General features: G+C 40.8%; 1 protein-coding gene across 1 annotated transcript; it reads right to left on the minus strand.

Annotated features, from left to right (window-relative positions):
- Positions 1-43,967: 43,967 nt before the first annotated feature.
- Positions 43,968-106,638, minus strand: LOC112263853 (TOX high mobility group box family member 3). Its single transcript, XM_042331012.1, has 7 exons — positions 105,848-106,638; positions 69,100-69,153; positions 56,895-57,137; positions 47,845-48,105; positions 47,365-47,595; positions 46,616-46,696; positions 43,968-46,172 (listed from the first exon to the last, which is right to left on the minus strand). The coding sequence occupies exons 1-7, from the start codon at positions 105,947-105,949 to the stop codon at positions 45,303-45,305; spliced, it is 1,842 nt and encodes a 613-aa protein (XP_042186946.1). The 5' UTR covers positions 105,950-106,638; the 3' UTR covers positions 43,968-45,302.
- Between the last annotated feature and the right edge of the window lie 37,541 nt (positions 106,639-144,179).

Genomic DNA, 144,179 nt, shown 5'->3' on the forward strand with positions numbered 1-144,179 from the left:
TTGAGACTGTTGTTTTGCGGTTGAGGACGTGGGAGGCATCTGTTTCTTAAACTAGACACTCTAATGTACTTGTCCTCTTGTTCAGTTGTGCACCGGGGCCTCCCACTTCTCTTTCTATTCTGGTTAGCCTTCATTTCTCAGAACAAGAATAGACTGACGAGTTTCAGAAGAAAGTTATTTGTTTCTGGACATTTTGAGCTAGTAATCGAACCCACAAATGTTGATGCTCCAGATACTCAACTAGTCTAAAAAAGGCCAGTTGTATTGCTTCTTTAATCAGAACAACAGTTTTCAGCTGTACTAACATAATTGCATAAGGGTTTTCTAATGATCAATTAGCCTTTTAAAATGATAAACTCGGATTAGTTAACACAACGTGCCATTGGAACACAGGAGTGATGGTTGCTTTTAATGGGCCTCTGTACGTTTATGTAGATATTCAATCAAAAAAATCAGCCGTTTCCAGCTACAATAGTCATTTACAACATTAACAAGGTCTACACTGTATTTCTGATCAATCTGATGTTAGAATAACATTAAATACATGAGGGACATTGACAAAGAAAATCATGTTTTTTTGTCCATAGGATTTTCTTTCAAAAACAAGGACATATCTAAGTGACACCAAACTTTTGAACGGTAGTGTATGTGTTAGTCATTTTTAAGCTGCAAAAGTGGTCTACTCTCATGTTTAGGTGATTCAATGTCTCTCATGTATTTCATGTAATTCCAGCTATAGGCTATATTAAGATTCATATCTAACAGCCCTCCACATCATGTGCTAATGATCATATATTTTCATGAATTCAACTAACTATTGTCGTTTTTGGTTCTTCATTAAATATTTGTCAGCCATCAAATAAATATTTATTTTGTTTTCAAATACCTTACATGCATTCAAATACCTTACATGCATTCAAATACCTTACATGCATTCAAATACCTTACATGCATTCAAATACCTTCAAATATTATTTGGTTTTCTGAGACGTATTCAAAATACTTACAAATATGATTTGGATTTCTGAGACTTGAATATCAAAGAAAATACTGTACTTGGTTTTTAGTTGAAACTCCTCATAAACTATATTAGACTATCTCAAGTATTTGAAAACATTTATATACAACTATTTTCTGCCCAGGTCTGCTGTCCATTAAGCCTACTGACACCCAGGTGGACATATGCTATAGCCGTGAAGTAGCCTAGTGCTAAGCTGCATATACCACTGTTTAAATCAGCATAGGAAGTGACCCATTACCTGCTCAAGTGACAATTTGAATAAAATTCACATTTTGAAATTGAGTGTGCTACTGCATTTTAAACTCAAATCATTCAAAACGTATGCACAGCAGATGGCAATTGCTGTCTAATCAATCTTGATTATTGTATGAATACAAAGACAAAAAGGATCTGCTCATTCAACAAGTTACATAATCAAAACCTTGCTTGACTCAAGTTACTACAAGCCACACTAATTTGTGCACTATGTTACCATAACTAGGCCTACAGCAGGATCTTAATTCAGTCATAAGATGATATCCAAAACCAATACGGCCAAGGAAATCAAAATCAAGGGATCCAAAGAGAAGTGACAAAGACCCAAGTTCATCAGGGCTTAAATGGTCAGTTAATTTCAACACTGCAGCTGTTATGGTGGACGCTTTGTTATAGTCTATGGAGCATCCACAATGGCCAACCACAATGACCAACACCGACCTTCCCCAAACCAATGACCCTTAAACGCACCCAATGACCTCACAAAGGAAAGAAATATGTCAGATAGTCCTAATGTTACTATGAAGAGAGATGTTATGGAGCACAGCTCCTAATCACAGTGTAGCTGCAGTTCTGAGATGGTCCACTCCAACTCCTACTGTAAGTGTAGGTCCCCTCTCCTGCAATGGTGTGTGGCTGCCTGTGGCAACAAGCTACAGTCTCCCGTAGGCCTGCAGGAAAGCAAGACAAAATGTGGTATTCCAGCAATCAGGCTTACAAGCTACCATCGTCATACTTCTTTTGATTATAAATGGTTAAAAAAAACACTAATGATCTAGGGTTAGATTACTTCAGCACTAAAGTCAAAGTCAATTAAACACAATAAAACATTAAAGAGTTCAACCTCTAAAAGAACATTTTACACATCCACAGCAATTTATTTCTCAAAGACTCAAAAGATTATAATGTCTTTGACCATCTTGTTTTCCCTTTCTCCATACAGGATCATTAAGGCGGCCAACCACCCACGTACTAGGACTACCATAAAACTTAGATTAATAGCCCAGGTGTTTATTTGCTTAAATCACCAAAAGGTGCTTACTAGATAGGCTTTTATTTGAGCCAGGCTTCTATTTCCTTAATGTACTGTACATAGCTTTTGCACATTTGTATTGTTAATGGTTTAATTCCAGCATTCACTTCCAGCATTTTAATCCATTTATTCAATTCCTGCACTAATATCTTATCATTTACACACTGTCACATTTCTTTTGTCTTAGTATGGCTGTATACATATTTTTAAATCATTTATAGAATAATTATTCTCCTCTTTGACTGTGTATTTTCGGCAGATCTTACTTTCACCACTGGAAGGTTATTGGCCGATTTCTACATGTCTGATCTCCCAAAGTTGTTGACTGTCTTACGCTTGCCAGTTAGCTAGCAATTCTCAGCTGTTAGCAGCCAATGGCTAGCAGTTTCTTACTAGTCTTACAAGCCAATGCTGAATTCTTTAAAGGTGCAATATGCAGAAATGCTTTGCCATTTCCAGTTTGCTTAAATTATAAAAGTGTGCCTAATACAAAACAAGTAATGTATAGTGTAGAGAATCATTGTACCATCTAAACCCCTGGGACATATATTTTAATAACCAAAAATATTGTATTTTCAGCCATTTGAAGTTGGTGTACAAAACCGAAAGTAAAAGGCGCAAAACAAAACTTAAGAATGGGAAGCAAAGAAATACCGCACATAGAACAGATCTACCGCTTCTTAGACTTGCTTTCAATGAGAATGACAGATCTATAACTCACATTTCTATGTGAATTTGGTCGGATCACCCAAAAAGTTACATGCTGCAGCTTTAAAGTAACAAATCAATCATTAAACCTTGTAAACAATTCATGGTGATTCATGGTAACCTCATAAACAATTAATTTAGACCCACCGTTTATTTGAAACAGGCGTTTATATGCTGAAATGTGTGTCATTGCCCGGCTATTATAAGTGACAGGCGTCTATTTGAGACATGCCGTTTAATTGAAGTTTTACAGTATATAGACTGACTTATACACATATATTTAAAAGTTTTAGCATTTGTTGCACAAATCCCATTCAAGTCATGTGCCCGAAATGTAAATTTTTTGCCTATCATGTCCAAATCATCCGAAAATATCAAAAATGTGTTGTGAACCTTAAAGCTAAAATATGTAACTTTTTGGGAGATGCGAACAAATTCACATAGAAATGTGAGTTACAGCTCTGTCATTCTCAATGAAAGCAATTCTAAGAAGCGGTAGTTCTGTTCTACTGCATGTGCGCTATTTCTATGCCTCCCGTTTTCAAGTTTCATTTTTGCATCTTTTCCTTTTGTTTTTGTACACGATTTCTGAGGAGTGCATCTTTAATGAAACAAATCAAACATTAAACATTGTAAACAATTTATGGTAATTCATGGTAACCTCATAAACAATTCATTTAGACAAGGTGTTTATTTGAAACTGGCATTTATTTGCTGAAATGTGTGACATTGCCGGGGAATTAAAAGGGACAGGCGGATATTTGAGATTTGCCATTTAATGCAACCGCTGTGTCAGATTTCAAAAAAACTTTATGGAAAAAGCAAACCATGCAATAGTCTGAGTCTAGCGTTCAGACAACAAAGCAGCCAAAAAGATATCCGCCATATTGGGTGGTCGACATTAGTCAAAAATAGCATTATGAATATTCACTTACCTTTGATGATCTTCATCAGAATGCACTCCCAGGAATCTCAGTTCCACAATAAATGCTTGTTTTGTTCGATAATGTCCATCATTTATGTCCAAATAGCTTCTTTTGTAAGGGCGTTTGGTAAACAAATCCAAAAGCGAGTTCAGGTCCTGCCGAACGAAAAGTTCAAAAAGTACCGTTACAGCCCGTAGAAACTTGTCAAACTAAGTATAGAATCAATCTTTAGGATGTTTTTATCATACGTGTTCAATAATGTTCCAACCGGAGAACGAGAGCTAACTCTCTCGTGACCGCGCCTCAGAGCCTGTGGCAATCTGCCAGACCTCTCTGACTCATTCCTCTCTCATTCGGTCCCACTTCACAGTAGAATCCTCAAACAAAGTTCTAAAGACGGTTGACATCTAGTGGAAGCCTTAGGGAGTGCAACATAACCAATATCCCACTGTATCTACAATAGGGGCTGAGTTAAAAAACTACAAGCCTCAGCTTTCCAACTTCCTGGTTGGATTTTTCTCAGGTTTTCACCTGCCGTATGAGTTCTGTTATACTCACAGACATCATTCAAACAGTTTTAGAAACTTCAGAGTGTTTTCTATCCAATACTACTAATACTATGCATATATTAGCATCTGGGACAGAGTAGCAGGCAGTTTACTCTGGTCACCTTATTCATCCAAGCTACTCAATACTGCCAAGCTGTCACCAAGAAGTTAATTGAAGTTTTACAGTATATAGTCTTATAGACAGACTTATACCAGACATCTCAGAAACACGTGTCCTGACCTTTCCACAAAGCTCCTCCATTTATTTTTAATACAGTTTTTGTGAGGTGGCCTGTTCTCATAGCCACAAAAGGTCATAGCCAGCATTCATGTTTGACGTACACCCGCTGAATTAGCTGCATCACCCGTAATCTTTTCAGAAAGCAGGCCTTGCCACTCTGACTCTTTGTCTCAAAGTTTTGTTTGAATGCATTTGATGCATTTTTAGGGTACTGTCTGACACTAACTATAACATGAGACCTCTAGGTTTATTGTTTTGGTTAATAAAAAAATATTGTTGTTTTGTCTAAATAATTCACAGGATGACAGCATGCAATTTAATCTGATACAGGGTAGTGAATAATCCAGTGGCGGGCGGTGCTGTTTAAGATTAAGGAGCACAATTTTTTTAATGATCATCATGGCCTTATTTCTATTACAGCATATTGGATGACTGTCATTCATATTCCATTCACCCAGGTCAACATAACATAGCTGTTTTTAGGGTACTACATGATACACTAATTTGCCTTATACCCAGCACGTGGTCCCCCCAACATAGCCTGCACATGAAAGTTTAGAACGTAGGTGCACAGGTTGAGAGACCCATTGGAGTGATTGGTGACAGACAGTGACACATTCTTTACCACCTTGCACTCTCTTGCCTGCATATAGCGGATCTAGGATGTAATCATTAGTCCAAACAGTTGCAAAGCGAGAGTTTCTATTGAACAAATTCAGGTAGGGCCATCCACATTTCGCTTTAAGAAATGTTTTGCAACAGAATCGGTGGAATGAATACACCCCTGATCACCCGTGCAGACACAGTTCACTTTCATAGCAGCCATACAACATCATCATCACATCTACGCATTCTCCTCCTCTCACATTTTCTCTTCGCTTGTGGAAAGCGTTGTGCACTTCAGCTGTCTGTGACCAGGCGAAAAAATCTCTCCAAGTCAAACCTTCATATCACAACCGCTAACCGCTACACAGAGTCTTCATCGTTGTCACCATATTAGCTAACGCCATAGTCAACATAGCTACTAGAACTAATGCGTTAATAAACCCACAATCCAATCCATGTGTACAATCAGCAAGCAGTTTAACAGTTACACCGGTGGGCCCTGGTGGTACAAAATTAATACAACCGAAAGCTTACCTTGACTTGGAAGAGTTGGAGTGTTAGATTGCCTTAGCCTGCAAGCTAACATAAACAGCTTTCCTCTCTGTTTGAGTCAGGTTGTTGTGTAGGCTAAATTAACTGCATTAGCTAGCTAAGTAAGTGAAAGTGAATGTGGAAAAATACAACTATTGTCTTTCTCTTTGAGTCAACTACTCACCACATTTTATGCACTGCAGCCCTAGCTAAATTAATTAGGCCCTAATCTATGGCTTTCACATGACTGGGCAGGGGCGCAGCCATGATGGGCCCAGGAGGGCATAGGCCCACCCACCAGGGGAGCCATGCCCAGGCAATCAGAATGAGTTTTAACCACAAGAGGGCTTTATCACAGATGGAAATACTCCTCAGTTTCATCAGCTGTCCGGGTGGCTGGTCTCAGACGATCCCGCAGGTGTAGAAGTTGGATGTGGAGGTCCTGGGCTGGCGTGATTACAAGGAGTTGGCAGTTGTGAGGCCGGTTGGACGCACTGCCAAATTCTCTAAAACTATGTTGGAGGCAGCTTATGGTAGAAAATCTGGCAACAAGTCTGGTGGATTTTCCTGCAGTCACCATGCCAATTGCACGCTGCTTAAAAACTTGAAATATCTGTGGCGTTGTGTTGTGTGACAAAGCATGAGACAAACAGACAGTAAAGATTCAGTATAGATTCATTCTCTGATCCTTTGATTGGATGGAAAACATGTCAGTTCATGCTGCAAGAACTCTGAAAGTTAGAGGATGTCCTCCAGATGTCGTTATAATTACTGTGTATGTCTATGGAAGGGGGGCAAGAACCATGATCCTCCTAGATTTTGTATTGAAGTCAATGTACCAAAAGGGGGATGGAAAATAGTTGTCCTCTGGCTACACTATGGTGCTACCCCTACAGAGTACTGTTGAGGATACTTCATTGAAAACAGTGTGTTTTTAATTAATTAATCAGTAATTTGGTGACGTGAATATATTTAGACTAGTTTTATCTAAAAAGTTTTTTGATGTTTCACTATTTACATGTTTATGAAATTCACTGAGTAGGATGGTCCTCCCCACTTATTTTTTTTTGCTTGACAGTTTACCCACCCTTTGCTGAAAAATGTACTGTCTTGCTTTTTTTACCACTACATCACTGACTATGGAAAAGCCTTACAGCTCTTACACTAACTCCAATCATCCCAAATAAAGTAAATAATTTAATAACCCATATGCGTGGATGAGGGGGATGGGGAATAGCAGTGCTTGTACTATTCCATTAATCAAATGTGGCATTGCATTCTCATTTGAATTGATACAATGGAGTGAAATTAAGAACATAGTGAAAAAAGTACCCCTTATGTATGTGAACAGCTTTTGAGGGTAGGCTTGGTTGGGGTAGGGGTCATCCAACCTGACATTGATAGATCATACTGCCGCAGATGATGAACACAGAATTAGTGCATTAGACCTACCTTCTGTCACCCAGACCCCACCATCACATCAAAGCCCAAGACAAATTGACTGCACCCACTGATTAAACTGGTTCCAGTCAGTAGCATGCCTAGGTTGCCTATGTTTGCATGAATACTGGCTGTCATCCAAATCACCAAGCCTCCACTTCTCAACCCACACTGTCCAGATTCTCCAATTAGGCTACATTGGTATTGAGGGAGTAGAAGTAAAGAACATAGACATGTTCAGATGAACCCTGACCACTGTGCAGTATGGGAGGAATTGGCCATGGACTGTAGCCATGTTGATTCTTGAACCGAGTTAGTGGCTTAAACAACTGACCCATTGGTAGCAGTGTGAGGGCAAAATGTGCAATTAGCCTACTCGTCCATATCCAAATAATACAAGCTTAATTCGTAAGGTTATAGTTATTGGGCCTATTGGTAACTTGTAGGCTACACCAATATGAACTTCTTTGCGCAATATCTTTGAGACGTTCCCAACATTTTTCTTCATAGTACATTTTCCTTGAAAGAAATGGGAGTATTGGCTGCTAATGTGTGAAATTGTTTGTATAGATACTTGACTTTACTCACCATTAAATGCTACCATTCCAGTTCAAAACTTTAATTATGGCGTCCAAAGCCTGGTGCACTGACGGGAATTGTACGTCTGTCTCCTGTTCCTTCCCGAATCCGAAAATGTCTGTCTCCTGATTCTTCCTGCATCCGAACATCATACAGGTGTTATTGACTTCAAGAGAAGATGGTGCGAGTCTCACATTGACCCACGAAATTATATAACCTACAAAAAATGCGCACAGAAAAATACGCCACTGGTTAAAGCTACAACATATTAAAAATAAAAAGAGAAATATCTTATTTACAATAGTATTCAGACGCTTTGCTCTGACACTCAAAATTGAGCTCAGGTGCATCCTGTTTCTGTTGATCATCCTTGAGAAGTTTCTACAAGTTTCTGGAGTCCACCTGTAGTAAATTCAATTGATTGGACATGATTTGGAAAGGCACACACCTGTATATAAAGTCCCACAGTTGACAGTGCACGTCAGAGCAAAAGCCAAGCCATAAGGTTGAAGGAATTGTCCGTAGAGCTCTGAGCCAGGATTGTGTTGAGGCACAGATCTGGGGAAGGGTACCAAAACATTTCTGCAGCATTGAAGGTCCCCAAGAACATAGAGGCCTCAATCATTGTTTAATGGAAGAAGTTTGGAACCATCAGGTCTTTTCCTAGAGCTGGCCGCCCAGCCAAACTGAGCAATTGGGAGAGAAGGGCCTTGGTCAGCGACGTGACCAAGAACTTGATGGTCACTCTGACAGAGCTCCAGAGTTCCTCTGTGGAGATTGGAGAACCTTCCAGAAGGACAACCATCTCTGCAGCATTCCACCAATCAGGCCTTTATGGTAGAGGGGCTAGACGGAAGCCACTTCTCAGTAAAAAGCACATGACAGCCTGCTTGGAGTTTGAAAAAAAAGCACCTAAAGATTTTCGGACCATGAGAAACAAGATTCATTGGTCTGATGAAACCAAGATTGAACTCTTTGGCCTGAATGCCAACCGTCACAACTGGAGGAAAGCTGGCACCATATCTAAGGTGAAGCATGGTTGTGGCAGCATCATGCTGTGGGGATGTTTTTCACCGGCAGGGACTGGGAAACTAGTCAGGATCGAGTCAAAGATGAACGGAGCAAAGTACAGAGAGATCCTTGATGAAAACCTGCTCCAGAACACCCAGGACCTCAGACTGCAGCCGCCGGAGTGGCTTTTTTGACAAGGCTCTCAATGTCCTTGAGTGGCCCGGCCAGAGACCGGACTTGAACCCAGCCGAACATCTCTGCACAGGCCTGAAAATCGCTGCCAAATGTGCTTCAACAAAGTACTGAGTAAAGGGTCTGAACACTTATGTAAATGTAATATTTCCAGTTTTCTTTTTAAATAAATTAGCAAAGATTTCTAAAAATATGTTTTTACTTTGTCGTTATGGGGTATTGTGTGTAGATTGATGTGGGAAAAAACTATTTCATACATTTTAGATTAATGCTGTAATGTAACAAAATGTGGAAAATGTCAAGGGGTCTGAATCCTTTCTGAATGCACTGTACATTAAAAGTGCCCATCTAAGAAGGCTCAAGGTCGTTGGCCACAGATAAAATTATGTCAAATCATGTTATATCTACTGTAGATTTGATTGGACTGATCATGTCAACATCATACTTTCAAAATCGTATCTAGCAGTTATCATCATGAATCAAGTCAACAATCTACTGGCAAATCCTTTTCAATCCTTGTCGTATGAAGAGAAATTATGAAGAGAAATTATAGATCAAATGTATCGGTGCTTATCGGCCATTGGACATAAACATTACACAACAAGTTGGAAATCGCAAATTCAACAATGAGTAGTTTGGAAGGAATCAGTGGCTAACTACAAGCTTTGCAAAGCACTCACTATCCTGCTATTCAGTGGAGTGGGTGTGTGGTCCAAGTCTGAGTTTAAAGGTCTCTTTCTAAGCTTAAAAGGATAAACATTCAAGAAGATGGGGCCAGAAACAGTTGAATACATTGGCCATGCTGTCAATCCAGCATGACTTCTGCCGTGTTCAAAACAACTGGAAACTCGGAACTGGAAAATATCAGACTCCAGTGAGTTCAAGACAACAGGGAACTCTGAAAAAAATTAGCTCCGTCTGGAAAAATAAGTTTTGAACGGTCATTCAACTTGGAATTCCAAGTTGGGAACTTTGGCCTCTTTCTAGTTCCAACTTGAAGATCGCTGACTCCATGATTCAACCTTGTTTTTTTCTTCACATTTCCCAGTTGCATTGAAAACACTGTAAATCCAGAGAATGACAGACTTTGATAACAAAGTTTGATGACACCATTTGCCCAATTACGACCGCCGTACCACCTTCCTGTCCATGTGAGCACAGCACAACAAGATGATTAAAACAAAGTATTGAATACTGCTGCATAAATGATATAATATTCCAGGGAGATATGTATACTGTAGCTAAGAACGTAATACTAAGTGTATGTTGTGTAGTAAGCTGTTAGTAGCCCATGAGCCTCACCCTAAAAAGGTGGTCCCTTTCCCCTTCCTAACTTAGCCCACTGTTCTGACTTGGTGGTGCACATGTAGCCTATAGCCTGTTTAGAGAAATGTAATCATCGAATATTGTCTGCTTTCATTGTCTGCTTATATGCCCCCATGATTTATTCTACGGTTCTGACATGGTGTACAGGGAGAATACTGTAAGAATGGACTATGTTTTGAATTCTGTCGCTGAACATTTCAAAAGTGCTGAACAAATAGTTGTATTGACTACATCTGTCCTAGCTCATTAATGTCTTAATCGAAAGTATGCATTGCCACTTATCCGCTCTTTGTTCTCTTATGCCATATCTCAATTGTAGAAACCACATTTGTTTAAGCAAGTCAGCCATATCAGCTATGTTTTTTAAAAGGCAGTAAATGAGGCTGAATTAAATGTTTAGCTGCCAGACAAGGCTCCTCTGTTAGCCAGGTGTAGCAGTGGTAAGGATTCTCTCCATGGTGCGGAAAATAAATCTCTGCCGTTGGGACAGCTTTATTTAGGCCCTAACAGTTTGTGGACACTGTAATATATTGTTTAGTGTTGTGTTGTGGCTTTGCTGGTATGCATCTAAAAATGTTTTTAAGTTTGCTCCAGCAAGATTCAATTTACATGTTAAAATATGGCCACTGGTTTATTGAGATGCGTGAATACCCTACTCCAAAAGCTTGATTTTATGGCTATTTTTAAATGAGTGATTTATGTTCACTACTTGGTCAATTGATTTGATGAATAAATCTATCCAAATAAATTCTATGAATTGATAGATCACCTCTCTGTTTTCTTTTATTCTGTAATGTGGGAAAATTGTTACCGTGTGTTCAGGCTAATCAAATCAATGTTTATTTAGCTGTCCTTCTAGAACCAGGAAGGGCGCTCCAATCGTTTAAATAAGACTTATCAATATCTGTCCTACTCATCAATTATTATTATTATTACAAATAGGAGATTATCACTTCTCACAATGGTGCCCTTTAGTAAAGTTAGATCAAAGCTGAATCAATGTCTTGCAAGATCAAATAACGATTCATTAGTATTTTACATTAACCTCTTGATGCTACCCATCCCGGATCCGGGATCGTGACTACGGCTCAAGCTCATTAGCATAACGCAAAATGTGAAAAAATATTCTTAGACATATTTAACCTCCACACCTACACAAGTCCAATAGCTCAAATGAAAGATAAACACCTTGTTCATCTACCCAGCAAGTCAGATTTCTAAAATGTTTTACGGCGAAAACATAGCACACATTTATATTAGACCACCACCGAAACAAAATGCAAGCGGCGCCATTTTGTCCCAGAAAATATAAAATTTAAAAGTAGGATTAAAAAATAAATAATTCACTAACCTTTTGAAAATCTTCATCAGATGACAGTAATATTACATGTTACACAGTACATTTTTTTTTTTTTTCAATAATATGCCATTAATATCCATAAATCTCTGTTTACAATGACGACATTTCAAAAATGCTACTCAAAATGTCCGGAGAAATTATGATAGCTCGGACAGATAACGTCAGATAACAAGCAATAAACATGACTAAATATACATGTTCTACATATAGTTACAAAGATACACTTCTTCTTAATACAACCGCTGTGTTACATTTATTTTTAACGTTACAGAATTCGTTCACTAGTCTATGCTATGAGTCGGCGCTCAGATATTAGCAGTGTCTCCTCTACGTTTGGAGTCCACAGAAACCCAAAATAACCACATAAATATTCCCTTACCTTTGATGTTCTTCGATCAGAAGACGTAGAAGGAGTCATACTTACCCAATACATCGTTTGGTTTCAAGTTGTGCGTCTTTGTATTAGCATATGCTAACAGCTTCAGCTGAAATGCACCCAAAATAACTTCTGCTCCTTCTGGTCCCGCACTCTTGCGCAATCAAACTTCAAAATTACATATTATATGTTGACTAAACTGGTCAAACTAAGTGCAGAATCGAGCAAAATGATGTTTTTATCATGTAAAACAATGATCATCGCAACAAACGAACCGGCTTCAACTGGTGTCTATTGGAAAAGAACGTTCCCCAAATCGGCCGCGCGCAATTGCATGTATGTGAGAGTGAACCGGGCATTTTCGCCCGCCAAAGGATGAGGGAGCGCGAAATTCAAACAATGAACGTGCCAATTGAAAGCAGACATCGCGCTGAACAAATACATACTGTTCCCAGATCGGTAGCTGCCTGGGAAGGGTGGGGGCGATGACGTCAAAGTTGACCCAACTTTTCTCTTGACAAGAGAGAGTTTGGGAGAAAGGCTGCCCTGAGAGTTCTGCTTTACATACAGACATAATTTAAACGGTTTTAGAAACTTTAGAGTGTTTTCTATTCAATAATTATTATTATATGCATATATTAGCAATTTTGGAAAAAAATATTTTCAGTTTACTATGGGCACGCACTTCCTCCAACGGGGGCAGTATTGAGCCATAAGCTCAAGAGGTTAAAATAAACAAATATTATAGCATAGTAGGCCTATAACATTACTGTTACACCAAAAACCGCTCCTCTTTTTTAATTACATTTTAGGATGGTTGGCTGAAGCTGAATAGTAAAATAAATGGGCCAAAGCTCAACAGAGCCACTAGGCAGGATATACTGTATGCTTCAATTATGTAATAGTTGGATAACACCATCTGCTCTAATTCTCTCATAAAACAGTCATTCAAAAAGATTAAAATGCATTGTCTATTCCCATGAAATTTATTGACATCAATCAGATAATTGGCATGCTGTTGCAATTTCACCTGTAAAATGTGAAGAATTATAATTTACAATTGACAGTGATGATGGCCTATTTTGAAATGAGGTATGCTTAACTTGGTGTAATCCATATAGCCTACATGTTTTTATTTTCTTTGTAAAAGCACATAGATGTGTATGAAACAGTAAGCAAAAACTATGAATTTGGTCATATGCGGAAATGTGCCTTACTGCCTTCTGAATGTTGTGTACCGTCAGTAGTCTAGTCAAGGAAGCATCATGCTTAATGTATTGGTACACTCCACTTACCAAGACCATTGTCAAAAAAGGTGCCCTGTCACCTGCTTTTATAGTAATTCTTGAGGTGGTACCACCCAGCACATCCCTTGAGATGAAATGCCTCTACATCACGATTTCAAAAGTAGTTGAACCTCTAGGGGTAAAAGAGCTAGATTTAATAGTAAAAGACCAAAATATATGACTTTTGCAACGAACTGTCAAAATGAAGACCAGAATTGGTGAGTTTCACTATAATAAATCCTAAAACCTCATCTGGTTATCAAAGAAAAAAAAGAAAATAGAACAGTGACCAGATGTAGTACTAAATGCGGTTTTCCACTCATCTCCTCCCCGGATACGTACCAGATTATACGCACTCCTCAGGTCCAGTTTTGTGAAGAAGCGCGCCCCGTGAAATGATTCCACCGCCGTAGCGATGAGAGATAGTGGGTAACTAAACCCCACTGTGATGGAATTTAGACCTCTATAATCAATGCACGGACGCAGACCTCCATCCTTCTTCTTCACAAAAAGGAAGCTTGAGGAGACGGGTGATGCGGAGGGCTGAATGTACCCCTGTCCCAGCGATTCAGCAACATATGTTTCCATCACTACTGTCTCCTCCTGGGACAATGGATACACGTGACTCCTAGGAAGTGCAGCGTTCTCCAGAAGGTTTATCGCGCAGTCCTCTCGACGATGGGGTGGTAATTGGGTCGCCCTCTTTTTACTGAAGGCGATAGCCAAATCGGCATATTCAGAGGGAATGCGCACGGTGGAAACCTGGTCTGGACTCTCCACCGTAGTCGCACCAACGGCTACTCCTATACACCTGCCTGAACACTACTCTGACCACCCCTTAAGAGCCCCCTGTCGCCAGGAAATCACCGGGTTGTGTTGAGCTAGCAAGGGAATTCCCAACACCACTGGAAACGCAGGTGAATCTATTAGGAACAGACTAATCTGCTTAGTCTCCGGGAGGACATCCGCAGGGAGCTAGCATGTCGGGACACCACCCTCACACTGGATGAACTCATTGACTTGGCTATCCGTCTCGACAACCTGCTGGCTGCCCGCGGGCGTTCGAATCAGGTCCTGTCGTTTCCACTTCCCAGCCCTCCTGCCCCAACAGACCAGCCCAAACACAGGACCAAACAGTCCGGAGAATACACACATGAAAACCACATCCAACAGAGTAACAAAAAACACACCGCACAAAAAAAAAACGCACAAAACAAGGGCGGGACAACCAACTACATATAGGGAAGCTAATTAAACTAAAATACACACAGGTGAAACTAATAAGACAAAACCAACAGACAAACGAAAAAGGGATCGGTAGCGGCTAGTAGGACGGTGACGACGACCGCTGAGCACCGCCCGAACAGGCAGGGGAGCCAACTTCGGCGGAAGTCGTGACAATAATACAATGTACATTGGTTTATATACCTCACATTTCATCATAAATGTCTCTCCTCCTCTCAGATACAATGGCAATATAGTTCACAAGCCTTCTGACATTGTCTGCCACCTGTTAAACAATCTACTACAAACCCAAGGTCTCTCCCCTCCCTGGGTAGGGACAGAATGTCCTGTAAGGAACACAGTATTCCAGCCGGTCTGACAATAGCTCCATTAGTTTCTAACAAGGAACAGAAAGTCCTTTTTCTAATTCTTGACTAAAACTACACACATTATATTCAGTATTATGATTATAATAAGATTCATACATTCATACAGTAACATAGTAGTATTCTGTTTATTTATAGTTCTAAGTTAAATGTATACATAATTTTGTATTATTCATAAAAATCCCATAACATATTCACCCTATGACTAAATATTATACATCCAATCACACATCTAGTTTTATTAAAAATATTAAAAAGCACACATCTATTTGTATTAGAAATATTTATTGTTATCCAAATACAACCTAACAGAAACCAATACATGCATTCACACTGACTGTTCTAGGCCTACATCAGAATCATAACTCTTCTTATCAGGATTGTCATTGCAATCTTCATCAAAGAAACAGTCTAAACATCAAAACAAGAAACAACCTAAATTCCCTAAACATCAAAAATGGTTTCATCTAACATAGGCTCCTCGTATGTGAAGGATCCGGATTCATCTACTAGGTCTGGAGCCATGTATTCATCATTCCACTGGTCAGAGCTTGGAATTGGTCCGTACTTCACCATCTGTTATGTCATCTATTTCTCCAGAGTCCTAGAAATGAGAACCTTTCTCACAACATCCGCACAAAACTAACACAGTCACACAGGTGAAGGTTGCCCAAAACACAGTGATCATGACGTTTATTCATTTCCCAAACACACTATAGAACCAATTTATTAGAGCGTTATCTACCCCAGAGTTCTCTGCCAGGGCCTTGGTCACTGATCCGTCTGGAGCTGTGTCATCGGGGATGAAATTACAACATTCTGCTCCAAACCTCATACACCCCCCACCCTTTTCAGCCAGTAACATGTCCAAGGCTATTCTATTCTGCCAAGCCATCAGGCTGGTCACTTCAGTCTGCTCTGCCAATCCTTTTATTACATCTCTGATATAATTGATGAAGCGCTGTTGATTATAATAAATATAATTGATCCAGTCCACATTCTTATTGAGAGTGGACCACCAGAAAATACTTGACTCTAATCCTGCTAGGATCTGATTTCTTGCTTTGAACTCGTCTGCCCCCCCCGTGGAACACCAATGCTATCAATGTAAACTCTATTGTCAAAAGATCCTGACGGAGCACTCCTTCTCTCTCCTCTACCTGGCGCTAGGTAAGGGTGAAGAGCATGCCTAACTGCACTAGTGCACAACTACCGGTCCAATTGGTGGCCAGGTTAGGCCACAGCTTCATACCTCTACACTCTAAGCCTTCTCATCTGCTAGTCAGGTCCCTCATTGTCTTGTCGGTAAAGATTCTCTTTCCTATGGCAAGTTCTATGTTCTTACTTCTCCTACGTCCCATCCGTGTGTGGTGTAGCGAGCCATGCAATAATAATGTTCTCCTGTAACTGTGAAAGAGGGAAATCTGAATGTGATGAGCACATGGGGATACAGATGATGCAGATCAATGCAACTGTCATTGTCTGGTTTCCCTGCCTTCATGAACAGCTTTACCATACAGGCCATTCCCCTGGGTGAATCATTTCCATCAAATGGAAAGGGAAATTGTTGTCAACTGAGGTTTTGCTGTGGAGCAGGCCTAACATTCTTCTTTCACTACTGATCTGACTTTATACTGAATCCATTCTAACCATAGTTTAGAATCCCCATAACCAGTTTTCACCTCAATCACTTTCTTAAGATCTTTCGTCTGCACTATCCTCACCGGCCCTTGGCTCTAGACAACTCCACGATCAGTATCTGCTTTTTCAGGGGCTCTGCTTATATTCTGGCTGACTATAGAGCTATCATCTGCTCTAACTTCTTCTACCCGGAATGGCACTAGGTTATCAACTGAAACCCTTACTTTCACTACACTCCATCTTCTTCCATAATGGGTATGTGGATTTATGTAGCCCTCTCTCTCGGTGTGAGCTATAACCTGTTTCCATGAACTACACAGGGACTTGCACAGATATCTTCCATAATGGCTCATAGTCCTAGACTGCCAAGGAGTCAGAGACCCCATTTGGTCTACATAGAACTCCACTGAGACATCCTTCCCAATCTCACTCTCCCTTCCTTACTATTCAGTTCCAGTGACCTTTTGAGATGCTATGGTAATATCAAATTCCCCTCGTCTAGCACATGAGTCAAGTTACCCTCTTTGGCCTTCTCGGGGGGTTCATGGTATATCAGGAATATGGCTCCCACGATCAGACAGCTCGGGACAGCCAGCACACCTGTGAAGCCCCACCCTCTCACAGAGAACATCATCATCAGCCAATGGCCAAGTCACACTTTCACTTCTATGAACGCTCACAGCGGGAAAAGGTTGGGTATAAGGGAATCTTCAGTAGAGAGTTAACCCCCGAACCCTGTTGGTTATGGTTCTGCTCCTACCCCTGGGATTGTTCGACAGTGTCTGTGTCTTGCCCTCTTACAATGTGTGATATGCACCCAGGTAGCTCTTTCAGCTATCCTCACCGCAAAGGCTGCCACCAAGAGTACTTGGTATGGCACCTCCCAACAGGGCTGCTTCCCGTCTATTCTCCTCATGGACTGGATTGATTGAATCACCTTCTCCTGTAATTCACCTGTAGTGCATAAAATCTTGGACATACAGGTTTGGTTAACCTGTTGGTGTTAGGGGGCAGTATTTTTTATTTTTGGTTAAAAAATACGTTCCCATTTTAAAAGGGATATTTTGTCAGGAAAAGATGCTATAATATGCATATAATTGACAGTTTCCGATAGAAAACACTAACGTTTCCAAAACTGTAAAGATATTGTCTGTGAGTATAACATCACTGATGTTGCAAGCGAAAGCCTGAGAAAAATCCAATCCGGAAGTGCCCCAGGTTTTGAAAGCGCTGCGTTCCAATGACTCCCTATATGGCTGTGAATGTACCATCAACGAGCTTACGTTTTCTACGTATTCCCGAAGGTGTCTACAGCATTGTGATGTAGTTTTACACATTTCTGTTGAAGAATAGCCGTATAGGGGCACATTGCGTAAGTGGTCACATGGTGGCTCCGAGAGAGATTCTTGCGTAAAATGCAGAGGTAGCCATTACTCCAATCGGTCCTAAAGAAAAAGGAATCGTCCCGACGGATATATTATCAAATAGATATTAGAAAAACACCTTGAGGATGGATTCTAAACAACGTTTGCCATGTTTCTGTCGATATTATGGAGTTGTGGTGACCACAATTTCCGGGCGATTTCTCAGCCAAACGTGAAGAACAAACGGAGCTGTTTCGCCTACAAAAATAATATTTTGGGAAAAAACATTGGCTATCTACCTGGGAGTCTCGTGAGTGAAAACATCCAAAGTTCATCAAAGGTAAACGATTTAATTTGATTGCTTTTCTGATTTCCGTGACAAGGTTGCTTGCTGCTAGCAAGTCATAATGCTATGCTAGGCTATTATAAACTTACACAAATGCTTGTCTAGCGTTGGCTGTAAAGCATATTTTGAAAATCTGAGATGACAGGGTGATTAACAAAAGGCTAAGCTATGTTCCAATATATTTGACTTGTTGATTTCATGAATAGGAATATTTTCTAGGAAGATTTATGTCCGTTGCGTTATGCTAATTAGTGTAAGATGATGAAAACGGTCCCGTTCACGGAATGGGGTGTCACTAGAGGTTAACAAACAGTTTCTCATTCTATTCCTACTTGTTAGCTAGAATTTTTAAAAGTTTTTATTAGTTTATTATCCAATAGGCCACAAAGTGTCCTATCCTAGGCCCCCCTAGGCACCATCCTATCCTAGACCACAACATACCCATCCCCCCTTTGATACCTGGCTCTGCCCAGGTAACAACCTTGCCTACTCTAAATAATGACTTAGGTAGGATTAGTAAATTATCCTTATGTTCTGACATTATCATGTAGGCCCCTTTCATTCTCGACATATCCAATTCTCCCTTGGGCGTCCATTCATGTCTATCCTGTATCAATTCACTGTCAAGTGTCTTATCTACTTTAAGAGATATCTGTGCTGCTTTGTATGTTCTTAAATATATATATGTTTATCTATTTAGACAGTAACCCTTTTCTCTCCTTTCTTATTTTACAGACACTAGTCAACACTACTATTTCGGTGTCACTCCTATCTTGCTCATTTCCTGACCCCCCTTCTCCTCTCTGCTCTCAAACCTTCAAGGTCTCAGCAGCGCAGGGAGGGCTCCTCTGTCTGCCTTTTCCCCTATCTGTCTGTAGCTCTTTTTCTCAGTCAGTCAGTAACAACTAAGTGTCTCACTGTTTGGCTTTATCTAAAATCATGGATTTGAGAAAAAACATGTCTATGGTGGCAATCTATAAAGTCCTTACATAACCTTAATCAACCTATCTCGATCCTATCAATAATCCTGAATCACCACAGATGTCATATATCCCTGTCAACTTTAGTACTATTTAAATAAAAATCTTCTAATGGTCAAATAAAGCCAAAACGAATGCTAACCATATCATATCCTTTCTGTACTAATGAGCTCTCTCTTTCAGTAGCCCACTGTATTTTATCTAACAATAACATGGGTTAACCTTAAAATCAGTCTCATCAATAATTTAATATATGTTGCATAGTGAAACCTTATCTACAGTACTGTACCATCCCTAAGAACTGCAACTTATTTATTTTCATTAATAATTTTAATGCTTATAAAATCACTATTTTCTATCTATGTATTTTCCTGCCCTATTGGCTTAAAATATTTCCTGTCCAAACCTCAATGTACCATATCTTCCCCTATTTACTATTGATGATAAATAAGATTTCTTTTCCTGTTGTAATACCAAATCAATAATAGCCTATTCGAAACCTTCACAGTCAGTGTTTACAACAGAATCCCTAAACCTCTTCCTCTTCCTTGCTAGAGTTTATTCCCCCGCTCCCCATAATTTGTCCTGCCTCAATTCCACTTTCGCCTCTGTGGTTGAAACTACAATTATGTCCAAGAGCTTTAAAATTAAATAAAATTACAAAAAAATATTAATATTCATGAAATCACAAGTGCAATATTGCAAAACACAGCTTAGCCTTTTATTAATCCACCTGTCGTCTCAGATTTTGAAATGCTTTAAAGCGAAAGTAATCCAAGCGTTTGTTTAGTTTATCGATAGCATAACAAAACATTATGTACACTAAGCATTAACTTCTTCGATATATATATATATATATATATATATATATATATATATTCGCTCTTTTAATTTTTGGATAAAAAAATATTCCCGTTTTAAACAAGATATTTTGTCACGAAAAGATGCTCGACTATGCATATAATTGACAGCTTTGGAAAGAAAACACGCTGACGTTTCCAAAACTGCAAAGATATTATCTGTGAGTGCCACAGAACTGATGCTACAGGCGAAACCAAGATGAAATTTCAAACAGGAAATGGCCCAGATTTTGAAGGCGCTGTGTTCCAATGTCTCCTTATATGGCTGTGAATGCGCCAGGAATGAGCCTACACTTTCTGTCGTTTCCCCAAGGTGTCTGCAGCATTGTGACGTATTTCAAATCAAATCAAATTTTATTTGTCACATACACATGGTTAGCAGATGTTAATGCGAGTGTAGCGAAATGCTTGTGCTTCTAGTTCCGACAATGCAGTAATAACCAACAAGTAATCTAACTAACAATTCCAAAACTACTGTCTTATACACAGTGTAAGGGGATAAAGAATATGTACATAAGGATATATGAATGAGTGATGGTACAGAGCAGCATAGGCAAGATACAGTAGATGGTATCGAGTACAGTATATACATATGAGATGAGTATGTAAACAAAGTGGCATAGTTAAAGTGGCTAGTGATACATGTATTACATAAGGATGCAGTCGATGATATAGAGTACAGTATATACGTATGCATATGAGATGAATAATGTAGGGTAAGTAACATTACATAAGGTAGCATTGTTTAAAGTGGCTAGTGATATATTTACATCATTTCCCATCAATTCCCATTATTAAACTGGCTGGAGTTGAGTCAGTGTCAGTGTCAGTGTGTTGGCAGCAGCCACTCAATGTTAGTGGTGGCTGTTTAACAGTCTGATGGCCTTGAGATAGAAGCTGTTTTTCAGTCTCTCGGTCCCAGCTTTGATGCACCTGTACTGCAGGTGTACTGCAATGTTCCTAGGCCGCCATTGAAAATAAGAATTTGTTCTTAACTGACTTGCCTAGTTAAATAAAGGTCAAATAAAAAGGTAAAATATTTTTTTTTTTTTTAAACTGACCTCGCCTTCTGGATGATAGCGGGGTGAACAGGCAGTGGCTCAGGTGGTTGATGTCCTTGATGATCTTTATGGCCTTCCTGTAACATCGGGTGGTGTAGGTGTCCTGGAGGGCAGGTAGATTGCCCCCGGTGATGCGTTGTGCAGACCTCACTACCCTCTGGAGAGCCTTACGGTTGAGGGCGGAGCAGTTGCCGTACCAGGCGGTGATACAGCCCGCCAAGATGCTCTCGATTGTGCATCTGTAGAAGTTTGTGAGTGCTTTTGGTGACAAGCCGAATTTCTTCAGCCTCCTGAGGTTGAAGAGGCGCTGCTGCGCCTTCTTCACGATGCTGTCTGTGTGAGTGGACCAATTCAGTTTGTCTGTGATGTGTATGCCGAGGAACTTAAAACTTGCTACCCTCTCCACTACTGTTCCATCGATGTGGATAGGGGGGTGTTCCCTCTGCTGTTTCCTGAAGTCCACAATCATCTCCTTAGTTTTGTTGACGTTGAGTGTGAGGTTATTTTCCTGACACCACACTCCGAGGGCCCTCACCTCCTCCCTGTAGGCCGTCTCGTCGTTGTTGGTAATCAAGCCTACCACTGTTGTGTCGTCCGCAAACTTGATGATTGAGTTGGAGACGTGCACGGCCACGCAGTCGTGGGTGAACAGGGAGTACAGGAGAGGGCTCAGAACGCACCCTTGTGGGGCCCCAGTGTTGAGGATGAGCGGGGAGGAGATGTTGTTGCCTACCCTCACCACCTGGGGGCGGCCCGTCAGGAAGTCCAGTACCCAGTTGCACAGGGCGGGGTCGAGACCCAGGGTCTCGAGCTTGATGACGAGCTTGGAGGATACTATGGTGTTGAATGCCGAGCTGTAGTCGATGAACAGCATTCTCACATAGGTATTCCTCTTGTCCAGATGGGTTAGGGCAGTGTGCAGTGTGGTTGAGATTGCATCGTCTGTGGACCTATTTGGGCGGTAAGCAAATTGGAGTGGGTCTAGGGTGTCAGGTAGGGTGGAGGTGATATGGTCCTTGACTAGTCTCTCAAAGCACTTCATGATGACGGAAGTGAGTGCTACGGGGCGGTAGTCGTTTAGCTCAGTTACCTTGGCTTTCTTTGGAACAGGAACAATGGTGGCCCTCTTGAAGCATGTGGGAACAGCAGACTGGTATAGGGATTGATTGAATATGTCCGTAAACACACCGGCCAGCTGGTCTGCGCATGCTCTGAGGGCGCGGCTGGGGATGCCGTCTGGGCCTGCAGCCTTGCGAGGGTTAACACGTTTAAATGTCTTACTCACCTCAGCTGCAGTGAAGGAGAGACCGCATGTTTTCGTTGCAGGCCGTGTCAGTGGCACTGTATTGTCCTCAAAGCGAGCAAAAAGTTATTTAGTCTGCCTGGGAGCAAGACATCCTGGTCCGTGACTGGGCTGGATTTCTTCCTGTAGTCCGTGATTGACTGTAGACCCTGCCACATGCCTCTTGTGTCTGAGCCGTTGAATTGAGATTCTACTTTGTCTCTGTACTGACGCTTAGCTTGTTTGATAGCCTTGCGGAGGGAATAGCTGCACTGTTTGTATTCGGTCATGTTACCAGACACCTTGCCCTGATTAAAAGCAGTGGTTCGCGCTTTCAGTTTCACGCGAATGCTGCCATCAATCCACGGTTTCTGGTTAGGGAATTTTTAATCGTTGCTATGGGAACGACATCTTCAACACACGTTCTAATGAACTCGCACACCGAATCAGCGTTTTCGTCAATATTGTTATCTGACGCAATACGAAACATATCCCAGTCCACGTGATGGAAGCAGTCTTGGAGTGTGGAGTCAGCTTGGTCGGACCAGCGTTGGACAGACCTCAGCGTGGGAGGCATATCATTGGAAGATTGACCATAAGAGACTACATTTACCAGGTGCCCGCTTGGTGTCCTCCGTCGAAATGATTGCGTAATCTCCAGCTGCGTGCATTTTTCCATTTGCTTCAGAGGAGAAACCCAACTGCCACGAATGATTTATCATCGAATAGATATGTGAAAAACACCTTGAGGATTCTAAACAACGTTTGCCATGTTTCTGTTGATATTATGGAGTTAATTTGGAAAAAAGTTCGGCGTTGTAATGACTGAATTTTCGTTTTTTTTTCTTAGCCAAACGTGATGAACAAAATGTTGCGATTTCTCCTACACAAATCATCTTTTTTGAAAAACTGAACATTTGCTATCTAACTGAGAGTCTCCTCATTGAAAACATCCGAAGTTCTTCAAAGGTAAATGATTTTATTTGAATGCTTTTCTTGTTTTTGTGAAAATGTTGCCTGCTGAATGCTAGGCTTAATGCTATGCTAGCTATCAATACTCTTACACAAATGCTTGTGTAGCTATGGTTGAAAAGCATATTTTGAAAATCTGAGATGACAGTGTTGTTAACAAAAGGCTAAGCTTGTGAGCCAATATATTTATTTCATTTAATTTGCGATTTTCATGAATAGTTAACGTTGCGTTATGGTAATGCGCTTGAGGCTATGATTACGCCCCCGGATACGGGATTGCTCGACGCAAGAAGTTAAGTAGCTAGGTCTCGAAAATCAGAAAAGCAATCAAAATAATCGTTTACCTTTGATGATCTTCGGATGTTTTCACTCACGAGACTCCCAGTTACACAACAAATGTTCCTTTTGTTCCATAAAGATTATTTTTATATCCAAATACCTGTGTTTGTTTGTTGCGTTATGTTCAGAAATCCACAGGAAAGAACGGTCATGACAACGCAGACGAAAATTCCAGATAATATCCATAATGTCCACAGAAACATGTCAAACGTTTTTTATAATCAATCCTCAGGTTGTTTTTAAAATATATATTCGATAATATATCAACCGTGAGTGTAGGTTTTTCAATAGGACCGGGAGAAACAATGGCCGCTTTACTCTGTTACGCAAAACTCACTCTGAGAGCCCCCACCTATCCACTTATGCAATGTGATCTTTCTCACTCATTTTTAAAATTAAAAGCCTGAAACTATGTCTACAGACTCTTGACACCTTAGGGAAGCCATAGAAAAAAGGAATCTGGTTGATATCCCTTTAAATGGTGTATAGGCATGCATAGGAACAGAGAGGTTTCAAAATAAGAGGCACTTCCTGATTGGATTTTCCTCAGGTTTTCGCCTGCAATATCGGTTCTGTTATACTCACAGACAATATTTTGACAGTATTGGAAACTTTGGAGTGTTTTCTATCCTAATCTGACAATTATATGCATATTCTAGTTTCTGGGGTTGATAAATAGGCAGTTTCAAATGGGTATGTTTTTTAGCCAAAAACGAAAATACTGCCCCCTACAAGCAATAATTTTGCACGCCCAATTTTTCAGTTTTTGATTTGTTAAAAAAGTTTGAAATATCCAATAAATGTCATTCCACTTCATGATTGTGTCCCACTTGTTGTTGATTCTTCACAAAAAAATACAGTTTTATATCTTCATGTTTGAAGCCTGAAATGTGGCAAAAGGTCGCAAAGTTCAAGGGGGCCGAATACTTTCGCAAGGCACTGTAGTAAGAATGTCCAAAAACAAAATTATTCTATGACATTATGGGATCTTGGGATCTTGCCAGGGACAACAAATCTCAATTTCATCCATTTTAAGTTCAAGCTGTAAAAGGTCAAGGGGTGTTAAGAATCCAATACATAATAACACATGAGTGTGTATAAACAGTGTAACTACTGTAAAATAAAATGTACAGTAGAATAAATATTATAATGTGCTATGTCGAGAATACAGTATTTAAATACGCAGTACATAACCCCATGGCAAAATGGATAGAATTGCAGAGTCCGTAATATAAATGTGTGTACAGTACCAGTCAAAAGTTTGGACACACCTACTCATTCAAGGGTTTTTCTTTATTTGTACTATTTTCTACATTGTAGAATATTCGTGACAACATCAAAACTATGAAATAACACATATGGAATCATGAAGTAACCAAACAAGTGTTAAATAATTCAAAATATATTTTATATTTGAGATTCTTCAAAGTAGCCACCTTTTGCCTTGATGACATCTTTGCACACTCTTGGTCCAGTCTTCTGACTGGTACTGTATGTATATGTGTATAGACGGTATGGACAGTATGTCAACAGAAAAGGTGTGTACACCAGTAGTTATATAGGAAGAGAATTAATCTAATAGTGAAAGCATAAACTACAGCTAGCTAGCATTGCAGTTCATACAATGTGGTGAGTAGTTGAGTCAAAGATCAAATTCATTTATTTAAAAATGAAGGAGAAGCAAGAGAGAGGGACATTTCAGTGGGTTTTTTCACTTTTACTTAGTTATATGCGGTTAGCTAGTTTAGCATACTCAAACACCCGGCTCAAACACAGAGGGATGCTATGTTAGCTAGCTGGCTATGGCTATCCAACACTGGAACTCTTCCAAGTCAGGGTAAGCTTTTAGTGTTATTAATTTATTGCCACTGTGGCCTTCTGGTGTAACTGTTAAACTGCTTGCTGACTGTAAACTGTACTGCATGATTTTAGTGTGTTTACTAATTCGTTAGTTCTAGTAGCTATGCTGACGATGACGTTATCTAATATGGGGACAACGATGTAGGCAGTTTGTAGTGGTTAGAGGTTGGAAATGTTTTTTTTGCCTAGTTACAGACAGCTGATGTGTTGTGCACTAAAGTACAAGCGAATGGAAAAGGTGAGAGGAGGAGAACGTGTAGATGCGAGAAGGAATTATACAACAAGCAAAATGATTATGCTGTTTGTATGTGGCTGCTATGAAAGTGTAAAGTGGAGGTAATGAGTGAGGTAATGGAGTCCAGGTGTGCTTAATGATGAAGCGCAGGTGAGCGTAATGATGAAAGCCAGGTGCGCGTAATGATGGTTCCCTGCACCGGTGGTTAGTAAACTGGCAACGTCGAATGCAGGAGGGGAGGAGCGGGAGTAGACGTGACAGAAAGTGAACTGTGTTTGTGTGTGATCAGGGGTGTATTCATTCCACCGATTCTGTAAAAAAAATCTTAAACGGAAGCAAACTAAATGAAACGGGGATAATCATACCTGAATTTGTTCAATAGAAACTCTTGTTTTCAACCGTTGGACTAATGATTTCACCCCAGATCAGCTAGATGCAGGCAAGAGTGTATTGAAGAGTGTAAGAAGGCAGTATTGAATGTGTCACTGTCTGTCACATTGATTAATCACATTTTTCTCTTGATCTTTGAGGTTTTAGTCCAACCCTAATTTAGCATATCTGATTCAGCTAGCTAAGGTCTTGTTGAGCAGCTAATTAGTAGAATCAGGTGTGTTAAATTAGGGTTGGACTGAAAACCTACAAGACTGTAGATCTCCAGTAAGAGGGTTAGGCAGCCCTGATCTAGAAGGTAGAGACAATACAGGTATATCAAAGCTGGGACCGAGAGACTAAACCGCTTCTATCTCCAGGCCATCAGACTGTTAAATAATCATCATTAGCCGGCCTACTCCCAGAACCCTTCACTAAAACCTTAGGTGAAAAACAGGCCGGTAAATCTCCAGGAAGAGCGTTGGGCAGCCCTGTTCTAGATGTTAGTGGGGTGAACAGGCCATGGCTCAGGTGGCTAAGATCCTGATGATCTTCTTGGCCTTCCTGTGACACTGGGTGCTGTAGATTTCCTGGAGGGCAGACAGTGTGCCCCCGGTGATGCGTTGGGCTGACCGCACAACCCTCTGGAGAGCCCTGCAGTTGCGGGCGGTGCAGATGCCGTATCAGGCGGTGATATAGCCCGACAAAATGCTCTCGATGGTGCATCTGTAGCAGTTCTTGAGGGTCTTAGGGGCCAAGACAACTTTCTTCAGCCTCCTAAGATTGAAGAGGTGCTGTTACGCCTTGCGTTTCAGGTCCTCAGTGATGTGCACACTGAGGAACTTGCATCTTTTGATCCTCTCCACTGCTGCCCTGTCAATGTGGATGGGGGCGTGCTCTCTCTGCTGTCTCCTGTTGTGCATGATCAGCTCCTTCATTTTGTTGACATTGATGGAGATGTTATTTTTCTGCCATCACTCTACCAGGGCTTTCACCTCCTCCTGATGTAGGCTGTCTCGTTGTAGTTGATAATCACACCTACTAGGAGTTCAGGTTGACATTCACAGAGCATGGACTTAGAGTAAACTGTGTAGGCCTACTGTAGGCTTGGATCTGTGTGTGTAGAGTGGGAAGAAGAGTGCAAACCTCTTACACTGCACTGAAGACCCCTGATTTTTTTTCCCCTGATCCCTCCCCTTGCACTGGCCCCTTCCCTCCCTCTCTCTCTCTCTTCTGTACAGTGCAAACAAAGAGAGGACACAAACAATGGATCACTCTGAGAGCTGAATGGCTTTGCGGGTCAAGCACTAAACCCCCTTTTTGACAGAAACACAACCCACACTTGTTCTGCTGAAGAGATGCTGACCCTCCCGGCAAAGAAATAATGAACGCTGCCTGTGCTTTAAACTGATAAAACTGCAGGCACTGAAATCAGTACAGCAGCCAAATCACCTCTAATAGGCTAATGGTAACAGACTGGAGCCTGCCCCTCTCTCCTCCTTCTCCAGGCATACAGAAATAGTGTCATTTAACTTAGCTACAGTAGATTTAGAAATTAATAAGGAGAAATTTGATCTAATTATGTTAGAGTCTTAATTTCAAAACTCCTTTTTCCGGAAAAAGTGTTTCCAAGATCAATCTATTGAACAACATAAATCTATTGGAAGAGACAGCATAAATAACAAACTGACAATCCGGTGCAAAAACAACACCTGCATACATTTGTTAGTCAAATTGCATTTGTTAGTCAAATTGCATTATCATCCATGTCTGTTTGTAAATTTAAGTTCCACCAATAGACACCTCTCTTACAGCCTCAGATGGAAAAGGAAATGTACCATTCATTCACAGTCATCATTACTGTACTTTCAGTATCCCAACACACACACACACCTTTTAGGCAGCTAGCCTTGCAGTTAATAGCGTTGGGCAAGTAACCAAAAGGTTGCCGGTTTGAATCCCTGACCCAGCAAGGTGGAGAAATCTGCCTTTCTGCCCTTGAGCAAGGCAGTTAGTCCCCAACAACAACTGTTCCCCGGGCGCTGATGACATGGACGTCGATTAAGGCAGCCCCCCGCACCTCACTGATTCAGAAGGGTTGGGGTAAATGCGGAAGACACATTGTGGTTGAATGCATTCAGTTGTGCAACTGACTAGGTATCCCTTTCCCCTTTCCCTCTCTGTGTACTGGTGGTATGATATTGTTAGTGCCCACTGCACGTGTTTGTGACACGTTGTTACTTTTGTAGATGGTTGCCCTATTCTGACAACAGGTCTGTGTGGCTCTAATAGTGTTTTTACAGCTCACAGGTTGCAGGGTTTGGCACAATTCCGAATTGAATTGAGAATGCCTTAAATTCCAACGAACTCTTTGAATTGAATTTGAATTGAAGTAGTAAACATGATACAGAATTGCATATAGAATTTAATTAATTGAAATTCAATGAAATCCAAATGCCTCTTCTATTCTATACTGTATTAGGTGTAGACTATACAAATATACATATTGTACATAAAACATCAAACATGTCGTTAAATACATGCATATAAAATATTGTTTGAACATTTGATTTTCAGAATAAAATTTAAAAAATGAATGATCAAGGAAAACAAAACTATATGTGAATATTCTAAGTTATTTTTAATTTCATAAATCACTTAAATTTGGTTCATTGTGGGGAAAATACATTTCCCAGAATGCATTAGTTTAACCCTCAAGTTGACCCTGAGGCCTTCAAAAAGAAGACAAACAAATGAAATGGTTGGTGGAAATATAATTGGCTGTTCTAAGCACTAATTTTGAAAGAGTACATTGTTTCCAGGCAAAAGTTATGTATTCTTTGGTATCTGGAAGTGTGACCTGTCAGAATCAATGAAACTCTCATGTTCTATGACTGAGTGGGATTTCTTTGAATCTGAATTGAGCCCAACCCTGTCAGGTTGTGTCCGAAATGGAACCCTATTTCCTATATAGTGCACTACTTTTGACCAGAGCCACCATGGGACTCTGGTCAAAGGCAGTGCACAAGTGAATAGGGTGCCATTTCTGACACAGTCACAGTCTGCATGGACAGCTGAAGTCTGAAGGCATGCAAGCTGTCCAGTCTTCCACATCTCCTGGCTGCTCCTCCCCCAGGTCAACCAGCCATACATTAGAGCAGGATCAGTCTCACAGGGTCCAGGGACTGGTGCCAATCACTCTACAATACAGAGCAATGAGCATCACACTGATGGGGACAAATAGAGCCCCTTAATAAGGAAGGAAGCAATGTGATGCACTCATTTAGGATGTGACCCAGCTCACTCTGATTGTGTTTATATTTGTTTACCTAATCTGTTTGTTTATTTTAAGTGTAAAGATATGTTGATATGGTCTGGTGACAAGGTATGTTAACTATTATACATTTCTATATTCACTGAAAATACCAGTTTTCCTTCAGTGGATCATTCGATCTTCCTTCGATTTGTTGATTTTGGATGTGAATTAGTCTGTTGATATGGTCTTATGATTAGTTCTCAGGTTTGTCAACTATTACACATTTCTAGTATATTCACTAGAATAATTCTTCCTTCTCTATCATGTGATTCCCTCTCTGGCCCTCTGCCTGTTTAATTCAGTCTCATTTAACACCTGTGTTTTACATGCTCTCCTACCAGCTTCTCCATGCTACAGCAGGCACCAGGACAGTGATAATATACCATGATGTTTCCCCCCTAGGCCATTTGCTTTTGTCCCCAGAGCACACATAGAACTGAGGGTGACTGTGTGAACAGTGAAACCATCCTCATCCACAGTCTCCGTCTTTATTATCTCCTGACCCACTGATGCTTTAAGGCTCTTGTAGACTAAGGGATTAAATATCTAATGTTTAACCCTTTACACTCACTGTTTCTGGATAGACTCTTGTTACTCTGATGATTTGAGGGAGCCAACAAAAATGTTCCATCTACCTCCTCTCCTGCTCTCTCCCTCTCTCCACTGAGTAATATTCAGCGCGGTCAAACTTGTCTAACCTTTTCCTGCCCCCTTTGTTTGGCTTTTGTTTGGCAACAGCTGGTATCATGGTTTTTTTGGTCAGCTGTGATTGCTCCAGGCAAAACAGCAGCAGATGGTGTTTTGCTATGCATGAATGGAGCGTTAGAGGAGTTTGGACTGAATAGGCCAAGTTTTGAATGGTGTCTACAGAGCACCTGCCTCTTGTAGCATCAGTGACATCCTAGTGGCTTGATCTATCTTAGCCTCCCGGTTTCCTTGCTAGTCCAAAGTGGATAATAAAATAAACAAGAAGGGGGATCCTTGTTGGGCACGTCCATATTTATTGATTTTCCTCCAGAGCAGAGGAAGACATAATGGTGGTATATAGTCAGTCTGACTTAATTGGATATGACACAGCACGCACATGTCAGCTATCACTTTGGTCTGGTTTTGTTGCCATAGAAAGATGTGAGCTCGGTAATAGTTTATGAACAGGCTAAGTAAGTTGCAATAAAAAGCAATCTCAGAGAATAGGCAACTCTGCAGAACACCTCTGGGCTATGATGTTCTGTCACAATATACTGTAGCCAGAGTTCTCAAATCACTGACATAAATGACTAGTCACTCGTAGCTACAACTCAACACAAAATAAATACTGCAAAATACATTAGGACTTCAGAATGCTTGCCTGACAACTCATCCTGAATTTAATTCCACTGCTCTAACGATTGCTCCATATATCAGTCTCAATCTACCATCCTAGAAATCGTTTGTGCAGACGTAAAAATTGTGATTCATGATTCGTGTAGACCGGCTCTGGTCCAACCCATCGGTTTCTGGGACTAATCAGATCGGTTTGAATGTGTTTGCATTTGAGAAGTCATCGGGGAGGACAAATTCAGAGGGCGTGGCATTTGGCCGGAGCGATGTGGATGGGGTAGCCAGTCAAGCTGCAGAATGCTAAGTGTAGTTGCCCACTGGAAAAAAAAACTGGTTGAATCAGCGTAGTTTCCAAGTCATTTCAACAACAACAAATTCAATGTGATGACGTTGACTCAGCGTGGAAAACTGATTGGATTTGCAAAAAGTCATCAACGTAAGGGAATTTAGTAGTTTTTTCATCCAACTGTTCACCTAAATCCAATGACAATTGTGATATTTTTGGTTGATTTCATGTTGAATTCACATTAGTTGACAACTCAACCAAAGTTCTATCAAAACTAGACATAGAACGGACGCCTGTGCCCAGTGGGTGGTCTCAATGTATATCCAGTTCACAGCATGGTTGGACGATAGGCAGGCTTGATGGCATTTTTGTTCAACTATTTGACTTTAGATGTTTGTTCGATGAGCTTTGCAGAAGTTGACAGTAACGATTGTGGAATGTTCCCCTGCCTTGTACTTGAGGAATGTGTTCTGATTCTTGTTTCTGTTCACCCTAAAGTTTCTTCTGGAGCTGCTGCTTTCACCTGATGGTTGGATTTAAAGAGACATGAGAACTAAAACAAACTGAAGTGATGTGTAGTGACTGCGTCTTAGAATAGTTTCATTAGGCTTGAGTGTATAAAACATTAGGGACACCTTCTTAATATTGAGTTTCATCCCCTTTTGACCTCAGAACAACCTCAATTTGTCAGGGCATGGATGTGGCCCTTGTTGGCTCTAATGCTTCCCACAGTTGTGTCAAGTTCGCTGGATGTCCTTTGGGTGGTAGACCATTCTTGATACACATGGGAAACTGTTGCCTGTGAAAATCCCAGCAGAGTTGCAGTTTTTGACACTCAAACCAGTGTGACTGGCACCTACTACCATACCCTGTTCAAAGGCACTTCAATATTGTGTCTTGCCCATTCACCCTCTGAATGGCACACATACCCAATCCATGTCTCAATTGTCTCAAGGCTTAGAAATCCTTCTTTAACTTGTATCCTCCTCATCATCTACACTGATTGAATTGGATTTAACAGGTGACATCAATAAGGGATCATAGCTGTCAAATGGATTCACTTGGTCAGTCAATGTCATGGAAAGAGCAGGTATTCCTAATGTTTTGTATGCTATACTGTCAGAGTGGATTTCCAGTTTGAATTTGGTTCTATTTCAGGAGGTAGCCTATACGCTGGGTTAGTAAGGATGTTTAGCCTACATAAATGTCTGATTACAAACCTATAAAACGTCTGGAGCTGGGTACCCCTCTAAATATGGTATTTTATATTTGTATGGTAAACTAACGCCAATAGCAGGCCTGTGATATAGTGTGACTTAGCATGAATCTCAGACCAACTAAGGTCAGTAGAGTGGCCAGTTCAGCCTTACATTCACTGAATTCAACAAAAGAGGGGATAAACCTAAAGAATGAATCACTGTCACCAAGGATTGAGAATGTGTGTGTGCAAGTGTGTTGGTTATACTACCAACACGGCAAACTACAGCATGCTGTAGTTTCTTTTGTTTTACAAAAAAACAGAGCAAAGGACCCTAACCCAAGGCATTATATTATTTTTAGTAGGTCTAAATTCATTATAGCGACAATAAAATGCAAATGACCTACACTAACATTATGGATACGTATCAGTGAAAGTTTTACAGGGGTTGCATGGTGTTATCACAAGCTTCCCACAGACACTAAATTAGTCTTATCATCCGGAGAGGTTGCTTATCATCTAAACTATGTCCATCCATGGTCTGCTGGGTCAAAAGTTCCTGAAAAAAAGGGGAGGGGAGTCAGGGGAGTCAAGAATTCATTTCGCCAAAGCCTGAAGAGCCAGCCAGCCCACCTAAATAAAGTTCATAATTGAACGATGGGGTCAATAGTTCTCCAAACAAAGATCACCAGTGGACTTTAAACATGTGAGCGTAACGGTTCCCCTAAACAAAGCTTTGCCATTAAACTTGGATGGTCAACTGTCATCGCTCCAGGAGTTAAGACGTGTTTTGTTCGTCCTCTCTTGTACTTTTGTATTTTTCGTATTTTTTGTATATATATTATATATATATATATCTTTTCGAATTTTAATTCGATTATACTTTCCCGTAACCTGCCTCACCCAATGTGATACGGAATCGCTATTATTTTAAATTTTAGAACACATTCAAGAACATTCAAGAACCTCCAGAAGCTAACCAGCTAATTAGCTACAAGCTTTTACCTTCTGCACAGATACCAGCCCTGTTTTTAGCCTCGATAATACTCGCTAGTCTACCAGTATCGGACTGTCTCTCCACAACAATGCCGGATTCCTACGGTAATCCCTGGACCACTACTTCTGATCTTCACAGCTAGCTTGCAGCTAGCTAGCTCACAGCTTGCAGCTATCTAGCTCACAGCTTGCAGCTATCTAGCTCACAGCTAGCTTGCACTCACCGTGGCACCCAGTACCGAAGCTATCCCTGAGGCCCACCTCCTACTCAGCTGTCCACCCGAAACCCACTCATACACGGCTACAGCCCAATACTCCACCGGATCCTTGCTGTAAACTCTGGACCTTGCCACCGGATCACCGCTGCTACCGATTGGCTAGAGTGGCTAACGCCACTGCCACGAAGCTAGCACCAGTTAGCCGGGAGCCAGGCGCATCTCCCGGCTAGCAAACTAAATTCTACCTTACCTCTTTCGCCATCTGGCTTGGATTCTCTGTGCCCCGCTGCACCACCACGACTGGTCTGCTGATGAATACTCCATCCGCTGTGCCTTCAACCGGCCTACGTCAGAGCAGACGCTCCTACTAGCCCCGGGCTACTAACTTTAAACGGTGTGTCGCCCGTGTGCTAGCGTAGTGGCGGCTTCCCTGTTCCATCTACTGCTGCCCCCTGGACACTATGATCACTTGGCTACATAGCTGATGCCTGCCGGACTGTCCATTAATCACGGTACTCCATTCTCTTTATTTATTTTTTATCTGTCGGCCCCAGCTGCGAACTTAGGCTCTGTGTGTAGTTAATCCGACCCTCTCTGCCTAGTCATCGCCATTTTACCTGCTGTTGTTGTGTTAGCTGATTAGCTGTTGTTGTTTTAGCTAGCTCTCCCAATCAACACCTGCGATTACTTTATGCCTCGCTGTATGTCTCTCTCAAATGTCAATATGCCTTGTATACTGTTGTTCAGGTTAGTTATCATTGTTTTAGTTTACAATGGAGCCCCTAGTTCCACTCTTCATACGTCTCATACCTCCTTTGTCCCACCTCCCACACATGCGGTGACCTCACCCATTACAACCAGCATGTCCAGAGATACAACCTCTCTTATCATCACCCAGTGCCTGGGCTTACCTCCGCTGTACCCGCACCCCACCATACCCCTGTCTGCGCATTATGCCCTGAATATATTCTACCACGCCCAGAAATCTGCTCCTTTTATTCTTTGTCCCCAACACTCTAGGCAACCAGTTTTGATAGCCTTTAGCCGCACCCTCATCCTACTCCTCCTCTGTTCCGCGGGTGATGTGGTGGTAAACCCAGGCCCTGCATGTCCCCAGGCACCCTCATTTGTTGACTTCTGGAATCGAAAAAGCCTTGGTTTCATGCATGTCAACATCAGAAGCCTCCTCCCTAATTTTTTTTTACTCACTGCTTTAGCACACTCTGCCAACCCTGATGTCCTTGCCGTGTCTGAGTCCTGGCTTTACATTTTTTTCCTGAGACTTTAAAAATGAATCTCTCCAGAAATAAGTCTCTCACTGTTGCCGCCTGCTACCGACCCCCATCAGCTCCCAGCTGTGCCCAGGACACCATTTGTGAATTGATCTCCCCATCTAGCTTCAGAGTTTGTTCTGTTAGGTGACCTAAACTGGGATATGCTTAACACCCCGGCAGTCCTACAATCTAAGCTAGATGCCCTCAATCTCACACAAATCATCAAGGAACCCACCTGGTACAACCCTTAATCTGTAAACATGGGCACCCTCATAGATGTTAACCTGACCAACTGGCCCTCCAAATACACCTCCGCTGTCTTCAATCAGGATCTCAGCGATCACTGCCTCATTGCCTGTATCCGCTACGGGTCCGCGGTCAAACGACCACCCCTCATCACTGTTAAACGCTCCCTAAAACACTTCTGCAAGCAGGCCTTTCTAATTGACCTGGCCCGGGTATCCTGGAAGGATATTGACCTCATCCCATCAGTTGAGGATGCCTGGTCATTCTTTAAAAGTAACTTCCTCACCATCTTAGATAAGCATGCTCCGTTCAAAAAATGCAGAACTAAGAACAGATATAGCCCTTGGTTCACTCCAGACCTGACTGCCCTCGACCAGCACAAAAACATCCTGTGGCGGACTGCAATAGCATCGAATAGTCCCCGCGATATGCAACTGTTCCGGGAAGTCAGGAACCAATACACGCAGTCAGTCAGGAAAGCAATGGCCAGCTTTTTCAAGCAGGAATTTGCATCCTGTAGCTCTAACTCCAAAAAGTTCTGGGACACTGTGAAGTCCATGGAGAACAAGATCACCTCCTCCCAGCTGCCCACTGCACTGAGGCTAGGTAACACGGTCACCACCGATAAATCCATGATAATCGAAAACTTCAACAAGCATTTCTCAACGGCTGGCCATGCCTTCCTCCTGGCTACTCCAACCTCGGCCAACAGCTCCCCCCGCGCAGCTACTCGCCCAAGCCTCCCCAGCTTCTCCTTTACCCAAATCCAGACAGCAGATGTTATGAAAGAGCTGCAAAACCTGGCCCCATACAAATCAGCTGGGCTTGACAATCTGGACCCTCTATTTCTGAAACTATCCGCCGCCATTATCGCAACCCCTATTACCAGCCAGTCATCCTCTTCAAATGGAGAGACACCCTGGACCCAAACTGTTACAGACCAATATCCATCCTGCCCTGCCTATCAAAGGTCTTCGAAAGCCAAGTCAACAAACAAGTCACTGACCATCTCGAATCCCACCGTACCTTCTCCGCTGTGCAATCTGGTTTCCGAGCCGGTCACGAGTGCGCCTCATTCACGCTCAAGGTACTAAACAAAATCATAATCGCCATTGATTAAAGACAGTACTGTGCAGCCGTCTTCATCGACCTGGCCAAGGCATTCGACTCTGTCAATCACCATATTCTTATCGGCAGACTCAGTAGCCTCGGTTTTTCTAATGACTGCCTTGCCTGGTTCACCAACTACTTTGCAGACAGAGTACAGTGTGTTAAATGGGAGGGCATGTTGTCCGGTCCTCTGGTAGTCTCTATGGGGGTGCCACAGGGTTCAATTCTCGGGCCGACTCTTTTCTCTGTATATATCAATGATCTTGGTCTTGCTGCGGGCGATTCCCTGATCCACCTCTACGCAGAAGACACCATTCTGTATACTTCTGGCCCTTCCTTGGACACTGCTATCTAACCTCCAAACGAGCTTCAATGCCATACAACACTCCTTCCGTGGCCTCCAACTACTCTTAAACGCTAGTAAAACCAAATACATGCTTTTCAACTGTTCGCTGCCTGCACCCGCACGCCCGACTAGCATCACCACCCTGGATGGTTCCAACCTAGAATATGTGGACATCTATAAGTACCTAGGTGTCTGGCTAAATTCTCCTTCCAGACTCATATCAAACATCTCCAATCTGAAATCAAATCTAGTCGGCTTTCTATATCGCAACAAAGCCTCCTTCACTCACGCCGACAAACTTACCCTAGTAAAACTGACTATCCTACCGATCCTCAACTTCGGCGATGTCATCTACAAAATAGCTTCCAATACTCTACTCAGCAAACTGGATGCAGTTTATCACAGTGCCATCCGTTTCGTTACGGATGCACCTTATACCACCCACCACTGCGACCTGTATGCTCTAGTCGGCTGGCCCTCACTACATATTTGGCGCCAGACCCACTGGCTCCAGGTCATCTACAAGTCCATGCTAGGTAAAGCTCCGACTTATCTCAGTTCACTGGTCACAATGGCAACACCCACCCGTAGCACGCGCTCCAGCAGGTGTAGTTCACTGATCATCCCTAAAGCCAACATCTCATTTGGCCGCCTTTCCTTCCAGTTCTCTGCTGCCTGTGACTGGAACGAATTGCAAAAATCGCTGAAGTTGGAGACTTTTATATCCCTCACCAACTTTAAACATCTGCTATTAGAGCAGCTAACCGATCGCTGCAGCTGTACATACTCCATCGGTAAATAGCCCACCCAATTTACCTACCTCATCCCCATACTGTTTTTATTTATTTACTTTTCTGCTCATTTGTACACCAGTATCTCTACCTTCACATGACCATCTGATCATTTATCACTCCAGTGTTATTCTGCTAAATTGTAATTATTTGCCTACCTCCTCATGCCTTTTGCACACAATGTATATAGACTCTTTTTTTTCTTTTTTTTCTACTGTGTTATTGACTTGTTTATTGTTTACTCCATGTGTAACTCTGTGTTGTCGTCTGTTCACACTGCTATGCTTTATCTTGGCCAGGTCGTAGTTGTAAATGAGAACTTGTTCTCAACTAGCCTACCTGGTTAAATAAAGGTGAAAAAAAGGCAGAATCTGAAATGGCAGCCTATTCCCTAAACCCCGAGTCGGTATTCCCTTCGACCTTGCCCAACAATTGGGGAAAACAAACATTCTTTCCCGTTGAGCCCCATTGTAAATGAGCCAAGTTCGGTGTAGATTTGTTGTTATATAGAAATAACAAGAAATGCTGAAAAGCTGCTGTGCTGGTCAATTTAACCAGGTAAGAAATCCCATGAGAAGAGCCCTGTGGTTTCAGGTTTTCGATGTGAAAGACTGGGACCTTGTGGGGACTCGGGGTCCAAGTAGGGAAAACATTTAATCACAGGTAAGACATTTGTTCAGTATAGTCTGTTTGTAACTCCACTCACTACCTGTAACTTTATAGTCCGTTTGTTTGTGTTGTTGTTCTTGGCTAGCGTGGCTAACATTAGCGGCGTCACGAAATGGGGCATTAGGGAAGCCCTACAATATTACGTTTTTCGAAGGAGTGAGAACGCTTGGGAGCAGGCAATGAGGAAAAGTAATCTTTAGACATGTATTTTTCTTAAATGTATTTTTTTAATTGACTAAAACAAGCAGACAAAAAGAAAATTGCATTTGAAAAAGGTCAGTTTTTGCTGTTATCCAATTGAGTAACCACGGGTTGTTTCACTCACAGGCGGGCTGGGCCGCAACGTTCTATTTAATACCGACTGGGACTATACAGTGTACTATTTTTGAACAGGGTTCACATAGGGCTCTGGTCAAAAGTAATGTGCTACAGATGTAGGATCTTAATTTGAGCCAGTTTGCTATAGCTGGAAAATAATCCTGTCGCGTTGTGAATTATTATGTGGATTATAATTAACTGACATTTTTGGGGGGGTTAATACATTATTTGTAAGTGAAAATCAAATATGAAAGCAAGGTGAATTTACAAACTTCAGAAGTCCTTTTAAACCTTAAATACAGTTTTACATTTCCTCTATTGCAGGAAAGTTCTCTTGCAAAAGCGTGATCAATTTAAGATCCTACATCTGTATAAAGGGAATGCAATTTCAGACACAACCAAAGGCTGCGTGCTTTTTATATTAGACATAGTTTCGATGGGCAAAGTGTCAGTTCAGCAACTCTGCATACTGGAGTTAGAGTCCAAGTCCAGACACAGATATTGGCTGTAGCTTGGGTGTGGGGTATGGTCCAAGCCTACGTGGGTCTGGGTGTTTGGGGGACTAGGAGTCAGTAGCAGCAGGGCTATTGTTATGGCTACATTGTATCTGTGCATTGAACAGGAAAACACAGGACTCAAATAAATCATTCAAATGTAGGGATCATACAGGTTCCACATCTGGCTCCTCAGACTTGCTCTAACACAAAGCCAAGCATATGAGACATAAGACCCGAATAAGGATGAAGGCAACTGGCTCAGGTTATCCATGAATCATATACAGTGCCTTGCGAAAGTATTCGGCCCCCTTGAACTTTGCGACCTTTTGCCACATTTCAGGCTTCAAACATAAAGATATAAAACTGTATTTTTTGGTGAAGAATCAACAACAAGTGGGACACAATCATGAAGTGGAACGACATTTATTGGATATTTCAAACTTTTTTAACAAATCAAAAACTGAAAAATTGGGCGTGCAAAATTATTCAGCTCCCTTAAGTTAATACTTTGTAGCGCCACCTTTTGCTGCGATTAGAGCTGTAAGTCGCTTGGGGTATGTCTCTATCAGTTTTGCACATCGAGAGACTGAAATTCTTTCCCATTCCTCCTTGCAAAACAGCTCGAGCTCAGTGAGGTTGGATGGAGAGCATTTGTGAACAGCAGTTTTCAGTTCTTTCCACAGATTCTCCATTGGATTCAGGTCTGGACTTTGACTTGGCCATTCTAACACCTGGATATGTTTATTTTTGAACCATTCCATTGTAGATTTTGCTTTATGTTTTGGATCATTGTCTTGTTGGAAGACAAATCTCCGTCCCAGTCTCAGGTCTTTTGCAGACTCCATCAGGTTTTCTTCCAGAATGGTCCTGTATTTGGCTCCATCCATCTTCCCATCAATTTTAACCATCTTCCCTGTCCCTGCTGAAGAAAAGCAGGCCCAAACCATGATGCTGCCACCACCATGTTTGACAGTGGGGATGGTGTCTTCAGGGTGATGAGCTGTGTTGCTTTTACGCCAAACATAACGTTTTGCATTGTTGCCAAAAAGTTCAATTTTGGTTTCATCTGACCAGAGCACCTTCTTCCACATGTTTGGTGTGTCTCCCAGGTGGCTTGTGGCAAACTTTAAACGACACTTTTTATGGATATCTTTAAGAAATGGCTTTCTTCTTGCCACTCTTCCATAAAGGCCAGATTTGTGCAATATACGACTGATTGTTGTCCTATAGACAGAGTCTCCCACCTCAGCTGTAGATCTCTGCAGTTCATCCAGAGTGATCATGGGCCTCTTGGCTGCATCCCTGATCAGTCTTGTCCTTGTATGAGCTGAAAGTTTAGAAGGACGGCCAGGTCTTGGTAGATTTGCAGTGGTCTGATACTCCTTCCATTTCAATATTATCGCTTGCACAGTGCTCCTTGGGATGTTTAAAGCTTGGGAAATCTTTTTGTATCCAAATCCGGCTTTAAACTTCTTCACAACAGTATCTCGGACTGCCTGGTGTGTTCCTTGTTCTTCATGATGCTCTCTGCGCTTTTAACGGACCTCTGAGACTATCACAGTGCAGGTGCATTTATACGGAGACTTGATTACACACAGGTGGATTGTATTTATCATCATTAGTCATTTAGGTCAACATTGGATCATTCAGAGATCCTCACTGAACTTCTGGAGAGAGTTTGCTGCACTGAAAGTAAAGGGGCTGAATAATTTTGCACGCCCAATTTTTCAGTTTTTGATTCGTTAAAAAAGTTTGAAATATCCAATAAATGTCGTTCCACTTCATGATTGTGTCCCACTTGTTGTTGATTCTTCACAAAAAAATACAGTTTTATATCTTTATGTTTGAAGCCTGAAATGTGGCAAAAGGTCGCAAAGTTCAAGGGGGCCAAATACTTTCGCAAGGCACTGTAGCCCAGGGATGGGCAACTTTAATGTGGTAGGGGCCACAAAAAATCTGAACGCATAATGAGGGGCCACAGTTGTTCGCAAAACCTTTTAACAGCCCCTCCTCCTGAGAGAACAGAGCCATTTTTTAAGTTTTAAAGTTAATTTTTGCACATTTTGACATGGGGCGTAGAGATAATTTCGTAGTCTTAAAGCAAGTTTGCTGCAATTCTACACATTTTGCCATAGGGTGGAGAGAATTTACAATTTTATAACTAATTTCATGCAATTCTACTCATTTTTTCAATGGGTCGGAGAGGAAAATGTGTTGTTTTACAGCTAATTTCCAAACTTTCTACACATTTTTCCATAGGATGGAGAGAAATGTTAGCAGTTTTTGATATGATATCTGAGTGTGACCTACTAACAAAATCAATGGGGGCCTCCCGGCAGGTAATTTAACCAAGATTAATAAGTTTAGATTGCTGGTCGCTAGACTAATTTACCAATCAAAAAAAAAATAGCTGACAGGGCTAATTGAGTAGCTATCAGTGACTGACAACAAGAGAAAAACTGGTGATGCACAACCAAATTTCTAAATTGCACCTTGTGTATTTGTCACGAATCCCTCTGGAACTTTCATTACACACACCTGGCCCCTATTCCCAGTGATTAGTAATTGTATAAGTGTGTCCTTGGTTTACCATTGTCCTGTCGATTATTGTTACTATGTCCGTTAGTGCATGTGAGTACCTGTACTGTGTGTTTTGGCTTTCGTGCCATTATGGTTTGCGCAGATGATTATGGGTCTCGTCTCGTGTGTTAATCATTGTGCGAGTGTGTTATTTATTTGAGGTACTCCTCGCTCTTTTGTTTGGGTTTCAACCCTGTGTTTTTGTATAGTGTTTGTTTGGTCCCTGTGCCTTTACAGGGCACTCCTTAATTTGGGTACAATAAAAAACCCTACTACCCATTCCTGCGTCTGTCTCCCGAATCTCTTTATGCCAACGTGACAGTATTCTACTATTCTAACTTGTAAGTTGAGACCCCGACTGAGTTTTTTTTGTTGTAGAAATTTATCAGAGAGCCTTCAAAAGTTGCCAATTCCTGATATAGCCTAACATATGAATTATTATGTTTGTTATCAAAACTGCCAAATAGTGAGGAGGGATAATTTATATTAAATATTGCACTAGCCTACTTCTGCAAATGTAGATAAATACACTGGTTATGATGTAGTGTAAATGCCTGCAGAAAACCTCAATGGAAGTCCACTGAAAGCAAGTGAAATATATTCAGCTAGGTCTTCAATCTAATCCAGTCAGTCTCCCAAAGAAGACTTACTCAACAGTAATCATTTCAAATGTATGTTGAGGATGTAGGCTACTAACAATGTTTTGAAAATAAATCTGTAATGTTTTTATTGAACAGTCCCTAAACTCCCATCCCTGGCTGTGAGATATTTGTCCACACAGTGACCGCAGTGCTGTGGGGTTATGGAATAACAAGGTGCTACATGCATTATTAATGGAAGCTCGACCATGAATCTGTTTAGAATAATATCAGCCATTTCCCTCCGCCTCATTACTGTGTGTTTTTAAGCATGTGTTTGGTCACCATGAATACACCACTCTACAACATTCTCTCTCTCTCCTTCCCCCCACCTCCCTCCACCCACCCTCTCCTATTGAGATTCAGACCATGAACAGCACTTGCTGTTTTTCATTTTCATTTCATCATAAGCGCTTTTAGACTGTTGCCAGAGCTTATTTGCAGTTTTTCTGCGGACCTCTTCACTACTGCCTTCTGACAGGACAGATGCTGCAATTAATCAAGCCGGGCAGAGAAATGGGCATCGTTGCTCCACACAGAGATGAAGAGCCAATCACGACACACTACAGCATCAGCAGCCAGCCCTCAAAACCCAAATTACAAATGCCTTTTCAAACTAACTAATTGAATACAAAGCCACATTTTGAAAATTATATCAATCGGCGGTATAAAATATGCATGAGATTTATTTCACAATTGGTTTATGATAAACGTCACTCCCCCCCCGTACGTAGTCTAATGGCTTTTCTGCTCATTGTGGATATATGATAATTATTGTTTGCCAGTCTTCCCTCCCCCACTCATTCACCATGTTTACGTAAGCTCAGAGCCCCCTGATGATTGGGGCGGCAGGGTATCCTAGTGGTTAGAGCATTGGACTAGTAACCGGAAGGTTGCAAGTTCAAATCCCCAAGCTGACAAGGTACAAATCTGTCGTTCTGCCCCTGAACAGGCAGTTAACCCACTATTCCTAGGCAGTCATTGAAAATAAGAATTTGTTCTTAACTGACTTGCCTAGTTAAATAAGATAGCCTATCATTTTTTAAATGTTATCTTAGAAATGAAGTAGTTACTATGTGGTGGTACGAAACGGTTAGTTCCTGGTGAAGAAAGAGTCAGAAACCAAAACATTTGTCAGTGAGAATGAGAACTGTTATTGAGACAAGCACGAGTTACATGCTGACTCTTTCCAGTCTCAACACTGTTTGTATGACACAGTTACAATGGTTGGTACTCCATGTTGAAATCACAGAGAAACATATACAAACTATAATAATGGCAACAGGAGAAGTAGATTTTATATCCCTGCATCGTTATTATTATTATTAAACGTCTTATTTACATTTATATATTCCATATAAAGCATACAAATCTCTCTTTTTTTTAATCTTGAAATAATTCTAAACATAAATATTGTTTTTCTTTTCACATTTTTCAAAACCTAACAATAAGGAGACTTCATACAAAATTATGGCTAATATCATGGCTTATAGTATAATAGAGTATAATATCATGGCTAATTATACTATTATGGCTAATTATACTATTATGGCTAATAGTATAATAGATGGAATGTCTCTGGTTGTGTTTTCATTTAAACTCAAATGTTAAATTAAATGTCCTATTAAGAGCTCAAAAACAGGTAGAATATTCATACTAAAATGCATTTATTCTATGGACAGTTTTAAGAAAGCAGTTGGATTTTTATCTGTAAGCAAAATACAAACAAATTAATTGTTGCTATTATAACTCATAAAAAAGTATAAAAGAGCAGAAATGCACTACGTGATATAGCAATCATACAGGTCATTTTACCAATGTTTTAATTACAGCCTCACATATTAAAACTTTACAACAGGTGATATGAAAAATGTACAACGCTTCTCTTTTCATCATGGATATATCACTTCATCTGGCAAGAAAATACCCTCATTGCCTTTTCAATTGGCTTTGACAGTGCAACAAAGTGTCTCTGCTACTTCTTCTTACTTTTGATACATTTTGTAGTATCAAGGAGTACGTAGTGTAAAAATACATCAATCAATCATGAAGCCATCAACCTTGATCGTGGAATTTTTCATTTACCATAAAATATCCCCTTTATCACACCAAATAAAAACATAATTTAATTCTTAAACATCTGAGGTAAAAACATATACATAAAAGGAGGATTTTTTGGAGTGCCAGTTTTACACACACTTTTTGAACAAATGGGTATTTTAGTGGAAAAAGGAGGTCCCCAACTCTACAAAACACTTACAGCAGGTTACATTTACAGTTTGATGACATAAATGATCTTATGGCAGTTTATGTCTCTGTCTGTCCATTCCTCCATTCCTCCATCCAGCAACCCCCACAATCCCCCATCCCAAAGACATTTTTCACTTCCCTTTTTCCTTAAGATATTGTCTCTTGCCTTCATGCCATAGGATGAATGCGCTCAGATATCACATTGAAATGCATGATGGTTTAATGGAGAGTTTCCTTTAGACAATTTGTTTCACAGTTACATCTGCAGGAATGTAGGGCAAGAGAAACATGGGAAAAAGGTAGAAAGTCTCATAATATACTGGCCAGTGTGGAAACAAGTTTAATGTGTGGATTACTGGTCTCCAGTATGGTACCTGTAAGTCATTCAGTTCAGGTGTTCTTCTCTGGGAGAGGTTAGAGCTGCAAAACAAAATGCCTGTTGAAATCCATTCATTGTGTCCAGTAGTTGGGCTGAAATGACAACTTTGACCTCATAAATAAAGCTTTATCATTAAATAAAAACAGGGCATTCCTTCCCCTGTGTGAGTCAGGTACACCAGTCCTTTCACAAATGTGCCCAAAGTCAGTTTTGAATTGACAATTGAGCAGAGAAAGACAAACAAACAAACAATAAACAATCAATGGGCATTTTCCTACCGACTTATCCTCATAGCGCAGCCTATTTTATAGACAAAATCCAGCTAAGTTATCTGCCCCTTTACATGTCTACGTAGGTATTCATATCCGTCTATAACAATGGACAAGTTCTTTGTAAAACATTCTAATTCTTACACACTTCTTAAGTGCAACTTAGAAAAGCAACGTGAAAATTATGCTTTTATTTCTATTCCTCTTCTTTGAGATAAGATTGATATCTTCCATTCATTTGGCTCAGTAGATGGAGACCTGGGACAGAACCTGGGCGTGGGCCTGGATCTGGGAGGGGTGTGGCTGCTGGGGGGCGGGTTGGGGACTGCCCATGGAGGCGGAGCCCCCCACAGATTGAGGTGTGCTGGGTGAGTGTTGTGGTGGGGAACACTGGGACTGGTGCTGTTGCTGCTGTTGTTGGAGATGCTGCTGCATCTGCTGCTGGTGGAGCTGCTGCATCTGCATCTGGTGGAGTTGCAGTTGCTGTTGCTGCATATCATGCCTCTGCTGCTGCTGCTGCTGCTGCTGCTGCTGCTGCTGCTGCTGTTGTTGTTGCTGCTGCTGTTGCTGTATGTTGTGTTGCTGCAGCTGCTGCTGGAGGTGGTGCTGGAAATGCTGATGCTGCATCTGCTGCTGGATCTGCTGGTGGTGCATCTGCTGCTGCTGCATCTGGTGGTGCTGCAGATGTTGCTGCATCTGCTGCTGCTGTGTTTGCTGCTGCTGCAGCTGCTGCATGTGCCCCCCCACACCACCCTGCATGGGCGGGCTCATCTGGGACACGGCCGTGGGCTGGGCCCCGGCCACCATGGCCCCTCCTCCACCACCTCCACCCATCTGGTTCAGCAGCTGGGATGGCACACCGTTGGTCATGTTCTGGTGCTGCACCGTCACCGAGGTCACGATCTGGTTGCCCCCCAGCCTCATCTGCAGCGGCTTGGGGGCGATGGCCCGTGGCATGCCGTTCTGGAGAGCCTGGGCCATGGAGGACATGGAGGACATGGACGGGTGCTGGGAGAGTGGGGAAGGCAGCATCAGACCTGGGGACAGGCTGGTGGAGGCCAGGGTCTGCTGGACTGAACGGATGGTCTGAGCCTCTGCTGATTCCTGGGCAGCCTGGAAGTGAAACAACAGCATGTTAGATACAGACTAGGAATGGACACTAGACCTACTCACAAAATAAATGTTTATTTCGACAATAGCCTGAGGTAACAACGTAAAGCTATAAATCCTCTTACTTTCTAAGATTGCAATCTTGAAAAGATTCAGGATCTGGATGCAGCTCGTGCAGGAAGATTTGAATATCTAAGTTTACTACTTGTCACAATGAAATTCAAATAAAATCAATGTTTCTTTTGTCACATGCGCAGGATACTGCTGTTATAAACGGCACAGTGAAATGCAGCGCTCCTCAACAATGCAGTACAAATATCAATATCAATTATAATCAAGTCAAATCAAAAATATAACAAGTCAGAAATAAAAACTAAGGGTCTTAGGCTTCTTCCCAGCAGTTCACACTTCTGTTGGGTGAAAAGTGAAAGAAAGCAGTGTCTCACCTTTGAAACCAGGCTGGCGCGGTAGGCAGCGAGGGCTTTTAAATATTCCTTTTTAGCAGCCTCTGTTTTGCTTTTATAGCCCTGTTATGACAAGACGGACAGGTGTGAACGACAGGTGACAAACAAAGGATCACTCTGTAAAGGGGTACAACATCTAAATGCAGGCATAGAAGCACAATATAACTGACTTAACAGCCTTCTACTTTGATGTCTATATTCATTGATTTATTTTTGTAGCTCTCGACATATTGATTGGGAAAAGAGGGGGCAGGAGAAATTATACAATCTGACTTCATGCATCCCCTTAGAGCAATTACTGCTAATTACTGATCATCATGCATTTGCTTCTCAATCAGATATAAAAGTCAAGGGCCAGTATTCACAAAGCATCTCAGAGTAGAAGTGCTCATTCAGGATCTGGTAAGTCTCCCTTGTCCTCTTCATATATAATCGTATTCAGTATGATCTAAAAGGCTAAACTGATTCTATATCAACACTCCTAGTCTGAGATGCTAGGGCTGTGTTTACATAGGCATCCCAATTCAGATTAGTTTTTTCTTCCAATAATTGGTATTTTGATCAATCACAGATCTTTTCACCTCAGATCTTTTTCAGAGCTGAAGATCAGAATTGATCCGAAAAAAAAGATCAGAATTGGTCTGCCTGTGTAAACACAGCCTTTGTGAATGCAGACAAAGTGGTGTAAATGTCATAGTGTAGGATTGCTCTGACAGATAATGATGGATTACCTGCTTCTGTTCCTCTCCCAAGCCATCCCACATGGAGGCCACTATCTTGGAAACCTCTCCGAAGGTGGCGTTGGGGTTTTGACCCTTAATGGCAGCCTGTGTGTCTCTGAAGAACAGGGCGTAGGCTGAAACTGGCTTCTGGGGCTCGTTGGGGTCCTTCTTCTTCTTCTTCTTGGGGGTCTTGGGCTTCTTCCCAGCATCTGGTGCTGGGCGCTTTTCTCCTGCCATTACCTGTTACAAGAAGAGTGATCTGGTTTAGACAGATGAATGTAATTCAATGGTGACTTGTGGTAGTGCCAGAGGAATGTGCATGTGACACTTTACTAACACAACCACCTTCAACAAATGCATATGAATATCAAGCAGTCACTGTGCTATTCAATCAGGTCTATATCACACTAAAGTGAGCACAATCTTAGTGCAGCCTTCTTTAAAATGTGTTTTTATTTAAGGCCCTTTCATAGAGTTTTCCTCACTCACCCTATTGTCCTGGTCTTGGTCGTCCTCATTGATAGAGCTGGAGGGTGAGGGCGTGGCTGACTTGCTGGCTGGTGGTGAGGGCGAAGTATGGGGGATTTTGGGTCCTGTCATGTTCAAGCCTAGCTGGGCACTGAGCTGGGACTGGTTGATGGTGGTCAGCTGGTTACGGGACATCATACCATGGGGGTTGTTCATGCTGATGATGGATCTCATGACCATGGCGGGGTTAGGGGGGTACTGGCGGAGGTGGCCCTGCATGTTCTGAATCAGAGGAGAAAGAGAGGGAAAAGTCAGTAAATCTGACAGCATCTTGTAAGAGACTGTACTGTATCTGTAGCCTGGTCCCAGATATGTTTGTGCTATACAAGCTTTATAGCTATTTGTTTGGCATGACAACCAAATAGGAGTTGGCTATACAGCACAAACATATATTGGACCAGAGCATAACAGAACAAAAATCTGGTCATCACATTCTTCCAGACTGTCACATGGCCACAATGCATCACATAACATAACACATGCCCTGGGTCTTTAACTTCTCCCATTATCAACTATGATGAATTATCTTGAAACCTGAGTAGCCAGTTTGATCTGCCATTAATAAATAGCTTCACAGCTCAGTTGATACAGTTCACAACACTCTATTGTATGGAAATCTGTGGCACAGCTTTGACTGCTCAGACCCTGGTGTATAATGGACTGAGTTAGTACCCTTGAGATGGTTAGGCCACATAACCTCAAATGCCAGGACAAAAACATTTGTATGCACAATGACTACCTCGAAGACATTTGTATGCACAATGACTACCTCGAAAACATTTGTATGCACAATGACTACCTCAAAGACATTTGTATGCACAATGGCTACCTCGAAAACATTTGTATGCACAATGACTACCTCGAAGACATTTGTATGCACAATGACTACCTCGAAGACATTTGTATGCACAATAACTACCTCGAAGACATTTGTATGCACAATGACTACCTCGAAGACATTTGTATGCACAATGACTACCTCGAAAACATTTGTATGCACAATGACTACCTCGAAGACATTTGTATGCACAATGGCTACCTCGAAAACATTTGTATGCACAATGACTACCTCGAAGACATTTGTATGCACAATGACTACCTCGAAGACATTTGTATGCACAATAACTACCTCGAAGACATTTGTATGCACAATGACTACCTTGAAAACATTTGTATGCACAATAACTACCTCGAAGACATTTGTATGCACAATGACTACCTCGAAGACATTTGTATGCACAATAACTACCTCGAAGACATTTGTATGCACAATGACTACCTCGAAGACATTTGTATGCACAATGACTACCTCGAAGACATTTGTATGCACAATGACTACCTCAAAGACATTTGTATGCACAATGACTACCTCGAAAACATTTGTATGCACAATGACTACCTCGAAAACATTTGTATGCACAATGACTACCTCGAAAACATTTGTATGCACAATGACTACCTCGAAAACATTTGTATGCACAATGACTACCTCGAAAACATTTGTATGCACAATGACTACCTCGAAAACATTTGTATGCACAATAACTACCTCGAAGACATTTGTATGCACAATGACTACCCCGAAGACATTTGTATGCACAATAACTACCTCGAAGACATTTGTATGCACACTAACTACCTCGAAGACATTTGTATGCACAATGACTACCTCAAAGACATTTGTATGCACAATGACTACCTCAAAGACATTTGTATGCACAATGACTACCTCGAAAACATTTTGGATTTAATGCCCATGCAACAAATAAAAATGTTATACATTTCTGTGAAATCTGACATTTTGAAGGTTATACATTTCCCCTGGCTGGCAGATGGGGGCACAAATGATACCTTCTCCATTATGTTTAAAGATGAAATGCTATCTGCTGGCAGGTTTCATAGATCATACTTTAACTGCCAAAGAGTGAAAATATATTTATATATAATCAACTCTATAATTCAACTGTCTGAAGGGATACGATTGGCGTGTCATGGGCATTTTTCTTCCTCTTTATACAATGCTGAGTATATGATACCATCAATACCATCTTCATATTTTCTAATATATCTTCCAGATAAAACATTATGGTTTTCAAAATCTCTTTGTGTATAGGGAGAGGTAGATGTTTGCATTGAGAATTCCACTGAGGATGCAATTACATGGCCTGTCATTCTCTCAGAGGGGAGAATGATCAGGGATGCAGCGGAGCTGACAGGGAATAGTGAAAAATAACCAAACACAACAAAAATGTGATTTGTTTGGGAGGTGTGTGTGTTTGTGTGGTGTGTGTGTGTGTGTGTGTGTGTGTTCTACCTGAGTAACATCCATCTGGTATTCAGCAGCAGCACAAACTCCATCTCTCCCAACATCAACACATCATATACCCACACACCTTGCTTTATTGAGAGAACCGTACGAACCCTGTCTTCAAAACAATATTCAAACACCTTCACAGAACAGAAACATATTGAATTTACAATCCATTTGTCTCCCATCTTTCTCATGTGCCATGTCTACTACCTATCATAAATCAGTCTACAAGGCAGATATGTATTCAATATTTACATAGAAATACTCCACCAGTGACGGAATAGAATACAATTTAATGATGCAAACCATTCAATTCGCTCTTTGAATAAATGGTGAAATAAAACATGCCAACCATTCAATTCACTCTTTGAATAAATGGTGAAATAAACTCGAGCAATGGGATAACGATGTAATGTTGATTTATATATCTTCAGTTTTCAAATGTTCCACTTGATGTGTAAGTCTCATTGTCACCTCCAGTAGTGAGCTACAGTAAGTTAGTGCTCTGAGTGACACTCTGCTCATTGAGAGCATCACAGATGAAACACACTGAGCTCTTTAGCCATGACCATCTGTGTAACAATATTTCAACACAATATCACAATGATGCAATATCACTTAGAGCAATGACACATCATGCCATTTGTGTCAAATGTTGAGTTTTCTTCATAACAGCTATGGCCCTGCCCTATTCAAAGATCGTTTGCCTTTCAAAATGTATCTTGTGTTTGCTGGCTTTAGTGATAGCTGGCCTTTTTGTAAATGGGTTTGTGGTGAAATAGCTTACACTAGTGTTACAATAATATCACCAAACCCAGATTGCTATACAGACTATAGTGGTATAATATTATACACTGGACTGGTGGCTATAAATACATCTACGGCTCTTTTCTTCAGCTCACAACTACTTACCTAAAAGAGTGAGTGATTAATGTAATCTATATGAAAAATATATATATTTGCTATGCAACTACAGTGTAAAAAAATGACCATGTATGTAAAATGTGTGGGTTTATGCTGTGTGTAACAGAAAAGCTGTACAAACAAAGTTTGAAGAGGAGTGAGTGATTATAGAGTAGGCGAACATACCCTAGCTTAGGCCTAATATTAACACATCTATGTTAACCATACTATCAAAACACCCCTGGATAATACTAGTCCCTGAGAAAGGGCTACAGTGGTTGTGAATGTAATGTGTGAATCTGCAACAAGTCTGTTAATTTATGTCCTTCTGTCCTCTCAGTTGCATTTGAATTAGAATATTGGATGTGTCCCAAATGGCACCCTATTCTTTATATAGTGCACTACTTTTAACCAGGGCCCATGTTGGGAATAGGGTGCCTTTGGGACGCAGATATTGTCTGCAGTCACAGCAGACATCAAAGAAGATAGCTTGATAGTCATCATAAATCTGTAAATAAGTCCTTATCTTGAATGCACAGTGGCCAGATGTGACAAGCGGGGCAGTAGGTAGCCTAGTGGTTAGAGCATTGGACCTGTAACCGAATGGTTGCTAGATCGAATCCCCGAGCTGACAAGGTAAAAATCTGTCATTCTGCCCCTGAACAAGGCAGTTAACCCACTGTTCCTAGGCTGTCATTGTAAATAAGAATGTGTTCTTAACTAACTTGCCTAACTAAATAAAGGTCAAATAAAAAAAACATCCCTATCAGGCTCCATCCATCTTGTGTGTTTGTATACATGGCCATGTGTATCAAACATAAGTAAACCTAGAGTCTATGCAATCTACTCTCCAATCAATATGGCTTTGTGAAGGAAATCTTGAGATGGAGACTCTCAACATCTATGCCTTTTAAAAAACCTCAAGCTCAAGGAGCCAGCAACTCACGTGTACCTGTCAAGCTGTCACAAGCATATTGGCTTGTTTGATAGAAGGTTGTTGGCTTTGACTACACATCCTATCCTCTCCCCTGCACCAAAGCATCCCAACAACTATGTATAAGATGCAATAAAAAACCCAACAATAGCCGAGACCCTTCCACAACACACTGGCTAATAAACACAGCAGCTGGACTGAAAATGCAACATTACTCATTCAGAAGTACCAGAGATAAAATCTCAATAGCAGTGATGTCAATGAAAAGAGCCTTGCGTCTGTTCTTGAAGATATTGGAATCAGAATTTGAGGAGGTGGGGAATTTAACAGGCTGAAAAGAATGTTAACAAGTTAAATTTCCATTCAATCATTGACAGAGGCTCTTGGAAATGTTCCATTGCAGAAGAGGGGTAAAATCATCTATATGGTAATTATAAGGATGAGTCCCCCAGTAACTTTCGCCAGCATGAAAGGTCAGTCCTATTAAAGATAGTTTATCAGTCCTCTGCACATAGTCCTTTACTGCATGTGCTTTTAAACGGGTACATCTTATTTTCTTACTCCTCCCTTTTCGGCTCCCTGGCCGCAGAACCTTGGTGCTTAAGCCAAATGAGAAAAATGGAATTTAGAATGCTGGTAAAGGCTATAATAGCATGAAGATAAATTGTTTTTCGACTCCTCTCTCCCCTGTCTCTGGCTTTAACAAACCTCACAGTATACTGCTGTGCATATACACAGTCACAGTCCATCCACTGACTAACCCCTCTCCATCCAACCCCCCAGCCCAAAAACAAAATCTTCCCTTCCACACTCCCATTTTACCTGACCTTGAAGGGCTACACATCCCCTTCCCCTTCTCCCACTCCCCCATAAATGCCCTCCCCCAAAAACCTTCCTTCCCTCATTTCTCCCGGTGCACTGTGGGTATTTAAAACTTGTTCAACATGATATCATTTCATTTCAAGTGCTGGCTGCCTAAGAAAACTAAATTACAGAATCAATCACACAGAAGGTCAGGTTGAGACTTCATTACAAGTATTGCATGCCTGCATGAATATCTTTCATTTCTGACTGACCCAATACGTCACAACATCTGTCTGGCTGAAAGTAAAAAGAGAAAAGAAACAGGACGAAGAAAACAATGACAAAAAAATCCACTCTCTGAAATGGATGTACAACTGATGTCAGTGCTACTCAGCTTGGAAGGAAGATAAGAGAGTGTAAAAAGAAAAACTGTTTCTGCAACACTGGTCATATTTTCCATTTTATTCAAGACAGTGGTTTGTGACGGGTCAGAATCTAGGGGATTAGATTCATAGACTATCTGTACACTATCAGGGTGTAATTAATGTACTGTACATACAGTCAGCTACAAATCCGCAGGTCAGACCAAATTGCATGGCATTACTGGGTGTTGGCTATAGAGAAAAACAACTGTCGATGAATGTATACTAGTCTATCTGGCTAAATGTTTGTGTGTACTAAGTCATTAGGGTGAACGTAGCGCAAATGATGCAGATTAGATTCCTACTGACTAGACTTGGCATATAGTCAGTATGTATTCATGTAAATACAATAAACATGCATCTTTGCATCAATTTTGGGCAACAAACTAAGAAAGATACATTTGACTCCATATTATTTTCTATTCAAATGGGATATTTGGGCTATTTCTAACCCAATTATGAAGATGTGACACGTAGAAGGGACCTTTTTATAGACAGCCATATCCACCCCTACTTTCTTACAAGGGAGGAAACATGGGAAAAGTCTAACTCTGTGCAAGGATACTGTAGAGAAGACAGAGATATTTTCAGAAATAGCACCCAGGGGCCTGTGCAGTGCATCGTAGAGAACGAGAGAGAAAAAGAAAGCGAGAATGAAGGGAGCTCTAAATAAATAGATACCGGCAGTTCCACCTCCAATAGTATTTGGCACTATTGACAGAGACCAAATCACAAATCAGGAGGACACATGCTGCGAGACACAAATGACAGTCAGAAGCTTGTTAGGAGAGCAGATTAAATAAATAATGACTTGCTTTCTGCCAGCCCACAGACATGTATTTCTCTTTGTAGAACCATAGCATCTGTGGCCAATTTGCAAGACATACATGGAGCATTAGGGGAAAGGAATTAGTGGAACACTTGGCAGAGCAACTACATGGAGGGGGGATTTGAAAATGGTACAGGTACATTGTACACCCATTGTTTGTTTTTTTGTCATGGTGGTATAGCGAGAGGCTATCACAGTTACAAATTTTTATTTTTATTTTTTTTATTTCACCTTTATTTAACCAGGTAGGCTAGTTGAGAACAAGTTCTCATTTGCAACTGCGACCTGGCCAAGATAAAGCATAGCAGCGTGAACAGACAACACAGAGTTACACATGGAGTAAACAATTAACAAGTCAATAACACAGTAGAAAAAAAAGAGACTCTATATACATTGTGTGCAAAAGGCATGAGGAGGTAGGCGGATAATTATAATTTTGCAGATTAACACTGGAGTGATAGATGATCAGATGGTCATGTTCAGGTAGAGATATTGGTGTGCAAAAGAGCAGAAAAGTAAATAAATAAAAACAGTATGGGGATGAGGTAGGTAAAAATGGGTGGGCTATTTACCGATAGACTATGTACAGCTGCAGCGATCGGTTATCTGCTCAGATAGCAGATGTTTGAAGTTGGTGAGGGAGTTAAGAGAGCTAAGAGAACAGAGAAAACTATTTGGGGAATATGAAAACTGTGGCTGGTTGGGAAACGTACTTACTATGGTTTATTTGCATGGTTTATTTATGTCCTTGCAAACGTTTCAAATAAGAGATACACAACAGTACATAATGTTGTCCCCCAATGTCATTCCACTGACAAAATGAACCTAAAATGTAATAACACTTTTATAAACACTATATAGTTCATTAAAATAGTTACTTCCCGCAACCCTTTTCAAATCTCAAACCAAAGTCAATGGCATAGATCAATGTAATTTCCCTGCATTGTCTCTGTGTTCAGGACTTTTGGGGATCAATCCCATATCCAGAATATAATGGAGTTCACGGTCGGTAAGCCTTTCTGCCTTTCTGTCTGTGGTACAATGTTTGCTGAGTGATAAAGGAGCAGAGCAGTGTGTAACAGTCTCCCAGTGACAATGCCACGAGGCAAAGGAGCAGAAACCGCACATTCTTTCCCTGTAGTTTTAATAGTCTCTCCTTACAATCAGAGACATGAGCCATGCAAATGGTGTTAAAGAGGAATAATGTTGGAGAATCAAATCTAATCCTCCACCAAGTCGTGAGAACAGTCAGGACTGTAATTGTGTCAAGGTTCCGTTTCTTCTCCAGATGTAAAAAAGCTTAACTGACCATGAAATGAAAATTCTTTAGGCAAAAGCCTTCCGGGGCTCGCTTATGCAGCACAGATATTTTAAAAGCTGCAATTATTTTACATGCCAGCAGCATGGAAGGGAGGAAAAAAGGCAATGAAATGTTATAGCGCCTGCCCATATCAGAATGTAAATACATATTCTGTAATATCATACACTGTATGTGATTCACCATATGTGTCTGGTTTAAAAGTGGGGGGTCTGAAATACATTTTTACATGGATAATATGGCTAAAACTATCATGATATTTTTGTTCAATGTAATGATTGTTTTGCAGTTCACCCCCCGAAAAACACAGCATCAATATCATCTTTCTGCTTATAATGCTTTTTGCTTCCATATTTTTGCTTCCATATTTCCATATTACTGTATAATGATACCATATTACATATTAGTGTCAGCGACATTTCCATGTTTCCTCCTCAATGCATTTCATCCTCAATGGCATTTAAGAAAGCTTTTTCTATCAAAATGTTTTAAATCTATAACATAGAACTCTATCAACATACAGAAAGTGATTACTGGGTTCCGGAACCATTCCACATTCTCTCATCCACATCAATAGACAGGAAGGCTAAGCTGGAGATCCATTCATTGACTCCCTTTCTAAGTACTCACACCGAAGGTTAATTCTAGTAGCATCGTGTTATTTAACCAAATACAAAACCTGGGATTCTGAACTCTGAAACAAAGCTCTGTCTGTTAGTTGACTGAGTGCATTCAGGCTCTGAACATAACAACATGTAGATAAAGGCATGGAAACACATCATGTGACAGTGGAGGAGACAGGACAGAACAGAATGATTCATCACCATCTACAGAACAGGGTTTCTGGAACCAACATACATAATGCTGTATACGGGCCTATGAAACCGTTGCACTTTTTGGGGACTCACTTTCATCACTCCCTGGAGGGGCAAAAATACATTGTGCCATCATGCCCATGATCCATTCATATATTTTCCTATTACAAAGAGGGTTATTTTTGTAGGCTTTGTTTTTCCTTTATAAACCCAAACAGAATTCAGTATTTACATACTGCGACCATTGTCTAGCTCGCATTGTGATACTATTCCATCCTCCAGCTTTATACATGGGCCAGATGCTGTTCCAGATGCAGTAACAACTGGAGGTGTGCACTGAGTGCAGTGAAGGTTACTCTATGGCCTAATAAAGGGTAAGGGTATTCTCCAGGTACTCAGATCATACTGTAATGGTCACATGGGCTCTCCTGACCTTTTTTTATTTATATGTTTAAATGACATCACCTTGATCCTGTACCCAAGTGTTGGTGCCTGGTACTCTATTTTCTCTGTGCATTAACAAATATGTCAAATTGACACCTTAAACCCACCCTAGCCCTATACTTATTGAAGAGGTGCATGTCCTAATAGCACGCTGTACTTGATGCCTATGCATGTGACCATAGTATCTATTAAATCCCTCTACCCTAAGTGTTGGTCCAGTCTAGTACTCACCAATGGCAGGCCATTGATGCTGGAGAGCCCCTCCTGGTCCATGAGGTTGCGTGAGATGGTGATGGAGGGCAGCTCCAGGCTCTGAGGGGGGAACTGGGGGGTGAAGGGTCCCCTGTGCTGGAGCGGGTGCCCTGGGAAGGGGGAGTCCACATCCGATAGGCCCAGGCCAGACTCTGTCTCTGGAGGAGGGGTGATGGGAGGGATCTCAAACTCCTCATCTCCTAGGCTGGGGGTGTGGAATGTCTAGAGACCAGATAGGGAGAGGAAAGTACACGGTCATATCATTGGATTCATGTTTGCGAAATCATTACAGATCATGTGTACTGTAAAGGAAACTAGTAGTGAAAGTTGGCTGAGCGAGAAAAAGGAAGGAAAAGCACACACCCACATCAATGTATTAATTTATGATCAGTGTATGTGTACTGACGCTACAGGCCTAGATACTTTATAGTGACATTTAGCTAAAACTATCTGCAGATGTAGGATCTTCATTTTAGCCAGTTTGCTAAAGCAGGAAAATAATCCTGCATCAACAGGACATGTGAATTATTATGTGGATTATAATTAATGGAAAAACAAAAACAAATATGCACATCCAATTCATCAGGTGCAGGCCAGAAGAACGTGTCAAAGAAAGAATACATGTCCACAACTCTGGTATGATCCCAATGATCATGTTACAGATGTAGGATCTTAATTTGATCACCCTGTTGCAGGAGAACTTTCCTGCAAATTTCCAGGAAATGTTAAATGTGTAGTGTATTTGAGGTTTAAAAAGGATTCCGAAGTTTGTAATTTCCACTTTAAAATTTCAGAGTAGATTTTTCCTTATGAAAAATGTGTCAACCCCTACAAAAATTTCCATTAATTATAATCAAAGGAAAAAAGGAATATCCGCAACTCTGCTATGCTCCCATGGGGATGTAATCAGACGCACAAAACAGACAACGTTTCGATCCGAGTTGCAATCCTTCTTATCTCTCATACCTGCATGAAGCCTTCCTTTCAGGGATGTATTGTTTAAAGGAGGAGAAGTTAGGTGGAGTGGTACTAACACTTGTCTGTAACCATACAGAGATGTAACATTTCTTAAAACCCATTAAAGTCCACTCTGAGCAAAGTAAGGAGGGAAGAGGGGAAAAAAAGCAACTACAAAAAAGTGAAGAAATCATGAGAGAGGAGAGGATACATGATAAAAGCCCTTTAATCTCAGGGATGGAAGATCTTGGGTCTGAAGTGCGGAGAAAATACACGTCACAGAGACATGGATTTAAAGAAAATATTCTGAGAAATATTACGCTTGGCCAGAAGGGTTTCTCATTGTTCCCCTTGGTTGAACCCTTAAATCTGCTCATCAAACAGTCTAATCCCTCTGCCTGCAGAATTCAAGCTTTTGGTCACACTTAATTAGCTTATTTGGATTCTTGGAGATGGTACCAACTGCTCTGTTCACCTACTGCTGGTCTTGTCTTCATTGGCACATTCCTTAAGCCACTCAGTAAAAGGCCAACGTATTCACATAGCGACCCACTATGACCACATCTGAGTTACATGCATATAGGACGCGCCACAATTGGATACAGCCACTACTAGCATGGCAGTCAAGATACTCTTTCCTCAATATCAAAGGTCTAAAGTCGAGTTGAAATAAGTATTTCTGTTAGCTTTAGGTCAGTGTGTTGATATCAGTGTTAATACACTTTACCAGGACAAGCTTAGAGGGGAGGCAGAACAGAAGTCCATCAGCCTCTCTCTCTCTCTTTCGATCTCTCTCTTACAGGCAATGAAAAAACCCAAGGCAGTGGCAGCAGAGCGAATATGCCAGCTTAGTCCTTGATTAGAGAGTAGTAATGTTTCTGTTGCTTGCTTTGGCACACAGACACTTGAAACAAATGCATTGCCTACTCAGGGCAGATGTCTTGACAAGCACTGATGAATTCCAGAGGCAGAGACAGCTAATAGAGTTGTATTTTCCTGTTCCCTTAGTTTCAGACCACTTTTAAACTTCCTGATGCTTGTTTCACAGCTGTTCAATCAGTCCTCCTTTCTGAAGGAGTCACTGCATGTTCATTACAGCTCTGGACTCTGGCTTAAGGCTTCCTCATGCTTCGGTTCGGAGGGCGCCTAGCAGGACTCAGCCATGTGAACCAAACTAGTGTGCTCGCATACCTTTGACCTTTGCTTGAAAAAACCTTTGCTTTAAAAATGTGAAAAGAAATGCCAATAGTACTAGTTAGTCCATCTTGAGACGCCGTAACCCGTATAGAATTACTCAAAATTAATCTCCTTTTTACGCTGCTGCTACTCTCTGTTTATCATATATGCATAGTCACTGTAACTATACACTCATGTACATACTACCTCAATTGGGCCGACCAACCACTGCTCCCGCACATTGGCTAACCAAGCTATCTGCATTGTGTCCCACTGACCACTCGCCAACCACTCGCTACTGCTACTATATTTTCATCATATATGCATAGTCACTTTAACCAAATCTACGAGTACATACTACCTCAATCAGCCTGACTAACCGGTGTCTGTATGTAGCCTCGCTACATTTATAGCCTCGCTACTGTATATAGCCTGTCTTTTTTACTGTTATTTTTATTTCTTTACCTACCTATTGTTCACCTAATACCTTTTTGCACTATTAGTTAGAGCGTGTAAGTAAGCATTTCACTGTATTCGACGCACAGTGACAAATAAACTCTGATTTGATTTAAGATTAATCTAAGATAACAAAACAAAAAATCTGTCATTAATTTAGATGTTTTTGCCAAGGAGATCTTAGTCGCGCAACTTTACACCTAACTAGGATGTTTGGTTTAGTATTTCTCAAGTGAAAAGTTTTGCATGAAAACGAGGCGTCTATCGTTGAATGACAACAAACACTTCATTGAACAATCCCTACTGTTGACCAATTATAGACGAAGGGGGATAGATTTGGCTTGCCTCAATAAAAAATAATGTGTGTATGAACAGCCGGAAAAAAACCTAGCCAAAGGACAAAACAAACAACATTTTCACAAAATGTCATCAAAATATATGTATGAACTGTTTCAGTTGGGAAGCATGCGGACGGTTTTATACTGTCTTAGAAAAAAGGGTTCCAAAAGGGTTCTTTGGCTGTCCCCATAGGAGAACCCTTTTTGGTTCCATATTGAACCCTTTTGGGTTCCTTGTAGAACCCTCTGTGGAAAAGGTCCTACATAAACCCACAAGGCTTTTACCTGGAACCAAAATGGGTTCTCCTATGGGGACAGGCAAAGAACTGTTTAAGGTTCTAGATACAGTTGAAGTCGGAAGTTTACATACACTTAGGTTGGAGTCATTAAAACTTGTTTTTCAACGACTCCCCAAATTTCTTGTTAACAAACTATAGTTTTGGTAAGTCGTTTAGGACATCTACTTTTTGCATGACACAAGTCATTTTTCCAACAATTGATTACAGACAGATTATTTCACTTATAATTCACTATATCACAATTCCAGTGGGTCAGAAGTTCACATACACTAAGTTGACTGTGCCTTTAAGCAGCTTGGAAAATTCCAGAAAGTGATGTCATGGCTTTAGAAGCTTCTGATAGGCTAATTGACATCACTTGAGTCAATTGGAGGTGTACCTGTGGATGTATTTCAAGGTCTACCTTCAAAATCAGTGACTCTTTGCTTGACATCATGGGAAAATCAAAAGAAATCAGGCAAGACCTCAGAAAAATAATTGTTGACCTCCACAAGTCTGGTTCATCCTTGGGAGCAATTTCCAAAAGCCTGAAGGTGCCACGTTCATCTGTACAAACAATAGTACACAAGTATAAACACCATGGGACAATGCAGCCATCATAGTGCTCAGGAAGGAGACATCTCCTAGAGATGAATGTACTTTGGTGCGAAAAGTGCAAATCTATCCTAGAACAACAGCAAAGGACCTTGTGAAGATGCTGGAGGAAACAGGTACAAAAGTATCTACATCCACAGTAAAACGAGCCCTATACTGACATAACCTGAAAGGCCGCTCAGCAAGGAAGAAGCCACTGCTCCAAAACCGCAATAAAAAAGCCAGACTGCGGCTTGCAACTGCACATGGGAACAAAGATAGTACTTTTTGGAGAAATGTCCTCTGGTCTGATGAAACAAAAATAGAACTGTTAGGCCATAATGACCATCGTTATATTTGGAGGAAAAAGGGGGAGGCTTGCAAGCTGAAGAACACCATCCCAACCGTGAAGCACGGGGGTGGCAGCATCATGTTGGGGGGTTGCTTTGCTGCAGGAGGGACGGTGCACTTCACAAAAGAAATGGCATCACGAGAATGAGAATTATGTGGATATGTTGAAGTAACATCTCAAGACATCAGTCAGGAAGTTAAAGCTTGGTCGCAAATGGGTCTTCCAAATGGACAATGACACCAAGCATACTTCCAAATTTGTGGCAAAATGGCTTAAGGACAACAAAGTCAAGGTATTGGAGTGGCCATCACAAAGTCCTGACCTCCGATAGAAAATGTGTGGGCAGAACTGCAAAAGCATGTGCGAGCAAGGAGGCCTACAAACCTGACTCAGGTACACCAGCTCTGTCAGGAGGAATGGGCCAAAATTCACCCAACTTATTGTGGGAAACGTGTGGAAGGCTACCCGAAACATTTGACCAAAGTTAAACAATTTAAAGGCGATGCTAACAAATACTAATTGAGTGTATGTACACTTCTGACCCACTGGGAATGTAATGAAAGAAATAAAAGCTTAAATAAATCACTCTCTCTACTATTATTCTGACATTTTACGTTCTTAAAATAAAGTGGTGATCCTAACTGACCTAAGGCAGGGAATTTTTACTAGGATTAAATGTCAGGAATTGTGAAAAACTTAGATTAAATGTATTTGGCTAAGGTGTATGTAAACTTCCAACTTCAACTGTATATATTTTTTCTAAGAGTGTAGAGGAGAGCAGGATAAATTACAGAAAGCTTTTAACAACCATGTACTGTGCTCTACTCTACTACTGCCATCTTATTTAATGTTAACGCCACCGAAAAAGCACTGGAACTTTTTACATTTTGTATTTAACTAGGCAAGTCAGGTAAGAAAAAAATATTATTTTCAATGATAACCCACTGTTCCTAGGCTAACTGCCTTGTTCAGGGGCAGAATGGCAGATTTTTACCTTGTCAGCTCAGGGATTTGATCTTGCAACCTTGCAACTGTTTGGTTACTCAGCCAATGCTCTAACCACTAGGGTACCTGCCGCCAAACATGTTTTGTCTCCGTGCCTAACAATGAAAACACAAAGTGTTTAAAACATAAATAGTGTAAAAAGGGAACTGTCATGATTCAATGGTGTAGAGCTACAGCCAGGGCCACATGGCAGTGATCAGGAGAGAACATCATCATCACAGGCTTCATTACCAATCTGAACCTGTCATTTAGAGAAGAATGATGTGCAGTAAAAAGGGCCTCTCTGTTTGTTTGGCTGGTTTCACAGGCCTCAGAAGGATACTTTAGGGGAGGAAAAAAGGACATTGCCATTACATTAATTTGTATTATTCTGTGACCTTTTCATATGGGTTCAACTTGCCAAGATCTGTGTGGTAGAAGCTAAACCAGGACAGTGAACAGAGCTGGATAGGGATGTTGGACCGTAGGCTGATGCATTGTGGCCTGAATTATAGTGGCAAGCAGGATGAGGTTTGAGACAGCCTTCCCTTAGACGAAGATGAGCAAAGGTGAGCTCCATTTTTATAGTAAAACAGAGCAAATGTGACCGTGACCTTCAAGATAAACTGACCTGCCCTGGAGGGCAGGAATAGAGGAATGTTATTTTCCTAGTTTCTGATAAATAGTGTAATGAAGGGAGGGAGAGAGAGAGGAAGTGAGATCACTATCAAAGACTCTGGTTGTGTTCCTTGGGTTGTGCCGTGGTGGAGATCTTTGTGGGCTATTACTCAGCCTTGTCTCAGGATGGTACGTTGGTGGTTGAAGATATCCCTCTAGTGGTGTGGGGGCTGTGCTTTGGCAAAGTGGGTGGGGTTATATCCTTCCTGTTTGGCCCTGTCCGGGGGTGTCCTCGGATGGGGCCACAGTGTCTCCTGACCCCTCCTGTCTCAGCCTCCAGTATTTATGCTGCAGTAGTTTATATGTCGGGGGGCTAGGGTCAGTTTGTTATATCTGGAGTACTTCTCCTGTCCTATTCGGTGTCCTGTGTGAATTTAAGTGTGCTCTCTCTAATTCTCTCTTTCTTTCTCTCTCTCAGAGGACCTGAGCCCTAGGACCATGCCTCAGGACTCCCTGACATGATGACTCCTTGCTGTCTCCAGTCCACCTGGCCGTGCTGCTGCTCCAGTTTCAACTGTTCTGCCTTATTATTATTGGACCATTCTGGTCATTTATGAACATTTGAACATTTTGGCCATGTTATGTTATAATCTCCACCCGGCGCAGCCAGAAGAGGACTGGCCACCCCACATAGCCTGGTTCCTCTCTATGTTTCTTCCTAGGTTTTGGCCTTTCTAGGGAGTTTTTCCTAGCCACCATGCTTCTACACCTGCATTGCTTGCTGTTTGGGGTTTTAGGCTGGGTTTCTGTACAGCACTTTGAGAAATCAGCTGATGTACGAAGGGCTATATAAATACATTTGATTTGAATTTGATTTGATTTGTTCCTCATCTCGCATCCATAATGATGATCCAAATTAACATCTGCACGAGTTGGGAGCTGAAAATTGATACATGAAGTTAGCTAAGGCTCGCCTGGGGTACGGAGGGAGTGTGTCAGCTGTCAGTGCAGGGCAGGCCTCTCTTCCTCAGGGGAGAGGTGCCAGACTAGGAGTGCTTGCCTGCCTGCCTGGCTGGATGGATGGCTGGTGGAGCCCAGAGAGTAACACACTGTTACAGCATTGCAGCATTACTGCCTGGTGTCACTTCACATAAAACCTGGCTAATTCTGCACCAGGAGCAGTTTAGAAGGGCTCTGATCTCAGATTAAGAGATGCACAATCCACTTCCTTCACATCAGCAGCCTGGTTATCCATTTAAATTGTTATGAAAGCTCAGCACAGCCAAGTGCCAAGCAAACCAGATGCATGTTTGTGTGTGTGTGTCCATGTCGGTCACTGTGTGTGTGTGTGTGTGTGTTGTGTGTGTTATGTGTTATGTATGCCTGCATGTGTGACGGGTCGTTCCATGGGCAGGCGGAGGGTCCGATGGCATAGGGGGCAGAGCAGGGCTTGTAAGAGGGAGCTGAGGCCAGACCAGATCAATCCAGCATGTGTGGGCAGATGTATAGGGAATCTCCCAAGCAGCCACAGAGCCCCAGTGTTGTATGATGTAATGTGTTAATACACAGGCAGCATTACGTGCATGGTGAAAAGGCCATTCGATTTATGACAAACACATTGGCTCACTGCTAAAGTGTTGACTATTGGAGCTAACAAGCAAGGATTATGGAAATGGTCAGGAAAAGCATGAGACGATTCATGGTTGAGTTTTAGATGCTAATGATCTGATGTGTTTCTGTGAACCATCGAGGACTCCACTCTCTCATATTCCTTCTATCTAGAACATGTATGGTGTTCTCACTCCCAATATCGAAGACAGCAGCAAGAAAAAGCTTTTGAGGCAATATCTCCAGCCTTTCAATAAACTTCTGTAATCCAATTCACTGATGCAATAACCAAGACTTGTTAAAGGCAGAGCCATGCAATTACTGAATATAATAGGCCCCGGGATCAATAGAGCCAGGATTGAGACTCCAGTTTCCAATATCTAGCGAGGCAGCAGAGCATAAAGCTACTCAAATGATAACATCACGGTGGGCCCGCAATCAACATTTCAAATTTGTAACCATCTCAAATCCATTTCTACATAGATCATTACTCCTGTCTAATTTGATTGGAAGGGAGAAGTGATACCCACCGCTGAGTGGAATTGAATCCCGGTGTACAGTATCATACTCTCTAAGGAGAGCAGTCAATCCTCCCTGTCAGGATGGGTGTTTTAACAGGAGCACACAAAGGTCTCATCTCATTCTGTAAGTGCAGAATAATAACACACCAGCCATCTACAGTAAATATCCAATGTTATTTTATCTGTTACACATGACGTGTTGGTTGATTTTGATACAGCAGCCATCTACATATTCAATGTTATTGTATCTATTGGATAAGCATATTGGTTTATTTTGATACACTATTCATCTAAGTATCTAATTTAGATGACTATTATCTATTTGAATAAGCATGTTGGCTTATTTAAAGATGTTCTCTGAGTTTGAGTATACCAGTGAGTAATAGCCTGTAGTGTTTGTGTAGAAATGACTCATAAACTAGTGTGCCGTATTATACAAGAGTTGCAAGAGAACTGGATGTTAGCTTTTTTTTTTACAATTACCATTAGCCTCAATTGTCTATGCAGAATGCAGTTGTATATATTTAGCTGCTGTCAAAGTCACTCATTCATCATAGAGCCAGATCCATTTTGGCTGGTGCTGGTACAGCCTTCCCTTCCAGTGCACCCAGAGCCAAGGCCTGTCACATTAACTTGATTAATACAGCGTTACAGTAGAGAGAAATCTCATTTTAGTGTGAAATTACACAATTCAAAGTGGAAAGTCACTTAAATTTCTTCTCAGTTCAGGTTACAAGAAACAATACTTCACACACTCCAATCCTTTTTTCATTAGAAAAAATAAATCTGTGCTCTGCCTGTGGTTACACAATTTTTTGTATCATTCTCTCTTTACATGCACATACGCACGCATGCACATACACACACACACACACACACAAAAAGTGGGCTGAAGTACAATGCCATCTGCGCCGTAACACTGGAAACAGTTGTTCCTTTTGATAAAATGCAAATGAGCTGCTTGGCTATTCTATTAACTCTCCTGCCCTCGCCCTACCACCCGCCCACCAGCCCCCACCCAGCCAGTCGAGCCACACTGGGCTTTCACAGCTTGGGCTGAATGCTCTCTGAACAGCTTGTGATGGCGTGGCCTCGACTCGCCTCACCACAGAGGGCCTCAGCCATAGAAGTAGAGTTACTAGATTGGGTTTTAAAAAATCCCCTTTGACCACGGCACATTGAGTTGCATGAGGATGCTGGTTCTAGTAATTATATTTTTTTGGCCTCAGCAGCCCCTGGACATGGAGGATGGATGCACCTAGTTTGAGAAAATGTGTTGGCAAATGGAACATCTCCCTATATGACTCTAAACTTCTTGATGCTACCCATCCCGTTAGCGGGATAATTTTCATCAGCAACCGCTGTAATGCTATACACAGCACCACAGTCAAATAATATTACAAAAAAATATTAATATTCATGAAATCACAAGTGCAATATTGCAAAACACAGTTTAGCCTTTTGTTAATCCAGCTGTCATCTCAGATTTTGAAATGATGCTTTACAGCGAAAGCAATCCAAGCGTTTGTGTAAGTTTATCGATAGCATAACAAAACATTATGTACACTAAGCATTAAGTAGCTAGGTCATGAAAATCAGAAAACCAATCAAATTAATCGTTTACCTTTGATGATATTCAGATGTTTTCACTGATGAGACTCCCAGTTACACAACAAATGTTCCTTTTGTTCCATAAAGACTATTTTTATACCCAAAATACCTCTGTTTGTTTGTCGCGTTCAGAAATCCACAGGAAAGAGTGGTCACGACAACGCAGACGTATATTCCAAATAATATCCATAATGTCCACAGAAACATGTCAAACGTTTTTTATAATCAATCCTCAGGTTGTTTTTAAAATATATATTCGATAATATATCAAATGGGTGTGTAGGTTTTTCAATAATACCGGGAGAATCAATGGCCGGTTTACTCTGTAGCGCAAACTCACTATGAGAGCCCCCACCTATCCATTTACGCAATGTGATCTTTCACGTTCATTTTTCAAAATAAAAGCCTGAAACTATGTCTAAAGACGACACCTTAGGGAAGCCATAGAAAAATGAATCTGGTTGATAATCCCTTTAAATGTTGCATAGGCATGCATAGAAACAGAGAGGTTTCAAAATAAGAGGCACTTCCTGATTGGATTTTCCTCAGGTTTTCGCCTGCAATATCAGTTATGTTATACTCACAGACAATATTTTTACAGTTTTGGAAACTTTAGAGTGGTTTCTATCCTAATCTGACAATTATATGCATATTCTAGTTTCTGGGGCTGAGAAATAGGCAGTTTCAAATGGGTACGTTTTTTAGCCAAAAATGAAAATACTGCCCCTACACGCAAAAGGTTAAGGCTTTGTAGTTGGGTCAGTCTGTGCAGTCCCTGCTGTACTGTAACTGCTTGACTGAGTAGCATCACCATTGAGGTATTGAGTTAAGAAACTATAGCTTTCTCAACCATGGAGAGAGATGTGATGTGTAACATTACAAAGGAATCTGTTTTGCTCTTCTCTATGGCAATACTGTGGTTGCTTGGTACATGGTTGAGAGAGCAGGCTAGATCAGTCTCTCTTTAGACAGCACCATGGTACACTAAACAGTATGAGATTGCCCTGTTTTGAACTACTGTGGATGGATGATGGGTATTTTTGGTGCACTTATCCCTAATGACAGGGCAGGAGAGAGGGTGGAGGTCGACTACACTGGTATATTTAGCACACGGTTGAATCCTCAGTCACCAACGCTCAGAGGGACATGAAATGTGAGTTTGGCAGCTTAGCAGCAGTAGTCCCAAACCTACTCGATGTGTCCTTACCATAACATACACAGATCATTCAGATACTTCTAAAGTCATGACATTCAAGGCATTCAAGGCATTGGAACTGCCAGGCAAGACAGAGAGTGGTTTTGTGAGTGATGGCACGTGTTTCTCCCCAGGCTCCTTGATCATGTCTTGGAACACGAGGGAAAACAGATGATTACATCCCTAACTTTCTGACACCTCACCTTGACTCACCTAGAGACATCACAAAGCTTTCAGAAGAGAGGGCTCTATATTGAACTTGACTAATCTGACTAATTATCTACGCAGGGTCTTGCTTCAGTATGAAGCAATTTAACAGCAATATAATAAAGCCTTTTATTAATTTTATTTTACTAGGCAAGTCAGTTAAGAACAAATTCTTACTTTCAATGACAGCCTAGGAACAGTTCTGCCCCAGAATGACAGATTTGTACCATTGTCAGCTCAGGGATTTGAACTTGCAACCTTTCGGTTACTAGTCCAATGCTCTAGCCACTAGGCTACCCGGCCGCCCCAATACATTTTTTAAAAATGAAGCAATTTAACAGCAATACAACAAGCCTTACTCAATGTTAAAATTTGCTCTAAAAATAGTAGTTATCTCTGACATCTTTATCTGATTCATTGACTTCCCTATATCTCCATTATTGGCCTTGACATGATCAGAACGTGGAGAAGGGATCAGAACGTGGAGAAGCGATCAGAGCGTGGAGAAGGGATCAGAATGTGGAGAAGGGATCAGAACGTGGAGAAGGGATCAGAGCGTGGAGAAGGGATCAGAGCGTGGAGAAGGGATCAGAGCGTGGAGAAGGGATCAGAGCGTGGAGAAGGGATCAGAGCGTGGAGAAGGGATCAGAACGTGGAGAAGGGATCAGAACGTGGAGAAGGGATCAGAACGTGGAGAAGGAATCAGAACATGGAGAAGGGATAAGAACATGGAGAAGAGATCAGAACATGGAGAAGAGATCAGAATGTGGATCAGAACATGGAGAAGGGATCTGAACGTGGAGAAGAGATCAAAACATGGAGAAGGGATCTGAACGTGGAGAAGAGATCAGAACATGGAGAAGAGATCAGAATATGGAGAAGGGATCAGAACGTAGAGAAGAGATCAGAACATGGAGAAGAGATCAGAATGTGGATCAGAACATGGAGAAGGGATCTGAACGTGGAGAAGAGATCAGAACATGGAGAAGGGATCTGAACGTGGAGAAGAGATCAGAACATGGAGAAGAGATCAGAATATGGAGAAGGGATCAGAACGTAGAGAAGAGATCAGAACATGGAGAAGGGATCTGAACGTGGAGAAGAGATCAGAACATGGAGAAGGGATCAGAACGTGGAGAAGAGATCAGAACATGGAGAAGGGATCAGAATGTGGAGAAGAGATCAGAACATGGAGAAGGGATCAGAACATGGAGAAGGGATCAGAACATGGAGAAGAGATCAGAACATGGAGAAGGGATAGTTGAGGAAAGTAGAGAAGGGATACTTACATCACCACCACCAGCGACATCTGCCATGTTCATGTAGTTGTTGTTGTTGGCAAACTGCAAGAGAAGAGAACAGATCATCATTATACCTTTGGCCTCATACCAAGATTATGTCAAATCAGTGTCTCAGAGATATTTCCTTTCACAGATCCATTCAATTAGTGCCACTTGCGTTTACATTTTTCAAATGTACGTGTTGAGTTAAGTCCTAGTTGTTTCTGCTTGGGTGAGTAATTTCTGCCACATTGCTCTATTGTCACGTAGTAGAAAGATGTCTTTCGAGAGGTTATAGCCAATTCACTGCAAGGTAATGAAAATCTGGGCCGGCTATTCATGCCTTATGGGATGGTAATTAAGCACGGGTTTGCATCACAAAGCAAAGTATCAAGATGTTCTGGCAGGTTATTAACTTCAAGTAACCCAAGGGAGGAGGATGCTGCCAAGGAACAAAAACAAGATGGTGGGAGAGTACCAATAGGACATGGAGCGGTTGTGGTTTTTTGGATTGGTGAAAGGCAAGCATGAATGGAGGGGATAAGTGTATCTAGATGAGCTATTATAAAATGTGTCCTTTAGTTTAGTTAAAAAATAGCAACAGCGCTGTGTTTTGCGTTCATGACGAGCCCCCTAAACCCACACACACAGCCCTCCTAGCAAAATGGCTGCCACTTCCTTTCTTCTGAGACACAAGCATGCTGACAGGTAGGAACAATGGGAGACAGAATGAAGAATTATGCACTAACAGCTGGGCTCTAGAGCACAATGCACCTCTCTGTGACCAAAATACAGCAGCAGCACAAACCCCACAAACCCCAGCCTACACCGGGCAGGGAGGAAGAGGGGAAGAGGTTTGTGTCTTCATGAGTCCTCCCTCTGTGAGACACTTTCTCCATTTGCACAAAGCACTGGAATAATCTCATTTTGTGTATTTATTTCAAAGTCATTCTAGTGAAACATTATGAATGTGGAACAATTCAAATATAGAGGGAGAGAAAAAATGGTTTCTTATCTTTAGCGGAAGCCAAACAATAGTGGAAATAAATTAAGACCATCAGATGAGAAGTGCATTAATTTATTTTACACTCCTTTGTTTTTTTCTCCCCTTGTTTTCTTGTGAGTGGTTAGTATGCGAATGTAATTACCAAAAGAACTGTGGCTAATCAACTGTGAATGGTATCCATTAATTAGCCTATGCCTTGGAGAGAGAGCGTGTAGAATCAGCAGCAATGTTAACAGCGTAATGCACCAATGAGAAGGGAAACCACAAGACCCACTAGCAGTTGGCAAAGCAGGTGGTTTGATACATTCAACACAACCCGTTTGTAGACCTCTTTACCTGGAGCTGTCCTACTGAACTGTATCTGAGCTGAGCACTCAAACACACACTTCCCCCCTCTGTACTTTCAGACCTGACATGGCCCGGGTACATCGGGCATTCTGAGGAGCACAAACAGACACACACACACACACACACGTCTGGCATTCTGAGCAGCACTCTGCTAGTAATTAACCTCAACGCAGCCTGGGCTTATCTGTGAAGTGTTACACTGTCCCCTTCTTTTAGATTACAAATTTAAGCCTCAGAGATATCGCTTTCTATTGAAACACAGGCAACATTGTGTTGATGTAGGGAGAGATAGGAGGGTTTTGTGCAGTGCTACCTCTTCCTAATCCCCTTGGATTTTACTGGTGAGTGAAATGTTAGGGGGTGAACAAACAATAGCTCTGGAACCAAGAGAACTCTCTGAACATTCTGGAAAATGGAGAGGGAACATAAGAATCTAAGGAGGTGAATACATCATTTTGTTGCTATTGTGGGCTTTCTAATGGTAAGAACTGATGCGGAGGTAGGCTATGTCTTCACAGAGCATGCAGGCAGATTTGAGTGTGTTGGTTGTCAGTGTTTAGTTAATCATTAATGTCATCAACATCCAACCGTTTCCCAATGCAATTACTACCTGCAATATACAGATGTAGGATCTTAATTTGATCACTCTTTTGTTGCTGAATATTTTTCTGTGCCGCAGAAAATGCAGTTGAGCTTCGTGATCTACATAGATTCACTGAAAACCCGCACTAACAGACGGTTATATTGTTTTACTCCATGTGTAATTCTGCGTTGTTGTATGTGTCGAACTGCTTTGCTTTATCTTGGCCAGGTCGCAATTGTAAATGAGAAATTGTTCTCAACTTGCCTACCTGGTTAAATAAAGGTGAAATAGAAAAAGAAAAAATACAAATACCATGCTCTAAGGTGAGGAAAACAATAGGAAAACAAACAACAACAATTGATGCTGGCCTGAGTTCCAGTAAATTAGCTTCAGAGAAAACACTGCAAAAAGGAAAGTATTGTGAAACTCTTTAGGAAGACTGCCCTGTTTCCTTGAGGTGTGTTTTATTGTGCTTCCAGGTCCAGGGCCCAGTTCTCTCCTCTGAGAACTATATTGTATCCCAAATGGCACCCTATGCCCTATGTAGTGCACGAATTTTGATCAAAACCCTATGGGCCCTGGTCAAGAGCAGTGCATTACAAAAAGGAACAGGGTGTCATTTGGGACACATCCTAGTCTCTCATCAACACCATTGGAAATGGTCTCCAGCCTCCAGTATCAATCTTGACCATTAAGAGCTTTACCCTACCGTGGCAGTCGCTTGGCCACATCCTCAGTGGACAGCAAGTAGCAACACGATCGGATCTTGTTATTATTATATTGTTGCTCCCAATTAATCTTTGTGGAACGCCGGCGTTTAATGTTCATGTTTCACGGCCGGCCCTGAGTCAAATGCCAGATGAAATTAAGTGTGATTGGAAGGACTGTGCAGCTGACGGCAGAGCCTGCACTAAAATGGGTCAGAGCAGACAATGAGCACTCTGTAATTAAAATGATGAGATGAGCAGGATGGATGAACAAACTCTGCCTGCTACAGTCCTCGTTAGGACAAAACCAAACCACGCTATGTTACACAGGAAGCTTTTGGCAGCAGTGAAATCTGCCACTGGTTGAACTAAGGGGTATTATCACCCGAACATGACAGAGTAAATGTTACAGAAATGTTATCATGGGGTGTTCTTACAGGAACCAGGGAACTGGGGGTGAAAAATCTGTAGGAACATAAGAGCACAGCAGCAACAGGCCAGGCAAACCTGTTACTAAGCATTAGACAGCCCTAAAATTCAAGCTCCAAGCTCAGCATGTTTGGAAAAACAAGTGATGTCTCTCTTTCCCTCTCCCAATCTCTCTCTATCTCATAAAGGCTCTATCTGGCAGAGGGGAACAAGCAGCAGTAGAGTAGAGCTTTAAAATAGCCTTGGGATAGAAGGCTTTTATTAACAGAGTGGATCCATGGCCAAAGGAGCTCTGTGTAACACGAGCCTCGACGGTGTGAGAGAGACAGAAACGGCAGAGCAAACACACTGACTGACCGGCCATCTACCTAGTGTTTTCACTCCCAGCCACTTCCTCTCTATCTGCACCAGCAGCAAATTCTTTCTTCAATAAATGTTTCAGAGAACAGAGAATTAAAGAGCTTACATGATCCTGATCCTGCCGTGAAAAGGCTGTAAATGCTGTACTGTCTGGGAAAACACTCACAGAGAGAGACAGAAAAGCATTAAGCTTTCCTCACAGTGAATCAGACGAAGAGATTAGTTCATATTTCTCTCTGTGTTTTGAGGAGGGAAAGAATACCCAATATTTTTTCCATTGGCAGGCTTCGCTCACATTATAGTGCTATGATGAGCTTTGTGAGAGCTGGAAGAGGAGGAGGGGAGATGGTGGCTCTTTACATCTTCATTTGCTGAGATGCATTTGCTTTCTCAATGTACTGTAAATACCATAGTAATTCATCGGTTTGCTTTTATTTGGCAAGACTTTCCACCCAGTAACTTGTATTAGGATCTTTTACTTCACATTTTCCTGTATGCATATATATTTACAAACTGACATTCTCCGCAAGCAGGTACATTTGATAACCCTGGCAAAGCCATTGTATGACTGATACCAGTGTCATTTCAATATCTTCTAACCATAGTTCAAGAATATTTGTATGAACATATGTCATATTGGAAATAAGCTGTTGACAGCTATTATACCAAACACTATTATTTCAACCCCAGGGCAAACACAATATTACACCAGTATGACCCCATCTAACCCCCAGTATGAGGTAGGAACCAAATGGATCAAATCAGTAAACATGGGAAGGACAAGTTAGACCCACAATTATGCCTTGAGAGCCTCTGTTGGCCAACTGTCATATGATGATGCTCATAAATGTCAGCTTGGACTACTGTGCTGGTTTGGTCACCATACAGTCCAGATTCACAAGAGCATGAACAGAGAGCAAAGTCATCGAAAACATAATTTTATAAGAATAAATCAAGTAATTATTTCCGCTTAAGTCTTGGAGTGTAAAATTACATACTAAATTGAATACAAAGGGTCTAGAATCTTCCTTCTTCATCTGCCCTTTAGACTATTCAATTCCAAAGTTGACTCATGAATGAAGCTAAATTAAATGACCTCACAATAACTGATTGGCCATGTCACAAATATCCAGAGAAGAGAAAAAACAATGTCTACTCTGTGATGGACGAGACACAGAATGAGCAGAAAATAGGCAACTTAGGTTACACAATACAATCTAAAGCCATCAGTATCAGTACCTGCTTGACAGCAGGTAAGCACCTTGACCGTGTTCATCCTCCCTCCTCCTCACAGAAACACCAAAAACTAATTCAATCTAGAACAGACATTTGCCAGAAACATATCAGCTGCTGACAAGCAATTTTACAGTTCAACTATGAGCTCAGTAATCACAGCATAGCCTCTGTTCTCCGGGACATGATGCTTATGCTAATGTGTTTTCCAGTCCAGTCATATCTCTGTAAGAAGGATAAAGCACCAGTCAACTTGCAACTACACTATGCCTCCAGTTCAGTCCAGAGTATAAACACAAATACTTTGCTCTGTTTTTTTATTTTAATATTTCCATTAAGATGACAGCCACTGTAGCTTTGGCCCTTTCATTTAGCAGAAGGGAAGGAGACCAAGACTAGCAATACAAATGGAACACTTTCCCTTCTGCCCAACCTCCACCAGGCCAGTTGCAGCTTGGGTAAACACCAATCTCTGATTCCCTGGGTCCTCCTCACCAAATACATGCTCATTTACCACCCAATTCAGCATAAACAGTCTGCAGCTGGATCCTCCTGTGATTATAGGGGCTATTCACCCCCAGCATGTCCCCATACATGCAGTGCCAAGATGACACACATATATATATATATATATATATATATATATATATATATATATATATATATATATATATATATATATATATATATATATATATATATATTCCCCACTATGTGTTCTGCAGTCAATTTGTGAAGCGACTCTAGTGCACAGCGTGTCCACACAGTCAGCTCACAAGCTGTGTTCTGATCTGCAGGATGGATCGATCTGTAATTCAGTTTAAAGCTAAAATCATTACTCCCACAGCACAGCATAGACTGTTCCCTCCCATCAGAACTAACTGACTGTTGGTCCAGGACTACACAAGAAGTAACATTAAAGTGAATTTCTCTCTGTCTGTCTCCCATCTTTCCTTCTCTCTCTTATTCTCTCTACTAGAGGTTGACCGATTATGATTTTTCAACGCCGATACCGATACTGATTATTGGAGGACCAAAAAAGGCAGATACCGATTAATCTGCCATTTAAAAAAAATCTATTTGTAATAATGACAATTACAACAATACTGAATGAACACTTATTTTAACTTAATATAATACATCAATAAAATCAATTTAGCCTCAAATAAATAATGAAACATGTTTAATTTGGTTTAAATAATGCAAATTTGTATTTCATTAACCTTTGACTATTGGATGTTCTTATAGGCACTTTAGTATTGCCAGTGTAACAGTATAGCTTCCGCCCCTCTCCTCGCTCCTACCTGGGCTCGAACCAGGAACACAACGACAACAGCCACCCTCAAAGCAGCATTACCCATCACTCCACAAAAGCAGCAGCCCTTGCAGAGCAAGGGGAACAACTACTCCAAGTCTCAGAGCGAGTGACGTTTGAAACACTATTGGCGCACACCCCGCTAACTAGCTAGCTATTTCACATCGGTTACACCAGCCTAATCTCGGGAGTTGATAGGCTTGAAGTTATAAACAGCTGCTGACAAACGCACAAAGGTGATGTTAAAATGAATGCTTACGAGCCTGCTGGTGCCTATCATCACTCAGTCAGACTGCTCTATCAAATCATAGACTTAGTTATAACATGATAACACAGAAATACGAGTCTTAGGTCATTAATATGGTCGAATCTGGAAACTATCATCTCGAAAACAAGACGTTTATTCTTTCAGTGAAATACGGAACCGTTCCATATTTTATCTAACGGGTGGCATCCATAAGTCTAAATATTCCTGTTACATTGTTACATTGCACAACCTTCAATGTTATGTCATATTTACGTAAAATTCTGGCAAATTAGGCGGCCCAAACTGTTGCATATACACTGACTCTGCGTGCAATGAATGGATTTCTTTTAGCTAAATATACAGGTTTAAAAAATGTATACTTCTGTGTATTGATTTTAAGAGAGGCATTGATGTTTATGGTTAGGTACACATTGGAGAAACAATACGCACTGCATCGATTATATCTAACGCAGGGCACGCTAGATAAACTAGTAATATCATCAACCATGTATAGTTAATTAACTAGTGATTATGATTGATTGATTGATCATTTTTTTATAAGACAAGTATAATGCTAGCTAACAACTTACCTTGGCTTACCACATTTGCGTAACAGGCAGTCTCCTCGTGGAGTGCAATGAGAGGCAGGTGGTTAGAGCGTTGGACTAGTTAACTGTAAGTTTGCAAGATTGAATCCCCCGAGCTGACAAGGTAAAAATCTGTCGTTCTGCCCCTGAACGAGGCAGTTAACCCACCATTCCCAGGCTGTCATTGAAAATAAGAACATGTTCTTAACTGACTTGCATAGTTAAATAAAGATTAAATAAAGGTGTAAAAAAAAATGTTTTGTCCAAATCGGTGTCCAAAAATACAGATTTCCGGTTGCTATGAAAACTTGAAATCTGCCCTAATTAATCGTCCATTCTGATTAATCGGTCGACCTCTACTCTCTAGCTCTCTCTCTCTGTCCCTTACACTCTCTCTCTCACGCTCGTTCTCTCTCTCCCGCTCTTTCTCTATCTCTCTCTCGCACTAGGCTTGGGAGGTATCCAGATTTTCTTACCTTCATACCGACCATATGCCATCCCAAAATATTCAGTAATACCAGCAGTGAATAAAATCCCACTGAGCCTCTGTAATCCAAAGGTTAGAAATGCTAACAAGTACATGTAACATCCCATAGAGAATGCTAACTAAATGCTAACAAGCTTATTGTGAACATTTTATACAGTCTCTGACCTAAATTATTTACAGGACAGACATCCCAGCTCATAAAGTTATTAAAAAAAATGCTACATAGTTTGTTGCACACACAAAAAAAATAATAGACAACAAGGCTCCAGCAATAGATTCTCTGGTGTTATCAATTTTAGCTTGATTTTGGAATAAGCTAACCACTTAGCTAGATAGTTAACTAGCTAATAAATTAGCAAATCAAAAGCACAACTGCAGAGCAATTAGAACATTTTAGACAGCTAACTTAATAGTAATAAGATTTTTTGCTGGCAAAGATTTAGTTGTGAATTCCATGCTGTAACTAGATCACCTGGCGCATGCTGGACAACAGTGAGTGACTCACAAGGCTCCAGTCTCTCGTCATTGTGTGCTTGTAAACAATCACCACGTGACTGGGAACTATAATGAAAAATATGTGACAGGTGAAATAAAGAATGGGATTTTCTTAAAACTTCTTGTGAGCAATCCCGGATCCGGGAGCGTAATCATAGCCTCAAATGAATTAGCATAATGCAGTGGACATAAATACCCCTAGAAAATGTTCCTATTCATGAAAATCACAAATGAAATATATTGAGACACAGCTTAGCCTTTTGTTAATCACACTGTCATCTCAGATTTTCAAAATATGCTTTACAGCCAATGCTAGACAAGCATTTGTGTAAGTTTATCATGTCATAATGCTATGCTAGGCTCTGCTGGCAGCAGGCAACATTTTCACGAAAATAAGAAAAGCAATCAAATTAAATAATTTACCTTTGAATAACTTTGGATGTTTTCACTCAGGAGACTCCCAGGTAGATAGCAAATGTTCCTTTTTTCCCAAAATATTATTTTTGTAGGCGAAATAGCTCCCGTTTGTTCATCATGCTTGGTTGAGAAATCGACCGGAAAATGCTATCACTACAACGCCAAACTTTTTTCCAAATTAGCTCCATAATATCGACAGAAACATGGCAAAAGTTGTTTAGAATCAATCCTCAAGGTGTTTTTAACATATCTATTCGATAATATATCCGTCGAGGCAATTGGTTTCTCATAAGAAGCGATTGGAAAAATGGCTACCTCAATATTTTACACAAGATTTTCTGCGGGAGACATCATGTGACCACTTACTAAATGTGGTTCCTTATGGCTATTCTTCAACAGAAATGCGTAAAAAGACGTCACAATGCTGTAGACACCTTGGGGAATACGTAGAAAACGTAAGCTCATTCGTAGCTCATTCACAGCCATATAAGGAGTCATTGGCATGAGGCGGTTTCAAAAAATGCGGCACTTCCTGATTGGATTTTTATCTGGGTTTCGCCTGTAACATCAGTTCTGTTGCACTCACAGACAATATCTTTGCAGTTTTGGAAATGTCAGAGTGTTTTCTATCCAAAGCTGTCAATTATATGCATAGTCGAGCATCTTTTCGTGACAAAATATCTTGTTTAAAACGGGAAAGTTTTTTATCCAAAAATTTAAATACTGCCCCCTAGTCGTAAAACGTATTGCACAAATTGACTGTAAATGTTTACTTAAAAAGTAGCTACAAACAGTAGAATGTATAAAAAAACTTAAAATAACTTGTTTCAACGGTATTAACGGTAATGAAAAACGATCCCATGGCTATTTCCAAATACCCAGTTATATGGTACAGTATATACGGTATACCATTCAAGCCTATCTCTCACCCCTCACTAGATTAGAATGGAGCAGTAGAACAGGTCTGAGAGAGAAAGGCTTGGTGTTATCAACAGTTCTGAGAGACAAAGGCTTGGTGTTATCAGAAGTCTGGATCTAACAGATGACAGTTTTATTCAGTTTGTGTCTGATTGTCTCTCTCTTTAACAGCCTGTCCACTCTCTTCTTCTCTGGCCCTGCATTGGTTGCATCCCAAATGGAACACTATTCCATAGGTCTTTGGTCAAAAGTAGTGCACTATTTAGGAAATAGGTTGCTATTTGGGACATGCCCATTGTGTCGTCAGTCTGCCCTGTTTGCTTTAATAAATCTGACCTGATGGAATTGTTTAACCCCATGCTGGGAAATCAACATGGCTATAAAAGACCACCTGTTCACTGTTCACTTATACTCTACCAGTGTTTGATGTCTTGCGTCACAAATATTACTCTATTACCTATATAGCAGTACTTTTGACCAGAGCCCTATGAGAGCCCTATGGGCCCTGGTCAAAAGTAGTGCACTATGTCAGGAATAGGGTCCCATTTGGGAAGCAACCTCGGTGGAGTTGAGTGTATTAATAAAACTGAGTTTCAGGTCTCATGTGCAGGTCCCCTCAGAAAGATTTTGTGTAAGCTCACTTCAACTTATATGAAAGATACAGTCCCAAGGGTGCTCTCTCTGAAATGTGAGATCACCTAATATAGATGTGTCTATTTGGGACGGGAGTTAAACCTAAGTAGAGCCTCCCAGGTACTATGTTACAGTACATGGCATAACTAAGAACATTACTGCTTCCTTGTTGCTGGTTTAAGAAACATGGGCTACACTTGGAAACAAGCTGAAGTGGTCAATTAAGAAAATAAAGGAAATGAGATTGAATGATTTTATAGTGTGCTTTGCTTTCAAGTTTCTTCTCTTGGCCAGCTTGTTTTGGTAGTGTTGAGAGAGAGACTGTAAGTAAAAGTCTGAGGTTAGTGACGTAGACATCTTTTGTCGTGTTCGCTGCAGAGCAAACATAACAAACACTGGGCCGAGGAGAGTTGTGGTTTGGTTCCGTATGAAACATTTTTCTTGTTATTAATCCTGTGTCACATATTCACTGTTGTCCAAAAATGTTCCCTACAACTCAAACAATGCTTCATCTGTTTCAGGAATATGGAATATGTGGATAAATAGGCAGTATCAATCAACCACGTTCGGAATTATGATGACACAAAGCTAACTTCCATTACAGTCAAAACAAATTCACAAAGTATGTCAGAAATTCACTGGATCTGTGACAGATGCACACCAAAGCCTCAACGCTGTAGTTGATACTAGGACTGTTGTGGTGACCGTATTACCGCCACACCGGCGGTCACAAGTCATGAAGGCAGTCAAATTCCACGTGACCATTTAGTCATGGTAATTAGGCTTCTCCAAGCTCTGATGCTGCTGCTGGTCATTAGTAGTCTACCAAACTTGCTAACTGCCTGGTACTCAGCACTTTATTGTCCCTCTAATCACTCTAACATCAATGCAAATGTGTTCGAAAATCAAATCAAACACTTCATGAGAGCTCATGAGCTCGTTTTGCAACATTTCTATAGGCTCTGCAATTGCGTGAGAAAATAGAGTGATGGACTCTATTAAAAAGAGGAAGATCCCATCAGCTTTCTATAGGCTACGCCTACTATATTATTTTTCAACTCCTAATATTAAGTACATTGCTTATATTTACAGCAGGAGTATAGCCTACCTGGCTGGCATGGAAATAAACCACTGGAAAAGAGTTCTACATTTTTTTCCCGCTGCCCCTGTTTCGATACAGGTGCATGATTATGGTCCATTTTAAATCAAAACAAATTTCACACATATGTATTATTTAGTATATGTTGTCACGTGTGCTCACCTGCGTGTCGTCAGACTCACCTGGACTCCATCACTTCCCTGATTACCTTCCCTATATATGTCACTCCCTTTGGTTCCTTCCCTATACATGTCACTCCCTTTGGTTCCTTCCCTATATACAGTATGTCACTCCCTTTGGTTCCTTCCCTATATATGTCACTCCCTTTAGTTCCTTCCCTATATATGTCACTCCCTTTGGTTCCTTCCCTATATATGTCACTCCCTTTAGTTCCTTCCCTATATATGTCACTCCCTTTGGTTCCTTCCCTATACATGTCACTCCCTTTGGTTCCTTCCCTATATATGTCACTCCCCTTGGGTCCTTCCCTATACATGTCACTCCCTTTGGTTCCTTCCCTATATATGTCACTCCCTTTGGTTCCTTCCCTATATATGTCACTCCCTTTGGTTCCTTCCCTATATATGTCACTCCCTTTGGTTCCTTCCCTATATATGTCACTCCCTTTGGTTCCTTCCCTATATATGTCACTCCCTCTGGTTCCTTCGCTATATATGTCACTCCCTCTGGTTCCTTCCCTATATATGTCACTCCCTTTGGTTCCTTCCCTATATATGTCACTCGCTCTGGTTCCTTCCCTATATATGTCACTCCCTCTGGTTCCTTCCCTATATATGTCACTCCCTTTGGTTCCTTCCCTATATATGTCACTCCCTTTGGTTCCTTCCCTATATATGTCACTCCCTCTGGTTCCTTCGCTATATATGTCACTCCCTCTGGTTCCTTCCCTATATATGTCACTCCCTCTGGTTCCTTCCCTATATATGTCACTCCCTCTGGTTCCTTCCCTATATATGTCACTCCCTCTGGTTCCTTCCCTATATATGTCACTCCCTTTGGTTCCTTCCCTATATATGTCACTCCCTCTGGTTCCTTCCCTATATATGTCACTCCCTTTGGTTCCTTCCCCAGGCGTTATTGTTTCTGTTTCTGTTTCATGTCTGTGTACTGTTAGTGTTTCTTGTTTTGTATTATGTCGTGTTTTTTCATTTCATTAAAACACTCACTCCCTGAACTTGCTTCCCGACTCTCAGCGCACATCGTTACATATGTAAAGACAAGATTAAATCAAGAATTGTCTGATGGGTGACAATATTATCCTATCACATGTGAATGATATATTATCACTTGTGAATGATGCCCAGCATAAGAAACAATGCCTTTTTTTGCGACTATTTCGAATCCTAGTCGCACACCTCATGCAGCCTAGCCCATAGGCCTATATGATTTAATAAGGTTTGTATCACAACTAAAGTGTCCAAATAACTTCTTAAAATTAAGCACATTATTCTGCTTTACAAGGGATGTAGAGCCTAACTGGCATACATAAGTAGCGCGTGAGATCAATTTTGGGGAAGATAAGTTTCACCATAAAAGTGTGCCTTTATAATAAAAGCATTTCATGCATAATTGCATTTGTGGTCACTGTTGATAATGATGTTTTCCACTGATGGAACATTCGTGCTTATAGCCTTGCTATAATGTGAAGAAATAGCTAAATAGTTGATCAACTTTTTAAGCTATTTTAAATGTTCTGATCTGTTGTGTCAGCCACATTGTGTAAAAAAGTTTTTTTGGTGCTAGTGGTTGTATTCATTTGGGATCTATCGCAGCCCACAACTGCTATGTTTTGAATATTTATTTATTGCACAGACTAGAATAGGTCAACCTTTGTACCATGGGGGATAGTAGATTGACATAGGATGGTGCTTTTTCTGTTCGTTAGGCCTACTCATCTTGTTGGCTGATGAAAAGCAAATGTGGACAGTTCTTCCAATATCTTCAATATGCAAGTTGCGTCCCCGATGTGTCTGTCTTTACTTGTAGCCTGTGAGAAAGACTCAATCAAGCGATGGAGCGTGCAGCACTCAGCGAGAAGGGCACAACAGCCACTGGCCTCAAAAGGCATGGATTTTTTTTAGGGTGCATTACGTCCACACAAAGTGGATGCCGCCATGAAATTCTAGGCATTATCAAGTGCTTGTCAAATTGTGAATGTGAGACTGATGTAGTGTGTACAGCCTGCACAATAAAACAAAGCAGAGATCATGCCTTTCAAGCTACTTTTTCAAATTATCATTAAAGTCGCATCATGCAGCCTTACAATGTATTAAAAATCTAAACATATAGCCCAACATTGGTAGAACAACTAAAGTTACATTAATAACTCTAAATGAAGCATATAGGAATACCTATTTCTTTACTAACCGCTCAACACAAAATAGTCACATGTGCGCACTCCCTCAAATCGTTTGGAGAATCCTTTCTATTTTATTCAGCTATGTTCAATTGTATTCTTCATACTATAAAATAATGGCACAGAATTCTAAGCAAATCTTGTTGCTAAATTAACCAGTGTAGACTACAGCTATTTGGCATATCCAGATCAGGAACGAACATAAGGACAACTCAGAGTATGCTATTCTGTTCTTCTGAAATAGACTACATTTTCTTATCATGCTTCTTTAGACCTGTTTAAAATAAATAATGGATTTATTGTGAAGGTGTAGGATATATGACATGGATTTATGAGGCTTTTTAAAGTGTATATGTTCCTAAGGCCAGCATCAGTGGCTTGTAGGCTATGTGTGGAAGCCAGGAGATGCTAAATGTGTTTATGTTAATTAACGGTCAATTACTGTGAGACCGACAGTCAGTTGATTGACAATCACCAGCTGACAAACCTTCGTGACCGCCACATCCCTAGTTGATACCAATAATGACCAAAAGCATCTGTTCTAGCACTTTGCCTACATGGACTTGTGTCCTTAGCCTGGGTCCAATCCAGCTAGTCTACATATTATGTACATGAACCACCCTCCCCTCTTCTCCCTTTACCACTGAGTCTGGTCTGGACCACACTCCCGAGAGCAAATCCTAAAAGAAAGCAGTAGCTGAATGAGGGGTTTCATCTTTGATCTAGAGGGGTGCAATGCCATTGGCCCGCCGCCACAAAGGGGCTTAGGGCTGAGGAGAAGAGTATAAGGCCTCAGAAACATGGGGAAGCTTTCCCACAATGCCGGTTGTTAGCAGCACAGACACAGACACGCAAGCCCAGTGCAGTCAAACATTTAATTTACCTGTGTTTTATATATATACAGTATTTCCACACTATGAGGTTGGAATAATACTGCAAAATTGTGAAAATGATGACAATGCCCTTTTAGTGTAAGAGCTGTTTGAAAAGACCGCCTGAAATTTCAGCTTATTTTGCTGGATGGAGTTTTGGCCTGCCTAGTGACATCACCAGGATGTACATTACTTAATAGACCAATAAGAAAGAGTTCCAAACCAGCTAGTTTTCAGTTTTCCCCTCCCCGCTCAGACCACTCCCAGACAGTCCTAGCAAAATTCTTGCTTGAGAAATTGCTCTTTGCTAAGAAGCTATTTTTGTTTCTTTTTGACCATTTTAATTGAAAACAATCCCAGTAAGGTAATTAATTGTTGCCCAGAAATTATTTGATATTGAGATAAGAACAGCTGCATTGGACCTTTAAGGAAATGACATGAGAGTATCAGCTTGGTGGTGGTGTTGTCTTGCATTCGCCTCTAAACCTTGAATGTCTGCATGCTGTTTACTTTGGGACAGCTTTGAAGTAACTCCAGCACCAAGATGCTATCATTTAAACCAGGCTTACTTTTACTGCACTCTTAGCTCTCTGGTCTATGGCTACTGTGGTTTTAGGTGTGTCATTATCTGAGATAATGCATTGTTTAATCACCATACAGGAAAGATTTTCATCACAGTAGATGGGTTTGTTTCAGTGGTATTAGTGCTGATGGTGGTGTTGCTGTACTAGATATGACAGGTGGGTATGGGCTCAGTGACCTGGATCCATCCCTATAGAGAGCTGCGGAGAATGGAGTCTTCTCCTATTGCGCTGGCAGAACAGACACATTTCTCTATTCCCTGGACACTATTACTGGTTAAACACACTCATTAGAATGGTTTTGCCTCTGTACACACTGCAAAACGCAGGTACTAGTCACTGTTTGAGGGACTCACTGTAAGTTAATCCTCTAATTCTTTGAGAGTAATTGCATAAAAATGACCTTTAACTCAGGAGGTTGAAACAACGTTTATAAACCAGGCTACCGTTATAATTTGACGCAGGCAGAAAAGCTTCCTGGATTAAAAGTGACAGTATGAAAGTTTTCTACCATGCAATGCTTATGTAAATAGATCTGATGTACCAACAAATTATTCCACCAGCAAATTCATTGTGTACAATCAGTAGGATCTGTAGTATTACCTGTTAAGCTTTCATGCTTCTTTTCTTACTTGCAAAACAAAACTCTTAAGGCTAGTAATGGATTAGGTAAATACCTGTGTTTTTCTCCATGCATGTATTGTAAAGATACAGCTGTAAACTGGCGTGGGTGTACTGTATCTATCTACCCTGTGCTGTGCTGTGCTGTGCTGTGCTGTGCTGTGCTGTGCTGTGCTGTGCTGTGCTGTGCTGTGCTGTGATGTGCTGTGATGTGCTGTGATGTGCTGTGATGTGCTGTGCAGTGCTGTGATGTGCTGTGATGTGCTGTGCTGGCTGCATGCATCCTTCCTTTCCATGTATTTTTCTCGATAAGACTACAGTAAGTATAAACCGACCAGTTGTTCAATCTCTATAAATCTGAGAAACACAAACTGCTGAGCGGTGACTCATATATCAGTCTATTATACACTACAGGGCTGACTGTATTAAACAAATGGATCTGCCTGCAGCTGGAGGAGAGAGCCAGGATAAGGGAGCAAAGGTTATTGTCTAATTTCAATCTTGGCTGCCTTCCCAGAACTTTACCACGTTCCAATTTGTGGCTGTGTTGCTTGGCACTACTGACAAAACAGAGAGAGGTCCTGCTGCAAATACTGTTTGTGTTCGGCTACAGAAATGTGTCTGGAAAACTGGCAATCAACAGGTCGGCACAGATTAACGCAATGACTGGAGCAAATTATCTGAAATTATGGAAATGCTATCGATAAAGATGTTTTCCTTTGGGTTGTTGAGCGACATATACCTGCCATTTTTGCCAGTCGTTGTTAGTTGTTACAGTATCGTTCTCCTACACAATCATTGGGGGATGGTGTGTAAGATCACATACACACCCATTATGGCACAAGAGTCTATGTTAGTGCACTGCCTAGCATGTTATGAATTGTTTTATTCCAAAGTGAAAGGACAGCTGCAAAGGACAACTGTGGACAAAAAACAGCTGTTTAGACCTGCATATTACAGACAATTAGCTATTTCAAGTATGTCTTTTCCAGCATACTGCCCTCCATTCAGCAATTTGACTGACCTTTCGTGGCAACAGGGCCTCCGAAAATGAAATTAAAAAAACAAGCGTCTGAGTTTCAGATATTATTTTCGTTATGTGACAGGAGCCATCAAGATTAAATGCTCTGTTCATGCTTTTCACTCTATTTACACCTGAAGTGCCATTTTAACATTTCACTTTTCAAAGGAAGTGTAAGATTATGACACCTACTGTTGAATAATTACAAAGACTTAATCTTCACTATTTATTCCACATCACAGCAACCAGTGACATTTAGAGAGCTTAAGAAGAAATCCGCACTACAGATATGTTTAAACACAATGTAAAATGATTCCGTTCCTCAATGTTAGAAAGAACAACGAGATCAAAGTGAACCTGAAAATGACAGTCCACAGAGTTAATGTTTTAGAGGATTTCTTTTTTACAGGGAAGGAAAAAAGAGAAGCTGAGCTGAGCTAGCAAAGCATTGAAAAAGGTGACGGAGAAAATATACCTCTCTCTCTGTCTCTGTCTCTGTCTCTCCGTCTCTCTCAATTCAATTCAAAGGGGCTTTTTTTGGCATGGGAAACATACGTTTACATTGTCAAAGCAACTGAAATAAACAATAAACAAAGGTGAGATGACACAAAACATTAACAAAAAAATATTAGAATTTAACAGTAAATATTGCACTCAAAAAGGTTTCAAAAAGATAAATACTTTTCAAGTGTTTTATTATCAGCTATTTACAGTGTTTTAGTAATGTGCAAATAGTTCTAGTACGAATAGTACGGGAAGATAAATAAGCAGATAAATATTGGTGGTATTTGCAATGTTGTTTGTGCTCCTCTGGTTTCCCTTTTCTCATGGCAACGGGCCGCAAACCTTGCTGCCATGATTGCACAGATATGGGAGTTTATCAATGTTTGATTTGTTTTCAAATTCTTTGTGTGTCTGTGTGATTTTCTCTGGCTCAAAAATATCCTTGGTGAGGCTGACACATAAAAAGCATGTGACCAATCAAATACAGCCATGACACTTAAAAGTGTGGATTTCCCTCGGGATAATATGAGGCTAAGCGTTTGCCTTTACGACTAATGTATGAGCCAATGGTATAACTCATAAAGTCAGTAATGTGCGCATACAGTACATTACAACCATAAACCAGCATCTGGGTCTGGAATGGAGAGTAGGAGAGACATGGTAATGTCATTAGTCTATCCAACCCCTTTCAACCGAGTATACTAGATGAAGTGAAATACATTACATTACAACCATAAACCAGCATCTGGGTCTGGAATGGAGAGTAGGAGAGACATGGTAATGTCATTAGTCTATCCAACCCCTTTCAACCGAGTATACTAGATGAAGTGAAATACATTACATTACAACCATAAACCAGCATCTGGGTCTGGAATGGAGAGTAGGAGAGACATGGTAATGTCATTAGTCTATCCAACCCCTTTCAACCGAGTATACTAGATGAAGTGAAATACATTACATTACAACCATAAACCAGCATCTGGGTCTGGAATGGAGAGTAGGAGAGACATGGTAATGTCATTAGTCTATCCAACCCCTTTCTACCGAGTATACTAGATGAAGTGAAATACATTACATTACAACCATAAACCAGCATCTGGGTCTGGAATGGAGAGTAGGAGAGACATGGTAATGTCATTATTCTATCCAACCCCTTTCAACTGAGTATACTAGATGAAGTGAAATACATTACATTACAACCATAAACCAGCATCTGGGTCTGGAATGGAGAGTAGGAGAGACATGGTAATGTCATTACTCTATCCAACCCCTTTCAACCGAGTATACTAGATGAAGTGAAATACATTACATTACAACCATAAACCAGCATCTGGGTCTGGAATGGAGAGTAGGAGAGACATGGTAATGTCATTAGTCTATCCAACCCCTTTCAACCGAGTATAATAGATGAAGTGAAATACATTACATTACAACCATAAACCAGCATCTGGGTCTGGAATGGAGAGTAGGAGAGACATGGTAATGTCATTATTCTATCCAACCCCTTTCAACCGAGTATACTAGATGAAGTGAAATACATTACATTACAACCATAAACCAGCATCTGGGTCTGGAATGGAGAGTAGGAGAGACATGGTAATGTCATTAGTCTATCCAACCCCTTTCAACCGAGTATACTAGATGAAGTGAAATACATTACATTACAACCATAAACCAGCATCTGGGTCTGGAATGGAGAGTAGGAGAGACATGGTAATGTCATTAGTCTATCCAACCCCTTTCAACCGAGTATACTAGATGAAGTGAAATACATTACATTACAACCATAAACCAGCATCTGGGTCTGGAATGGAGAGTAGGAGAGACATGGTAATGTCATTAGTCTATCCAACCCCTTTCAACCGAGTATACTAGATGAAGTGAAATACAGTACATTACAACCATAAACCAGCATCTGGGTCTGGAATGGAGAGTAGGAGAGACATGGTAATGTCATTAGTCTATCCAACCCCTTTCAACCGAGTATACTAGATGAAGTGAAATACAGTACATTACAACCATAAACCAGCATCTGGGTCTGGAATGGAAAGTAGGAGAGTCATGGTAATGTCATTAGTCTATCCAACCCCTTTCAACCGAGTATACTAGATGAAGTGAAATACATTACATTACAACCATAAACCAGCATCTGGGTCTGGAATGGAGAGTAGGAGAGACATGGTAATGTCATTAGTCTATCCAACCCCTTTCAACCGAGTATACTAGATGAAGTGAAATACATTACATTACAACCATAAACCAGCATCTGGGTCTGGAATGGAGAGTAGGAGAGACATGGTAATGTCATTAGTCTATCCAACCCCTTTCAACCGAGTATACTAGATGAAGTGAAATACATTACATTAAGATCATGGTTCAATTAGATTTGTTAGTGTGTTCTAGAACATGAGGATCTACTTATTGCAACGTAGAGGTGCTTTAATGGACAGTTTAATGCTGGGTATTAATTAAGTTGACTTCAAAGATTAAGTAGTGTACAGTTTGTATTAAACAACTACGGGAAAAAGTATCTGTTTTTCCACGCTTAAAAATAACACTGCACATTTGATATTGTACACTACTCCACCTCTGAGGCAGGAAGGTCTGCTAAGTGTCTATAGCAAAATAAGCCATTGACTTCCTCCTTTGACCACAGCTCCCTCAGAGCAGTTTTATCCAATTTCTAACAGTCCAGGAAGATGATAAAGGGGTCAGACAGTGACATATGCTGTATTTGAGCCTTGACCTCTATGTTAGGGGTAAATGGGAACCACGCTGTGAGTTTCTGCACCAAAATAAACGAGACAGTTCAGCAAAGGCCGGGTTCCACCATATGTTCTACAAAGAACCCAAGCACTTTCCCCACTGTGTGTGTGTATGTGTGTACCAACATGCCTCTCCATTCGTCTTCATTAAGCTTGTGTTTGAACTGTTTCTCCACATCTCTGTAAGTATAGAGTCTACTGGGAGCAGCTGCAGCTCCTTCATACTGTAGCAGCCCACATCTCATCTACTCTACACTGTCCTTCTCACTATCCTTCACAGACGTCCTTCTTTAAAGACACAGAGAGTGAGAGGCTTTTAAACAGTTGTGCTGGACAGGTGGAGAGAAAACACCACTTTCTTTTGGAGAGGGAGAGAGAGAGTGACAGCCAATTTACCTGCAGAGAGGGGGGCAGATTCAATGGACACAGAGATAATTAATCTCTTCATTCATGTAAACTGAAGAGATCGACCAAATCAGCTCTCCAACAGTATTGACTGTTAGCTCCTTGTATTTCAAAGTTTTTATTAAATCGGGAGCATTACTGCTATCATGCTGGCCCCCCAAAAAAGGCCTGGATTGGAAAACGAGGCTACCATCACACTGGGAAGCAATAATAATCCCGATCTCTTTATTCAAATCTGCCATGTGTGGATATTCAGTGTGACTGAATAGCCATGGGAATGTTGCTCCAGCATATCTCTCCTGTCTGTCTGTAATTGAGCAGATTTATCCTCTGGAAAAGGCTTTCTTATTATAACTCGGCTACACAAGGCTTTCTATTTTATGTATTACTCATTTGTAAAGGCCTCTCTAAACAGGCACATCGCAAATTGTGATATATTATAGTTCAGTGACTCTTTCTCACTAGCATCATCTGAATCCATATCCTTAATCCATATCATTTTTATATGATGATTTGTTACCCTCAGATTTGTTGTTGGCTCTCTCTCGCCCACAGACCATCTGACATCAGTGCTGGTTACGCTGGTCAGTGTAGAGTTGTCAGATCCAGGAATTCAAAGATCAGGAACAACAATAGCCAGAGGCCTGCCTGACTGGGCTCTAAAAGCCTCTATGTCAGCACACAGTGGTTTGACAGCCTGTGTAACAAACTCTGGATGTATTTTATCTTACAAGCTTTACATAGAGTGCTGCATATTCTCTCAGTTATGTTAGTATCACTTTCTACAGAGAAACATCATGTTTTTATAATTAAAAGAGAAACACGATACTGATCATATATTATCATGAGTGTTTCCTCACAAGTACTGTATGTGGGGTGAGTTAAGTGAATAGAATTATGTGGTCAAATATGACGAGATGCAAAAAAGGACAACAATTTAAATTAGTAAAACACGTGAAGCCATCACACTGAAGCCTAATAAAGAGCATATATTAATTGTAATCCCATGTGGGTAATTATGAAAGGAATATGCTCAACCACAATTTGGGAAACTCTGCCAGAATCAGCAATAGTAGCCATTACGTTAACTACTGTACTTATATGATATAGTGCTGTGAATACCCTTTCCCTCAAATAATATTTTATTCACTTTTAGGAAAAGGGATATGTTATTTTTATGTTCCCTAAACACTGAATGCTCTGATGCATGATTTGTCATTGTTATTCAGAACTCGCTCACCTCCACTTAAAACATGATCCTTCTGGAGTCTAATGAAGCACCAAGGTAGGTCCCGGGGGGTTCCGCCTTGCCAGAGAAAACCTCTGATTTATGTACTACTTTGTTTTTCCTGCTTAAGGCTTGCCTGTTGTGTTGTGAGAGAGATGACCCTGCCTGGTGATGAATATGCAGATGGAGCATTTACTCTTATTTGTTAATTAGCTCGTGTGAAAAATATATTCTCTCTGAAAATGTCGATACCCACAATACACTACAACAGCCAGTCTGAACATATGGCTCTCTCTTTCTGTCCTATCATTTCCCAGTCTCCGCCTTCTCACAATTAAATCAAAAACAATCTGCCTGTATTTGCAATGACACTCCATTGCTGGATAAACTTTGATACCCAGATTAAATAAAATGACACTTTTGGACGGCACTAAGCAGCCATCGTGCGGAACTGATTGGCTTTTAAAAACACCAATTAGTACTCAACCTTGTGGCTGTCCAACTGTAGCCTGCTAATGTGAGCGCACACACTTGTGATTTAGCCTCAATATCATAGCTCTATCAGGCCTCCGTTTAGCCTGGAGAGATATTAGCACAGCCCACTCTCATGTTGGAGTGTCACCGACCTCTTCATCTGTTTTGAGTAAACAAAATAAAACTGCAACCGGAAAATATGAGGGCTTGTTTGTAGTTAGACGTGCTGGAGGAAAACATAGAAAGGGAATTTGTGCTTTGATCCGCTAACGTGATCTGAAACTCCCTGCACATTAGGCTAGTTCATAAAATGAAAGAGATCCTAGAATTGAATAAACAGGCCTGGTATGTGGTGGACACTGGTGGAAAATTTGTTCATGTTGTGAAAACAATACACATCATGCATTTTTTGTTGTTTAACCTTTAGCTAGGCAATTCAGTTAAGAACAAAGTCTTATTTACAAAGACAGCCTACTGGGGAACAGTGGATCAACAGGGGAAGAATGACAGACTTCAACCTTGTCAGTTTAGGGTTTCGATCCAATAACCTTTCAGTTACTGGCCAAACGCTCTAACCACTAGGCTACCTGCAGCCCCTGGATGCTGTGTAAGGTTTATATATTTTATAAATCTGCATTAAAAAAATGAAAATCTGTTTTCCCTTTGTCATTATGGAGTATTGTGTGTAGATTGCTGAGGATTTTTTTCAAATTTAATACATTTTAGAATAAGGCTGTAATGTAACAAAATGTGGAAAACGTCTGAATACTTTCCGAAGGCACTGTATGTATACAGAAGTATGTGGACACCCCTTCAAATTAGTGGATTCGGCTATTTCAGCCACACCTGTTGCTGACAGGTGTATAAAATCGAGCACACATCCATGTAATCTCCTTTGACAACCATTGGCAGTAGAATGGGATTACTGAAGAGCTCAGTGACTTTCAACGTGGCACTATCATAGGATGCCAACTTTCCAAAAAGTAATGTTGTCAGATTTCTGCCCTGCTAGAGCTTCCCCGGTCAACTGTAAGTGCTGTTATTGTGAAGTGGAAATGTGGGGGCACCCCTGCCTCGTGGTGGCTGTAGGGGTGCATGCTACACCTCTGCTTACAACTATAATTCAGTAGAACTATAAGAATTCTAAGATGTGTCAAATACATTCTATCCAGCTCAGGGCTCCAGCTATGCATTTGGTTAGTCCACTAGATGTCAAGATCAAGCTTCTTGGTTACAGCAGAGACATTCAATTCCCCCTGGATGAAGATCCCTGTTGCCTAAATTGCTTTGTGTGTCAAAATAAAAATGAATAAATGTTTGTGGGAGGTTACAGAAATGGTATGAAGGTATGAAAACCTGGATACAGCCCAACCCTAGAGTCCATATTTGGCAACTAGCAAACTACCAGTCCAACAGAGAACAATATGAGTAATAACTTACAGTAATTGCAATAATAATGGCGAGCACAATTACACAGAGGAATGTGCTTCAAGTTTATGTCTGATAAGAGCCAAAGCATCAGACAATCACTGAGGTAACTACAGAAAGATATGTAACTCACACTCCTCCATATAACTTCAGCATATCGCCTCATTAACAACCATCTCAATTCCATTTTATCCACAGTTTATTACAATACTCATCACTCACAGATGTTGGTAAACATGAATGAAGCTTCGCTCGGAACATGCCTCAGTAAACAATGCTTTTTTTCTGGTATTTCACACATTTGGGCCGAGAAAATGTATTATCTTTTGAAGCAATAGTTAATCGCTATATAGGCTAAGTATTGCTTAAATATCTTATTAGCATCTGGAGGATAGTTTGTGGAGGAGAAGTAGGTGTAATCTATGATGTCAGCAACAGGCTAATGTTGTCATTAGCCAATAGGAACGAATGTCTTACCCTTACAGTCCAATCAAAATATGACATCACCTGACATCCTCAATGTTTTGTGGCAACAGGATCCCTAGATAGTCGAACGCTTTATTAGTCAGTGATCAAAGCTAATGGTGCTAGGCCGCTAGCACCATGGCCTGTTGAGTAGCAAATGGTCTGGATAAAGCAGTAGGAACATGATCCAAGCTACCGTCCAAAGCATACATATATGCTGCTGTTTCAACAACATCACAAGTTGAGACCTTTGTAACACCAGACAACTGCTTTCAACATACACAAAGGATCTGACATTGGACAGTGACCAATCTCTGGCTCTCTCCAGAAGAATCAATGGCACTCTAATAGACTTCACTGAAAACAAACCACGACAACAAAGAAATACTTGATTCCTTTAAATGACTGTTGTCATTCAAGCCAGTCACACCCATGTAAAAGGAAGTGTGGTGTATCAAGGGTAAACCCCTAAGTATTGGTGCACAGTGCCTTGCAAAGGTATTCATCCCCCTTGGCGATTTTCCTATTTTGTTGCATTACAATCTGTAATTTAAATGGATTTTTATTTGGATTTCATTTAATGCAAAATAGTCCAAATTTGTGAGGTGAATTGTTTTTTAATAATACAAAACAGAAAAGTGGTGGGTGCATATGTATTCACCCCCTTTGTTATGAAGCCCCTAAATAAGATCTGGTGCAACCAATTACCTTCAGAAGTCACATAATTAGGTAAATAAAGTCCACCTGTGTGCAATCTAAGTGTCACATGATCCGTCACATGATCTCAATATATATATATACACCTGTTCTGAAAGGCCCCAGAGTCTGCAACACCACTAAGCAAAGGGCACCACCAAGCAAGCGGCACCATGAAGACCAAGTAGCTCTCCAAACAGGTCAGGGACAAAGTTGTGGAGAAGTACAGATCAGAGCTGGGTTATACAAAAATATCAGAAACTTTGAACATTCCATGGAGCACCATTAAATCCATTATTTAAAAATGGAATATGGCACCAAAACAAACCTGCCAAGAGAGGGCCGCCCACCAAAACTCATGGACCAGGCAAGGAGGGCATTAATCAGAGAGGCAACAAAGAGATCAAAGATAACTCTGAAGGAGCTGCAAAGTTTTTTGGCCATCAAGGAAAACGCAAACCCAACACCTCTCATCACCCCGAGAACTCATTCCCCTCAGTGAACTACAGTGGTGGCAGCATCATGCTGTGGGGCTGTTTTTCATCGGCAGGTTCAGATTTGAAGGAATGATGGGTGGCACTATACAGGGAAATTCTTGAGGAAAACCTGTTTCAGTCTTCCAGAGATTTGAGACTGGGACGGAGGTTCACCTTCCAGCAGGACAATGACCCTAAGCATACTGCTCAAGCAACACTCGAGTGGTTTAAGGGGAAACATTTAAATGTCTTGGAATGGCCTAGTCAAAGCCCATACCTGAATCCAATTGACAATCTGTGGTGTGACTTAAAGATTGCTGTACACCAGTGGAACCCATCCAACTTGAAGGAGCTGAGGCAGTTTTGCCTTGAAGAATGGGCAAAAATCCCAGTGACTAGATGTGCCAATATGATAGAGACAGTTATGCACGTTCTATTCTGTTTTTTTGTCTTATTTCTTATTTGTTTCACAATAAAAAAGATTTTGCATCTTCAAAGTGGTAGGCATGTTGTGTAAATCAAATGAAACACCCCCCCCCCCCATAAAAATATTTTTTGATTCCAATTAGTAAGACAACAAAATAGGAAAAATGCCAAGGGGGGTGAATACTTTCGCAAGCCACTGTACATCAGACAAACAACGTATGATACTACCTAACAGAGCTATCTTAGAATTGCCAGTAATCTCAATGTCACTAGAACAATTCCAATCCCCAAACCAAAACTCTGTAAGGTCTAGGCTGCTCTCCTAGAAGATGCATAATACAAGCTAATTGAGTCTGCTGGAAACTACAGGGGTGCAAAAGGTTCACCAGGATTAGCTTGTGTAACTGCTGAAGGTCAACGCAGCTCTGCTGAGCAGCCACAAGCCTTCATAAAACCATGCAGCGTATCATTCTTTTCACAGTGTTTCATTATGGATTGTTAACCTTGGCTAACTCCCCAACTAACGCTTTAATCAACTGCCTGTAATGTCTCTGATACAATGTTATCATTCTGCTTCTACTACTCATTTATCAGCGGGTAGGAAGGAAAAACGTACCTGTGTCTCTATTATAGAAAGAGAGAAAAAGAGCGAGAATAATAAGAGAGCAAGCTCCTTTCCCAGGATCTGAATGTGTCTGGAAAGACACACGTGAGTAAGAGCTTCCGAAGAGGAGAGAGGAACGTTCAGGGTTATTGCCCATTGTCAGAGAAACTAGATCGTTTTCCTAGAAAGGAATGGAATATGAAAGACTTTTCAATAGCATGTAGTCTCAGGAGGAAACTAAAGGACTCCTCAATGCCGAGGCCTCTTTCTCCTTGGCCTGGTTTCTACCACTGGCATCCCACACCATAGCCACCTGTGAGGATGTGTACACTGGGTCCATCTGCAATGTTGAAGAGATGAGCTCAAACAAAACGCCTAAAATATCAGCTCCTTTCGCAAATGTACTAGGGGAGTCTTCATAAGACAAATACATTGTGGAACCCTCTCATCAACTCATCAGTTTGCAAACAATCAGAGGTTGCAACCAGCGACCTCTAAACCCCACAAGAATGATTGCCAAGAAACAAAAGAGAACTTAACCAACTAGTGGATGAGTCTTCTCCCTCCACATCAATACTGCTTTCAGAGATTCAGATGGAGGCCAGCAGCAAAGTGTCCCCTTATTGGGCCTTTATTGGTACATCCTAAATGCAACATTGAATTAAGGCAGGGGAAAGGGGAGGCACACTTTTTGCTTAAGACAGTACGTCTGAGGCCAATAAAAATCAGCAATGAAGCAATCACTGTATAATTTTTGGAAACCATCTGAAAAGAGAGCACTTTCCAGTTTTAATATGCGTATGAAATAAATATTAGAGCCGAGCCAGAGCATGAGAGAAACCATTTACAGTAAATGTGTGGTACATTGAGAACAGATAGGGAAATGCTACTCGGGGGGAGTATGTTACTTATCAAAAGTTGGGTTCAGAGCGGATATGTGAGAGGGATTTGTGTGGTTGCCAGACGTGTTATTTTATTGAGAGTAATGGTGCACCCCATAGGCTGATACAATCTGACAACAACTTAATGGTTATTGAATATGTTAGAGAGAGTTTGATGTTTTAGTAAAATATCTGTTTCTCTCTCTCACTTTTTCTCTTTCCCTGTTTTGATATTGGGGCTCACTCACCATGTGTCTTATTTCATATGTTGGCATAATGATGAATTGTTTTGGGTTGTCCAGTCAAGCACTTTTTTTCAGAAAAACATTCCAGGCATCACTGTGAACTGATTGCTTTGGAAAATTGTGTCCTTGGAGCTACGTACTACAGGCAGGAGTAGTAACTAGAATTGTGTACTTGTACACAAATAAATGAATACTAAGTATCCATATATGAGATTAATGCTTTCTGACAGAGAGGATAAATTATCAATATATGAATAGGCACTACTATCCAGTTAAAGAACAATGGACACAATCAACTATTTAAACCCATAATTAAACAACAAGAAACTAGAGGTTGACCGATTAATCGGAATGGACGATTAATTAGGGCCAATTTCAAGTTTTCATAACAATCGGAACTCGGTATTTTTGGGCACCGATTTCCGATTAAAAAACTACAAAAATATATTTTTTTATAGCTTTTATTTAACTAGGCAAGTCAGTTAAGAACACATTCTTATTTTCAATGACTGCCTAGGAACTGTGGGTTAACTGCCTTGTTCAGGGGCAGAACGACAGATTTTCACCTTGTCAGCTCAGGGGTTCCAATCTTGCAACCGCACAGTTAACTAGTCCAACGCTCTAACCATTGCCCTCCACGAGTAGCCTGCCTGTTACGCGAATGCAGTAGAAGCCAAGGTAAATTGCTAGCTAGCATTAAACTTATCTTATAAAAAACAATCAATCATAATCAATAGTTATAACAACTAATCCAGTTTAGCAGGCAATATTAACCAGGTGAAATTGTGTCATTTCTCTTGCGTTCATTGCACGCAGAGTCAGGGTATATGCAACAGTTTGGGCTGCCTGGCTCATTGCGAACTAATTTGCCAGAATTTTACATAATTATGAGATACATTGAAGGTTCTGCAATGTAACAAGAATATTTAGACTTAGAGATGCCACCCGTTAGCTAAAATACCGAACGGTTCTGTATTTCACTGAAATAATAAACGTTTTGTTTTCAAAATTATAGTTTCCGGATTCGATCATATTAATGACCAAAGGCTCGTATTTCTGTGTGTCATTATGTTATAATTAAGTCTGATTTGATAGAGCAGTCTGACTGAGCAGCAGCAGGCCCGTAATCATTCATTCAAACTGCACTTTCGTGCGTTTTGCCAGCAGCTCTTTGCAAGCACAGCGCTGTTTATGACTTCAAGCCTACCAGCCTAATGGCTGGTAACCAATGTGAAATGGCTATCTAGTTAGTTGGGTGTGCTCTAATACTGTTTCAAACGTCACTCGCTTTTAGATTTGAAGTTGTTATTCCCCTTGCGCTGCAAGGGCCGTGGCTTTTGTGGAGCGATGGGTAACGATTCTTCGAGTGTGGCTGTTGTCGATGTGTTCCTGGTTCGAGCCCAGGTAGGGTCGAGGAGGGGGACGGAAGCTATACTGTTACACTGGCAATACTATAGTGCCTATAAGAACATCCAATGGTCAAAGGTATATGAAATACAGATGGTGTAGAGAGAAATAGTCCTATAAATACTATATTAACTACAACCTAAAACCTCTTACCTTGGAATATTGAAGTCTCATGTTAAAAGGAACCACCAACTTTCATATGTTCTCATGTTCTGAGCAAGGAACTTAAACGTTAGCTTTCTTACATGGCACATATTTTACACGGCACATATTTTTACTTACTTTCTTCTCCAACACTTTGTTTTTGCATTATTTAAACCAAATTGAACATGTTTCATTATGTATTTGAGGCTAAATTGATTTTATTGATGTTTTATATTAAGTTAAAATAAGTGTTAATTCAGTGTTGTTGTTATTGTCATTATTACAAATAAAAAATATTTTTAAAACTCATCCGATTAATCGGTATCGGCTTTTTTGGTCCTCCAATAATCGGTATCAGTATCGGTGTTGAAAAATCATAATCGGTCGACCTCTACAAGAAACAGAAACATTCTCCCAAGAACAGCTCTTTCAAAACTCTCAGAGCTAGGCCTACACCGAGAAGAGAGACAGACAAGGACATGTCAGCACAGTGCCTATATACTAGATCTCTGCTACCATTTAATTCTAACATAAATTATGGCAAATTACATTTCCAGGAAAAACAAAGGACTTTCTGCAATAGAATATTCTTATCATTCTAATGCACGTCTATAAAAGATCCAATTAAAATCTGCCAGAGTGTGATGGCGCTTTTCCAATTTATATTAGCTTTTGAGGAGACTATTAAAGTTTATTTATTAGGTGAAGATGACTTTAAATACTACACTATTAACGCTGCAGTAAAATTGGATTAGCAGAGTGAGATTTTAACATGTACCCTGTTACCACATATATAATGTTGGGGGAGGGGCGATCTACGATCAATGACTATGACCTTCTGAGGCCAACATGGCTTCCCTATTTCCATAACATTGACTCCAGCTGTTGGCTTGGGGACCTCTGCACTGGCTGGGAAAATGTAAGAAAACAGTTTGGAAATGGAGATTAACATAGCCGTTAAAGTCAATGTGTTCTAAACGTGACACAGATTATTTGTTTACTATTGTATTACAGTAACCAAGGCATAGGTCCAAGTTACATTAAATCACCTATTGAAAAACAGTACGTTGTTACTGTGGTTCATTTCAGTCTTCCATTTAAACATTCAAATAGCTGTTGTATTACTCCATTTTCTGTGCTCTTTGTTCAGTAGGTCTAATGGATATTTGCCCACCTGCTGCCATTGTCTTCTCCCTAAAGGACGACCTGGTGGTGACACACACTGAGCATTATGGGAATGTTACATGGTCGTGGTGGCGCTATGGGCAGCTGAACAAAGGATAGCTGGACTAATCACCACAGTATGGCTGCGTCTGATATTGCACCCTATTCCCTATATAGTGCATATTGTTTTACCAGGGCCCTGGTCAAAAGTAGTGCAAAGGGAATTAGGTGGCATTTTGGATGCACATAAATCTCCTTTGCCTTCTACGTAATATCTCTCTCTCAGTCCCTACAGCACATAGCTCACTAATGAGGTGACATTTCACAGTCACGACAACGCATTTCCCTGCAAATGAACGTCATAATAACAGTCAGCAATACCTTGATGATAAGGAAAATACTTCCTTTCTGAACAGTAAGGGATGGTCTGAAAAATAGCACAGGCAAAAATTCTAACAATTGAACTTTTAAGTCTCGTTTTCTTGACAGGACCACTTATTCACGTGTTGAGTGAAGGGGGTCATGCATATTTGATTGTGTAAAACGTCACATTTCTAATCTATCTACTAATTCAATCTGTGTTGGATTAAAGGTTAAATCCAGGGGAGATCAGTTAAATGTTTTGATACAGTCCTCCGTCAGCCCATTACGAGGCATTCGAAATTAGATATGTGAAAAATATGATGGCTGTCTCACTGCAACAGTGCTTTAAAAATAAATGTAAGTGTCTTAACTGCAATGCGAATAATTTATAGGACACAATTTATTGAATCACCCAGTCAGAACTGATTGACTGGTCCCACTGCTTAATTCACAGTAAAAGCCGTTTCTGTGGCACATAATCATTTATTCTCTCTCTTTAAAGATGGAATCCTTAATGGTGAAGCTGTCATGTACGTTTGGGATATTGTAACACCACAGAAGTTACAGCAAACAACAAACACAGTTGTTTTGCCTCGAACATCACTGCACGCTTCGAAAGAACAGCAGAATATGTACTGGACAGGAGTTTGGTGGCACCTTAATTGGGGAGGATGGGCTCGTGGTAATGGCTGGAGCGGAATCAGTGGAATGGTATCAAATACATCAAACACATAGTTTCCATATGTTTGATGCCATTCCATTTGCTCGTTCCAGATATTATTATGAGCCGTCCTCCCCTCAGCAGCCTCCACTGATGTACTGAAATTTGTTGTACCACGCTGCTCATTTCCATTTGGATGCTGCTCACCTCCGTTTAGTCGACAAAACAAAAACAATAACAATGGCGCTCGGGTGAACAGATTCTATCTTTAATAAGTCAGTGAGGTTGATGCTGTCAGAGATGTAGCGAGACAAAGAGGATGAGACGGTTTATCGTGGTGGAAAAAGAAGATCTCATGGTGAGTTAGTAGACCCTGGTGTGATATAAAGAGACATGTTAGGCTTGCCTAACGACTCACCCTGAATTTAATTATTCTGCTCTATCAATCGCTCCATACATTCAGTCTAAAACTGTAGTTTGTGTGACTTCAAAATTAGGGTAGTTGTACAGAACAAATTAATTAGCGATTGGATATTCTCTAACAAGTATAACCAATCAGAATACCAAAGTTAATGATGTCATCATATAGGCCAGCTCTGGACCAATCCATCGGTTTCTGGGACCAATCAGAACAGACAGAATGTGTTCACATTCTCGAAATCGTTGGAGATAGAGGCAATTCCAGACTCAACGTGGAGAAGAAACATCAGTTGGCCAGAGCAATGTGGATGAGTAGCCAGGCAAATGCTTGGCTGTGGTTTTAAAGCCTAAAGAAAGTCCATCTAGGACCCTTAGACAGAGGACGTGCTACAGCTCAAGTTTCCAGGGTACAGTACCTTTGTTAAATGATTCAGAACTTTGACAGTTTAAGCAATACTGGTTAAATGAGGACTTTCTCTCTCATTCACTTGCAGGTGTGTCATGATAAATGACCGTAACCCTACACCGAGCATGACACCTCAGCTCTGAGCTACTACCCGTCTATTATATCTGAGTGCTGTGGAGCTGTAACAGTGACACGGCTGTTGGATTGTCCAGAGAGAAAACAGAACCATCTGAGACAGTCTCTCTGTTCCCATGTCCAAATTAGCATACTACTTAAAGGAAGCAATGTATCAGGCATGTGTTCTACGTCGTAGGCTAGTGTGGACATTCCAAAATCAAATCATATTAGATTTGTCACATGCTTGGTAAACAACAAGTGAAATGCTTACTTATGGGCACTTCTCAACAATGATAATAGAAAAGTAGATACACAATGAGTAACTTGGCTATATACAGGAAGTACCAGTACTGAGTCATTGTGCAGGGGTACAAGGTAATAACATGGCTATATATAGGAAGTACCAGTACTGAGTCGATGTGCAGGGGTACGAGGTAATTGAAGTAGATATGTACATATCGGTAGCTATAAAGTGACTAAGCAACAGGTTAGAAAATAAACAGTAGCAGCAGTGTACAGTATGTGATGAGTCAGAAGAGTTAGTGCACGAAGGGTCAATGCAAATAGTCCGGGTAGCTATTGGTTAACTATTTAACTAACTATTTAGCAGTCTTATGGCTTGGGGGTAGAAGCTGTTCAGGGTCCTGTTCGTTCCAGACTTGGTGCATCGGTACCGCTTGCCGTGCATGCCCATTATATTGTTTCATTCTAAGTAGTATGCTAGTGTGGATATTCAAATGTAGCAATACTGTGTGAACTCTTATCTACATGCAGCCTGCTGGCTGATGATGGTGATGTGAGAAGAGGAGATGGAATGGATTCGTGAGCACTGGGTGGTGGTTTGGATTAAAAGTGGACACCGCAGAGACATACAAACACAAACAGGAGCACTCCCTGTGTGTGTGTGTGTGTGTGTGTGTGTGTGTGTGTGTGTGTGTGTGTGTGTGTGTGTGTGTGTGTGTGTGCGCATTGCAAGGAATGATCCGTGTAATAGCTTAGATCATCTACAGCGCAGCCATAGAAAGCAGACAGTATGATCTACTAATGTTCCACCACAAGGCCACCTCTAATATACAGTATATGACTCACAGTCCAGACACAGCTTCCATAGCAACAACTATTAGTGTCTTCCATGCAGGAAGCTTTACTGAGCTGATAGAAGTTCAGAGCTAGGACAAAAACGTAAACACTACATAGTTAATCACATACACACATCAGTTTAAATAATGTAGATAGAAATTGGTGAAATTGTCTGAATCTGCAGAGTAACTCACTTTCGGACAGAGCATCCATTAGCTCAGGGGTTCCAAGTACTGTACTTCAAGTGAGCGAGCTAAAAATAAATTTCCCCAATCTCAAATGGAAAACTGGCTCTTTAATAAATCTGTTGAACTAGGCTTCTGACAAGCTGCAATTAAAATGCCCAGGAAACACATCAGCTTTTCACTTCCTCAACATTTAAACATTTAAACATATAACTTCGGTTACATCCATCAACTTTAGAAAACGGCAAAGTAAGCAGCTTCTCGGGGTACCAGCGATTTAGAGTCCTAGTAGTGTTTGGATATGTTTACAATGTGTGTGTGGTGAAATGGCACCAGCTGTGTACACTGACAAGATGCACATGGCCCACTGTGTTTGAAGAGCGTCTTAACCCCTTCACTACCACTCCACAGACGGGACAACAAAGACCACGGGAGGCTAGGCCAATCTGGCTGTAGGGGACAATGGGGAGATATTGCCCCAAGGGTTTTCTGGTGTGAAGGGACTGTAAATGTAGCATCTCTGAGTCTATTTATGTCCTTTCTGCTTTGTTTCCTATAGATATGCAAGGGACAATAGGATCCAACCCATCCTCAATCAGGCTTTTGTTTCACCTACATGACTCATTTAAAGGCTCAGTAAAGTCCTAGAGTCTGCCGACTGCAGCTGCAGCCTTCCATCCTCATGTGTTATGCTGTGAATAACTTCCCATTTGTTGTTCTTACAGTGTATGTAGTCTATTACGTATGACAGACGAGTGGTTGATACAACTCAAAGTTGAAATATAATCAATTGATAAGAGTTTCCTTGGATAAGAGGAAACATATCCATTTGGTACAGTCACAGAGGCTATTTGTCATCAGAGCCAATCAGCTGTTACTATCAACCCTGCTCAGTGAAACACACTTCCTGTTTACAGCAGTTGTCATTGAAAGGATTCTTGGAAGACAATCAGTCACTCTTCCGTAATGACACCTTTTTAAACCAACAGAAAAGTATGGCTACGGAACAGCGGACAAATTATATCAATCACAGTTAACACAATGCTAATGCATATTACACAAACTTTGGATCTGAACATAGCCATCCACAATTTATAATCACTCACTGGCAGTATTAGTAATAGTTTCACAAACTAAAGCTCTGTAGTAGTAGCAGTGCTGCAGGTGCAACACATTCCTCAGTTACACCTGGTAACAACCAACTAATTACCTCTACCAGTGCAGCTAATGAAATGTATATTACATCTAAAACATTATTAAACTTCAGGGGAGTATAACACAGGACTATAAATGTGCCAGTAACAGGGGAGGGGGGGCACGCTCATGAACAAAGGCATTTCAGTCAATCAAACAGTCAAATCAAACCTGACTTTGAGACATGCTAAATGTAAATCAGTACAGTTGAGAAAATACCAAAAAAGCTCATAGCCTTTAGTAGTGTCCAATCTGAAGAGTTTGCCCAGTTATGTAGACCACAAACTGTCCCATATTTAAACTAAGGGGGACATATAAAATATTCAACTTTTGAGACAGAAAAGGAGAGAAAATACACCCTGATGACCAGAAATAATCTAGGCGTGTATTCATAAGGTTTCACAAGTGAAGCCGGGCTTCTTGTAAATTTCACTGACTAAGACCACATGTGCTCAGTATAAACCAAAGAGCCAGTAAAAGCCAAGTCATTATCCCAGATAAATTGAATGTAATGTAAGACTGCACACAATTTCTGAAGTACCAACTACCAACCAATCAGTGGCTAAAAAGAGTCCCTGTGGGTATATACCCCTAAACATAGTTGCCTTGTGTCCCAGCTTAAATCAAAGCACTTTACCAAAGGCACCCTGCTGAGACTGCCCTGTCATACACCTGAACACAATCCACACCATTAAATGTTAAAAAGGTATAGAATAATAGGTAGCATAGATGAAGTGTGCTTTAAATCAGCTCTTAATGACATTTATCATCAAGGGTCCGAGGTTCAATTCTACTAGATTACTAGCAGCTCATGTTCCCTTGTAAAGTACATGATATTAACATATCCCCTTCATCTCATTGCCATATCACGGCTGGATTCATTAGTCATGAATCATGATGACTGTAATACCTAATTAAGTTTGTGCCACTCATTTGGATGTTTCTGTAGATTTAAAAGAGTCTGATATGTTTGAAAGTGATTAAAACGGAATTATTTGCTCAGACAATATTTTGAGAGGGTGTTACTGTTTATACATCACATTGAGTACCCATTGACATTGACCAAGGCACTGTTAAAGCTTCTTGGAGTGGGAACTTGACATGAAAGCTATAATAAATAACTCTGTTATCAACCCAAGTTAATTTGAGTCTCTACAACTTGAAAACCTGACACATCGTCTGGATGACTAATGTTTCCTCTCAATGAGTTTGGTCGAATCAGTTTCGGGATGATGTGCCTTGCATTATGCAAACACATGCAAATCTCCCTTCCACTCAGTATGCAGAGGCTTCTGAATTGGCATGTGATGTGTGGTTTGTGATGAGACATGTTGCAGAGGGAGTACTTCATTTCCTCTCCCTCTCAGACTACAATTGCATTTTGGCCTATTCCTGACAGAAATACTATTTCCTTTCTCAAACTTTGGCCCGGGGAGTTTTCAAGCAAACACAGAACCACACTTTATCTATTATAGGACAGTCAAACAAATGTGGTTGCACTTGGGAGCTTTAACAAGCCTGGGCTATTTGGCTAAGCAGACGCAAACACTGCTCTGGTCTCAGAATGTTCTCAGAACACGATTATAGTATGTTTTCTACTGGTTCTCAGAACAGTTTTAGAGGATGTTCTGGGAAAAAGTCTGGAAACTCATTTGATATGGACTGTCTCTCTCTTTTGGCAGCTTACCATGCTTCCACATCCTGAAGATGTTGTCAAATAGAGCCATTATCCTTTTCAAAACAAATACTCCTTTGTGCTTGTGATACAAAAAACACCAAATATCTGCTGCTGGTTGTGTACCAAACCACCTGTCAGTCTGGGACTGTTTGTGTAAGGATATCTCACATAGGATAACCCTACTAGGGACAGTATGACTTTTTTTTTCAAAACACTGCCACACATCAGTAAAAATTGATATATTATCTGTGAGCAAAAGAAGGAATCACGATCTGAAACAACAGTAGTTGAATCAGACATCAGATATCAAAATAAACAACCTGCTCACTTCAAGGATAATTAATACCTTTCACAACTCATGAATTGGCCTCAAATATGACCAGCTCTATAGGTAGTGACATCACTTTATCATGTGCCTTCAGGGAATCTAAAACATATGAACTGCATGTTGATTGATGATGTAGACTAGAAGCTCCAGGTGGAATTATAAACACTGCCCATTAAATGATTAAATTATTATGGATCAAGACACTTTTTAAAGGCTCTGTCACACATGTAATCAAGTCGATCACTCATCGTAAAGTAGCAGTGTCACTGCCACCTGGCATGAATAGCTTACTCTGCAAGAGATAGGATACCAAAACTTCGTCCAATTGAGAGATGTACTATATGAGAAAGCATTTCAACGCGTAAACATTATGACATGCAGAAGTCCAGCACCAAATGAAGATGGTAAACTTGCCTAATTGATAAAAGTGTGTAATGCACTGGTAAAACGACCTCTTGTCTTATTCTGTCTATTTTCTAAAAGCTTTGTAATGCCAATGCAGAATAGGATTAGATGATGAAGTAGCCTAATTAATTCTAAAAGAAAACATTCCCAATCGTGTACAACACCATTTGCCATTATATCAGTCTGTCTGGACTCGGGGGGAATGGGGTTTGAATACAGTGTGCAGAAACAATACAGAAGTACGCAAAACAATGTAGATCACAAATGCTCACCTTATTATAGTTGTAGTAGCCCAAACAGTGGGAAAAATCCAGGTTTGGTGGGTCTCCTGGAATAGGATTTCCTCCGGCAGTCGGATAAAACCGTACATCCATGATGTACCAGGCAACAGCGCAGCTGTACTGTGAACAGAGCTCAATTTGTTTCTACCTTTTTACAATCCACGCGCACAGAGTGAGAGAAAGGCGGCGAGGCGAGCAAGCTTTATCGGGACCGTAAATAAAATAAATAGAAAGCGGGATAAGAAGAGGCAAGGAATAAAATACGACGTTTTATTATTCCTCTTCTACTTGTTGAAGAAGCTTTTCATAGTTTTGAAACCCAAATAACGGTTGAGCTATGTCCAAGCTCGTCCTCAAGGTTTATGATATCTGCGCCAAGCCGAGTTGTTTGCCCATGCATTTAGAGGCAGCTGCTGTACACAAAGAAGCCACGCGACCGGCAGGGACAGACTGCACAATCGCCCTTCCCCTGTTCAGCTTGCGAAACAAAATTGAAAACAGAGCTAACGTTGTAATAGGTGTATAATAAGAAGTCCGGCTCGTTTTCCCCCCACCCTCTCGTTTCTTTCAGAAGTTGTTTTTCCTCAAGTTTGCACAGTAGTTGGCGAAGGTAGCACAAAGCAATGAGGATATTGTATTCCCTGGAATTCTGCTATAGTGTTCCACCAGTGGGGAGTGGGGTTTGGAACAAAATCTGATACATTTGTGCGGTCAACCAATAATGTGGAATTAGTAGATTTGCTTTACAACACTAGATAGATGCTTGGTTCAGTCTTTGGCTCTGTTGATGAACAATGTGTGAACAAATCGGGCTACTCCCCGAACACAGCACGCCACTCCCATTTAGCCAGCATTTGCCTCAATGAAAACACTAGATAGTTAAATGTTACACTGCTTTCAGTCTCTGGGGATACTTTGATTGACAGATTTTATATCAAAATACTCAATCAGCAATATACACATGTTTTTACAGCAGTTGCTTGAATTGCGAATTGAGTGGGATACAAACCATTTGTTTATGTTTGTAATAAACTGGTAATAAGATGGTCATGAACCTTATTACTATAATTGTTTCTTTGTGCTTTACTAAATCACACATGTTTCCTAATGAAAATCTCTTAAAAAAAAACAAACATGAGTTTTGAAAGCCAATCCAATCTTAGGAGTAGTTATAGCCTGAAGCAGCTTGTTGGTCCCCTCCCTAATATGACCACATGGGACACTAGAATGAATACAAACAGTCTATTTACAATAATCATCATGTCTCAGTGATGTGTAGCCCTACTTGTTTATTTTCTCCTCTGAAAAGATTGAACTAACAGTCAGTCTCCCATGACAGGGATTGGAGGAGATGTACTTTATGTGTGCTCGGCCTCTTATGTATATAATGATAACCTGATTTCTTGTCAGGCCGAGTCAAACATATACGGCCACATGTAGAGACATGGCCTATTAGATACTTCAACCACCTGCCTGCACATCTTTCTCTTCAGGATAGTAGGCCTGCTGCATACATACTGACCAGTGGAGAGATGAAAATGAGGGGCATCACTTATTAGCAACCACAAAGAGACCCCGGACAAAGGGCTTTCTATTACCTTTCTGTCCCTCACTCACTCACTCACTCACTCACTCACTCACTCACTCACTCACTCACTCACTCACTCACACACATAAACATCTAAGGACAAAGTATTCTTCTTCTTGTATGTAAACACATACCTACACATATACCTCAAAATTGAGTGCTGTCATACATGTTAGAGAAATGGAGAGCTTGCGTTACTGAACATCTCAGATCTAAGGTTCCTTTGTGGTCCCAAGTGGGTGAAGGTTTGGTGTATGTTTTCATTGTATAAGATATTCTGAACGTGGGAGGTGTTTAGCATGTGTTATTGAATCAAATAAATACAGTATATCATTGTATGCCCATGCTAGAAGATAATCAATGTTTTGAGTGCTGTCCAACGATCCAACGCTTGCTTTGAAATGGTTAACAAAATGTTTAAAAATCCATATACTTTGCATTTATGGATACGTTGACCCAAGGTGGATGATTTTATGTTATGTTTCTGGATAATTAAACTGCAAACGTGTAAAAAAAAAATCATTATACATGTACACATACAGATACACCCACATATATACACTCAATCACATCTCTTTCACTATCACTCACTCACACACACACACGCACACAAATAAAAACCCACACAATCTCGCACATAATTTATCAGATAAGAGTGCCACCGCCCGCCCGCCCGCCACACTACATTTCTAATTCAATAGCTCATGGTTATTAGATATGTTTTGGTTTTGAATAAAGCACGGCTGTGCTCTGGCTCCGGCAGGTCTTTGGGTTGGTGTTGTTATTTATTTCTGTGTTTAATGTTGTTCGCCCATGCAGCTGCGGAGCTGAATTCATTTCCGTATTGTTGGTTGGGTGTCAGTGTCCCAGCCTGATGAATTATGCCTTGCTACCATGGATATGTCCCAAATGGCACCCTATTCCCGTTATAGTGCACTACTTTTGATCAGGGGTGGGAATAGTGTGCCAATTGGGATGCAACCATTTGTCATTTTCTCCCTCTCCAGCTCTCTCAGGCAACATTGGAACCATTTGGTAACCTGAAAACAAATTATCTTCCGCTAGCTCTCGTTCAAATTCAATTAAATCAGTGCTGAGTAATTATGTGGAGGTACAAAAGAGTAATAAATGCAAAATAATTAATTAACCTAATAATCTTTATTTATGGTCCCCCTCATATTAAGTATGGGATTCCATTGTGCGGCAACCTGAACAAATAACTACTGTTGGATATTTGTAACTGAATTCTCGTGCTTGTTTTTCATCCCGTGTTACATTAGTGAAATAAAAATGCTTATTATTTCCCATCTTCCCATCTCATATTAAAAACAGCTCAGGTACATGTCATACCCAGATCTGTTCTGATTATCATCTCATTCACCCATTAAGCACATATTGTGCATGATGGATACAGCTGCATCAGCATACATGTTAGAATGTCAATCTATTCGAGGAAAGTGGAGAATTTATGTGAATTACTGTTGGACATAAGATATGCAACCCTAACACCTGACCAAATGTGATGTGCAGAACATGTATTATCAAGCTACATTTGCTAAGACGAGACTAGATGATTTTATCAAAACATATAACATAATACTGTACATGTACAGCAAAACAAAATGTAGCTTTCATCGCGGAAGCTTTTATCCTTACCGAAGGGCACCATGTACCCAAGGACAATGTACAAATGTATTATCTCCATGCTATTCTACTGAATCCACAACCTACTGTAACACTATTTCCAAGGCTACAACCTCACCTTGACATGGGAAGCCTGGAAGCTTCCTGTGCTTTGTGGTTGTTCTGTCGGGCCATTGGTTAATTAAACCTCTATCTATCCAGCCAATAGTTGTTTTGTGCATGTGCACCATAGCATTCATCCATTTGATTTCTCTTTGTATACTGAACAAAAATATAAATGCACATGTAAAGTGTTAGTCCCATGTTTCCTGAGCTGAAATAAAAAATCCCCGAAATTTACCGTAAGCACAAAAAGCTTATTTCTCTAAAATGTTGTGGACAAATTTGTTTACATCCCTGTTAGTGATCATTTCTCATTTGCCAAGCTAATCCATCCACCTGACAATTGTGGCATATCAAGAAGCTGATTAAACAGCATGATCATTACATAGGTGCCCCTTGTGCTGGGGACAATAAAGGCCACTCTAAAATGTGCAGGTTTGTCACACAAAATGCCACAGATGTCTCAAGTTTTGAGGGAGCGTGCAATTGGAATGCTGACTGCAGGAATGTCCACCAGAGCTGTTTTCAGATAATTGAATGTTCATTTCTCTACCATAACGTCGTTATAGAGAATTTGGCAGTATGTCTACTGTAACTTGAGTAGTATCACAACTTGTTGTGTCTAGCAATACTGTAATTGTAATTAATGAATGGATGAATGAAATTCTTTGAGAGGAGATTTGTATTTCACAGTATTTTACTTTAATTATATGGGAATGGTGCAAGCAGGTTGGCTGCTAGGTATCATATTAACACATTACAGCATGTCAATGAATATTTGGTGTTTTATATTACTTTCACTTCTAGAGGCCTGAACAAAAGCTTCCACTTGGCAGCGACAACAGTGCAAAACAAACCAAGGACATGTCAAAATGCTCAACCATTAAAGGTTTAAGACTTGCTGCCACTCCAATCTGTCCCCTATACAATTTAAATTGATGGGGCACTGCTACTACATATCAGTTAAATTGGTACAGCACTCTCACTCATGGGTGCAACAAATATAGCCTAAAAATATGTTAAGGACCCAGAAACAACAATACCATGTACCCACTAGTGGTCAAAAGGTTTTTGCTGCTCTAATAATACAGTATGGTATTGTATTCTGTGGGATTGAATTACAGTACCATTTGAAAATGGCAATTCTTTACAGAATCCTGTAGTTAAACGTTTCACTGTATTTTACTGTTAATAATACCCAAAATTAGCACATAAATGACAGTTTTCTATTACAGTGCACTGTTGGTGATCACTCAAGTCAGTTCACACACACATATACACCTCCCTGACACACACTCCTAGGAGATAAATAGTGGCCTGCAGCTAGCCACTGAGGAGTGCACATGAAGTGGATAATGCAGACCCAAACCCCACAGAGAGAAAGAGACAGCCTCCTGAGCTGTGGACAGTCATTAAGCATCTTTCTAGCTCCTTTTGAATACCTCCACCACAGAAGAAGATACTGTGCCATGATTTACAGTCATTTGACCAATCAGATCATATCCTTTGCCTGTAATTGGGTGTTGTAAAGAAAACTACAGTGTTCTAAAAAAAAAAAGGAATGTGTGTTTTATTTAAATCAGATTGGTCGTGATGCAGTCTGACATGATCTCATTGCCTATCATATGGCTGGTATATTTCCAGTCCGACCTGAATGTCTCCTGAGCTGATTGTCTGTTTTAAATGCAACCTGGAGGACTTGGTTCTGACTGGTACACGACATCCCATATGGCACCTCATCCTCTATATAGTGCACTACTATAGTGCACGATATAGGGAATAGGGTGTCATTTAGTCTGAGCATATCTAGCATTCAGCATTGTTCATCCTGCAGGAGATAGATTTAGATGTGCTGTGCTGTGTTTGCGTTTCATGCCATGCTCTTGGGGACCATTGCCTCTATTACACTACTCGGTAATGATGAGAAGATTAAAGATTAAAGCCAAACTGAACCATCCTCTTCCTCTAAGGTGATAGGCCTATGCGGTGATGTCTCAGGGCATGTTTGTGTAACATTTCTTTCAATGCTGAATCATATCCGCGGCACCTACACTTGCATTTGAACATTTGTAATACCATTAACGCCTCAAAGCACAGTTTCTAGGGAATATTTGTTACTGAAACAGTTATTTTCATTGACTGTTGTTTAAATGCTCAAACATGAACATGAAATGGGAGATGAATCTGTCTCTAGAATGTGTAGCTTTTCAATAATGATGTCTACCAGAAACCTATTAAATTTGCATTGAATGATGTTCTATACTAAGGTGCTGAAACTCCATTCCACTTAGTCCCACCCCATCCCAAAATACAGTGCATACTAGCACCCTAATTAATATGCATGACTTGAGTTCCCTCCTTAGTGGCCAGCATTGTATTTATATTCAGAGACAGTTTAATCATTCAAAATAAGCCATCCCCTATTCAAGTAACACATACAGTCCATTAAACAAAGACAAAAATATTGTTTATAAGTAACGTGTTACACAGTAACCACTGTTACTGTTAATACTATGTTATTATACAGTTATTACTGTATACAGGACCTAAATAACACTAGCTACCCCTCTCATAACCCCCAAGTAGACCAATGAAAAGTAATCTAGAGAACTCTGACAAATCTACAGGATACTTCATTATATTATTCTCAATTAAAACCTGTCCTCAGCAGCATTAGTAATCTTAGCGCTCGTCATTTATACTAATTAGTAGAGCAGCCTCCAGTGTCTCATGCTGGAAGAGGATATTTCAATATCCCATTAAATGATGCAGAGATATGATGCTGATTGACATTCTGTAAAAACTCAGGGAAGTAATTACATTATATGCTTCAGTGTTTTTATAATCATTTCATATTTCACAAGGCTTTCAGTGTGTAAAACATATAATTGTGAGAACCCTCCACAAGGGCTTCATATTAATGTCAGCGTGATACTAAAGTTAAAGAATCTTATTATCTGACACTTTTACATGGTATTTTTGTATAAGGGTAACGCCTGCACTTCTTTGTATACAATCTGATCTACCCACAATATTGACAGATACATGAAACTTATGATTGTCTTGAGGTAAAATAAGAAATAGCTATCTCCCGAAGAGCTTATTTTCCAAATGCTACAGCATAATGAGATTTCTACCCACATCCTCTTTTGATGGATAGTTTGGGGTTGCCATTTTGGTAAATTAAATAAATTATTCTGCCACAATTTGCTTTGTCACGTCTTTGTGTAGTCTGTTCCCCATCAGTGCTCTGAATGAGAATGTTTTCTCTTCATCTCATCGTTAACTAAGCAAATTAGCATGTTTACAGGCTTGCTGTCACCCTCCTGCATAAATACCCATCTACATTGATCCTATTGTTGTCTGAAATTCAAGTATGTCATATCAACGCATTCTTTCTGCTATAATGGTAAGCAATGAATTCTGCTAGTGACATTCATGGCAACATGTTCCTGTTCAGTTTGTACAAATCAAATCAAACATTATTTGTCACACGCGTCGAATACGGCAAGTGTAGACCTTCCCATGAAATGCTTACTTACAAGCTCTTAACCAACAGTGCAGTTCAAGTAGAGTTAAGAACATATTTACCAAAGTAAAAATAATAAAAAGCATTTTAAAAAATAATAAAAAGTAACACAATAACATAACAATAACGAGGCTATATACAGAGGGTACCAGTACCGAGTCAGTGTGCGGGGGTACAGGTTAGAGGTCATGTATACATGTCGTTAGGGGTGAAGTGACTATGCATAGATAATAAACAGCGAGTAGCAACAGTGTACAAAACAAATGGAGGTCCGGTGACCATTTGATTAATTGTTCAGCAGTCTTATGGCTTGGGGGTAGAAGCTTTTAAGAAGCCTTTTGGTCCTAGACTTGGAGCTCCGGTACAACTTGCCGTGCGATAGCAGAGAAAACAGTCTATGACTTAGGTGACTGGAGGCTCTGACAATTTCATGGGCTTTCCTCTGACACTGTATACTATATAGGTCCTGGATTGCAGGAAGCTTGGCCCCAGTGATGCACTGGGCCGTACGCACTACCCTGTGTAATTGCCTTACGGTCAGAGGCTGAGCAGTTGCCATACCAGGCAGTGATGCAACCGGTCAGGATGCTCTCGATGGTGCAGCTGTAGAACTTTTTGAGGATCTGAGGACCCATTCCAAATATTTTTAGTGGGGGGGGTTGTCATGCCCTCTTCACGACTGTCTTGGTGTGTTTGGAACATGATAGATCGTTGGTGATGTGGACACCAAGGAACTTGAAACTCTTGACCCGCTCCACTACAGCCCCGTTGATGTTAATGGGGCCTGTTCGGCCCGCCTTTTCCTGTAGTCCACAATCAGATCCTTTGTCTTGCTCACATTGAGGGAGTGGTTGTTGTCCTGGCACCACACTGCCAGTTCTCTGACCTCCTCCCTAAAAGCTGTCTCGTAATTATTGGTGATCAGGTCTACCACTGTTGTGTCGTCAGTAAACATAATGATGGTGTTGGAGTCGTGTTTGGCCACCCAGTCGTGTATGAACAGGGAGTACAGGAGAGGACTAAGTACACACCTCTGAGGGGCCCCAGTGTTGAGGATCAGCATGGCAGATGTGTTGTTGCCTACCCTTACCACCTGGGGGTGGCCCGTCAGGAAGTCCAGGATCCAGATGCAGAGGGAGGTGTTTAGTCCCAGGGTCCTTAGCTTAGTGATCAGCTTCGTGGGCAATATGGTGTTGAACGCTGAGCTGTAGTCAATGAACATCATTCTCACATAGGTGTTCCTTTTGTCCAGGTCAGAAAGGGCAGTGTGGAGTGTGTTTGAGATTGCGTCATATGTGGATCTGTTGGGGCGGTATGCAAATTGGAGTGGATCAAGTGTATCCAGAAGGATGCTGTTGATGTGAGCCATGACCAGCCTTTCAAAGCACTTCATGGCTACCGACATGAGTGCTACGGGGCGGTAATAATTTAGGCAGGTTACCTTTGCTTCCTTGTGCACAGGGACTATGGTGGTCTGCTTGAAACATGTAGGTATTACAGACTCAGTCAGGGAGAGGTTGAAAATGTCAGTGAAGACACTTGCCAGTTGGTCCGCACATGCTTCGAGGACACGTCCTGGTAAAGGTCTTTCTCACAACAGCTAACGAGAGCGTTATCACACAGTCATCCAGAACAGAGCTAAAATAATGACAAGGCCCTTTTAGGGCTGTTACGGTGACCGTATTACCGCCACACCGGCGGTCACGAGTCATGAAGGCAGTCAAATTCCACGTGACCGTTTAGTTGTGGTAACTAGGCTTCTCCACGCTCTGATGCTGCTGTTGGCCATTAGTAGCCCACCAAACTCGCTAACTGCCTGGACTCAGCACTATATTGTCCCTCTATTCCAGTGGTTCCCAACTTTTTATAGTGCTGTACCCCTTCAAACATTCAACCTCCAGCTGTGTACCCCCTCTAGCACCAGGGTCAGCGCACTCTCAAATGTTGTTTTTTGCCATCATTGTAAGCCTGCCACACACACACACTATACGATAAATGTATTACACATAAGAATAAGGGTGAGTTTTTGTCGCAACCCGGCTTGTGGGAAGTGACAAAGAGCTCTTATAGGACCAGGTGTCACATTCGTCATAACGAGGAGACCAAGGTGCAGCGTGATAAGAATACATTCTTCTTTAATGAAAGAGAAATACTGACCAGAGTATACAAAACAACAAAACGAACGTGACGCTATAAGACACGAGTTCTGACAGGCAACTACACATAGACAATAACCCACAAAAACAAAATGGAAAATGGCAACCTAAATAGGATCCCCAAACAGAGACAACGATAAACAGCCTATGGCGGATCCTCGCCATAGGCCCCGGGCTGGGGACCCTCTCTGCATGGATCATTGCCGGATGTTCTGGACTGGGGACCGTCGCTGGAGACCCCGGGCTGGGGACCGTCGCTGGAGACCCCGGGCTGGGGACCATCACTGGAGACCCCGGGCTGGGGACCATCGCTGGAGACCCCTGGCTGGGGACCGTCGCTGGAGGCCCCGGAATGTGGCCCGTCGTTGGAGGCTCTGGACTGTGGCCCATTGTTGGAGGTTCCGGATTGTGGCTCGTCGTAGGAGGTTCCGGACTGTGGTCCGTCGTTGGAGGTTCTGGACTGTGGCCCGTCGTTGGAGGTTCCGGACTGTGGCCCGTCGTTGGAGGTTCCGAACTGTGGCCCGTCGTTGGAGGTTCCGGTCTGTGAACTGTCGCCGGACGCTCTGGACTGGGTACTGTCGCCGGACACACTGGACTGCCGAGGCGCACTGTAGGTCTGGTGCGTGGTGCCGACACTGGTGGTACCTGGCTGGGGACACTCACCTCAGGGCGAGTGCGGGGAGGAGGAACAGGGCGTACTGGACTGCCGAGGCACACTGTAGGCCTGGTGCGTGGTGCCGGCACTGGTGGTACCTGGCTGGTGACACGCACCTCAGGGCGAGTGCGGGGAGGAGGAACTGGGTGTACTGGGCTCTGGAGGCGCACAGGAAGCCTGGTGCGTGGTGCCGGCACTGGTGGTACCGGGCTGGGAACACGCACCTCAGGGCAAGTGCGGAGAGAAGGAACAGGGTCTACTGGACCCTGGAGGCACACTGGAGGAAGAGTGCGAGGAGTAGGAACAGAATACACTGGGTTGTGTAGGTACAATGAAGAATTGGTGTGTATAGCCGGCATCAATTGTTCCGGAACTTTAACACATGTTTCAGGATGAGTACGAGAAACTGACACAGGTGGCATCGGACAGCTAACACGCTCCTCAAGGCGAATGCCGTGCATACTATGCCAACCATCAGCTCTCTCTCTCTTCACTCTCCTCCAATTTCATCAACAACTCCTTGAATGTCTCATAATCTCCCCTCCGTTCACTCTCCACCAATCTGTCCAATAACTCCTCGACAATCTCAGACTCACCCCTCAACTTTGCCGACTGCTCCATGTGCCCCCCCCCCAAAAATGATTGGTGTTTCTGTGGCCTACCTCCCCGGCGTCGTTGCTGTCCTCTCTTACTTCGCCGTTCCTCCTGCACAGTTTCCACCTGCCTCCATGGTAGGCGATCCTCTCCTGCCAAAATCTCCTCCCACGTCCAGGATCCTTTACCGTCCAGTATTTAGTCCCAGTTCCATTTTTCCACAAAGCGCCGTTCCTCCCTTTCACGCTGCTTTGTCCTGGTTTAGTGGGTTATTCTGTGACATTCGTCATAACGAGGAGACCAAGGCACAGCGTGATAAGAATACATTCTTCTTTAATGAAAGAGAAACACTGAACAAACTATACAAAACAACAAAACGACCGTGAAGCTATAAGACACAAGTGCTGACAGGCAACTACAAATAGACAATAACCCACAAAACCAAAATGGAAAATGGCAAGCTAAATAGGATCACCAATCAGAGACAACGATAAACAGCTGCCTCTGATTTGGGAACCAATTCAGGCCACCATACACCTACATTTACCTAGACATACCAAAACCCTAGACAAGACGAACACACACTTACCAAATCAAATCAAATCAAATCTAATTTTATTTGTCACATACACATGGTTAGCAGATGTTAATGCGAGTGTAGCGAAATGCTTGTGCTTCTAGTTCCGACAATGCAGTAATAACGAACAAGTAATCTAACTAACAATTCCAAAAAAACTACTGTCTTATACACAGTGTAAGGGGATAAAGAATATGTACATAAGGATATATGAATGAGTGATGGTACAGAGCAGCATAGGCAAGATACAGTAGATGATATCGAGTACAGTATATACATATGAGTTAAGTATATAAACCAAGTGGCATAGTTAAAGTGGCTAGTGATACATGTATTACATAAGGATGCAGTCGATGATATAGAGTACAGTATCAACGTATGCATATGAGATGAACAATGTAGGGTAAGTAACATTATATAAGGTAGCATTGTTTAAAGTGGCTAGTGATATATTTACATCATTTCCCATCAATTCCCATGATTAAAGTGGCTGACATAACCAAAATAATAAAGAAAACAAAGATTACTAAGGTCAAGGCGTGACACCAGGGCACAAATAATAATATAATAATAATAAATCATTTTAGCTCTTTATTTAGTCATCTTACATATAAAACCTTATTTGTTCATCAGAAATTGTGAATAACTCACCACAGGTTAATGAGAAGGTTGTGCTTGAAAAGCATGCACATAACTCTGAAATGTTGGGTTGTATTGGAGAGAGTCTCAGTCTTAAATCATTTTCCACACACAGTCTGTGCCTGTATTTAGTTTTCATGCTAGTGAGGGCCGAGAATCCACTCACATAGGTACGTGGTTGCAAAGGGAATCAGTGTCTTAACAGTGCGATTTGCCAAGGCAAGAAACTCTGAGCGCAGCCCTATCCAGAAATCTGACAGTGGCTTCTGATTAAATTCAATTTTCACAGAACCGCTTGTTGCAATTTTGATGAGGCTCTCTTGTTCAGATATCGGTAAGTGGACTGGAGGAAGGGCATGAAAGGGGTAACGAATCCAGTTGTTTGTGTCGTCCGTTTCAGGAAAGTACCTGTGTAATTGTTCACAGCTAACCGATCGCTGCTGCTGTACATAGTCTATCGGTAAATAGCCCACCCATTTTTACCTACCTCATCCCCATACTGTTTTTATTTATTTACTTTTCTGCTCTTTTGCACACCAATATCTCTACCTGTACATGACCATCTGATCATTTATCACTCCAGTGTTAATCTGCAAAATTGTAATTATTTGCCTACCTCCTCATGCCTTTTGCACACAATGTACATAGACTCCCCTTTTTTTCTACTGTGTTATTGACTTGTTAATTGTTTACTCCATGTGTAACTCTGTGTTGTCTGTTCACACTGCTATGCTTTATCTTGGCCAGGACGCAGTTGCAAATGAGAACTTGTTCTCAACTAGCCTACCTGGTTAAATAAAGGGGAAATAAAAAAAATCATAAATAAATAAACAAAGGTGCTTCGCTTTATCACATTTGACATTGTCCATAAGCTTGAGTTCATTTGCACACAAAAAATCATACAATGATGGAAAGACCTGTGTACTGCCCCTAGAGTCGCAACAGGTTCATTTTTAACAAGGCACACCTGTTAATTGAAATTCATTCCAGGTGTAACGGTTTTCTTCTATCTCCTCCTCTGACGAAGAGGTGTAGCAAGAATCGGACCAAAATGGGGCGTGTAGATTACGATTCATGTTTAATGAAAAAACACACTAAACACAAACACTACAAAACAATAAACGTAATGAACGTAACGAAAACCGAAACAGCCTATACTTGTGTAAACTACCACCGAACAAGGACATCAGGACACTAAGGACAATCACCCACGAAACACTCAAAGAATATGTCTGCCTAAATATGGTTCCCAATCAGAGAACGATAAACACCTGCCTCTGATTGAGAACCACTTCAGACAGCCATAGACTTAACTAGAACACCCCCCTAAGCTACAATCCCAATACCAACACACCACATACAAAAACCCATGCCACACCCTGGCCTGACCAAATAAATGAAGATAAACACAAAATACTTCGACCAGGGCGTGACACCAGGTGACTAACTCATGAAGCTGGTTGTGAGAATGCCAACAGTGGCTACTTTCAATAATCTCAAATATAAAATATATTTTGTTATGTTTAACACTTTTTTGGTTACTACATGATTCCATATGTGTTATTTCATAATGTTGATATCTTCACTGTCATTCTACAATGTAGAAAATAGTTAAAATAAAGAAAACCCCTTGTATGAGTTTGATCGGTACTGTATATCTATATTTGGTGTGTAATGTGTATATTTGTGTTGTATTGTGCAGGGCACATGTAACCCAAAAGAGTTCTACCTTGAATCAAAAAGGGTTACCCTATGGGGACAGCCTAATAACCCTTTTTTTCTAAGAGTGTAGAGTTACCAGGGTCACAGGCTGCTAAACCCTCTCATCTCCATAGCACACATGAAAGGTGCTGCAAAATAATGAATCTAAGGACAGAGTTCCAGAGTCCGAGTCTATTTAGAAAATCATTTTCTGCTCTTATGTGTCCACTAATGGCACTGATAATTCTGACAACTGGCATCAAAGAGAAGTTATTCTGTTTGATTCAGTGTGACCACTCTCTAATGGCTGTCACTGGTCTTATTCTGATGTTTATATCATAGGTTTGTAGCTAGGAATCTCATCAATATTTATGCAACACCGCAGTTAAGCACTGCTTACTCCTCACTATTGCACAGCTTGAGGGCTGTTTGCCGTTAGCTGTTCTGCCTTGAGCGTTGAATATTACATATAGCCCGTTGGATAGAAAAGCTCACAGGAGTCTGTAGGCTGGCTTAATCTGAAGCTAATTTAAAACAAGACATGAAGACTTTATCTTACCCATAGGTTTCCAGTAGAGATAGCTGTTGAATGATGTATTTATTTTGTGCTTCTACCGTGGCCTTGACTATTACTGTAGTGTTGGTCCCTAAGCATTGATGAAATACAATCTGATCACATGGAAATTATATGTGATATGGTATGGACACTGGTCTTGGAAAGGGACCCTTAAATTTTGCTGTTTCAATAGATAGAAGAGCAATAGAATAGCATTTCCTACTTAGTTGTATCTTGATTTGTTTTCCTATTGGCTTTGAACTACATTTTTTACAACATAATACATTAAACTACAAACACATTCTGGATTCACTTTTCTGGCCATTATCTCAATGATATCATGGCTTGTCTTTACGATAGCCATTCAAACACATTAAACAGTAGCCTGAGAATGGAGTTGGCCTCTTGGCCTGTAGTCTTTCGAATGAAATGTCAACAAGAGTGTAAAACTAAATGTGACTTCATATTCCGTTGAATATAACTGTGTCATTTGCTGACATTGAGTCTGCCAGAGAAGTAAGCCTCATCTCTATGGTCATAAATTAGTCCAGATGTGTCCCTGTTTGAGTGACACGTATTTGATTTGTAGCAAGTAGTTAATTTCAATCCTAATCGGGTATGCTATCATTTAACTCAACTTCCTGTCATTCCTACTGATGGAATAGAATCCTGTCCTCTGGACTCATGTCATTCTATTCGACTAATGTCATTCTATTTGACTCATGTCATTCTATTTGACTAATGTCATTCTATTCAAATTATGTACAGATGTAGGATCCTAATTCGAGCCAGGTTGCTACAGCAGCAAAATAATCCTGTAGCAACAGGAAATGTTATTTATTATTTGGATTATAATTAATGGACATTTTTGTAGGGGTTGATACATTCCTCGTAAGGGATCATCAAGTTTGAAATGGCAGGAAAGTTGTTCTGCAACAGGGTGATCAAATTAAGATCCTACATTTGTAATTCTATTTCAATTTCTAAACACAAACAACCTACTGAGGTAAATAGTAGCTACACTGTTGATGGCACAAACATATTAGGTTGTAACTTGTATGGTAATATAACTAACAAGTCAGAACAAATTGGTATTGTTTTTCTATGACAACCAATCTAATCTGATTCCCAATACAGATATTTGATTTAGCGTTAGGGTTGCCATGACACCAAAGGAGTGTCATATTAAGCTCTGTGAGAACTGGCTCAGTCAGAAGAGAGGGAGGACAGCCATGTTTAGACAGTAGAGAAACAGAGGTAATAGATGGATCTGGATCTTAGCCAGGATCCTACTGCTACTGTCTCTGTCTCTCTCAACTGTCATTTACATTAGCACAGAGAGATCAGAGGCTCAGTCAGATACATTCAGGGTCACCCCTCCCATTATGTGTTAGTGTGTTATTTGGACAAGTACAGGATTTGATGTTTAGGGTTTATTATATTTTCAATAATCAGCTATAGGCTTCTGACTAGTCATTTGAATAGTGTCCATATCATGGAGATCTATGTCATGTTACCTTTGTTATTCTAATAACGACTAACAAAGATGAGAGCATATTCAGACTACAACTTGGACACTATCCAAAATGTGCTCTTAAGTGATGAAATGAGGGTTTTGGAATAATAATAGCTTTTAGATCATTCTCTGTTTAGAACATAATGTATGATAAATCCCCCTACAGTATGCTGTCAGCTACCCACAGATAAAGGGCTTGTACTTATCCTGAACTAACAACTTCTCTTGTTTGTCTTAGTTTATGTATTGGCTTATTGTAGATAAAGACGACCATTCAAGCATTTTGTGGTCAGATTTAAGCATACATGTTTGTTTACTGTATATAAACCCAATTCTTGTACAAATATGTCTTGCGTGTGTATCAATAATATTCAAACTCGTGTCCAACAACTATGATTTAAAAAAATCTGTGATTAAATTTCTTGTAAAGAGAAACACTCCATGTTACCCAAAGCAACAGAAAGAAAGATTCATTCTAGAATAGAGGTGAAAGACATAGAAAGAAGGAGAAGACGATAGAGGGATAGATGTCTGCAGACAGTCAATTTACTCCCAAACACTGTTTGGGTTATTGAGAATGATAACAATGTAGTGAGGAGGCCTTTGTATCGTCACACACAGACATGTGTTTCTCTGAGGCAGACATAATTGGCATTCTTTCCTTCCCGGTTCTATCTGGGCAACATCAATCTGTATTGCAGGGCTGTCAGAACTGTCTGAGTCACAGAATAAAGCCTGGCTCCTAAAAGAAAGATGCTGTGAAGTGGTGGAGCTAACAGCTAACCACAAGATGTTGCTGAGGATGAGAGGATATGATACCGCTGGTCGACAGATAGAAGAGACTCAATCCTACTCTTTACTCCATGTGTCATGGGGCAGGTTCAGTGAAAAACAGACTTTAGCACTAAAGCCCCATACATGGTGACAGTTACAGATGGATTCTCTTTTTGATGTCCAATACCACATCAATAACAGAGAAAATGGAAAGGTGTGTGATGTACAACACCAGAAACCATGTCATAAAATGGCAGTACACAGACTGGCTTTACTGTCAATGGATTTGGATTGCTTATTTCTTTTAAAATGTGAACAAATGTAAGGCTTATAATTTATAATTTTGGATGGTATACATGGTATAAGGATACATGTATTTCATAAGGATGACATGATAACATATTTATCCATCTAATAAAATAATGTGAGACTTTTTCAAATAATCAGTCTACCTTATGAACATTATGAATGTTCTGAATTCTCTCATAACTAGGATAAAAAAAGATTGTTTGAGGGAGAGGCAATATTTTACTGGGTGAAACAGGAGCAGGCAATCTGCCTTTAGAGTAGAGAAGGCAGCAGTGTTTTATAATGGAAGAAATTCAATGTGACATGTCGAGAATGAATTGCTCAGTCAACCAGAAATATCCCTTGTTCTAATGGCTTGGGACATTCAATGGTGTATTCCCTCCCCTTCCCTCCCCTTCCCCCATCTCTCTCTCTCTCTCTCTCTCTCTCTCTCTCTCTCTCTCTCTCTCTCTCTCTCTCTCTCTCCCCTTCCCCATCTCTCTCTCACTCTCTCCTCTTCCCCATCTCTCTCTCTCTCTCTCTCTCTCTCCCCTTCCCCCATCTCTCTCTCACTCTCTCCTCTTCCCAATCGCTCTCCCTCTCTCTCTCTCTCTCTCTCTCTCTACCTCTCTCTCACTCTACCTCTCTCTCTCTTTCTCTCGCTACCTCTCTCTCACTCTACCTCTCTCTCTCTTTCTCTCGCTACCTCTCTCTCACTCTACCTCTCTCTCTCTTACTCTCTGTTTGTGAGTCTATATGTGTAAACCCAACACGTTATAAATGATCTATGACCACTGATATTGATATTACTCTAAGAGTGGCAGCCAGGTTTCCAGTAAAGAAGCTACATTTGTACAACAAGAACCAAAGGACCTAATTGACCTATGAAAATTTAATTTGCTCGGATTTCATCGCCACGCGTTGTAACGATCCATTGATTCATTTTTCAAACAGAGCTGGCCTGTCTCTAAGGTTAATTAGCCAATAAAGTAAAGGGAAAATTCTGGACCTACTGTATCTAAAATTGTATTACAATGTACAATTTGAAAATACACGGTAGCCTATAAAGCTCCACTGATGGTTATTGTGCTGGTCATGTGTACAGTGAGCTATGTGTATACAGTATCTTATATGTGTCATCATACTGGTAGAGATTTTTTGCTTCTCTGGTTTAATTTAAATGTAGATCTTCGGTCAGTGAAATAAAATATTCCCAGGGCATTCCCCTCACTGGAGAGATATGGGATATATTGTCATGTATCCTTTACCAGTATCGCAAAATATATTTAGAAATTCATGTTATTCAATTATTGCACCCACACTGCTCGTGCACGCCAACGAGCGTCTGCGATGTCAAGGGCTAAAATAGAACTCCTTTCCATTTCTGACGCAGATCAGGCTGAAAGTCCTGCCTCTCCCATCTCCTCATTGGTTTATAGAAGCAGGTACCCACGTGCCATCTCCTCATTGGTTATACCCACGTGGGTGATTGAAAGATGAACTGTTTTGCCTGTAGTCGTGGTAATAGTATGAAAGTTTAGATGCCAATCACCATATAAGTTCAAAGATGAAAAAGCTGGAAGGAGGAGAGATGACTAGAAACGATTCGGTTGGATGTTTTATGTGTGGATTAATTGGCGGAGTAGAGGAGCTTGTGCATTTCAGGTAAAATAACAGCTCAATGTTTATATCCCAGGACAAATTAGCTAGCAACAGCAAGCTAGCTAAATAGGAAAAATTAGCTAGCAAGTGCACGCTAACTAGCTAAATTGCCATACATGTTTAATGCTTTTCGACCTGTCCCCAAATTAATGTGATTGGTTCAGAGTTTGTTTTTCTATTTTAACCTGCGTGTCGTGATCGCTTTTGGTGTAGGGGGACAAAATAAATGTATGCACGATAGCGCACAATGGCGCACGCGCACAACCGGTTTGGGTTCCGTGTAAGGGTGTGCTCTCCACAAGATTGACATTTCATTTATCAGTCCTGTCCACACACACGATGTCTCTATACCTTACATGACATAATGATCTTCTGGGTGGTTTAATCATGGGTTGTAAGATCCCCTTCTATTATCAAAGACTGATAAATGATGATAAATGTCTAAGATGTCACCATCACATCCATTACAGGGGTATTTTGCCACACACTCACACACAATTTCATTATGTATCAGTGAGTGTGACAGTGGTATTGTTGTAAATAGTGCTGATTCTCCTGTCTCATCAGCAGGGTTTGGTGGAGGACGACCCAGCATCTAATCTGCCCATAGGACGGGTTAACAGTAACACACACTCACAGTCAGCGTAGCCTACCACTGCCTCTCTGAATACTAAATAACTCTATATTAATACATTCAAAATGGTGTGAAGATCAGCTCTCAATGTGGTAACTATAGTGTATGTACTGTACTTTCAACCAGAAACAAGAAATTATCAGGATTCAAAGGCTAAAAAGACATACTACATCTGGGAGTTATCCTACCTCTCTATCCTATATATCCCTATCTATCCTCTGATAACAGGTTATACTGGAGCTTATCATGATTACAGCTTAACCAGGGGTGAAAGTAGATTACATTTCTTACCGGTAAGGGACACCTAAGTACATGCACGCACTTTTTTTTTTAAATAGGCCTACTACAAAAATTACAGGGTAGCCGACTCTGCTGACACTGACAAATAGACCAATAAAAACTATTTTGTCTGATCCACATAATCTGCCTACAAAAAGGGGAGACACAAATACAATATGACGTCCATCTAACATGGAGGAGGAAATTATTGTCTGAAAACAAACAAAAGTGGCACTGACCCAATGATAAAGACACTGAATAGAGGTAGAGGTATATCAAGCTATACTCAAAGCTCCAATGTTAGCTTGTTTTAACTACTTCTATAGAAATGGTAGTCTGTAAGGTACTCAGTAGGATGGTCCTATTTCACTATTATCAAAACAAGACCCAGATGGCAAATATACAGTGCCTTGCGAAGGTATTCGGCCCCCTTGAACTTTGCGACCTTTTGCCACATTTCAGGCTTCAAACATAAAGATATAAAACTGTATTTTTTTGAGAAGAATCAACAACAAGTGGGACACAATCATGAAGTGGAACGACATTTATTGGATATTTCAAACTTTTTTAACAAATCAAAAACTGAAAAATTGGGAGTGCAAAATTATTCAGCCCCCTTAAGTTAATACTTTGTAGCGCCACCTTTTGCTGCGATTACAGCTGTAAGTCGCTTGGGGTATGTCTCTATCAGTTTTGCACATCGAGAGACTGAAATTTTTCCCCATTCCTCCTTGCAAAACAGCTCGAGCTCAGTGAGGTTGGATGGAGAGCATTTGTGAACAGCAGTTTTCAGTTCTTTCCACAGATTCTCGATTGGATTCAGGTCTGGACTTTGACTTGGCCAATCTAACACCTGGATATGTTTATTTTTTAACCATTCCATTGTAGATTTTGCTTTATGTTTTGGATCATTGTCTTGTTGGAAGACAAATCTCCGTCCCAGTCTCAGGTCTTTTGCAGACTCCATCAGGTTTTCTTCCAGAATGGTCCTGTATTTGGCTCCATCCATCTTCCCATCAATTTTAACCATCTTCCCTGTCCCTACTGAAGAAAAGCAGGCCTAAACCATGATGCTGCCACCATCATGTTTGACAGTGGGGATGGTAGGTTCAGGGTGATGAGCTGTGTTGCTTTTACGCCAAACATAACGTTTTGCATTGTTGCCAAAAAGTTCAATTTTGGTTTCATCTGACCAGAGCACCTTCTTCCACATGTTTGGTGTGTCTCCCAGGTGGCTTGTGGCAAACTTTAAACGACACTTTTTATGGATATCTTTAAGAAATGTCTTTCTTCTTGCCACTCTTCCATAAAGGCCAGATTTGTGCAATATACGACTGATTGTTGTCCTATGGACAGAGTCTCCCACCTCAGCTGTAGATCTCTGCAGTTCATCCAGAGTGATCATGGGCCTCTTGGCTGCATCCCTGATCAGTCTTCTCCTTGTATGAGCTGAAAGTTTAGAGGGACGGCCAGGTCTTGGTAGATTTGCAGTGGTCTGATACTCGTTCCATTTCAATATTATCGCTTGCACAGTGCTCCTTGGGATGTTTAAAGCTTGGGAAATCTTTTTGTATCCAAATCCGGCTTTAAACTTCTTCACAACAGTATCTCGGACCTGCCTGGTGTGTTCCTTGTTCTTCATGATGCTCTCTGCACTTTTAACGGACCTCTGAGACTATCACAGTGCAGGTGCATTTATACGGAGACTTGATTACACACAGGTGGATTGTATTTATCATCATTAGTCATTTAGGTCAACATTGGATCATTCAGAGATCCTCACTGAACTTCTGGAGAGAGTTTGCTGCACTGAAAGTAAAGGGGCTGAATAATTTTGCATGCCCAATTTTTCAGTTTTTGATTTGTTAAAAAAGTTTGAAATATCCAATAAATGTCGTTCCACTTCATGATTGTGTCCCACTTGTTGTTGATTCTTCACAAAAAATACTGTTTTATATCTTTATGTTTGAAGCCTGAAATGTGGCAAAAGGTCGCAAAGTTCAAGGGGGCCGAATACTTTCACAAGGCACTGTAAATATCCAGTCTATCTAAAAAACTGGAGGCCCTCAATGGTGTAATGCAAAAATACTAGCGAAATGCATAGCACTCAGAATTAAAAAGGTTTTACAAGATATTGTTCATCCTGATTTGACAGGTTTTTTACATTGGAGATAATGTACGACAACTACTAGAAATAATATAACAACATGAAACATCTAAGAAGCCATGCCTGGTATTTCTAGTGGATTTTTTCCATTTTGGTGATTCTCTTGTAAAATAGGTAAAGGTAATGTATAGCAACCCCAGGTGTAAAATAGTAAATAGTGGCTACTTCTCAGAGAGTTTTGAATTGTAAGAGGAGTTAAACAAGGGTGCCCGCTGTCACCATATATATTCGTTTTTGCCATCGAAATGCTAGCTATTAAAATCAGAATCAGGCCATCATTGTAAAGAAGAATTTAACTGATCATCAAAAAGAAAGGAGGACCAAGGCACTCTTCATATAATTGATTAAAATGCCTTTATTAGTATGGCATGTTCAATAGAAACAAAGTTTTTTTTAAACCGACGCGTTTCGGCTGCATGGCCTTCGTCAGGGAGTACAAAAAAAAGAGGAATACAAGGTCCTCTTTTAAACAGCTTATCAATTAGACCTAATTGGAAGAGGGAGTGGTTACACAATTGATTGGACACACCTAGTAAGCAATACTATACACATTAAAATACTGTAGCTATGTTATCATAAAAATACAACTCCAAACTAGAAGTATCAGAACACTAAAAGGTAGTTCTAACCTTAAATATGACTGGGAGAAGTGTCAAGAATAAGAAAGCTAAATATACCATAGTACACTAGAACACAGCAAAACATGAACAGCAGCAGTCTAACCATAGCTGAGGGCAATAGAGCAAAATGTCCACTAGATGACAGCAAATGGACCCATCACGACCCTACAGGAAGGGTGAGAAATCCATATGTTCATTTAAACCAGGGTATTTAGTGGCCTGTAGTTTGTAAATCCAAAAACTTTCCCCTTGGCTTAACTGTTTAAGACGGTCCCCTTTTCTAATAGGCCGGAATATGATCAATACCCATAGCTTGTAGGGAGGCAGGGTTGCCATGGTGTAAGGACTTGTAGAGCCTTGCCATGGGGTAGTCTTCATTACCTACCCGTATGGCGTACTTGTCCATAAATGAACAGATTGTGGTTAAAAAGCAGACAAAGGTGGTGCTACAGTAAAGTGGAGTAAAGACAAATATGTAACAGAAGCCTACCGTCAATTAGACAATGATGAATTCTACCAATCTCTTACCTTCAACCCTAGTGGTAATGAAAGTCTGACAGAACCCATCTCTAAGTACATTGATTACTTTATTAAGCCTTTTCTGACGTCACTCCCAGCCCATCTAGATACCACAGATGTGTTGAACAAAATTAAGGAATTGAACAATATAGGTACAGCTTCTTTTTTAGTCACCATGGATGTGGAATCTCCATACACCACCATTGAGCATGAACAAGGTTTGGCAGCTATGCACCATTTCTTGAGTACTCGACCTGAAACTGAGATGCCTCCTACAGAATTCACTGTCTCACTGACTGAATGGACTCTTAATCATAACATCTTTATCTTTCAGGACCGTATTAAACAGGTCAAAGGGTGTGCCATGGGAGCTACAGCCCTTCCTACGCTGGTTTGTACTTGGGTAAATGGGAAAATGACTTCATTTTGGATCCTTCTAATAACCATTTCTTTGACCGGATTATATGGTGGGGACACTATATTGATGATGTTTGCCTGTTTTGGTCCGGTTCAGAAGATGAACTTGTTTCCTTCCACCAATACCTTAACAACATTAATCCTAACATCAAACTAACTATGGAGTACAGCAAGGATAACATTCATCTTTTGGACCTCGACATTAGTAAAAATGACAAAGGTTGTTTGCACACATCAATCTTTAGGAAGCCTACAGATGGGAATACCATTCTGAGGGCAGACAGCTTTCACCCCAAAAGGCTAACAGAGAATATTCCATATGGCCAATTCCAAAGAGTCCGCAGAATTTGCGATCAGGAAACAGACTGCAGTGTCAAATCTGTTGAATTGGAGAATCGCTTCTTGAATCAGGGCTACAGCATTCAGGTCCTGAAAGATGCCGCTATAAGGGCTGGATTACTTGACAGAGAGAACTTGTTGCGAAGGGGAGAGCATCGTGATACATCAGAGAGAGTGTATTTTGTTAAAAGATACAGCACTGAATCAGAGAGCATTAAAATAATCATTATAAACAATTGGGGAATCATCCAAAGTGATACGCTACTACGCCAAGTCTTTCCTGAGCCACCAGTCATAAGCTTTAAGAGATGTCCTACCCTAAATGACAAATTAGTCCACAGTTATCTTCCGGGTGACTCACAAACAACTTGTCTTGACCACAAACCCAAGGGCTCTTTTAAATGTAACCATTGCAACCATTGCAGTAATATTGCACAGAAGTATTTTGTTGACACAGCTTCCTAAATGGAGTATTACGTCAAGCATTTCATTAACTGTAAAACCACTCATGTCATCTATAGATTGGAATGTCCACAGTGCAAGGTGTTCTACATTGGATGGACAAAGAGACGCCTACAAGACCGCTTAGTGGAACACAAGTACGCCATACGGGTAGGTAATGAAGACTACCCCGTGGAAAGGCACTACAAGTCCCTACACCATGGCAACCCTGCCTCCCTACAAGCTATGGGTATTGATCATATTCCGGCCTCTATTAGAAAAGGGGACCGTCTTAAACAGTTAAACCAAAGGGAAAGTTTTTGGATTTACAAACTACAGGCCACTAAATACCCTGGTTTAAATGAAGATATGGATTTCTCACCCTTCCTGTAAGGTCGTGATGGGTCCATTTGCTGTCATCTAGTGGACATTTTGCTCCATTGCCCTCAGCTATGGTTAGACTGTTGTTGTTCATGTTTTGCTGTGTTCTAGTGTACTATGGTGTATTGAGCTTTCTTATTCTTGACACTTCTCCCAGTCATATTTAAGGTTAGAACTACCTTTTAGTGTCCTGATACTTCTAGTTTGGAGTTGTATTTTTATGATAACATAGCTACAGTATTTTAATGTGTATAGTATTGCTTACTAGGTGTGTCCAATCAATTGTGTAACCACTCCCTCTTCCAATTAGGTCTAATTGATAAGCTGTTTAAAAGAGGACCTTGTATTCCTCTTTTTTTTTGTACTCCCTGACGAAGGCCATGCAGCCGAAACGCGTCGGTTTAAAAAAAACTTAGTTTCTATTGAACATGCCATACTAATAAAGGCATTTTAATCAATTATATGAAGAGTGCCTTGGTCCTCCTTTCTATTTGATGACCAATTTACCCCTTTTACCAAAGAGCACCTTCTATCTACCAAAGTTTACTATTGTGTACCTTAGTAGCACTTCCCTTCCTCCTCTTTCTACTAAGAATTTAACTGACTTGCCTAGTTAAATAAAGGTTAAATAAAAAAATAAAAAGGTTGGGAACCACTGGTATACGCTACGCTACACTCATACACAGTAATGCTTGTGAATGCAAACAAAACACACATATTTGCCTGTTTCCTCAGTGGTGGCTGAACACTTAATACCAGTATGTGGTGGTCTATGGGGGTATGAGGCCTGACAAAGTAGTGGACTAGACTGTGTCATTGAATCATTAGCAGTGGAAGGCCCCCTCCTGCAGAACCTAATGCACTGTTTCTCTGTTCACATGCTCTGCATTTAATCTATGGACCATGGCGCTGACTGACTGTGCTCTAATACTCTCTGACGCATTAGCATTAAGCTGGGGCTATAATATAATGTCTAGTAGATCTAGTAGAGAGAAAGAAGAGCCTCCCTGCTATGCAGCTCTCTGTTCAGGGACAATGCTTAGAATCACCACATTATTAGTCAATTCTCCCCAGCCATAAAGAACAGAAAAAAATGGGAGAAACAATTCACCACAGAATATTAATGCATAAATCCAAACACATTTGTTCCCATGGCAACCATTCAGCATGTCATTCACATGTCAAACTGCATCAGCGTGCGATGGGCTCCATTGTCCGAGGGCCTGCTGCTGCCTTGACGAGTCCCCCTCTGTTGCAGCACGTTTTGGACTGAGACACATTCAGACATCCCTTCAATCCCCCCCCCCCACACCCCTCTGACCGACATCCAGGTCATTCACCACAGTGTTATTTCTCTCTTTAATTCACATTGGGCTAGTTTTTCTTTACCGATAATCACACGACAAATAACCACCATGGAAAAAGAGAAGTAGAGAGTTAGAGAGAGAGAGAGCGCAGAGGCAGGGCTATTTTGCTTCTTTTTTAAATAGAAAGCGAGGATTAGATTAAATCCAGGGGGCCTGCTCGTTCAGATCAACACCTCAAATATTTCTGCTTTATTTGATAGATTTAGTGGGCGGTACGGTGAATGCAGAGCTCACGACTGGCTGTCTAGATCAGTTCGGCAATCACAATGGACGAGAAGGCCATTTGATTTCTGTAATGTCTGCTAACATGGTCTAGTGTTACCGCTGGATGACTGGCAATGCTCCAGTATTTCCTCCATGCATTGATGTCAATATTGTAATGTTAAAGAACTCATAGTTAAGCTTGTGCAGAAATGATGGTACTGCTATTGTAGCATGGTCAACTGATTGACGTTTACAGTGTTTTTGTTCAAGGTAGTTGATAGCTATGATAGTGAGGGACAATGCTCAAAAAACTCATATACAGCATACAGGGTATAGGTCTGACAACATTTCAGTGCTATGCAAAAAACAACATTATTCATTAGAAACTGTCTGAAAAAAATAATTCTCCCTGTGCCTGTGAAGTACAGATTGTTCTCCTGAGTAAAGCTGAAGCTGAAGAGGACCGAGGATCATACTCAAACAGCAATCTCTCAATGTCTGTGTGTGAGTGTGCACGTGCGTGTGCATGTGCATGTGTGGAATTGAAGCTGATGACAACAGAGGATCATACTCAAACAACAATCCCTCAGACCAGACCTTCACTGAGGAGCACAGCCAAACTACCCCCACCCAATCATCAGAGGATCATACTCAAACAACAATCAAACAACAATCCCTCAGTCCAGACCTTCACTGAAGAGCACAGCCATACTACCCCCACCCATTCATCTGACAACAACCAGATCAATAGACATCAGTGTGCATAATATATGATATCGAACAGTGTTGAAATCTGTGTTTTTGTATTTCCATTTGATTAACCCTCCAGCAGCTCTTAATTAAATGAGCATGCACATCCAACAATACACTGATTATCTACTATACTGAGTCTAAAATAAAAGACTGTAGGATAGAACAGTGATTTGTAATCGTGCATATACTACACTAATACAACCCCATGCTTTTATAAGATTCCTGTTTGTTATTGTTACACAATCTAATCTACAAATCGTTATAATGCTTGCTGTTATTCCCATGTTGTCCTTCCCTTCCTGATACAAAAACCCATCGCAAATCTATTACAGCTCACCCAGAATGTTCCCAACTCCAGATGCCAGTACAGTCTATTTCAGCAGATACAGGAACAACTTTCATGCAGTCTGTCTAACATTGCAGAGAATTGCACTGTAGTAACGTATAATGTCTTCCAAATAAGAATTCTGATGGATCAAATGGAAGGAGTGAGAGAGAAAGAGAGAGTGTGAGAGAGAGGGAAAGTGGTGTGCGAGAGAGAGAGAGAGAAACTGGGAGAGAGAAAGAGAAAGGGAGAGAAGGGGAGAGAGAAAGAGAATTAGAAAGAGAGAGAGTAGTCTTTTACTCTCCTCCACTGTGGCTCACCCTTAGAGTTATTCAAACAACAACAGTGAAATGATGAACTCAGCACAGGAGCTGTAGAGCTGAATGAATGAGAACTTTATTTTGAGTATATTAAAAATTAAACAGAGCGGCACAGTAGTTGTATAATAATATACCAAAGGCACGTAGCCATGGAAATGGAAGGTCATTGATGTGCCTGCTGCATTTCCACTGTTCTCTTGTTTTATTTCCATCTCAGCTGAATGCCTGGGGGGGAGAAACTATCAAAAATGCTCTTTTATATTCAACATCTGTTATACAACATGTAGTAATTAATACCGTGCATACTATTGTTGTTTAACAAGCACAGTGAATGATGTTCTTCTCTCTATACAGTAGCTGCATAGGAACATCTACCAGTATTCACTATCACCTCTTAAAATGCAGTAGCCTTGAAGTACATTCAGTGAATATAGATACAATATAAAATACAACACAGTTTCACAACCTCAAAAGGTTTCTATAGTCTTCCTATAGTAAGTTATGTATTCTGCAATGTCCTGAATCATAATGCTGTTTCACCCCCAAAGCTATCTTAAACAACAACAGAAACAATCATAATCTTGATAGTCAGCAGCTTATTTTACTTAGCGTTATTATGGTAAATATAGTTAAAAGACGTAAAGAGTAAGTCAGATTATCATACAGTATATAAAGCTAGAGGGATAACGTCTAAACAAACTCCTGAAGCTGCCCTCTGACCTGATATGAAGTGTGAGAGTGTGAGAAACGAGGGGTTAAACAGTGCCCAGGTTTAGGCTGCTTAACAATGTCTCAATGGTTAAAGTGTGGCGTGGGAGTGAAGGCTAAAGAGACATACGACAGCCTCCCCGCCCACCCTGCACCTCCCCTGCTCACAGCTAGTATCAGACCTAATGAGCCAGTAATCGGAGGTGTGGGATGTTTTTCTTTAGAGAAGCCTGGGGTCAGCAACACACAATGAAGACAACAACAAAGACTCTGTGGCGTAAATGATCGTTTTCTCTGAACTGCACCGTCAGCGCGACCTTCAAAAGTACGCTGACAGAATATTCACCAAAATTCTATGGAAAACATATGAAAGGGCTTTGTTTGTAGATTTTACTTTTTTAAATTATTGTAATGCGCCCGTCACGTCAAACCTCTGTGAGTTCTGGAACCAGTTTTGTGAGCATGCTCACTAGAGACAAGCTAATATTTTTAGTGGTTGGTCACACGTACTCAGTATGATCCATCCAGATTGTCACGGTCTGACCATCGTTCGTATGTGTTTTCCTTGTTTTAGTGTTGGTCAGGACGTGAGCTGGGTGGGCATTCTATGTTGTGTGTCTGGTTTGTCTATTTCTATGTTTGGCCTGATATGGTTCTCAATCAGAGGCAGGTGTTAGTCATTGTCTCTGATTGGGAACCATATTTAGGTAGCCTGTTTTTTGTTGGGTTTTGTGGGTGATTGTCCTTAGTGTCCTTGTTCCTGTCTCTGTGTTAGTTTACACAAGTATAGGCTGTTTCGGTTTTCGTTACGTTCTTTGTTTTGTAGTGTTTATAATTGATTCGTGTTTTACGTTTGTTTATTAAACATGGATCGAAATCTACACGCTGCATTTTGGTCCGACTCTCCTTCACCACAAGAGAACCGTTATACAGATGCTCCTGTAACAGGCAGTAATGTATTGTTTCTACTGTAGTTTCAAAGACTTCTTGGTTTTTGTTCCACAAAACATTGTATTTAATGGCTCTGCTCCAAACTAAGTCCAGTTTCAATCAGTTAAGAGATGTTTTCTATCATCAATCCCCCATGCAATAGTGATACGGATGACACCTGGATGTCTGTAGCTACTTTTCCCTGTCCATGTGACTGTTCAAAAATCAACCATTTGGCCAGCCTCTCCATCCAAATGTATTTCAGGTGTCCAACTCTACCCCATAATCACAGAGCCCTCTGTGAAAGGCTGATTGGCTTTTTGTTAGTTTTGTATTCAAACTGAAAACGCTTTTGATATTTCTGAAATTATATCAGTGTTTGGCTGACCTCTTGAGCTACACACGGCTATCAAAACCCATCAATTTGTCTCTATTGTCTGCATGCTGCAGGGTGAAATGAAAGTATATGGAAGCACATAACAATGCTAACTGACTACAATGAGAGTTTATCAAATACAAAACCACCTGAGTGTTTAGATGGAACATTTAGAGCCTTGCTAAAACACATTTTTTTATTGAGAAGAGTAGTGACAGATGTTTTCATATTTTCCATTTTACTTACTATAAACACAGAGAAAAGTTTTCAGAGGTGTGTCCACCCTCCTCAGATTTAGGTTTTTCTTTTCCCAGGCCCTACTTAGGCGTATTTATGGTGACAACACCCTCCTCACCCTCTGTCCAGACCTGGGTTCAAATACTATTTAAATTCATTTCAAATACTTTAGCTGTGCTTGATTGAGTTTGCCTGTTGCAATGGAGGCACAAAACAGTCCCAAAAGCATAAACCCCACCCACCTGGCACTACAGGGAAGAAAGAGCAAAGGCTTACAATATTTGAAATATTTGAAATAGTGTTTGAACCCAGATCTTCTCCTGTCCTTTCCTGGCCCAGCTATGTAGTCTCATAACCCAGTAGCCCAGCGCTGGAGGCTATGACACACAGCTCCACACTAATACGACCTTGGGGATATTAATATTATATCCTAGATGGAAAATTGCCTGTCACTTCATCATAGTTTCCTAGCTAACTCTGCACGGGAGTTGTGTCCACTGAATACAAATGGGGGGAACAAGAACAAGTGTGAGCTAATGAGATTTAATTTGTATAGGATGACATTGAAACAACACATTTGTTTATATAAAACTAATTTGATGGCGATGGCGTCATCATCCCCTCTCCATGCTCTGTGATAGGTTAACTAGTAATGAAGAGAAGACTTTTGGGCTAATTAGAACTGTAGCTGTCAGTGGAATTGGCAGGTCTGGAGCAGAGCAGAGCAGAGCATGGTTGAGTCACAAATGGCACCATATTCCCTATATAGTGCACTAATTTTGATCAGGTCCCATAAGACTCTGGTCAAAGGTAGTACACTATGTAAAGAATAGGATGACATTTAGGACACGTGGTTCTATAACCACACAGATGGGATTCATTGGTTGAGAGAATCTAAATCACTCTCAACCAATAGTTGATGTGAAAATATGGTGTAAATTAGAAACATAAGGACACTCACAGAATCAAGCTGCGTGCAGCATTGTACGCTTGTTAGTGTGTGTGTGTGTGTGTGTGTGTGTGTGTGTGCATGCATGAGTGTGTCTGTGTGTCTGGGGGATGGTTACCTCACTGACACATCATACTGGGGTTAGATCTGGTTGTGCCGTATTGATCTACACTGTCTCTCAGACATTGTCTCATCAAGCCACCGAACTGCATTAGCCTGTGATTGAAAATTCCTTTAAAGTTAACTGCTGGAAAGGTGATTGATTGGGCAACCAGTTAATTGAATTCTCCTCTAATGCACATTCATAAAACAGATGATTCATAAAACAAATGATTTCACTGATTATGATATGTAATAAAATATGGGTTCTAGGATGAAATGCCTATAGTCATCATAGGGATATGTTTAGATGTTCTTCATGTGACAAAGTATACATTGGACGATCCAATTGTGGCTCTGCATCAAGGATATTAGACACACGGGTTTCAGCTGTTTAGACTTGATCTCTTGTTAAATGCAAATGAGCACAGTTAAAAGCATCTCCAGCAAGCTCATTATCAGAGATCTAATGAAGACCTAACGCAAGGGAAAGAGGTGGAGGAAGAGGAAAGAGTAGCTACAACCTCTGGTCAGACACTTGTTTATGGCCATAGATTTGTCTGAGATTTTTATAGTCTCAACATTGTCTCTTGTTCTCATTTGAACATCTATTGACCTTGTGTTGCATTGATCAAAGCTTGAGACTCTTCAACAGAGAGGTATTGAACACTTGTTTGACAAGGTTCTGTCAAACAGTGTTGTCATGGCGACGAGCGGTAGCTAAACACGGCAGTGCTGATGCTTTTGTGCGGTGCAGAAAGACAGTAAATTGCAAAATCTTTATGATATTTGTCCATTAAGAGAGCTGCAGCTGTGTTTGTAATAATTACTAATGTCATTAATTGCGCTCAGCTTTAGCTCATAGAGGCTTAAAATGATAGCAGCAAACACAGCTACTGTATAATGCTCATGGTGCGTTTGGGTTTTCTGTTCTGTTCTGAGTGCGTCCAGCAGAGGACAGCCAGACATTGATCCTCCTATCCACTTTAATAATCCCTCTACGACTCACTTCCACTTTCATGAAGAACACAGTAATTGAGATGTATCCATTTACATCAGTTGTGTCTCAGTGTTTTTTCCTCCTTCCACCATCTTCCTCCAATCTTACACAATAGAAGCACTTGAGGCAAACTCAATTTGGCAAATGCATTAAGGCCTGTGTCTGTCTAATCACCAGGTGTTTGGGGCGCCTGGTAATTCCACTTCCCATGGTGGATTGTGCACAAGCATCTTGACAAGGGCAAAGGTGAAGGGATGACAAGAACTCTGTAGCTCCCAGGCACAAAATAGCAGTGGTTAGATCATCACTGGACTTAACTGAATATGGAAAACATGGGTCAGAAAATGAAGGGTGATTCACTCTGACCAGTCCACTGACCAATATATAAACCAACCAACCAACTGTAGCTAGTTGATATCTTATCCCTTTATTGTTACATTCTGAATCATTAGATTCCTGCTCTGCCTTTCTTTCCTAAACTGTACGGTAGAAGCATGGCCAGAAGCATTTCTTGGTTTTTAAAATTTGGGGCTTGGTGGAAGTTAACAATTAACCGGATGGTAAGGGACATGTTTTCTCTGTAGAAAGCAGCAGGGATTGTGCAAGCATTTTTTTTCACCTTTATTTAACCAGGTAGGCAAGTTGAGAACAAGTTCTCATTTACAATTGCGACCTGGCATTGTGGTGCTATGAATATTTGAGAGCACAAAAGAGCAATAGACTGATGCAGCATGGGCGTTCTGACATCTGTTCAGACAACTCAACAGAGAGGGAACTCTATCTTCTGAGATGTTCATATTCAGAACACGCATAACAGACTCTATCTTTTGATATATTCATGAGATGAGAACATAAGCAATTACAAGAGCTACTGCCATGACCTTTGACTCTCAACAGGGGGAAATATCCCTGAAGGACCAAACACATTTCACCCATTGGTTGTTTTCATACAATTATTAATCTCTTACATCATATCTTCAAAGGATAGTTTTGTAACCACAGTAGATAAAGAAGACAACATTTTTGATATTTTCAAAAAAAAAAATCAAATTCATAATTTGTTTCCAAAGTTTAATCAGGACCGAAATATCTTTCTTTTCCAGCTACTACAGTAACCTAACCAACCTTCAGATCTGTCAGATCTGTGTAGGAAAGACCTTATCCCTGTCTTCTTCCTTTAACTCTCACTCTGACGGAAAGAAGCTGTCCTTCCCCATCCCTGTCCAGGCATCACTGTTGCCATGCTTATTACATTCTGTCAAAACCTGCTCCCTCCTAAAGCTAGTTAGAACTGCCATTATGGTATAATAGTGTCTGTTCTTCTCCACAATGTCCTCCTTCTACATTATCTCTCCGTCAACCTTGACTGGAGAAAAGCAATTTATTTCACATGGCCTTGATAATGAACAATATATGTTATCCTCTGTTCTAAAATTGTCATGTATTTAGAATGCGTTCATTGGCAGAGAGAGCATCTACTTCATTAGCTTTGAAGTTCAGAGCTGGTTATTGAAATCCATTAGGAGGATGTAAAATGGATCTGATGGTGAATATAAGTGAATTTCATGGAAGCAGGGGAAGGTTCTTCAACCACATGTACATTTGTCCCTGACAGACAAACAATGGTGTGCATGAATATCTCTCTGTGTGTTCACCAGAGTACCGAGTGTGTGTTTGTGTGCACGTCCACACACTCATGCTCTCATGTTTGTGTAGCATATGTAACACACACACACACACAGAGGGCTGGCTGAGTGCAGTAATATCCATTCAATTTATTGTGCTGCAATTCCCAGTCCCTCCAGTTTCGCCTGAGGTGGACTATATTACATTTCATCACAGTTTCATTTTCTCCTACAGATGAGAAATGGGGGTGCTGTTGCAGTAATGTAGCATGTATGTGTTAAATCAAATCTCTAATCAAATCAAACACACACAACTCATGGCGTTTGTGCTGTGGGGGCCTGGTGAAATGAAACACCATCTGTTATCACATCAAAACTGCCTTATTAGAACATAAAATCCAACAGACACTGTGATGACAACAAGGATAATGAATACGAGAGGTAATGGAATGTGATCAGAGGATAGGCTTGAACAGTGTGAGACCATGGCTCCTTCCCAGTTCAGACATAATATTACACACCACCTTTCCACTGTGCACCGCAATGTTCACTGTCATGCTGTCACTGTCAGCGATACCGTTTGGAAATGTATATTGATCCAGTTTATTTGGCTATTGATGGATTTTGTGGAAGGGATTTTATTTGAGGAGATTGAGTGGTGAAAGTGTAGAATCTCAAATAAAACTAATATCATTCGACACATCATCACAAGAAATGTGGTATTCTCATATCTCAATATACTGACTTTAATACCAAAATTAGGTTTTGTTCTTAGTGTTTTCTTGGCCCTAGCCCATAGTGAGTTGTTTCCATCCAGACCCACCTCAGGCCATGATGGTGATACAGCCATTCTCAGCTGACTGTGATGGAGACGTGTTTATTTATTTACAATAAATCCCTGTCTGGCGTCTGAGACTGATGCTCTAGCCTGAAGGGAATGGTCCAACAGATCCCACCTCCTGCTTATAGACTACTGTACCAGAGTGTACTTTATATACTCTAACTGTATATCATAGGACTCATTCTAAATACCCAACAACAGGTGGCTGGATTACCAACATGGCTCTGCAGCTAATAATACCAAGGACTCAATGTATCGTTTTCCTCATGGACATTGGCCAAACATTGCTAAGGGGGACATAGTGGACATAGTGGACATAGTAGACAAAGTACTCAAGTGTTGATAGGAAGACTACTGACTGAAGAAGCTAAATTAAAAGCTGTCTTAGCAAACAATGCATTGTTTGTACATATTGTTATTAATTTAGATTATTCAGTCACTAGTCTTCCTGTCAACACTGAAGTACTATGTCCATCAGTCTTTGCTTCCTTTGTTTTTGACAAGAAAACTGGGTAGAAAGGAGAGAGAGAATAGCGAGAACAAGAAAAAACATGAAATAGAAATGGAGAATAAATAAAGAGAAAACATATTCTGTGGCTTACTTTGTCAATTTGAGAGTGCCATCTCCAGACAGTCATTAAGTAAGTTCTGTTGTGGTCTTAATTATCAACAGTAAAGCAATCTGTTAATAATTACAAACATTTGCTTGTAGCAATTACAAACAGTGGCTGGTAGCAGTTTAATGTGCCTGCTCCGCTCTAATCTCGACTGTAATTAGAGCACACACAGGCAGAGCTCTGGAAGAGTTGCTGCTCAGCTCCCAGACAAACAAGACACGACTGAAATTCTCATTTGATCAAACTGCCTGACGCCTCAGGCACACAAAAGTGAAATAAACATAAATTAACAGTAAACATTACACTAGCAGAATTTCCAAAAGATTAAAGACATTTCAAATGTCATATTATGTCTATACACAGTGTTGTAATTATGTGCAAATAGTTAAAGTACAAAAGGGAAAAAAAAAAAATTAACATGGGTTGTATTTACAATGGTGTTTTTTCTTCACTGGTTGCCCTTTTCTTTTTCTTTTTTGAATTTAACCTTTTTTTAAAGTCAGTTTAATTTAACCTTTTTTTTAAGCCAGTTTAATTTAACCTTTTTTTAAGTCAGTTTAATTTAACCTTTTTTTAAATCAGTTAAGAACAAATTCTTATTTACAATGACGGCCTACTGGGGAACAGTTGGTTAACTGCCTTGTTCAGGGGCGGAAGGACAGATTTTTACCTTGTCAGATCAGGGATTCAAACTTGCAACCTTTCAGTTACTGGACCAAAACTCTAATCACTAGGCTTACCTGCCACCCTTGAGCCACAGGTCACAAATCTTGCTGCTGTGATGGCACACTGTGGTATTTCACCCAGTAGATATGGGAGTTGATCAAAATTGGATTTGTTTTCAAATTCTTTGTGGATCTGTGTAATCTGAGGGAAATATGTGTCTCTAATAGGTTCATACATTGGGCAGGAGGTTAGGAAGTGCAGCTCAGGTTCCCCCTCATTTTGTGGGCAGAGTGCACATAGCCTGTCTTCTCTTGAGAGCCAGGTCTGCCTACGGCTTCCTTTCTCAATAGCAAGGCTATGCTCACTAAGTCTGTACATAGTCAAAGCTTTCCTTAAGTTTTGGTCAGTCACAGTGATCAGGCATTCTGCCACTGTTCTCTCTCTCTTTCTCTCTCTTTCTGTCTCTCTTTCCCTCTCTCTTTCTCTCTCTCGAACCGCCTGATATGTTGGGAACACTTCTCACATTCTAATCCATTTGTTTAGGTTTTCTTAGCAACGCAATTGCAGACTACGGCAGCTTCTCCTTTTCACACCCTTGTAAATGGACCATTCTCCAAAGCCTATAAGTAAAATTGGAAAATATTTCAAAACGCTAATGTAAGGTACATGTTGTGTTTATCGGAAATGGAAAATAGCTTGCAATACACATAATGTTTATGTCAATCTGATGCAAATAAACATCAAGGGACATGGGCTATCATGATCATGCTATCATTACTATAATAAACCAACTTGCTTTTGGGAGTCTGTGTATTGGTTGGACTCCCTGAGTTGGTCATTGTTCTGGTGGTTAGTGACGGAAAATAACCATACCACAATGTAGCCTCCTTCACCCCAAAACATGATTTGTGTCAACAAAAGCATACAGTTAAAGTCGGAAGTTTACATACACTTAGGTTGGAGTCATTAAAACTTGTTTTTCAACCACTCCACAAATTTTTTGTTAACAAACTATAGTTTTGGCAAGACGGTTAGGACATCTACTTTGCGGAAGTCTGGTTCATCCTTGGGAGCAATTTCCAAGCGCCTTAAGGTACCACATTCATCGGTACAAACAGTAGTACGCAAGTGTAAACACCATGGGACCACGCAGCCGTCATTACGTTCAGGAAGGAGACGCATTCTGTCTTCTAGAGATGAACGTACTTTGGGGCAAAAAGTGCAAATCAATCCCAGAACAACAGCAAAGGACCTGGTGAAGATGCTGGAGGCAACAGGTACAAAAGTATCTATGTCCATAGTAAAACGAGTCCTATATCAACATAACCTGAAAGGCCACTCAGCAAGGGAGAAGCCACTGCTCCAAAACAACCATAAAAATGAAGGTTTTTTTGCAACAAAGATTGTACTTTTTGGAGATATGTCCTCTGGTCTGATGAAACAAAAATAGAACTGTTTGGTCATAATGACCATCGTTATGTTTGGAGGAAAAAGGGGGAGGCTTGGAAGCTGAAGAACACCATACCAACCTTGAAGTACGGGGGTGTCAGCATCATGTTGTGTGGGTGCTTTTCTGCAGGAGGGACTGGTGCACTTCACAAAATAGATGGCACCATGAGGTAGGAACATTTTGGATATATTGAAGCAACATCTCAAGACATCAGTTAGGAAGTTATAGCTTGGTTGCAAATGGGTCTTCCAAATGGATAATGACCCCAAGCACACTTCCAAAGTTGTGGCAAAATAGCTTAAGGACAATATAGTCAAAGTATTGGAGTGGCCATCAAGTCCTGACCTCAATCCTATAGAAAATTTGTGGTCAGAACTGAAAAAGCGTGTACGAGCAAGGAGGCCTACAAACCTGAATCAGTTACACCAGCGCTGTCAGGAGGAATGGGCCAAAATTCACACAACTTATTGTGGGAAGCTGGTGGAAGGCTACCTGAAACGTTTGTCCCAAGTTAAACAATTTGAAGGCAATGCTACCAAATTCTAATTGAGTGTATGTAAACTTCTGACCCACTGGGAATGTGATGAAAGAAATAAAAGCTGAAATAAATCATCTCTCTACTATTATCCTGACATTTCACGTTCTTAAAATGAAGTGGTGATCCTAACTGACCTAAGACAGGATTTTTTTTATAGGATTAAATGTCAGAATTGTGAAAAACTGAGTTTAAATGTATTTGGCTAAGGTGTATGATAACTTCAACTGTATCTCTAGGAACTCCACTTACCAGACATAAAGTGAAATGTGTCCCTCGCTGTCAAATAAACATCTGAATCCAACTTTTGTTCAAACTGCACTATATTCCTGCTGTGTGGGAAGTCTCGTGTGAAGTGCGTGGTCTAACGACAGCCCGCTGACTGACTTGGTAGGAACAGTGGCAACCTGTCATTCAGGGCCGGTGGATGACGGGTCTCCACTTTTTTGTCCAAACTGCTAATTTTAGCAAGTAGGGCAGCCCCGCCGAAAAAAATTTGATACATGCCAGCAAAGCCACAACACAACACTAGCCAATACATTATTTGGACTATAACGGTGACAAACTGTGCCCACAAACTGAGCCTATATAAAGCTGTCGCAACAGCAGAGTCCCAACAGCAGTCCAAACACCTTACCACTGTTACACCTGGCTATCAGCGGAGCCTTGTCTGGCAGTGAAACAGTTCATTCAGCCTCATTTACTGCCTTTAAAAAAACATAGCTGATATGGCTGACTTACTTAAACAAATGTGGTTTCTACTGACAATTGAGGGGTACAAACTATGGCATAAGGGGACGACGAGCAGATAAGACACATTCAGTCATTTAGAATAATATACTAATGAGCGAGCTAGGACGGACGTAGTCAATATAACTATTTGTTCAGCTCTTTTGAAATGTACAGCGACAGAATTCAGAACATGGGCCGTTCTTACAGTATTCTCCCAGTACATCAAGTCAGAACCGTAGGATAAATAAATGGGGCATATAAGCAGACAATGAATCTTACAATATTCAACGATGACATAGGGTATAGGTTACATGTGCATCACCAAGTCAGAACTGTAGGCTAAATTATGAGGGGAAAAGGGACCAAATTATTAGGGTGAGGCACATGGACTACTAACGGCTTACTACACAACATACACTTAGTTTTGCTTTCTTAGCCACAGTATACATATCTCCCTGGCATATTACATCATTTATGCAGCAGCAAACAATACGTTTTTTGGACTCATCTTGTTGTGCTGTGCTCACTTGAACAAGATGGTGGCGCGGCGGTCCTTCGTGGGCTAATTTTGTCATCAAACTTTGTCATCAAAGTCTGGCATTCTCTAGATTTATGGTGCTTTCAAGACAACTGGGAAAAAACATGGTTGAATCATGACATTAGTGATCTTCAGGGTAGAGCTCTAGAAAGAGGCCCGAGTTCCCGACTTGGAATTCCGAGTTGGATGACCATTCAAAACATATTTTCCCAGTCAGAGTTCCCAGTTATTTTTTTTACTTACCGAAGTCTGAGATTTCCCAGTTCCTAGTTT

The sequence above is a fragment of the Oncorhynchus tshawytscha genome, linkage group LG12, assembly GCF_018296145.1.
Source record: "Oncorhynchus tshawytscha isolate Ot180627B linkage group LG12, Otsh_v2.0, whole genome shotgun sequence".
In the NCBI taxonomy this organism is placed as follows: domain Eukaryota; kingdom Metazoa; phylum Chordata; class Actinopteri; order Salmoniformes; family Salmonidae; genus Oncorhynchus; species Oncorhynchus tshawytscha.

Excerpts from the sequence above, each read along its gene's own strand:
- LOC112263853 (XM_042331012.1), bottom strand. The coding sequence starts at position 105,949 with ATGGATGTACGGTTTTATCCGACTGCCGGAGGAAATCCTATTCCAGGA. Across the intron at positions 57,138-69,099 it reads ATGTCGCTGGTGGTGGTGAT|ACATTCCACACCCCCAGCCT; the intron begins GTAAGTATCCCT and ends TCTGGTCTCTAG. Across the intron at positions 46,173-46,615 it reads GCGCCAGCCTGGTTTCAAAG|GCTGCCCAGGAATCAGCAGA; the intron begins GTGAGACACTGC and ends TTTCACTTCCAG.